The sequence below is a fragment of the Phascolarctos cinereus genome, unplaced genomic scaffold (assembly GCF_003287225.1).
Source record: "Phascolarctos cinereus isolate Bilbo 61053 unplaced genomic scaffold, phaCin_HiC Scaffold_4;HRSCAF=312, whole genome shotgun sequence".
NCBI classification, from domain to species: Eukaryota; Metazoa; Chordata; class Mammalia; order Diprotodontia; family Phascolarctidae; genus Phascolarctos; species Phascolarctos cinereus.
In genome coordinates, this window is record NW_027555847.1 from 292,640,496 (window position 1) to 292,778,792 (window position 138,297).

Below are 138,297 nucleotides of genomic sequence, written 5' to 3' on the forward strand. Positions count from 1 at the left end.
TTGTTTGGGGATGAATAACAAATCAATCAAATTTTAAGGGAAAGAAGTATTCAGGGGAGACAGAGATCCAATCATGTTCCAGTTAAGGGAATACTTGCTGCTCCCCCTGACTTCGAACTTTATCTCTATCTCTTGCCACATACCTTTGCACAGGTTGCCTCCTTCACCTGGAAAGCACTACCTCCTTACCTCTGCCTCAGCTTCTTTCAAAGCTTACCTCATGTACCATCTCCTGTGGTATTGCTGTGGTCTAGGGGTGCTGGGAACCCTGAAGTTCAAGGGCAAAAGGCGAGCATCCTGCCTGGAAAGAATTTGGCCACTCAAGCCTTCTTTTAGTCAGAGACAAGGTTTATTGTTTCACCAATAGAAGTGGGCGAGATTTTAAGAACCTGTTCCATTTGTTTCTCTTGTATTGACAAGCAGGCCAGACTTTAAGAATCTGAAAACTTGTAGATAAGACTTTTTTATAGGGAAAAAGATTTCTGGGAAGATTTGAATGGGATCTAGGAGTGGCCAATAGGCTGAGGGGACCTGGAGGTGACAAAGAAGGGGTCTAGATGGGATTAAGGGTAGGAAATAGCCTGGGAATGATGGGGTGCTTGGGTGCTTGTGCTTGGACCCCAAGTTCTCCCTTGTCTCAAAAACACTGTCTCTGACAATTTCTCCCCAGCCCAAGGACACTGTGCCTAGCAATTACTCATGAGTGGGCCCCAGCAACATCCTTATCTCTCTCTCCCTGGTGCAGCTACACAAAGCCGGGTGAGAGAGTGCTAGGATGCTCAGGCCCCAGACCTAAGATCATGCCTCTGGAAGCCTCCCAATTCCTTAGTAAGCTCCTGTCTTGTGAGAAAACTTTCCCTTGTTGCAGAGCATTCTCTAATCAGGACAGAGAGAGAGGGGTGTCTTGTCTGGCCCAAGGAGTTCTGTTGCTGGCTGGCCCAAGGACTCTTCCTCCTGCCAGATTCCCAAGATCCATGCCTCTGACATCTCCCTCCCTGTCTGGTATACTCCCTACACTTTCCCATTCATAGCTCCCAAAGACACCTGGACCTTTAGTTTACCTAATTGGTATTCCTGGCACTCCTTTCCCATGCCCTTTTCCATATAAACCCTAGCTCCATCCTCAGTCTCTCGCAGGTTCCTTAAGAATCCTTGCTCACTGAAAACTTTTTGCCAACTTGACTTAAAGAATGCTTGAGTCTGTGAATTCATTCCAGACCACCCGATCCTGTAGTTAGGTCTTTTGTAGGGTCACAACCTCTCAGACCACAACAGGGTGGGCCCAAGGTAACAAATGATGAAGAGCTGGGCTAGGTTAGAGGTAATAGAGAATTGAAGGTCAGAGCCAGAAGGAAAGGACAGTTGAAAGGATTATTCTGGGATAAACCGATGCCTCAGGGAACACCAGGGATTGGGCCATGTGGGAAAGTTCAAAGGCTTTTCCTTTTTGGGGTCCAGATCCAAGACATAATCTCTCCCTCTTAGGGGTTCAGATCCCATACCCATCAGTATCTCCTTAGTATTTGTTTTCTCCTCCTCTTCAGATTGATATCTCTCTCTGTCTCTCTCTGTCTGTCTGTCTGTCTCTCTCTCTCTCTCTCTCTCTCTCTCACACACACACACACACACACACACACACACACACACACACACACACACACACACACGCACGCACGCACTTACCTCTTTTATTCTTCTCACCTTCCCCCACAGCAGAAAGTAAGCACCTTCTGGTCAGGAAATGTTTTCAGTTTTGTCTGTGTACCCCAGGCACCAAGTATGGTGCCTTGAACAATATAGGTACTTAAAAGCTGCTTATTAGATTGGATTTCATTGAACTGGGTAAATAAACGCTGAACCAAGAAATGTAACTATAAGAACCAATAGTGACTATGTTACTCAATGCATTTTCCTTGTTTGGAGAAGAAGCAATGAAATCTCTTAATTTTCAGGTGAACTGCAACTGACCAGCAATAAAGGCAAACTGTTGCTGCCAAAGCAGAAACATAATAACAGATTTGATAATATTAAAAATGTTATTGGTGTGATACCGGCAGATGGGGGATTGGCCAATGAGCTCAGTTCTTTTTGTTTGTTTGTTTTCTTCAGGTAATGGGGGTTAAGTGACTTGCCCAGAGTCACACAATTAGTAAGTGTCAAGTATCTTGATGGGGTGTGGGCCCAAGCTGAGATCTTTGCCCCATCTGTCTACAGGCTCTACCTCCTTATCTCCCTGGGAAAGCCTTAGCCCTACCTTTTGATCTTATTTAGACACACTTTCGACCCTTGCCCTAAAAAGAATCTGGCTCCCGTTTGTCTACAGGCCCCAGAAAATCCTTAAACTTTCAGGTTCTTTATGGACTGCCCTTATCTCCCTTTTAGAGCCCTAGCCCCACCCTTTAATTTTGTGCAGATGCCTTTCAAACTTCTTCGTTCTAGTTCCCTCCATTAGCTGTCCCCATTGTCTATTCAATCTCTCAGACCTTCCAATCAGAATTCTCACCAAACCCTTTTCCTAGCCCCCTCCTGTGGCCACCAAAGTTACTTTAGTGTATATAAGATCCATTCTGGCCCCCATTCAAACGCTGAGACTCTCATGCCCACAAGGCTGTGACTTTCTCTTGCCTGCTGGTCCCTACAGGTGTTACTAATGTTCAGACTCCTTAAGAGTCTGGCCTATATGATTTATCTCTAATAAACCTTTCCTCTGGCTGAAAGAAGATTTGGGTTGAATTCATTCAAGCAGGGCCCAGTCGCGATCTTAGGGTCCCAGCACCCCTAAACCTCTAGATCTCATCATGTCTATCAGGTCCTCCTGACTCCAGGGCTGGTACTCTATCCACTGAGCCACCTCGCTGCCCCTAGCCTAGTTCTTTTTTTTTTCTTTTTAGGCAATTGGGGTTAAGTGACTTGCCCAGGGTCACACAGCTAGTAAGTATTAAGTGTTTGGTCTGAGGCCGGATTTGAACTCAGGTCCTCCAGACTTCAGGGCTGGTGTTCTATCCACTGCGCCACCTCGCTGCCCCCCTAGCCTAGTTCTTATAAGCTTGTGCAGCAAGCTCAATTGATGTCATCCTCATATGAAAGAGGTAAGGATGCTTCCTTCTAGAAACGCTCGATGACATGTAGTCGACATGTTCTATCCCTCAATTTAGAGCATGCATATTCTGATTCCCTTCTGGCTACTATGTGATGAAGAGACAGATTAGCTGTGTGACCAGAACTGGGTTTATTCAAAAGATACTTACCAGCCAAAGTAAGGGTGGTCCTCTGAATGTGTTCCCATGAAAAGGCAAAAAAAGGCTGAAAGACCTCAGTGGGGAGAGAAGTCTTAGTCCTTTAGCTTCCCAACAGAACCACTGCAATGTGAAGGAGATTGAAGATGGCTATGACCTTGTAATTTTTGAAAGGTCAGGAGAGATGGAGCCACTAAAATTCTAGAAGTTGGAGCTCCTGCTAGGACCTGCTGGAAGCCAGAAGGTGATAAACAAAGTCCTGAGCATGCTGTTTGACCCAGCCCAACAGCAGAAGAGAGTCACTCATTCTTCCACTGGCCATGCTGTTTTTGGAAATGAAGCTGGTGAGGTCAGTAATAACTAGAAACTGCATTAAGTCTGAGTCTGCTCTCCTCTGGTATAGTAGAGTATGCTTCCAAGTGCTGGGAGGTGGGAGAAACATTTATATTTCTTGCTGTATCTTCTCAGTTAAAGCCAATTGATGTTAATTGGTTAAATGGAAGTGGGACACTAACCACTTACTAACAGTAGGAGGAATATACCAGAATGGGGATTCAAGCTAATAGCATCTGAGAAGAATTACCTCCTTCTTCCACTTCCTCCATATACACATTTCCTCAAGGTTACCTACCCTTAGAATAAATCAGAGTATCACTACATTGGCCAATTCCAAACTGTTCATGGCGTCAGTCCCTGGGAAACTCTGAGACCCCTACCCTGTTCTGACTAGCAATTTCTAATTTCACACCCTACCCCCAAGGTAAACTGAGAATCTCTTCTATGGACAGCAGTTTCTAAGCACCCTTGTTCTTGGACAAGGTTCTTGGATAGCTCTAAGGACAATTCTGCAACCCCTCCCCTTCTGCAGTTTGACTATTTTGATGACCTTCCAAGTGACCCCAGGTTGGGGTATGGTACTTCTGTTGGCTAGAAGTGGTTTAAACCAGTCCTGTGGTTTTTCAAAGAAATACTAACACCCTGCAATAAATAATTTGTGAACAGCTGTTCCATCTATCTACCTAGCCACCTCCTCTCCCCCACTTCTGACAGTATATATATATAGCCCGTGTTCGTAATTCCCCTCACTGAATTTCCTGTCTGAGTAAGATAGTGTATTGTTCCAGATTGCAATTCCTTGACCCTGAATAATGCCTTCCTTGACTTTACATTCTTTCATCCCATGCCCCAAAGCCTTCTACCCACACTCTTGCTACCACATGGGGTAACTCCCTTGATCACTCTTACACTTTGAGCTTTAAAAAGCCCATAGAACATTCACTATCTTTTCCACTCCTCCCTCTGGAATTCACTTTCTTTTTCTCTGAGGAGCAGCTATATTTGATCTTGTTATCATTTTTCTCTTGAGAGGCAGAAATGTCATACTGGAGAAAGAACTAGCTTTGGGGCCAGTAAGAACTAGGCTTACTTAAATCCTGCTTCTGAAATAGACTAGCTGTGTGACTCTGGGCAAGTCATTTAACCTCAAGTATAAAATGGGAATAATAACAGCACTTACCTCCCAAGGCTGTTGTGAGGATCAAGTGAGATAATATTTGTAAAAAGCATTTAGCACAGGCCTAGTACATAGTAGGCACTTCATAAATGTTTATTCTTTACCTCTATCACTTTGTCAAGGCTCACTGCTCCTCCCATCTCCAGACCAGTCTCCTTATTTCCCATTGTCTCCCTCTCTTCTTCCTCCATTTTGACCACCAGGGTAGTGGTCTTTTGTAGCTTGCAATCACCAGTTTAAACTCTGCTGAATTTCTACATTCTTCATAGAACTTCCCTTTCTTCCAACCAGTCTGACCCCTCCATACATCTCAGCAGCATGGTGATGGTGTTATTTGTCTTTCACTGTCACCCCATTTTCATGGGGTGATGTCTTGACTCATGAGTGAATTGGTTTTAAGTGAAGCAGAGCTGCACAAAGTCATCAGCCTCACTCTCTCTCCCAGAGTCATCGAAGCCCGGTGGCAAGACAAAAGTCAAGGTGACTGGCGATGGCCTGGGATGCAGTGGAAAACTTTGGTGTCTTCCATATCTGCCCAAGTTCTAAGCACTCAAACTGAGACTTGTTTAAAAAAAACCAACAAAACCTTAGCTTGAAAGGTCCTCCTCTGTTTCCTGCACCATCTCCAATTGTCCTAATCTATATCTGGCCACTGGACCCAGATGGCTCTAGAGGAGAAAGTGAGGCTGGTGACTTTGCATAGCCTTCCTCACTTAAATCCAATTCACTTGCAAGTCAGGGCATCAACTTCCTGATGTCATGGTCCTCTTAAGAATGAAAGACAAACCACAAACACTCCACAACACCTATTTCAACTGCCTTCATCCACTCATTCCACTAGGGGAACGTCTTCACATGCTTGAGGTAGGGGTTTGAGACCCATCAGTTACCCTCAATCTGGTTTAGCCATCTGCTGAGATGGTTTACTGGGGTATGGCCACTGAGCATACTGCAGCTTCTTGGAGCCACAGGTGAGAGCTGGGAGACAGATGGACACCAAAGGTGGATGAGCAGCCCTGAAAAGGTCTCGGCATCCCTCATACCAAAGGTGCAAGTCCTCCCTAAGTACCCCTTAGACCCTAGCAGCATGGTACCTTTCTGCTCTTACCATAAGTGGATGTAGGGCTGGGCCTGGTGAGTTTTCAGTGATGATCTTAACTTACAGTTCATTTACAAGTTGCCCATAATTGTGCCAACAGAAGACAGTCTGGAGACATGGCTTCTCACCTGTCTTATGCTGTGGCAGGACTTGGCAGTAGTTTTGAAAGTATAAACAAAGAAACTGATTAGGTCACCAGAACTCGATTAGCCAACCTTGACTAAGCTCTGAATTGTGAACTTCTTGTTCATTTACCTTAACAGTGTGTTGACACTCTTCTGTTTTTCTTAGATACGAACATGGGAAAAAGCCTAGTATTTACCATCCTCAGAGGTCATCATTGATTTATTTCATAGAATGTTTTGTCCTAGAGATAAGGAGACGTTCTTAATAAACAAACATCTGGCAGACTTCCTAAAGCTTAACGTTCAGTTTAGGGTATGTGGCCTATATTTCAAGTCAAAAATTCAACTAAATTCAACAAGCATGTGCTACATGTGCTCTCATCTTGCAAGATCTAAAGAGGCAGAGGTGAGGAGAGAGAATGTTCCAGAATGCTGACAAAGGGGTATAAAATAAACAAAAGGACAGAAGAGGGAACTCTTCACTGAGGGCATGGATTTTATGGGGTGCTGTGGGAGACGAGAAGAGAGGGAAGGTTTGGAATAGAAAGTGGGGTGAATGGAATAGAGAATTAATGAGATGAGGAGGAGAAGGATTACCCTGCTGTTATGAAGTTCCAGTTGAGATTAGATAACATAAACTCATAGTAGGTGAAATCAGCATGGTTTCATGACTGGTTGGACAAGGAGCTGAGCTTGGGAAGAAAGGAAAGTATAATAGATAGGGATAATGACCTGGTAAAGGATTGAAAGGTAGAGAAACTGGTATCTGTAGGGAGAGCAAAGAATAGGATTATGGGTCAAAAAGCATAACGAAAGATGGCATAATAAGAAATTACCATCAGGTAAAGGAATTCTGACATTCATAAACAAGGGATATTTGTGGGGGGTAGCAAGATAAAGGACATGAGCATCTGTGTGTGCGCGTGGCTGAGCTAAAGTAGGTCAAGGGAACTGAGTAGACTGAAGAACTGGGAAGTTAAAACACTCGAAGGAACATCAACATGGAAGGTGAAGTTCCCTAGTGTGAGAGCAGACATTGGGGCGAACTCACTGACAGAGGGAGGGAAAGTTCCCAGAAGTGCCCAGCTCCCTCACAGCTACCCCAGCAAAGATTAAAAAGTGCACCACACTAAGAAATGATCAAGAAATTTAAGGAGAAAGTACAGGAAGTATTTAGCCAGCCCAAGGAGGGGGCTGAGGTGGGGGCATGAGGCAGAAACCGGCAAGCTCTAGGAAACGGATCCAGCCACAGCAGACACAGTACCTGCAGAGCTCAGGAAAAGGGGGCGATTCAAAGAAGCCTGGCGCCCTCAGCTGTGTCCTGGGGCAGCGTCTAGTCAGGAATTCCTGGACCTTAAAGCCATGTGTGTCACTTTGACTCCCAACTGGGGCTTGGGAGAGGGAGATTCTGGAAGAAGCAGGGAGTAAAGACTAGTTTGTAGGAGGATGAGAAAGAAAGTGTAGACAAGGTTGGGTAGGGTTGACAGGAAAGTGGTGTTATCAGGAGGGAGCCAGGTCTTAGTGAGTGCCAGATATGGAAAGAGTAAAAAAAAGATAAGGTTTAAGATGAAAGAAAGTTTGTTAACGACACGGCAAGCATTACAGAGGGGACGATAGAAGGGGTAAGCAGAGATGGGATGATGGGAGAGCCATCAAAGAAAGGAAGAAGAAAGGTATGGAATCCAAAGAACAGGAAGAGGTGTTGATTTTAGTCAGAAGGGCCACTTTTCATTAGATCCTAGAACAAAGGAGGACCTCCCAAGTTCATTGGAAGCTATCTGTCACAAATGTAGGCTTATAATGTTAAAACAAAACAAAGACATGTAAACATAAAACAGGCAGCTTCTTCCAGCAAGTACTGAAAAGTAAATCAAATTCCTAAACCTTCTCCTAGATCTTTAAGAATCCCCAACCATTCCCCCAACCCATCTCCCTCAGCAGATGATCTTGCTTCTTTTCTTACACTAAAAAAAAAAAAATTCCCATGTACTATGAGTTTTCTCCTCTCTCTCATTCCATATCTCAAGACATCATTACTTGTCAACTTTCTTCCTTTGCCCCCATCTCAGAGGATGAGGTATGTGGTACACTCTCTTCTGTTTGAGACACTACTCTCCACTGGCTCTCCTGCCTATCTGATGGTGCCTTCTCTGCCTCCTTTGCTGGGTCCTCTTCCAGATCATGCCCACTGTAACTGTCTCCCAGGGTTCTGTCCTGGGCCCTCTTCTCTTCTCCCTCCATGCCACTTGCACTTGGTGATCTCTGCTGATGATTCTCAAATCTATCTATCCTGCCCCAACCTCTCTTGTTCAGTCATTCGGTTGTGTCTGACCATACTGCCCATGAGATTTTCTTTGCAAAGACAGTGGTTTGCTATTTCCTTCTTTAGTGGATTAAGGCAAATGGAGGTTAAGTGCCTTGCCCAGGATCACACAGCTAGTGTCTGAGGTCTCATTTGAACTCAGGTCTTCCTGACTGCAAGCCCAGAACTTTATCCACTCAGCCACCTAGCTGCCTCTCTGCTGACCTCCAAGCTTGCCATCTCCAGCTGGCTTTCAGATAGCTCAAACTGGAGGTCTAGTAGACAGCTTTAAACATGCCCAAAAAGGAACTCATTATCTTGTGTGCTTAACCTTCCCCACTTTTACTATTACTATAGAGGGTAAAGCCATCCTTCCAGTCCTCCAGGCACATTACCAAGGAGGCATCCTTGATTCATTATCTCTCACTCTCCACATCCGATCTATTGCCAAGGCTTATTAATTTCACCTTTGCAACATCTCTCAAATATGCCCCCTTTTCTCCTCTGACATTGCCACCTCTCTCTACAGACTCTCATCACCTCATGCCTGGATTATTGATATAGCCTGAAAGTGGTTCTTCCCACCTCAAGTCTCTCCCCAGTCCAATTCATCCTTCAGCTAACCACACCAAAGTGGTTTTCCTAAAAGCTCAGGTCCAATCATGTCTCCTCCCTACTCAATAAACTTCAGTGGCACCCTATCATCTCAAGGATAAAATGAAAAGACAAACAAACAAATAAACCAAAAAACCCAGTTCCTGTTTAGCATTTAAAGCCCTTCATAACCTAGCCTAGGGGTGGGGAACCTGTGGCCTCAAGGCCACATGTGGCCCTCTAGGTCCTCGGGTGCAGCCCTCTGACTGAACCCAAGCTTCACAGAACAAATCCCCTTAACAAAAGGATTTGTTCTGTAAAACTTCTGCCTCAGTCAAAAGGCAGCACTCAAGGAGCTAGAGGGCCACATGTGGCCTTAAGGCCAAGACCACAGGCTCCCTATTCAACCTAGCCCCTTCCCACCTTTCCAGTGTTCTTACACCTTCCTCCCTGCCCTGTGCCCTTTGACCCAGTGACTGGCCTCCTTGCTATTGGTTCTCAGCATTTTCTCTGGGGGCCTCTAATGCCTGGAATGCTCTTCTTCAACTCAACTGACTTCCCTGGCTTCCTTTGACTCCCAGTTAAAATCTCATTTTCTACAAGAAGCCTTTCCCAACCCCTCTTAAGTAAAGTGACTTCCCTCTACTAATTATTCCCTATCTTTTATGCAGCTTATTTGTATATATTTGCTTATTGTCTCCCCTATTTGATTTTTTTTCCCCATGAAGTAACTGGGGTTGACTTGCCCAGGATCACACAGCTAGTATCATGTGACTGAGGCTGGATTTGAACTCAGATCCTCGTGACTCCAGGGCCAGTGCTCTATCCACTGTACCACCTAGCTCCCCCTCCTCCCATTTGATTGTGAGCTCCTAAAGGGCAGGGACTGTCTTTTGCTTCTTTTTGTCCCCCAGCACTTAGCACAGAGCCTGGAACACAAGAGGGGTTTAATAAATGTTTGATTCATTGATTCTCTTGCCCAGGCTAACTCTTTTACTTGTTCCCTTGATCCCATCGGTTTCTATCTCCTCTAAGAAATTGCCCTATACATTACTGTATCTTTCTCTCATCTTAAATATCTCCCTATCTATGAGCTCCCTTCTACTTAAATATCTCCCTTTCTACTAGTTACCCCCTTCCCACAAACAGGTTCATGTTTTTCCCATTCTTAAAAATCCTGAACTTGACCCTGCCATCCCCTCAAAGTACCATCCAATGTCTCTCTTTCCTTCCACAAAATAGTTTCCTCCACTGCCTTACCACTTTTTCACTCCTCCAACCTCTTCTAATCTGGTCTTTTGACCTCTCCTCTCTCATAATGTACTGAGTGTCTCAACTACTAAGTCTGAGGACTTTATTCTTAACATTTCTGCAACTTTTGTCTAGTAGGTTCCTTCTTTATACTCTCTCTTTCCTCCCTTGGTTTCCATGACGCCACAGGTTCTCTTCCTATCTGTCTGACTACCAATTCTGTCTTGTTTGGATTCAAAGCGCTGCACTTGAGGACCTAGAGGCCCACCTGTGGCTTTGAAGTTGCAGGTTCCCCACCCCTAGTATACACACATACACATATATGTGTATGTGTATATTATATGTGTGTATGTGTGTCTGAATATATGGATATACATGTGTGTATGTATACACACCTAATCTTTTTTCCGAATAACCTCCTACTACCTGCTGGACAGTGGAGAGGACTGGATTTGGAGTCAGATGATTTGGGTTCAAATTCTTCCTATGATACTCAGGACCTGTGTGGTCTTAGAGAAGTCCCTTAATTTTTCTGGTCTCAATGTCCTCATCTGTAAAATGAGGGAAATGACTTGGATGCTCTTTAAGGTATCTTCCAGCTATAAATCTAACTCATTATGTCCAAAACCCAACTCACCGTCTTGCCAGCTAGACCCACCCTTCAATCAAACTTCCTCTTTCTGTTGATATCACCATTGTTGTTTCAGTCTCCCTAATTAGTAACTCCCAAGTCATCTTTGATTCTTCCTCTTTCTCCCTTGTCCCTCTGTATCCAGTTAGTCACCAAATGCTATCAATTCCGTCCTCACATCTTTGACATCCATCCTCTTCTACTTACAGTTATTATCTTAGATTAAGCCTCATTTCCTCATGCCTGCTCTATTGTAATAGCCTCCTGTCTCTTCCCATTTTAACATAGCCTCCATGCAGCAGCCAATAATCTATCAAAACAAAGCACAGGTATAACTGTGGAGTGCTGCTGGGTTGTTTTTTGTTTTTTTGTTTTTTGGGGGGGGATAGTCTGGAAATATGATCTCACAGGTATAGGGAACTCCCTATAAGAAAGCTCCCCTCTAGCAATGGAGATCAGCAACTGTTCTGCAACTTAGCATCTTTGAGAGTAGCTTGGAGCACTGGGCTGTTACATGGATTGCCATTCACATGGCCAGTTATGTGTCAGAAATGGATCCAAATTTCAGTCTACTAGACTTCAAGGTCCACTCTCTTTCCATTATGCCACGTGGCTTCTCTAACCATGTCATTTCTCTGCTCCAAAATATTTGGTGGTTCTCTAGCCTCTAGGATAAAATACAGACTCCTCTAGCCTGACACTGAATATATACCACAATCTAATTCCAACCTTCTTTCCCGGCCTTTTTTTCCTCCATATTGCTTTCCATGTACCAGCCAAACTGCACCACTAGCTAGTCTTCCAACTTGATATCTCATCTCCCATCTCTGTGCTTTAATGCAAACTGTTCCTCATGCTTCTCAAAGAACGTACTCTTTGCTCATTTCCACCTCCTCATTTTTTTTTCAAAGCACAACATAAGTACAACCTCTTCTGAAGTTTGCCCTAGTCCCTCACCCCCAACCCAGGCATTAGTACTTTCTCCTTCCTGGAATTTCCCCAACGGTGCTTAGTCTGATCTTTCCTTTCCCACTTTCATTATCCACTTGGTATTATCCTTATTCCATTCTAACCCTCCCAGCTATAAAGACCATGCTTCTACAACCCTAAATCTGTGCTTTCCTTTCTTAAAAAAAACTCCATTAGTCCTGACCCTAGGGAGAAGTTTGTATTTGTTCTTGTCTGGTTTTGCAATAACAATAAAAATAAAAACAGAAAAACAAAACACCCAACATCTGTGTAGCCACGTTTTTAATAAAGTTATTATGAGGAATATCACAATTTCACATCCTTATTGCTCTGATACCACCACCTTCTCTCACCTTGTCTGAGCTGTTCAGCACATGCAGATGGTTCGGGGGCACCACTAAATTTTACTCTGAGGAGTTTCTGAATTATAAGAACTATCATATTTGACATATACAAGTATACTTCATGCTATTCATTTAGTTTTGCACTGATTTAAGACACTAAAGAATTCCTCCCAGGCATTCCCAGTCAGCCCTCTTTTTTTTGGCTCAATTCAATTCAGTTCCCCATAACTAAACACCTCTCTGAACAAGGCATTGAGTAGGTACTTTATTAGATACAAAGATCAAACAAGATGCTTAACAAAGAATTAAATAATCTGAAGACCTTTTCCCTAGGCCTTGACATTATTCTGAGAAGGGGTCCATAGGCATCACCAGAAGGCCAAATGGGTCCAATAAATATACAAGGAGGTAATGAGACATTGGTGTAAATGACTGTTATATGTGCTATATAAAGGATGAGAGGGGCAGCAATGTGGCCTAAACTATAAGGCAAACAAGCATCAATGAAGGGTGCTCTCATGTTTACCACTTGTATATAAAATAAATGTCAGAACAACTCTGAAAGACTCAGAACTCTGATCGAGGCAATAACCAACTGGGAGTCCAGTGGACTCAGGAGAAAACAGGCTGCTCACCTGCTGACAGAGAGATGAAAGACTCCAAATACAGACTGAGACATTTTTTTAACATGACCAATGGGGGAATTTGTTTTTCTTGATATATGTGTTTATAACAGGTATTTTTTTTCCTTTCTTTCTTTTCTAACTTGGGGAAAGAAGGATGAGATGGAGAGAAAGCAGATTTTCATTGACTGAAATATTTAAAAATAAAATAAAATAAAGGTCAGTAGTATGAACACAAAGTTCATTTCAACCTGTAAACAACCAAAGTAATAACACAGTATAGCAAATTAATTTTTTTTTAAAAAAAGTTTATTTGTTACAAAATGTTAAATACTAAAGCTAAAAACATATAAATTCAAGTCAGGCTATATTAAAAGACAAACACACCCTTCTGTTTGTGAAATTATTAAAAGTTTAAATTCAATGCATGCCTTAATGAAATAAAAATAACTCTTTTAGAAACCTCTTAACCTAATGTACTATGAGTTCAGTGTGTATGTATTTAGCTACAAATGAAATGTTAAATCTGACCTGGAAGGTAAAGATACTGCATTCTTTGAACGTCTTCTGATACTCAATACAAAGTCACTCTGCTGGTTAGAATCAAGTTATCTTATGCTGATGTATTCAGATAATGTTACTAAAAATTCTGTATTTCAAGTCTAATCTCCTTACTGTATGAACACAATGTAGTTAGGAGTGCACAAAGAATTAAATAGAATAGGCCTGGAACAGAAAGAAAAGGCCTCAGTTTTACTGTATACAGTATTATCTTCTCTAATTAAAATGGTTGTTAAATATATCCTAAGAGAATCAGAGATTAGCTCAAAGCACCTATTTAACTAGATAACTGTCATACACACAAACACATGCATACATGTACACAAACACACAAGCTAGAACTTACTTTGAATAATACTCATTTCCTCCAAGGTATTTTACAGACATTTTCAAATACATTTTCTTGTGCTTTATTCCCAACCTTTTAAGAACTTCCAAAATTTTCATCTGAAACAGTCCCAAGGGATTTGAATCTTATGTGCAGAATAATTAAAAACTGAATTGGTTACTGATATGATGGATTCTAGAGCACATCACATCTGGATTTCTGAATCATAGCCAAATAAGGTAGTACAGCATTTTCATAACAAAACCATGCTCAACACCAATAATTCACTTCCAACTCCAACTTTCTGCATCAGGATCAAACACTAACTAAACAGATGTTTCTGTTCAATTTAAATAATAAGATTTTCCAAGAACAATTTTATTTTGTCTGTTAACCTACATACATAATTTTTATTTTCTTAAGTTTGAAGCCATTGACTTAGAATTTAAAATAATGCCATTTCTTTGAGGGAGAAGGAAATGCTTATGAGAAATGAAATGCCATCCTTGCCTGAAAACATCTATAATCTACATTTCTAAATTAATCCTTGCCAAACAGAATTTATCAATGGCTGATTAACTTACAGTAGTTCAATGAAAAACTGACCCCAAAATGTGTCCCCATCATTTCCCTAGGCGTTGCCCAATTGAGATACAGTTTGCTGGCTAGATGTCTGCTAGGAGACTGCACATCCTATGCATCCAAGGGATAGATTTTCGCCATTCTGCTAAATTTTATACTCAAACTTTCCTTGACAAGGGTTCAAAGGTCTCTTCTTGATTTACAGACAAGGAAGCTAAAAGAAAGATTGTAGGAGACGGAAAAGAAATGTGCCCACCAATATAAAGCAGTCTGGATCCTTTCAAACTTGTAGGTTTTATCAATACATCTACTGATATGTTTAATATAGAATTGAAACAGCAATTCTTCCCTCCCTCCTACTGCTAGTTTCAGTGCATGTGAGTCTTAAGTCTTCCCTGTGACTTGCATCCCTTTCTTGGAACTATTTGTTATTTTCTGAATACTCTTGTGAAAAAGGGTCCTAATAACACTCTTCACCTAGTCACTTAAAATCAGCCACACAATCTTGCTTAGGTATTTTTTTTAAAGAACGATTCCAGTCACCAGAGCCCTGGTGCTGTACACATAGATAAGGGCCCTGTCACGTCTCAAGCTTAGAAGATTATGTACAATTTTTTAAAAATCCCTTGAGTGTTTATTAGTGAAAACATGAGGAAGTACCTTTGGATGTAAATGTCTTTAACCCCTTTACCTTCCTAGTATTAGTTGCTTTGATCAATATCACACATGTGGCCATATAATATATGGTCATTTGCACACACAAAAAAAGGAAGTTATCAAACTTTGACAAGTACTCCCATACTTACCTGCCAAAGGTGGGTGTGGGCTGCTCTGGCAGAGCAGAACCCTGGAAGGTGACACCTTACCAAAAGTCAAGTAATTCTCCTGCCATGCAAACTTCCTTCCAGCATGCCCCCTTCCTCTCCTTTAATATCACTGGAATGATTCTTCAGACAAAGGGAATATTTGAGCAAAAGATAGTGCTACATCCCCTGCTCCATCAGGAATCTAGTTGGAAGCACCAGAGTCCCAAAGAGATGGTGAAGGGGTTTGGAGAGAAGCTGGGTCACTGAGAAGAAAAACCTAGAAGAAGATCCCTTCAAGATGGCTCACTCGACACCAATGTAAATACAAGTGGCATTTCACTTTCAAAATCTCAGGTATATGTCTACACCCCTGGGGCAGCTCTTAAGGCAGCCCCAAATCCTGGAAGGTGGCACATGAAATTTACCATTATAGAAAGAGCCACAAACAGTTCCCTATTTTAACATGACCATTAGATATAATGGAATTTATGTTTACTAATACTATGCCATTGGTTTTACAAAAACTAAATTAATTTACACATTTCTTACCCAGAAGTTCACAATATTATGGAAGCAACAAAGCGTTTTAAAAGAAGTGGCTGCACAGCAGCTTTCTAGGCTGAAATAGAACCTTATTCTAGTCTACGATGCATTTGGATCCCTTTTAAGACCACAGAAGTAGTTATCTTAAAGAGAACTAACAAGCACACACATGGTACCGTAGGGTATCGATTTCTGTCCTCACTAGAATTTTACTGGTGCCCACAGATCTTCCAGTCTTCACCATCAAACAGAAATAAGATCTTCTAGTTACATGACTATGCAACGACATTTCCGGGAGTGAACATACTTCCTGTATTCTGCAAGTTGTTTCAAATATATGTTGGATGGCCATCTGTGCATCTCAACAAAACTTCGTTCTTCCGCTAAAAGTTTTAGGGGAGAAAAAAAATGTTAGATATAAAATATTTTAACAAAAACACATACATGCAACCAAAGCTATAAGTTCATTTCAAACATGTTTTAAATATTATTCCTTCAAGTCTGCCTTAGTTTGTACAAATTCTAAGGCTACCGAAATCTCTTTTTAATGTTGCCAACAGGCCTAGGATAAATAACAACAACTCTGCCATGCAATACTTTTCAGTTTAGAAAGCTTTTTTCTTCACAGCAAGTCTATGAGTTATGCGATATCAATATTACTGCACCATTTTACAACTGGGGAAATCATGAGGCTTCACGGCTTTGGCCAGGACTACACAGGCAGTAAGCGGTACAGCCAAGACTCAAACCCAGTTCTTCTGATTGCAGGTCAAGCCCTCTAGCACATATAAATATTATATAATGAATACTCTGGCCATAAAGAATGCCCTTCTTGGGAAATACTTTCCAGATATAGAAAAGAAGGAATGGAGAAATCCCAGAATACCATGGAGATAATAAAAACTGGGAACAAAAAACTTGTTCCCTGGATAACTTTGCACTAAGTAACTTTCACACTAGCAAGAAACTTCAAAAGTGAGAAATAAAGTAGTGCTTGGTGGGGAAGTTTAATCTTGCCTTTAGTTCTTTCTGCTCTCCTGTGGGCTTTTGGTGAAATCTGAGGTAGCCAGCCAGCCCTTAGGAGGAAGAGAAGAAAAGGGGAAGTAATGGCTGGTGAGCCTGTCACCAGAGAAAAGTTATGTGTAAGGGCCTTTTGACATTCAAAAGCACCTGGGACTAGGGAACTAGGAGGAAGGAAGAGGGGAAAGGGCAAATGGTAAAATACAAAAGCCATTTTAGGCACAGCATAAAGAGTGTAATAATGTAATATACAATCCAAGTGAATCACCAAGGAATGCTGAGGGGTTCCTGTATGTAATTATATTTCAAATGACCATATTTTACCCTCAAGAATTGAATCTGTGTAATAACAGGGTTCTATTGGCAATGTCGAGCCAGGGCGAGTTTTTAAAGACTTGATATTCTCTTATCTAACCCACTAAAACTGGAAATCTAGGTAAGAGAAAGTTGTCTTCATTTGGCCCCACTTAAGTTTCCCAAATTAATCACAAGTTGAAACCTATTTAGCAGCAGCAAGTAAGCTGAAGGAAGAGAAGAATATACAAACAAAATCTAGGCAAGACCCAACAGCAGTCACAGCCTCCATGTGGACCACTTCTGCAAAGCCCCAGTAACCAGACCAAAAAGGACCTATGTGGCTAGGTTGTATTTAAAGAGTTAGTTCAATGGCAACTTTCTGGGACATTCTCTCTACACCCTCTATACCCACTTCTTGTGCAGAACTTGGCAGAGCTAGGATTTAGAATTTAGGTCTCCTGATTTCTAGCCTAGAGCTCTTCATACTAAAGGCAAATAAATGATAAGGGACAAGGAAGTCAACCAGCATTTATTAAGTGCCTACTAGGTGCAGAGCACTGTGCTAAGGAAGAAGTAAAGACACTGGTAGAACAGAGAAGAGGGAACAAAAGGGAGGGGAGGGAGTAAATGGACTGCACTCTAGCTGTAGGTTAACTTTTGTTTGGATTTTAGAATTCTACTCAATCAGAATTTTAAAAGATGAATTTCATAGGATCAAAGATGTAGAGCCTTTGGGATCCAGAGGCCATCTAATCCAAGCCTCTCTTTGCCTCATTTATGGGCAGTTAGCTGGCTCTGCCCAGAGGCTAGAGCACTGAAGGCAGGAAGACTTGAGTTAACACCACCTCAGACACTTACTCCTTGTTGGATTCTGGGCAAGCTTACTTCACCTCTGTTTGCCCAAGTTTCCTCATCTGTAAAAAAATGGGAACAATAACAACAGCACTTCTGTCTTAGATTTGTTGTGTGGATCACACAAGACATTTTTTAAGGCGCTTTGCAAACCTTAAAGCACCATTCAAATTCTATTATTATTTGACCTGATGAAAGTGAGGCGTAGGAAAATTTGGTAACGTGCCCAAGGTCATCCAGATAGAAAGCACCCAAGGCAGAATGTGAACTCTGGCTCCAGAGCCAGCACTTTTTCCACCATGCCAGACCATCTGGGGGCAAAGACGAGGAGAATGAAATGAAAATGGGGGGAGGAGGAGGACAGGAGAAGGGGAAATTCAGGTAGACTCAAGAGCTCTTGGAGAAAGGAGGTAGAAAGGTACCTAAGTCAAACCTTTTCTGCTTTTCAATTTTGCCCCTGAGAATTAAAAGCAAAACAAAACAAAAAATAAACCCTGACATTTCTAAAAACAAAGCTATGCAGAGGCAATCACGAGGACCTATGATGAAGGACTTCACCACAGTCTAAATTCCATAAGATTAGCAGGTAAGAATTAATACTGACTTAAGTTTAATGGGTAGTGGGGGAGTCAATCCCTAGGTACACACCTGGCTAGGAGGTACAAAGCAAGATTAAAAATAGAACCAAACTCAAGGTCACTGCACATGTGCACCAAGGCTGGAGCTCAACCTTTGTGTGTTCCAAATCCTGGAGCAACAGGACAGACTCATAGCACCTTCAGGGTTATATGAGATCTCAGCCAGCACCTTAGGCCAACTTCCCATAGCAGTCCCTGAGGGGTCATTCAACTGCTGCTGTAAGAGACAAAACTCCGCAATTTCTGCTGGAAAACATTCTTTATGCCACCATCACACAAAGCATATATTCTAAGCCCAAACTTCTCTGTTACAGCAACTCGCACTTCCTTCAGCTCAAGAAGGTTCCTCTTAGAAAAGTCAAAGTTTAATTTGCAACTTGTGAGCTTAAGTAGGCAAAATTTATTTAAGTATACACTGCTAATTTCTAAAATGGGCTAATTTTTATACCAACATTTCATTCAAATTAATGATGAGCATATATAAATGGCTGGTTTAGAAGATGCTTTACTTATTATTTCATTTGAGCTTCATAATTCTGTGAGGCAAGTGCTATTATTATCCCCATTTTACACATAGGGAAACTGAGGATGAGAGCGATTAAGTGACTTGCCCAGGGTCACAGATCTATCAAGTACCTGCTGTGGGATTCCATTCAAAGCAAGGACTTCCTGACTCCAAGTCCAGAGCCCAGCCACTACTTGCACTTTCAAGAGACAAACTTGGTAATCTGCAGATAAGTATAAATTGTACATACATACTAACTACTTGCACCTTTTTCCTTATCTAGATCACAACAGAAATCAGAGAGTGATATAAGCTATAAACCATGCTATTTACCTAGAAGCCAAATCTAACACAATTTTCTTCTACTTGGGCACCAATAACAATGTAGTGACTGTGACAATAGTAAGGACCTTTGATTTATGATAGACGATTAGACCTCTATTTTATCCCAATCGGTATTAATCAGTTTGATATGATTTCATAGGGGTAATGATTCTAAGTTCTATATATTAGGCCCCAGAGATATGCACTACTAGTTATAAAGTTCACCTCCCTAACCACAGGAATGCTGATGTTACCAAACCCAGTGTGGGTGGGATGACCTAATGTGATATGGAAGTCCCCTAACTCATTTTTGTACCTCTGGACTACCCTCTCTTGCCCAGCATGAACAGGGGACCATCTCAGAACTGCTAAGTAAGAGGAGATGACCACTGCCTTGCCCATCCTGTGACCATCCATGCTGATGCATCATTTCTGGCCTTCCTGGAGGGTCAAAAGCATAGTCTATCAACCAATGAGATTTTGCATTTTACCATGCCTCTTTTGCACGTTTAGGTATTAAACTCCATAAAAGAAAGGCCCTGGGGGAAGGAGGCATCTCACATCACGGCATGAGAGGAGGCCACAGACGGACGCTTGGAGCTCTGCCTCAGTGGTTTTTCTTGCAGAATGGACAATTTTGGACCCCACAGATTTATTTCACTGGGGTAGGAATGTTCATCAATAATCCATAATCTTAGACAGAACAGAAGGTCACACATTTAGAGGCAAAAGAGATTCTAAAGGCCATGTAGACCAAACCCCTTCATTTTACAGACTGGAAAACAAAGGATCAGAGATTGTGTCCAAGGCAAGTAACAGAAGTGACCAAGCTGGGATCTGAATCTGGATCCCTGCTCCAAAGCCGAAGCTTTTCCTACTGTACCATGCCCCATCTCTGAAGGGTTATAGGACTTCCCCACGATCACAGAACTAGTACAGTGCCAGTAGTCAGGTTTGAATCCAGGTCTTCTTGATTTTATTTATGGACTTTATTTAGGAGATGCACTGATGGCTGAAAATGTTAAAAAATATATTTTTAAAAAGCTGTGTTTTTAACATGCCCCAAGAAAATGACACTATTTTGTATCTATTTTTTCTTACTCCTGTTTTTCTGAGAAGCTTTTTTTTAATACTTTTTGGTGGGGCAATCAAGGTTAAGTGACTTGCCCAGGGTCACTCAGCTAGTTAAGTGTCAAAGGTGGCATTTGAATTCAGGTCCTCCTGACTTCTCTTACTCCTGTTTTTCACACTGATTCAGTGACTCCCTACTCTCTAGCCATCTCTTCCTTGCTGACCTCCCTGCAGCCTTGGGGAAACTTCTGCCCTGGTTCCCCCCAAACCCCCATCTCCTGACCTGAGGAGGCCAATTTATATTCTTAGCATTCAGAACAGTGCTTGTCACACACAGTAAGTAATACATGGGCTTTTTTCCCTCATTCATTCAATTCACTAATTCATAATAACATGTCTTGTTTCCTTGAGAAACATGGTTTAAGTCAAAGTTGTCAAATCCCTAGCCTGTTGGCCAAACCAGATTAAAAATGAGAAATGTTAAACAAAAAATAAATAAAAACACAACAAACATAGATAATGTTAATCTGTGGTTTACTAATATGCTGCCCACAGGGATGTTTCTATTTGAGTTTGACACTACTGATCTAAGTAAATAACAACAGATCTAACAGAACTGTTTTTTCAATTAAGCCAGAAAGAGGTATGTTTTGTGTCCCCTCCAAGATGACTGAAATCATAAGAGTAAGTTACCTTGGGCTGGCCCTAAGGTGATCTCATTTGGAAAGCATGTGGAGTACAGTGGAAGGAGCATGTGATAGGGAAACAGGAAACCTGGGTTCAAATCATAGCTCACATAATTAGAGGAGACTAGGCAGGTCACATCACTGCTCTGTAATGACTCAGTTTCCTCATCTGTCAAAGGAGAGGGTTGGAGTAAAGGTATTAACTCCTATGATCTGGGTTTAAATCCCAGCCTGGTCATGGACATGTATATGAATATATATGTGGATGGACCCCATGGCCACCATTAAATAAGGTCTTGGTGTAGAACTTCAGGGACAGGTGAAATATAATTAAACAGTAGTATATTAGGGAAGAGAGGCATGCAGATCATCAGCTCCCATATCGCTCAGCATCTCCTCTTCTGCTATATTTGGGTCATGCTTCTTACTAGGGATATATTCATATTCAAATATTTAAATACATTCAAATATGTTCACATAATTAATCAGCCATTATTGTCTTAGAGCTTTGCTAGTGAGTGATTTTACAATCACCAAGGCAATTCTTGGCTGGGGGCTCAGGGTGAACAAAAGACAATGACTGATTCAATATAAAAATTCATGGAGCAGAATGAGAGATTCTGTCCTGGATCTTTCTTGGCAATAGTTTTTCAGAGTAGAGGAAATGATGGAGGAAGAAGAAATTCAATCTACACAAGGATAAATCGGAGATGATCCGCCCACCGCCATGACCATTGTTATACTAGGAACAAACTGAAGCTTAAGCCCTTCAATAAATAATTTAAGTACTATATGAAGGGATCTAGCTTTTCTTCCGAACAGTTTGAACCACTGTATAGGGCAGCTAGGTGGCACAGCGGATAGAGAGCTGGGCCTCAAGTCAGGAAGACCTGAGTTCAAATCCAGCCTCGGACACTTGCTAGCTGTCTGATCCTGAGCAAGTCACTTTGTCCTGTTTGCCTCAGTTTTCTCATTTATAAAATGAGCTGGAGAAGGAAATGAAAAAAAAAACTTGTTAAAATCTTTTCCGAGAAAACACCCAAATGGGGTCATGAATGTCAGACACGACTAACTGACTAAACAACAACAACAAATTGGGGGACGGAAGTGGAAAGTGGCCTTTTTTTTTTGGCAGAGTTATTAGTATTGAACATTATCTACATGTCAAGCTCTATTACTCTCATAACAGGCACTGACAATGTGTATTGGCAAGAAGAACACGCCACAGCTTTCAGAATGAATATTCTGTGATTTGGCAACTATGTAGAATAAATAAAAACAGAAGACACTCAGTGTGTGAGCGTAGCAGACAGACTAAATAATGAGTATCATGGAGAGATCAGAGAGGGAAGAAAACAAGAACTAACTACATGATGAAGTCTATTGATTGGTTATGTAGCTGCAAATAGGCTACCCTAGTTATCAAGAGCCTGGTTTGCCTTTTCCTGCAGGGCTCCAGCGTGATTGCAAGGAGCAAGCCCTTCTACTCCAAAGCCAACATGTAGTCCATGAAGATGGGTCCCTGTTCTTTGCCTCTTTGTATTTATTCTTTCCTGTTTTAGGTGAAGAAAATTGGTGATGACCTCGTATGCTTTCCAAGTTCAGGAGTGACCACCGGAGTCCGGAGCAGTGGTCTGTGTTGGGATTTGTTGAGAGCCAGGTGGTGAGGGGTGAGAGCCAGAGCCAACAAGAGGAGGAGGAGGAGGGAGGCAGGATTATCTACCCATTGGCCATGCCACATCTGGAAGTAAACTTGGAGGAGGAAGAGCATGCGTGTGCGTGTGCGTGTGCGTGTGCGGGGAAATGAAGAGGCTGAGAATGCTATATAGAAATGGTGTTAAGACTGAGCTGACTCATCTCTTCCCAGGATAGAGGTAGTATAAAGGAGAAGATACCTCCAGTTGTTATTTTGGGGGGAAGAGAAATATTTTGTACTTCTGTTCTTGCTTTATCTTTAAAATAAATATTTCTTTGTTAAAGCTAATTGATGTGAGGGTTTGAGCTGATAACATTAGAGAAAGACACCCCTCATTTCTCAGTTTCCCTTAGAGCTCTTAAGGGAGGATGGCACAGCCAGTTTCATTCTGGGAGAGCTAGGCTGGAGCCACCACAACATGAACATTTTCATAGTCTTGACATCAGAGTCACTCACTGAACACGAAGGACCGTCAGTTTGTGTACTTACATGTGAACTCTATTCTAGCCTTTTGTAGCAAGGTGACTCAGGGGATAGAGTGCAATGTCTGGAGTCAGCAAGACTCCTCTTTGTGAGTTCAAATCTGGCCTCAGATAGTTACTAGCTGTGTGACATTGGGCAAGTCACTTAACCCTCTCTGCCTCTGTTTCCTTATCTATAAAATGAGCTGAAGAAGGAAATGGCAAATCACTCCAGTACCTTTGACAAAAAAATCCCAAATGAAGAGTTGGACACGACTGAACTGATTCAACCACAAAAAGTCTAGCCCTGTTAAAGGAAGGAAAAACGCAATACTGACAGCTCTGTTAAAAGCGTGGGTGGGGATGTGTGTGTGAGCATTTGACAAATGTAAATTCCACTTTAAACATCCATTTGCAATGGTTTAAAATGTTTGAAAGAAAAAAGAAAATATCTTCTTATAGGATTTAAAATTGTTCCTTAGCAGTGTTGTTTTCCCAATGCAGGAAGAGATCTAATACAACAGTCTGGCTGATTAAATATATGAAGATAACATCCCCAAATAAGAAGTGCGACCAAATACAGCAGAAGAGGCGGAACTGAGCAGCACAGGATCCGATGACCTGTGCCCTACACAGGTGCACCTCCATCACTGCCCTCTTTACATAATTAGCAGGGACACTCCCTGATATGTTACTGTTTGACTACATTTTTCACCTGATTCTCTTGATTCTGTATCACATGCGCTTTCCACTGCACTCCACCTGCCTTACAATGAGATCACCTTAGGGACAGCTCAAGGTACTTTTATGATTTCAGTCATCTTGGAAGGGACACAAAACAGAACTATTTGTGCCCCATATCCCACTCTCTCATATATATATATATATAAAACAATAATGTTGTAGGAACACATCTGTTATGCACTTAGACCACGTAGCTTACAGAAACAAAACATGTTATTACAAATTAGTGAACTGAATGAATGAAAAAGCATTTATGGCACGCTTACTTTGTGCCAAGTATTATGCTGATCACTGAGGATATAAATTGGCAGCCTCAGATCAGGAGTGGGAGGGGAACCAGGGCAGAAGTTTCTCCAAGGCAGCAGAGGGACTGGGCAAGGAAGAGGTGGCTGGAGAGTAGGGAGTCACTGAATCAATGTGAAAAATGAGTAAGAAAGCACACATACAACACACACATAACACACATACTACGTGTAATTTTCTTGGAGTAAGTTCTAAAAACACAGATTTCATTTTACAATAAATATTCACTGTTTTCAGTGATCAATGTTGTTTTTCAAAATAAATATTTTTTAATAAAGAAAACACAGGATTGTGGAAAATGAAAACCAAAAGTAGAGGGGCTTATGGTAGCATAATTGGAGTGATCTTTTCATGCCTTTAAATAGACATCAAAATCTCAACTAGCAAAACCTCATTAGGGGAAACAGAATTTGAGTTTTCTCCCTTCTCCCAAGACAGACAAAATCGTTCCTATGATCAGGGTGCAAATCCTCTTACAGAGTTAGGAAAAATGCAAATATTCTTTGTTTGTATTTGGTCAAAGTATAATATAGTATACCAGTGAAATTATAAAAACGCACTGGATAGCTTCCAGGACTCAGAGAATCCGAGTTCAAATCCACCCTCTGATGCTTACTAGCTATTTGTCCTGTGGGAAGTCACTTAGCCTAAGTTTGTCTCAGTTTCCTCAACTATAAAGCGGGATAATAACAGTACCTACCTTACAGGTTTGTTGTGAGGATCAAATGAGATAATATTTGTAATGCACTTCGAGTAGTGCCTGGCCCACAGTAAGCACTATATAAAATGCTTTTTTCATTATTATTATATTATTATTATTATTATTATTATTATTATTATTATTATTATTACATCTTCCAGGGATTGAAAAACCGTATGTAATTTTTACTTCTAATTTACAAATGGATGATCAAAGGTGGCCCAGTCGGGGCACAAGCTAAAATAAGGGTGTTCTCTATCCTAATTAAGTGCTTTATCTATTTGCCTTCTGAAGGCAACCCACTTCCTTTTCACTCAGTCAGCTAATGGAAGCATTATTTACCTTTGGAGGGGATGGGGGCAGGCTATATTTAAGTAGTCTTTTTTTCCTGTACAGAAAAGGTTTTCAATAAATATTTGTTGATTTTATCAAAAATGTTTTCCTTTTCTCAAGAAAAAAATCTACATTGTGTTCAGAATTAACAATTACTTAATCAACACACATTAAACAACCACTACGTTGCAGTTGCAACCACTATACTAAGTGCTCAGGATACAAAAACCTCCCAAAAATGAAATAAGCACTACTCTCCAGTAACATACATTCTACTGGCAGAGACCACATGTATTTATATAAGTATATACCAAAAAAATGACAAAATAAGTACAAGGTAGTTAAATGAAGACAAGAAAGGGAGGTGCTAGAAGGCTTCATGTAGAAGGTGGGGCTTGAGCTCCGACTTGAAAGAAGACCAAGAGTATGTGAGGCCAAGGTAAGAAGGGAATGCATTCCAAACACGGGCCAGGGCAAAAGTACGGACACACAGGAAATGTAGGGGCAGTTGGTGAGGAACAGAGAGAAGGCCAGTTTGGCTAGACTCCAGAGTTCAGGAAGGGAGAGTACTAATGAGGCTGTAAAGGTAGGCTGAAGCTAGATTGTAAAGACTTCAGAAGCCAAACAGAGTCTATATTTTATCCTAGGGAGCTACTGGAATTTATTGAGTAGGTAGTGAGCCACTCAGATCTGAGCTTTGGTAGCTGTGTGGGAAATGGATTAGAATGGGGAAGAATTGAGGCAGGCAGACCACTTAGAAGGCCACTGCAACTGTCTTAAAGTCAGAGGGGTGAGGGCCTCCACTAAGGTGACAGCTACATGAGTGGACATTAGGAGCTGGTTTCCAGAGATGTTATGGGGGTAGGAAGGGCAAGATGTGGCAACTGATTAGGTATATGGGGTGATGGAAGGAAAGGAGTCAAAGTTATGAATCTGAAGGACTAGTAAACTGGCGGTACCTTCTACAGCAACAGAGAAGTTTGGTAGAGGTGTGGGTGTGGGCAGAAAGATAGTGAGTTCTGTTTCAGACATGCTGAGTCATATGTCCCATACATGCAAGAACAGGAACTACTATCTACAAATGGTCCATTCTGATAGTTATTCTATTAGCTTTCTGTGTTGTTTAGTCATTTCACTCATGTCCAACTCTTCATGATCCCATTTGGGGTTTTCTTGGCAGAGATACTAGAGTGATTTGCCATCTCCTACTCCAGCTCATTTTACAGATGAGGAAACTTAGGGAAACAGGGTTAAATGATTTGCCCAGGGTCACACAGCTATTAAGTGTCTCAGGATGCATTTGAACTCAGGTCTTCTGACTCCAGGCCCTCTAGGCACTCTATCCAATGAGCCACCTAGCTTCCCTATATTGTTACCTATTTTTATTTTTTATACTCAAACTCACTCTTTGTTTTGCTTTGATAGACCTCATGTACATAATTTTTGCTCTGACATCTTGTAACAGCTTTTGGTTCAAAGCAGTAAAAGTCTAATACATACACATTTTTTAAGCTACTTGCTTCCTATATTATCACTTAAGTCTCTCTCTACTTTTATACACACACACACACACACACACACACGTACACGTATATGTGTTTCATAAGAATTTTTCAGCATAGCGCCAAATCCAGATTTTGTTTCTCCTGAGAATATGTCAAAACCAGTGAGGTGATAAAAACAGACACACACAAAACAGGATCTCCTTATCCTAAGGGGTAATATTTCTCTTTCCTCTTCACACAAAAAAGGTAAGATACTTCAATGAATCACAATGGAAAATGCTGTCTCAAATGCTTTGAGCAGGTTTGAAGCCTGCTTACCCAGCACACGTTGAACTGTTTACCTTAATGCAACACGTTGAATCCACATTTTTAAAAGGAATTTTCACTGTTATTCTCACAAGAACAATCGTACATTTTTTTGTCAATTACACCTCAAATCTACAACATTTTCTTTTTAAAATAGGAATTGGCAAACTACCTGAAAGATCTTGAAAATCTGGCTTTTGACTGAAGATGAGGTAGTTAGTGGCAATAAAATGAAGGAGCCAGGTTGAAAGGCAATCAGAGTTGTGAAACTGCAAGAAAAAAGGGAATTAAAACAACACTGTATGTGATGATCATCAATGTTATTAGGATGAGGGAAAGACACAAGAGAAAATAATGCCGCGTCCTATAAACAAATTTAATATGACTCAGGACATGGTGTTCTTGATGCACAGTGAAGGCATATTAGGGAACAGATTCAACTCAGTCTTGACACAGATGATGCTTTCATGAGTCCATGTGTCAACCAACAGAAAACAGACCCGCCATAACAGCAAGTGTTGTTGTTGTTTTTATTGTTTTTTTTTTGGGGGGGTTGGAGGCAAAAGTGGAGGCTCCCTACATTGATAACAAAATGATAATATCTCATGGATACAGTCTTCAGCATCTTTAGCAGGAAGCAACAGATCCTGAAGTCAAAACTATTTCTGAAGATGCTGGGGGATCCCACGTACTGCAAAATAATTCTTCACAAATTGAAATATATGCACCACTATTCTGAATGTTGTCTTCAATGACATTCAGTCAGACTTAAATTAAAAGTTGTAAATGTCAAAACCAAAAGGGAAAATAGAAAAACTAAGAAATGTAAAAAAAGTTTCCTTGAATTAAAAAAAAACTCTGCTTACAACTTATCTATTCTGTAGCCTACATTTATAAAATCCAATGCCTTACGAAACAAAAAAAATAGATATTCTGCCTCGTTTCCTGCTGTAAGAATTTTTTTTTAACTGACAATGATAGATGGTTTAGGCTAGCATAGTATCAGCAAAATGGAGGCAAAAGCAGGGTACCAAGAGATAAAAATAACAAAATACCATTTTTTTTTTCATGTCAAGCAAACAAAAGCAAGGAAGAAATGCACAACTAGAATGCAATAGTTGTGGCAAGAGCTTAAAAAGGTGACTGCAGGCAGAGCTCTGGGATGAGGCTCGCAAACATTCCCTGTGACAGCAGCCAGAGGCTAAGAGAGCTAGCCTAGGCCTCTAATTTAAACCTCTGAACCTAAGTCCAGGGAAATCACCAAATACCAATACCTGTTTAGCAGAGGCAAAATTCAGGAGGAAAGTGAAAAAAAAAAACCAAACCTGAGGGAACCTGGAGATAAGTACAGGATTCCTATGAAAAATTAAAGAAGCATATGAAGATAGAGAAATGGGGAGGGAAGAAGCAATATGGTCATGTCTCTGGAACAGCCACAAAATATTATAGGGTAGGAATTAGCTACTACATAAAGTGTAGGCTTTGATTTTGAGAAGGTCACACCAACACACCTGCTTCTAAGTTAGAAGTGTGTTCTGTGATTTGAAAGCAGATCTCCAGAACAAATTCTCATTATTTTAGGAACAATTCATATGGGTTTTGACTAGAGAGGGAAGGAGATGGCACTTGGGGTAACATAACAGAAATCATCATGGTGCTGCCAACATAGTGACCTCAACAGTCTTTTCTTCCCTGGTTCATCCTACTCAACCAATTTAGAGCATAACAGTCAACTAGAGGACAGAAACTATTCTGTACATCTTCCAAGATCACAGGCACTCGATAAATAATAAATTGTCAATGCCAAAGCATGAGACTAAATTGGGTCTTAAGATCTGAAATCTTGAAGGAAAAATTCAAAAGAGCTTTTGAAAAAAATAAAGATATAATTTGAAAGTACCTTAATATCAAATAATGGTCCTATTTCCTTTTTTTTCTTTTTTGTCCTATGTAGAATCATAAAACGTTACAGTTGGAAGCAACTTCAGAGATCATTTAGTCTAACTTCCTCATTCTGCATTTTCTCCCAAGTCACTAAAATGTGACAATGTATGGACAAGGGGAAACTAGCAAAGTAGAAAGAGTTCAGCACTACTCCTGGGCCCTATCTAATGAATCCAAAGAACATGGCAATCAACACCCACATCCCTAGCCTAAGAACTGCCTAGTAAGTATGTAAATTGAAGTACAGTGCTGAGTGGTCATACATACAGAATTAAGCACAGCTCCAAACTTTCTATTCTGTGTAAATATTATTAAGACCTATGTGCCAAAGAAGAGATCAGCATTGCAATCTACCAGAAATGATTCTTTTCTCTAAGGAATACCTAACGTCTAGAAAGAGGCTATACAAATGGAGATTTTTAGAGCATGGGTGTATACGCTAGACATAATGAAGCAAAAATACGATGATCACAAAAGAATATTGCAATAAAAGTTACTTCCAGAATACCAAATTTTAACCTCACCTTTACTGAGGCTGATTATAATTTCTCTTCTAGAGAAAAGAAGTATCAACAAAATAAAAGCAATGTGATTATCTGTATACCCAACTCACAAGTTAGGAAACACAAGTGATCATTAAATTACCTTAGCTTTTTTAAGGAGGCCCACAACACTGAGGCTTGTCGTTGCCAGTTCCCGACTGGGCATACTCTGTAGTTGCGTAATGATGTAAAGCTCACAGATGTGCTGAAGTCGAGATACTTGGTACATCTCAGCACAAATCAAGAGAGACATAGCTTGCAGAATGCTGGCTGGAAAAAAAAAGGGAAGAATCAGAAAAAGAAATCAATAACATATCTTATATGTGCTTTTTTAAAACTTTAAAAATATTTTATTTTTCCAATTATATGTAAAGACAATTTTCAATATTATTTTTTTTTTTGGCGAGGCAATTGGGGTTAAGTGACTTGCCCAAGGTCACAAGTGTTGAGTGTCTGGCCTGAGACCACATTTGAACTCAGGTCCTTCTGACTCCAGGGGTGGTGCTCTATCCACCACACCACTTAGCTGCACCAACATTCATTTTTTGAAAGATTAAGAGTTCCAAATTTTTCTCCCTCCCTCCCTCCCACCTCTCCAAGATGGCAAGCAGATCTAGGTTACACATGTGCAATCACTTACACGTGCTTTTCAGAATCATTCCTCTACCTTTAGGCAAGAGCAAGCTTAAAATAAAGGAGAGAATCTGTTTTTAAAGCTATCCTGAGAAGATCCTTTCCTTGCTCGTACTAACCTACTCCAAGGTTATTTTAATACACCTTGCTGTCAAGTAAATTTTCCTGCTAACTGGTCTCAGTCCTTCACTGTATGGAAACCTATTTTCTCCCCAGCTGAACTGGAAAAGATATGGTCACCATTCCATGGGTACAAGGTCTTATGTTGAAAATTATCAACAATTCATACATCATCATTTTCTTTTCCTGACTTTCCTCTCCAGTTTTTTTTAAATAAATTGTTTGTTTGTTTCAAACTTTCCTCACAGATAGGATTTTCCAATCTTCTAGTCATCTTGGTAGTTTTCAGCTTAATCCTCTTTTAAGTTCTTCACATTTCTCTAGCTATAAGGGCTATGATAGAAGTGGCCAGAGTACTCTGAAAAGCGTCTAATGTTAAGTGTAATGGGAAAATCATTTCAGGTACAGTACGCAATATTTCTAATGTTTGCATCCCAGCATTGAGCATGACTTGGTTATTTTCTCTGACTCATAACTCTTCCCCACCCTACTGGTAATAATTGCTGGTATTTGTACAGGGCTTTGAAATTTGTAAAGCATTTTGCAAACATTAACCTCATTTGAGTCTCACAGCTCTCGAAATAGGTATTATTGTGCTAGGTCACATAACTATCAAGTGTCACAGGTGGGATCTGAACCCAGATCTTCCCGTATCCAGGTCCAGTACTCTGCTATGCCACATTAGGTACCAATCTTTAGTGACCTTCATTTTGTTCTGGTTTTTTCCCTGACATTTTTTGTTACTTGCCAGCTGCAGCTTAGTTACTGAGAAATCAAACTTCTCTATCACTTCAAATATCTGCACAAGTCTCAAGTCTAAAGATTTGAATGGCCCTGCCTAGAATAACAAGATAGACTGTAACATGTAGAATAGTGAATGCAGGTACACCACAAAACATCCAATGTAAATGCCACCTTTGCTTTTTATCCCTTAAGATCATGTGATGGCAGGGAGTGGGGGCGGGGGGGGGCAGCTAATGGATAGAGCACTGCCCCTGGAGTCAGAAGGACCTGAATTCAAATCCAGCCTCAACACTTGACATTTACTAGCTGTGTGACCCTGGGCAAGTCACTTAACCCAACTGCCTTAACCCCCCCCCAAAAGATCATATGATCAAAGATCTAGGGTGGGAGGGGTCATTGAATGCTACCCTTCATTTTGTAGAGAGGATAATAAGGCCCACAAAGGTAAAGTGATTTGTACAAGACCACAAGAATTAAGTAGCAGAGCCTGGTTTCAAACTCAGCTTCTCAATTTTGGCCTACTTTCTCCTCTTTGTTAGTAGAAACACATAGACAAAAGAAACTTGATTAAGTGACCTTACTTAACTACCTCCTCAATTAACTGATCCAATAATAATAACAGTCATTGGCCTAAGAAAAACAACCTGTAAGACGAGAAATTTTGATTTTTACAACTTCCAAAACTTTCCACTGAATGGACTCATTACATGAATTTCAAATGGGAAGTGCGTTTATTTTTCTACTTTAGTGAATTATAATTCCAAAGAAAGGGAAGGATAGTTCAAAAAAGAAAAAAGAAGTAAACCTCAAGAAGGAACTCTGACTGATAAATGGCGTGCTGCTGCTCTCATTAATGGGCACCTAACATACATGTCACAATAGGCTGGTCAGTTGGGCATTGGCTCCATGCCCATACTGTCATGTCCCTCAGGGATTGGAGGAAGGGGCCTCACAACATCCCCAGGGCACAAGTTTGGGCCAGAAGGACCAGAACGAGAGAGGCTCCAATCTGTTGCTGACACATGGTTTTGGCTCCTAGCCCAGGAATGTCCTGGAGAGATCAGGACAAGGAAATTCTAGCACTCCCCTGGGCATCCTGAATGACTCTTCTGGAAATGTCTTATAAAGATTTAGTTTAAACTTGGCCTTTTAGAACCAGTTTCTCCTTAGAACAATACAGAAGCCCAAGGGAGCAAAATGTATTGGGTGGGATGGAATAATTTCAGATATCTTAGTGATCTTCTGATCAAAAATCAGCCCTAAATCAGAGGTTCTCCTTCCCCTCACTCCTTCACTCCCCACTCTGGATAGCTGAAGCTTCCCCAAGTTGAGTACCTACAAATCTAGAGGAGTCATAAACTCCCATAAGCCAGTCCCAGATTCTGGGGCCTTGGCACTCCATCTCCACAGCGATTTTAAAGCTTCATAGGGGATTTAAATCCGCCCCAAAGGGAATGCCCAGTTATTGGTCTTCAACTCAGACCATGCAAAGTGATTACACAAATCTGATACAGCCTAAAACTTCTCACAGTTGTATAGAAACTCCTGTAAATTCAATTTCTGACACACCTTGAAAGAAAATGAACTTTTACTGAAAATGAATTGATCAAAATAGATGAAAAGGAGTAAACTAAGTAAACCCATGATCCAGCATCCCATGGACTGTAGATCCCACAATGGCAGGGATTGTTACTCTTTTATCTTGAGATTCCGAGAACCTAACACTACCTGGGGTACATAGAAGATGCTTAGTAAAACTTGCTAGACTGAATTGAATTGAACATTAGCAATGCTTACCTGGGCAACAGGAGTCTGTATACAGGTACTCTAAAAACGAAAGGAAAGTCTCTTTGGAAACACCATAAACTGGAACTAGCACACTATTGGCTTCAAGGTAATTGCCATTAAACATAGCAGCCATCACCTTACAACGAGCCACCAGGACAGCTCTGTGGGCTGGCACAGTAGAGCCTGGGAAATTCAGAGAACAAGGTTTATAGTCAGACAAGTTAAGTAAACTATAAATTACACCTTAAGATGGCCCTGTCATTGGACCAATATGTATTCTGGATCAAGTATCTCATTCAGCAGAGTTTGGGCTTATTCTTAGAAGATGATTTTATGGGTCATGTCCAATATAATTCAAAAGGACTTCCTCATATGTCCTTCAATTGGCAGATAATAAAACTTTAGACTGCATTTTGAATACAGCAATTTGTAAATCAGCTAACTAGTTAATGCTTAATTTATAAATACCAGGAAACAGAAACACCAAACTTACGTATGACAATTGACTATTTCAACATCTAGAAAATGGTCCTTCCTAATTAACCTGAACCAACAATAACAACTAACCAACCACTAACACCATGTACCTCCCCAGGAAATGATACCACTCCTTCCTGGTTACTCCACTCACATATTCCTGGCTAAATTTGGCTAATCTGAAGAAGTAGTGGTGCGTGGAAATGAAGAAAGGGTGAAAGAGATATCTAGTTTCTAAGACAGGCCAGCAACGGGCCAGCAGCTTTTCTAGTAGGGGCCATGATTAATAGTTCTAACCCTACTGATAAAGTTCAGGGTTGTCACCGAGGCCAGTTGGTAGCACAGGGATAGAGTCCTGGGCCTGGAGTCAGGAAAACTTGAGTTCAAATTCAACCTCAAATGTTGACTAGCTATTTGACTCAATGTTTAATGTCCGTTTGCCTCAGTTTCTTCAACTGTAAAATGGGAATAATAACAGCACTCCTCCCCTTCCCAGGGGTGTTGTGAGGATCAAATGAGACATCTGTAAAGTGCTTAGCACAGTGTCTGGCACACAGCAGGTGCTATATAAAAGCTTACTCCCTCCCCTTCCTCTTTTTGGGGACCAGCATTCCAGAAGGGCCACCATTTCCTTAAAAGTCTGTTTCTTTTCTGATGCACTACAGCTACTCTTGGGGGAAAAGTGGTTGCTTTAAAAACTCAGCCCCTTTATACTTGAAAAGAGCACAGCCTAGTCCCACCCTGAGCCCATTTAAAATACAGGGTATTCCAACAGGTATCATATTGCTTGCCTTCTCAATAGGTGAGGGAGTGGCTCATGGGAGCGAGAGAATTTGGAACTCAAAATGAAAAAAATGAATGTTAAAAAAATAAACAATTTTTAAATAAAGTAAAATAAAATAAGCTTTAGCAACTTAAAACTACACTAAGACTTTTGGAATATCCTGTACAAAGATCTGAAAAACTAATAAAGTCTTGTCAGCTCTCTGTAGGAGCCACCTGCAAGATGGGCAGCAAGAGCGAAGGACGCTGGCCTCCATGTTACATCCCACAAGACGAGAGAACTCAACAGACGGATGGTAGGAAATGGTCACTGCTCCTCCCACCACAGGAAATGAAGAACCAAGCTATCAATCTCGAGGACGATGCAAAAGCCACGGCTGGGGGGCGGAAATGAGTTACCAACAATCTCTCCAGCATCAAAGAGATGAAAGAACTTCATTAACTGCTCTCTACATCTCCATTTTCATGAGTGTAGAATATTTACATACATTGGACTCTTTCCTGTGCAAGTTTCTGAGGCAGCATGGCATGATGCATAGAGCACTACAGTTATGTCAGGAAGACTGGGTTCAAATCCTGCCTCTGACACTTACTACCTGGGCAAGTCACTAAAACTCTCTGTACCTTAGATTCCTTATTTGTAAAATGGTGTTAATAACAGCAAGGATCAAATGAAATAATTTATGTACGCTACTCTGCAAACTTAAAGCACTTTCTAAATATGACACATTCTCCTACGGAACTTTAAATAACAATTTTGTGCCCAGGTCAAGCAGTACAAATAGGCTAGGGGAAATACGTATGAAACACATGTTCAGATGCTGTTTGGGAGGCTGCCATACCATGGGTAGGGTAGGTTGGAACACAGAACACCTGGGGCATGGCTATGAGTAGAGCCATCTGGTAGCTTCCCATTTCAATAAATTATTCTAGTTTCTAGACAGATTCAAATGCTCTCAGTCTCTTCTAAATTTTGGTGTCCTGGTACAAATCACCCAGCCTCTTTATGGTTCTACACCATTAGGCCTAAAAGGCAGCTCTAGCTCAACCTCTATGATTATCTCTTTAGCAAGTATAATTGTCCAAAAACTACCACCCATCAGTTGACTGTGCAGTTTCTATACCACCTCATAAAACTTGACATGTGGACTCTTTTTCAGGAAAGAATAAGTCTTAACCCCTGTTGTGACTTAATCATCATACTTGTGCCCAACTAGCACCATTCTCCCCTTTCTTTTCCTTACCCTTTTTAGGACTGTGCAGCTGAGTTCAAATAAGTTCTACAGTAATATAAGGAAACAGTTTTGTTAGAAAAGCATGCTGGTTGTCTCAGCTTGTATGTCTGTATTATCTGTACACAGAGATCAACAGAGTGGTCAAACACACAATGGCATTAGATATACAACCTTAGGACTTAAGGATTTAACTGGAATACAACCAAAAAATTTAAATATACCCTTTCAAACAAATCAAAAGACCTACTGTTGTGGTATAAATAGTAAGAGTCCTATTGCACAAAGAAAGATATGGAGTGGGGCTGTGGGTGAGCAGGAAATTCACTAAGCCACCAGAACAGGTTTAAACAGAGCTTTCAAGATTAACTGTTTTTATAAGGCTGTTAAAAGTGCCAACAACACGTCAATAACCCAAACTATTAATTTTATTGAGAAATGAATTTTGAAACAATTATCCCTCTACCTTTGAAAAGTGAAACCCTGGGTGAAGGAAGGGCCTTGTAGTATTGTTTGAAAATACAATGGGATCAAAAATTTGGAGTTTTTTCTTTTTAATTCCATAAAAGCAATTCTTTCCTCTGCCAAGATTAGGCATCAAGCCTCTACTCCCAGTGCAGTGAATGCTTTTCCCACTACACCACATGGTCTCCTTTCTACCAGGTGAACCCTGACACGGTGGGTGGCTGAGACTGCCACCTTCTATAAGTGAGAGAGAAATCAAGCTGCTGGTTCCTGTTCTCACCTCATTTACTCACTTCAAGATGCTACAATGGAAAGAGGACTGAATTGAGAATGAGGAGATTTTGGTTCTGGGGTGGGGTGGAGGGAGAAGAGTTGGGAGGTGGTGCCACTAATTAGCTGTCTAACCTCCTGCAACCCCAGTGTCTTCATTAATAAAATCAGCAGAGTAGACTCGATAATTCTAAGACCCTACAGACATGAATAAAACCAGGACTTGGTTTTTACCTAATGCAAGACCACCTCAGTACACTTCGAATAGTAGGATCATAGATTTAGAGGCAGAAGCAACCTCAGAGGTGTGACATACGAAAAGTTCAAGAGACAAAATTTCTGAGTAATTAAGCATTGTATTAATTATGGCTAGCAAATAATTAATAAAAGAATGGTCATTTGGCTGCCTTTTGTAAACCAAAAGATGATCATGGTGTCCCCTTTCAACAGGAGACCTCTACTCTTATTTACTGAGAAAAAAGAAGCCATCCATCAAGAGTTCCTTCTTCTTTCTAATTCTACATCTCCAACCCTTAATCATCCTTCATTCCCCTTTGCTCCAGAACAGGGAATGAAGAGATTCTTCTCCTTGCTAAGCCCCTCTTTCTTGTGATTTTGAGGTCAACCCTTTCTACCTATCTCCTCTGGGGGCTTGCCTTGGAATTATTTAATCTGTCTTTTTACCTTTAATCTATCTCTACCTTTTGGCTCCTCCTCCGATGCCTACAATCATTCCCAGATCTCCTCTATCTTTAAAAACAAACAAAAAAACCCTTCAGCTGACTTGGCTATTGTCTCTGTCAAACAACTCTGAAAGATTTAAGAACTCTGATCAAAACAATGACTAACCATGATTCCACAGAACGATGGAACACGTTACCCACCTTTTGACAGAGTAGTGATGGCCTCAGGATACAGGTTGAGACATGTGTAATATTTCTGGACAGGCCAATGCAAGAATCAGTTTTGATTGACTATGCATATCTGTTACAAGGGTTTTGTTTTCATTTTTTTTTCCCCAAAGAAGGGAAGACGGTGGGAGAAAAAAGTTCTGTTAACTGGGAGAAAAAGATATATAATCCTCTGTCTCATCTCCATTCTGAAGCCAATCTCCTAGAAAAAGTTAAACTAATTGCTTCCTTCTCCTCAATTTTCATTTATTTTCAAGCCTCTTACAATTTGGCTACCTACCCCAGCACTTGACTAAAATTTATTTCTTTGAGGTACCCATGTCAAATTACTTGCAAAATCAAAATGGCCTTTTCTCCTTCACTCTCTGTAGTGTTTAGCATTGTTAATCATCCCCCCTGCAGAATACTACCTTCCCCCCTGGCTTTAATGATAATGCTCTCTCAGGCAGAAAAAATAACAAAATTCATCTGAAAAAAGAAAAGCTCAAGAATCAAAGGAGAGTTGATGAAAAACAAGTGGGAAGGAGGAGGACCTGGTAGTATCATATCTCCAACTATACTACACAGATAAATGATAAGATGATCTAAAGAGGCAGTTTTCAGAGAAAGAAAGCCAAGCTATCAATAACTATATGAAAAACGCTCTAAATCACTAGGAATCAGAGAAATGCAAACAAAAACAACTATGAGGTTCCACTTCATACATCTCAGATTGGCAAAACTGATAAAAAAAAAAAAGGAAAATGACAAATGCTGGAAGCAAAGTGGGGGAAAAGGTACATTATTACATTGCTGGTGGGGCGTGAACCGGTTCATTAATTGGGAACTATGTACAAAAATCCATTACACTATTCCTATCCTTTGACCCAGCAATACCACTGCTATGTCTGTACTCTAAGGAAAAGGACCTACATGTACAAAAATATTTATATCAGCTCTTTTTATGGTCACAAATAATTGGAAAAGGTGAGGCAACCATTAGTTAGGGAATGGCTAAAGCAATTATAATATATGAATATGATGGAATTTATTGTTTCTTTTAGTGATTTCTGAGTCTTTGTGATCCCATTTGGGGTTTTCTTAGTAAAGATATTGGAGTGGTTTACCATTTCCTTCTCCAGCTCATTTTACAGACGAGGAAACTGAGGCAAACAGGAGTAAGTAACTTGCTAGGGGTCACACAGCTAATAAGTGTTACCTAGTATAATAAGTAACATATAATTACCTTGGAAAGGTAGATTAGAGCCAGATTGTGAACGGCTTTAAATGACAAAGAGAAGAGTTTGGCAACAGGGAGCTACTGGAGCTTTATAGGTCATATTTAAACTCAGCAAGAGGAGTCTTCTTGACTCCAGGCCAGGCACTCTATCTGTTCCATCACCTAACTGCCTAACCTCGCACATAGTCAGGGCTTACTAACTTACGGAATTAAACTGAATTGAATTACCTGAACTGAATATTATGTTTTAGCTTCATGTATAGTGTTTCACTTTAAGGCTTCTTAAGCAAGACTTGTAAATAAAGATACAAAAGATACTTGCCTGCCAGGACTTTTCCTAACTTAATCTCTTCCCTCTTCAAAATGTCACAATAGTAACTTACATAATTTGTGGATAGGAGAAAAGAGAAGACTATATTCAAATTAATTAATTTCAGGAAATAGCATAAATGTACATATCTGGACAACAAGAAAAAAACTTTTAGGAAAAAAAAGGACCCTTATTCTTCACTAACTGCAAAATAAACAGATCACTACCAGAGACAAGTTTTTCTATAGCACAAGCTGGATTATTACATTATTTTCTACTGGAATATAAACTTTTTGAAAATAACATGTAAAAGTTTTGTTCTCATTATATTGCTATGTATGGAATATAACTGATAATTTAAGGAAAAACCTGAAACAAACACAAGATACAGATTTAATCCCCAGAACATCATCTGCATTGATTATTTCTAGCTATGAGTAAGACTATGCCTCTCCCACACCATGCACGTGCACGCACACATACACATATGCACACATACACAGTTAAAGCTCTGATTGCTTAAATATCAAGCCCTTGGGTTATTAGGGTGAGGGAAGCTAGAGATTTAGCCTTCAAATTTACAGTGAGCTGTGAGTTATTCATTGTACAGAAGAGGTCTTGGTGTAGATTATTTAGACACTGATAATCAGAGTAATTCCATTAAAAACCAATCAATGCCTTACATTTAGAGAGAGCCAATTAAGTTTCTCTGAGTAAGGAAGGGGCTGCTAGAGGTTAGTGGTCCATTTCTTGCTTTTCTGCAGGAGTTATTACTTCAGTGATATTCTTACCAAATTATTTTTGGTATCATTGGCCTACATTATATAGCGTAGTGACAGCAGGTTGGCAAGCTGCATTCTGGAAAGTTACCAAATCTCTCTTTATCTTGGCAAATCACAAAGCTTAAAGGTAAAATGAAAGTCTCTAGAGAGTGGTTCCCAGAATTAAAGGCTTATATTAATTACAATATATTCACTTTTATAGAAAATTTACATTGTGGTCTTTCTATCTCATAAAAACACAAGATTTGATCAGAATTTTAAAATTGAACATAGGCATATGGTAATGAATACTTTTAACTTTCTTAAGTGAATTTATCCGTTTTCTCAATCTTTCAATTTAATTTTAATGATTATATTTCAATTTATGGAAAGTTTCAAAGCTATATATGAGGCTAAAGAGATACAGTTATAAAAATTTATTAGATAAAGAAAGTATTACTCTCCCATAGGAATAAGAAAAAAACTTTATTGTGTGGTGGTTGTACAAATAATCTAGCCATGGATATTAACTTTGAGTGAAAAAGAAAGAGAGTTGATTAAAATAAGCATCAGAGTGAAATAACGGAAGTTTCAATGGAAAAAAAATTTAATGAACAAATGAACAAGCAAAGCCACATAATAAAACCTAAACCCAGTATCTGTTCCCTCAAACTCCCTTCTCTTCCAAACTTCTCTACTGATGCTGAGGGTATATCTCCTCCTAGCCATCCAGGTTAACAATCATGGAGTCTTCTTCTACTACTCCCTCTCTCTCACCCCCTACAGCCAATCAGTTGCTAAGTGTCATTGATTCTACCTCTACATCTCCTACATCTGTCTCCTTCTCTCCATTCACCTGGTCACCATCTTAGTTCAAATAGCTTCTTAATTGGTCTCTTCCCTCCCCAATTCATCCTCTACACAGGTTTCAAGTGTAATTTTGTTTTAAAGCACAGACCTGTTCAGATTACTCATTCAGTTAGCTGACCAATTAATGAATACTTCAGAACTTGATATGTTAGGCACTTGGGAATATAAAGACAAAATGAGAGCATTCCTACCTCAAGGAGCTTGAATTCTATCAGGGGAAAAAATATGTGCACATATAAGTGCACAGAATGATTACATACCTACTCAAAGATGGAGTGCATTTTCTGCTTAATCAACTTGAATGACTCAACATTACCTAGAGAATCAAATACAAACTCTTTTGTTCAGCATTTGAAGTCCCTCATAATCTGGCTCCAGACATATTATACATTACTCTGCTTCAAATATTCTAAAGCAGCTTTTTACTGCTTTTCACATGTGACACTCCACCTCCAATCTCTATGCCTTTGCCTGGAAAGGTGCCCCATGATTGAAATGCACTCCTCTCACCCTTATCTCTAAGAATCCTTTGTTATTGTTGTTGTCCAGTTGTTTCAGCTGCGTCCAACTCTTCATGACCCCACTGGGGGTTTTTATGGCAAAGAGTGGTCTTCCATTTCCTTCTCCAGCTCATTTTACAGATGAAGAAACTGAGGCAAACAGGATTAAGTGACTTACCCAGGGTCATATAGCTCATAAGTGTCTTGGGGTCACATCTGAACTCATGTCTTCCTAACTCCAGACCTGGTACTCTACCCACTGTGCTACCTAGCCACCCTAAGAATCCTTAGTTTTCTTCAAAGCTCAGATCAAAAGCCATTTCCCACATGAGGCTTTTTCTGATCCCCAGACCCTCTAGCTGCTAATGACTTTCCCACTGCTCCCAAATAACTTATTCATTTCATATACATGTGTAAATGTTATCTCCACCAGCAGGTTTAGGTAAAGCTCTTTGAGGGCAAGGATTTAAAATTTTTTTTGTTTTTGTATACCCAGCATCTCTCTCAGTATCTGTAACATGGTGAATGCTTAACAAATGCTTACTGACTGGTGAAACATAGCAAAAGCGACTACTGTTTGATTCCTAAGTTTTAAGAAAGGTGGTAGTAAGAAAACTATTATTTGCTTTTGTTATTTTAGTAAAATGCATTTTCCCCTGCAAGACTTTGTCATAATCCTTGATCATAATCGTTCTTCTCCCCTAAAAATGTCTAAAGCTAGATGCAGAGGTACAAGGAGTAAGAAATAAAAACACTCATTTGGACAACTGGAAAGTGTACTGTACCTTGGATTTTGAAGATAACATCAGCAAGCATGGGTGTATTAAAGAAAAACCTGAGAGAAGTATTATAAAGCCATAGGGGTCTTTTGGCTTGATAGGATCTGCAATTCTTTAGGCAATTCATCTGTTAGGCATTAAAAAAAAAGACATTAAAAAAATGTTGAACAATAGGCTTGATTATTCTGAACCAGATGCATAATCATCATAAATTGTTTGTCCATTTCTTTTAAGATCAGAGCCTTTTAGAAATGTACAGGAATCAGAATTATCTAATCCAGTATTTTATAAACTGAGCGCAAGGAATCCTGAAACAACCCATGTATTTTTAAAAAAAAAATAAATCATACATTTGTTAAAAGGCATAAAAATAGTAATTTTCAAGGACATTACTATCAGTTCTACCATGTGGAAAAGTTTGTGAACTGCTAATCTAATCCATCCTTCCCATCTAAGAACCCATGTCATGATTCAGTACAGTTTATATGGTAATTACAACATCAACAAAGATAATATTATAAGCCTACACATGTCAATGAGCTAATACTGCAAAACTCAATAAGCTTAGCAGTGGCCTGTCCCAGAGGAACCAAGCTGCTTAATCCTGAAATCTGAAATTGATTTATTGTAGTAATATGCCTGTGTCTCATTTTTCAAGGCAAGCTAACACCAGCTTATTTCACAAGAAAAACTAATAAAATAGGGCTCAAAAAGCACTCTAAAAAAGTGAATTCTTATTTAAAGAGCACTCACTGAATCTACAACTTGCTTAAAAAAAGATTAAAAACAAGATGATCTTAAGATCTTCCTTTCCCCATCTACTGTTGCTTTTCAGTGGCATAAACATTAGAGTTTTTGAATATCACAAGGTCGTAAACTAAAAAAAAGCATTATTATCCATGTTTTATGTGTGTGTACATGTATACACACACACACATATATTTCCTTAGCAAATATGAGAATTAATAATCAAGTAATAATAGCTCACATTCATATAATATCCTTTAAGGTGTACCAAGTGCTTTCATCAGAGCAATCCCATAAGGTGGGGAGGGCAAATATTGTTTTCCCCATTTTACAGATGGAGAGCTAATATAAATAGGCTATTTCCCCAAAGAGGTAACGTAAGTACCAAATAAACACTCGGAGAGTTCAATCAGACAAAGAATTAAAATAATGCCAATTAAAAGAACTATAAAGTATCAACTTACTCCAATAAAATTAGCAAACCTAAATAAAACAATAAAGTCCAAACAGGCCAAGCTAGGTGAAAACAAGGATAGGCATATTGCTGCCAGCAGCCATGCAAACTAATGTAATCTTCATCGAAAGCAGCAATATAGTGAGATGCAACCAGAGATGTAACTACAGCAATGCAATTGATCATCCCTTTTGAACCACTAATTTCACTACTGGGAATACAGCCCAAGGAAATAAATAGAAAAAGGGAAAAAAGAACCATTTTGAACAAAGATGCTTGTGATAACTGTACCATTTATAATAGTGAAAAACTGGAAACATGCCAAACGCTTAATGGAATAGCTAACCAGGCTGGAGGACATTAATGCAACTAAGCATTATGTTTGTTTGACAAGCTATGAGAATTATGAACACATCTATGAAAAACATGAAAAAGTGAAATTAGAAACACAGCTACATAATTTACAAGTATGCTAAAATACATTAATTATAAAAAGTACAATAAGGAGAAGTCAGTTATAAAATATTAGATAAACAGATATATATGTAACTAATGCTATCTATTTATAAGTTGCTGCTAATGTTCATGTTTGTGTTTATTCATATTTTTATAGTATGGTTGACTAAACAAAAAAAAAGAAAAAAAGATTAAAAATGAAATCCACTGTTCACCAAGGTGAAGGGTGAAGCAGTATGAATAAAATCAAATTGAATGGCCCAATGTGAATTACAGAACAGAATCAAAATAATAACTGCTTTTGAGGGCAGAGTGGTACTGATTTGGCCTTACCCTGTCATGTGCAGAACATGGCAGATGCATCCAGAGACGGAGCCCAAGTTAAGATTGGCCAACAGGCAATGCCCAGATTCTGTAAGGTATACCCCCAGCTTCCTACACCCAGGATCATCATACATACTAATGCAATTGCAGCTGGGATCAGGGGGATGAGGGAGACAGAGGTGGAGAATGGAAAGAGGACTTCAGTGGGTTGTCTCACAGAGGACAGGGAGTCTGGCTCCTGGTGACAGCTTGCTAATTTGCCCCTTAACCCAGGACAATTCAGAAAGAGGGGTGGAAAGTGTTTTTCTTCCCTCCACATGGAAAGAAAGTAAATCTCCTACTCCAGGGAAGAAAAGAACTTAATACTTTGTAATTATTTACTTTTCACTCAGAGGCCTCAAAGGATTGTAAGTGTGAATTCATTTGCCACAGTACTATGCTGCTGAAGCTAACAAGTCATTAGCCTCCCTGAACAGTCACTTCAGTAACAGTATTCACTCAATGTCACACTGAAGATCAGTTGAGTGCTCAAGATAAAAAGCACCACCTTCCTTCCTCATCACACATACAGGATTATATTTCAATGTAATCAGTCTGCCTCCTGACACATACTTCAAGTCAAACAAGAAGGGCAGGAAGGGAGAGAATGCAGATAAATATCTCTGTAGATATCCATAAACAACTAGTTTTCAAGCAGGGATTCATCAGCAGGGGTCTGTTAATTAAAAAAAAATATGTAATTATTTCAATATGATTGGTTTCCTTTGCAAGCCTATGTATTTTATTTGATGCACTGAAAAACCTTCTGAGAAGGGTTCCTCAGCCTGCTGCAGGAGTTCATGACACAGAAAAAGTATGAACCTCACCTCTAAAGAGTAGCAGGACCCAGAGAAATAGAAGATGACCTATGCGAACCTTGTTGCAGACTGCTTTAGCTAAACTGGATTGTGGCTAAAAGCTGTAGCTATACCACACAGACCTATACCCTGGACTGTTAGCCATGATCTGTAGCCAACAAAACAGGAGGGGAAAGGACTTTTATTCTATCCCATGCTTCTTTGTTGGAGAAACAGATAAATGTCCTTTTCTTCATTTGAAAAACAGATATGTAAAATCTTAATCAAGTCTTCCTGCTGCTTCTAAATCTGCAAACTAACAACTCTGAAGCCTAAATAACAGGCTACAATTGTAATAGAAACAATTTACAAAATGCAATTAAAAGGCAAAAGCATATATATCTTTCCTTTCAGGCAACTATGGGATAGAGGAAAAAGCTCTAGCTTAGGAGCCAGAGAACCTGGGACTGAATTCTGCCTTCATTTGCTACACAGGTATGATCTCTTCTGTAAAAATATGGGGTGATGGACTATGACCTCTGAGGTCCTTTTCAGTTCTGGATCTGTGAGTTAACAACCTTTGCATACCATAGAACAGGATCTATCTTCTTGACCATTCTACCTATTTTTGTTTGCTGCAGAAACTAAAGACTACACTTAGTACATCATGTATTGTACATATCAAAAAATTTAATAAATTTGCCACTTAAAGCTGTTTATAGAATGTTTCTCTAACAAAGTTATTAAAGTTTAAAATACACAGAAATTTTATGATATGTACAAACATGATACATTCTTAACCTCTGAAACCACATTTATAACTATACTAACTCCTTGAAACTTAGAACAAAGACAAAAGACTGATAAAAAGTGAAAGAAATTGTAAACTACCCACTATCTGTGGCATTTAAAAAGTTCGAGAGACATAGTTTCTGGGTAATATAATCATTTTATTAATAATGCAAGCATTTTAATAAAAGGATGGTCAGCTGGCCATCTCTTTTTTTAAAATTTATTTATTTTCTTTTTAGGCAGGTGGGCTTAAGTGACTTGCCCAGGGTCACACAGCTAGTAATTGTCAAGTGTTTGTCTGAGGCTGGATTTGAACTCAGGTCCTCCTGATTCCAGGGCTGGTGCTCTATCCACCTAGCTGCCCCTGGCCATCTCTTTCTTAGACCAAAAAACCTAATGGCAATGGACTCACACTTCATATGCCCTTGGAAGAGGAGGTGTTCCTGAGGGTAGCAATCAACTCTGATTGGTTAACAATTAATGAGAAAATGAATATTACAATGAGTCTGAGCTACATGACAATAAGGGTCTTGGGATACAGGGATTGGGTCACCCAAACCTTGGTCAAAGAGACTTATCAATTTCCATATCACCTGTCTGACAAATGAGATCATCAACATTTTCCCAGAACTTTCTGAGTAAATACAATGAACAGGAATGCATCCATTAGCCCAAACTTGGAATTTCTTTTACTATCTTTGACTAGATCGCAGCCATCCTGGCTAGGTAAGTGTTTTAGAAAGATTTCCCACAATGCCTGATTTCTGGATGAGGAAGGAGAAAAAGGGAAAAACCCTGATTCTGATTCAATAATTAGTTATTAACACAAGAGAGAAATAATCATTTCTCATATATCAAAAACAAAGAAACTGGGAAAAAGATCAAGGGGAAATAATTTAAGAATAATCAGATTCCTTGAAAGCCCTGACTAAACCCTTGATGCCACAGTTCATAAAATCATAAACTGGAGCATAAAGTGAAAACAGAAGGAATTCACCTACTAAAAGAAACCTCAAAATGAAAACTTCAAGAAGTGTGAAAGCCAAAATCCAGCCCTTACAATTAAAAAAAATAGTCTAAAGATAAAGAAAGAGTTCAAGTTCTAAGGAAACAAAGTTTCAATCACATAAGATGCTGAAGCTACAATTATCTACAGGAAAGAAAACCCTGGGATGTGACATTTCTGGTTGGTTTTTTTGTTTGTTTTGGCGAGGCAGTAGTAGTTAAGTGACTTGCCCATGGTCACACAGCTAGTAAATGTCAAGTGTCTGAGGCTGGATTTGAACTTAGGTCCTCCTGACTCCATGGCCAGCGCTCTATTCACTGTGCCACCTAGCTGCCCCAGATGTGACATTCCAAAAGGTAAAATGATGAAGACTTACAACAAAAAAAACCTTACTATTTGAGAACTAACATAATCCTTCAGAAAGGGAAAAAAAGGATCTTTAATGGAAAGAAAGATTTTTAAACACTCTTGATGAGAAGGTCCAGAACTATATAAAAACTCTGACATGCAGATAACAGGAGTAAAGAGAAACCTCAAAAAGTAAATACACTTGAGCAACTGGAAGGGGTTAAGTGATGATGAAGTTTTACATTCTAATAAGAGGAGAGTTAAGGGTTCCTTTAGAATTCTTAAAAATTCAAGGATCACAGAGGGAATTAAATAAGAATAACTGGGGTCTGGGAGTGGTTTTGTTCCATATTGATGGTCTTAAGAGAGGAAAGAAAAAAAGAAAGGAAAAGTAATATACTAGGGAAGAAATAAGGGGAAAAGGCATGCAACTATTTCTCCTTATTGGGGTATACAATATAAAAATGAAGGAATGAGTGGAGGAAACAGGCAGAGTCACTCATCTGCACCGAACAGAAGAGGGCTGAGGGTCAGCTAGAGGGCACAGTGGATAGAGCACCAGCCCTGGATTCAGGAAGACCTGAGTTCCAATCTAGCCTCAGATATTTGACATTTACTAGCTGTGTGACCCTGGGCAAGACACTTCACCCCATCACCTCACCAAAAAAAAAAAACCAAAAACACCAACCTGAAAGGCAAAGGAGGGTTGAATTGCAGACATACACACAAAAAGTCTGATATAGTAACACATTAAACTCAACAGCAACAATAGGAAAAGATAGGGAAAGGGAGTTGGGGAGGAAACAAACTTCAACTTCATAGGGTGAAACATAAAGGAAGAATTAAATGCAAAGAAACTGTAAGAACTAGTGACCAGGGTAAGGGTGAAGAGATGAAGGAAGGGATAGTATGAAGCGGAAGCAGATCTATTCCATTAGACATCACTAATGCTGACCACATTCCTTCTCTTTCACCACCTGCTTCTATGGGAAAAGGGCTGGGCAAAGAGATGATAAAGCATAAGAGGATATGAAAGAAAGAAATATACAACACTCAAAAGTCAATCAACAAACATTTATTAAGGAAGGACTTAGTATGTATCAGTCACTGTGTAGAGTGTAAGCATTTACATATGGTGTCCCAAAAGTCTTAGTGCAGTTTTAAGCTGCAAATTCTTCAAGCTGCTTACACAAATCGATGGGAGTAAGAGCTGCAGAAGAGCTTATGTTTGGAACTGACTATATTACTACTGACTAGTGTGACTTTGATAATTCTACTTAAATAGCAAAGTGAATAGAGATTTGATTTGGAAAGGAGTAGAAAGCTTAGAGTTATGACATATATTGATACAGGGAAACTGAGTCCAGAAACTCAAACTCCTATTGAACAAGAAATCAGAATATTTCTAAGAGACTCATAAATGAGCAAAAAATATCTTGAAGACACATGCAAAATAACTTAAGAATCTAAATGAAGCCTTACTGACTTTAACACTTTGGATGCCAAAGAAATTCAAATTGTTCTTGAAGGGTTTAGATTGGAAATGAGGCGATAATTCTCTGAAGTAGTTTTAACTGGTTTTATTTGCAAGAATGTAAAGCAAGCAGTATAGTAGTTTCCTTATGCAACAGCTTACCAGAAATGCACTATAAATATTGTGGTTCACCCAGAGTTAACATGAAAAGGGCTGGAGCAGAATTTATTATACTTCGGGTGAACTCAAAAACGCAGGACATGAATAGCACTTCAGAAAAAATAGATATGATAGCACTCTGCTGACTGAGCAGGAAAAGAAAGAAAAATATCATTTTTCAGTTGTGCTTACCACCTTTACAAAAACCGACCATACTGTAGGGCAGAAAAACTTCACAAGCTTCAAAAAAGCAGAAATATTAAGCACATGCTTTACTGACCACAATGCAATAAAAATTACAATCAACAAAGTGCCTTTGAAGAAAAGATTCAACTTTAAGTGAAGACTAAATAATTTAATCCTGTATAGCAGGTAGGTCAAAAAAGAAACCATAGAAACATTACAGAATTTCATCAATGAAAATGACAATTAAAAAAAACACAAAATTTTTGGAATGCCTTCAAAGCTGTCTTGAAGGGGAAATGTATATATCTGAATATTTTCATCAACAAAAGAGAGAAAAAGCAGATGAATTACTTGACATGCAACTAAAAAATTAGAAAAGCAATAAATCATAAAACTCCAACAAAACACAAAGACAGAAATTTTGAAAATCAAAGATCAAGTAAAATAAATAAAACTGAAACCCAAAAGAACAATGAATTGATAAAACTAGAAAACTGTTTTCTGAAAAAAAAATTAAACAGATAAATTGTTAATTTGATTAAAAAGATAAAAATAAACCACATAAAAACAAAAAAAGAGAATTCACAACAAATAAAGAGGAAAGAGAGAAGTCACTGGGAACTATTTTGTCTAACTACATAACAAAATTGATAAATAAAATAGATAAATATTTATAGAAATACAAAACACCCAGATTAAACGTAAAAGAAAGATGATTTTAAAAATATAATCTCAAGGAAAAAGAAATCGAACAAATCATAGAATCCCACCAAACATTCAAAGAATAATTAATTCCAATATTAGGTAAAACTATCTGATAAAACAGAAAAAGAAGGGATCCTACCAAACTCCTTTTATGACACAAATGTGATCTTCACACCTAAATCAGGGAGGGACAAAGTAAAGAGCAAAAACTATAGACCAATATCCCAAATGAATGATGAAAAACTGAATAAAATATTAGAAAAGAGATTATAACAACCTATTTAAAAGATTTTACACTATAATCTGGTTGGATTTATACCAAAAATATAGATTTAGCTCAATATTTTAAAAATGACTAACATAATAGGCTATATTAAAAATAAAAATAACAAAAGACACATGCTATCAATAGATGTAGAAAAAGAGCATTTTGTAAAATGCAACATATATTTGGTTTTAAAAACACAATAACAAACTTTTAATTAATATGAGAAACAGTGTGTATTTAAAATCAACACTTACTAGCTGTGTGACCGTGGGCAAGTCACTTAATCCCAACTGCCTCACCAAAAAGCAAAAAGAAATGCTTGCTACAGCAATAATACAAGAAAAATAAATTGAGAGAATGAGTATAGGTAAAGAATAAACAAAAATATCAATTTTTACAGATGATGATAATCTCCTTAGGGAACTCTAAATGTAACTGCAAATAAATTTTAAAAAATTACTTCAGCAAAATAGTATGATATAAAATAAATCCATGCAAATCAACACCTTTCCTGTATATCACCAATAAGCCCAGCCGTAAGAGACAGAAAGAGAAATTCAATTCAAAATAACTACCGAATGTATAAAATATTTGGCAGTCTACCTACCAATATATACTCAAAAATTGTTTGATTATAAATACAAAACATTCTTTACAGAAGTAAATCCAAGCTTAAATAACTAAAGAAATATTAATTGCTCATGGCTGTGCTGTGCTTAACATAGTAAAAATGATAATACTATATAATTTAGTTTATTTCTTCAAAAGGGTTTATTTCTACAAAAGGGTTACTTTACGGAGCTAGGAAAAAAATAACAAAATTCATGTGAAAGAATAAATGATCAAGAATCTTAAGGGAAATGATGAAAAGAAAAGGAAAGGAAGGGGGCCTAGCATCTCAGAACAGACCTCAAACTGTATTACAAACCAGCAATCATCAAAACAATCTGGTCCTGGTTAAAAAATAGAAAAGTTGCTCAGTGGAAGGTATCAGCTCAAAGAGATTCAGAAACAATTAAATACAGTAGCACAGTGTTGAACAAACCCCAGACCTCCACACACTGGAGTAATGATTCACTATTTGACAAAAACTGTTAAGGAAACTGGAAAATAGTCCAGCAGAATTTAGATTTAAATCAACATCTCACATCATATGCCACAATAAGCTTCAAATAGATATATGATCTTTATTTTTAAAAAAAGTCACATAAACAAGTTAGAGGAGATGGGAAAGAGATAGATACCTTTGCAACTATGGGTAAGAGAAGAATTCTTGACTAAACAAAGGACAGAAATGACAGGAGATAAAACAGTTTTAATTATCTAAAATTCAAGTTTTTCACAAACAAAATCAATAAAGTTAAAGTTAGAGGAAACAGCTGAAAAAAATTTTGCAGGAAAATTTCTCTGATAAACATTTTATAAGCAAGACACAGTGAAATGATTCAAATATACAAAGATGAGAGCCATTCCCCAATAAATAAGTGGCTAAAAGACAGAAATAGGCAATTTTCAAAAGAAGAAAGTCAGGCTATGAATAATCATACACATAAATGTTTCAAATCACTAATAGAAAAATGCAAATTAAAACAATTCTGAAATTCTACTCATACTCATAATTGAAATCATAAGATTTGATCTGATAACAATAAATAAAAATAACAATGTCAGTTGTTGGAGGGACTGTGGGAGAACAGGTATACTAATGCAATGTTAGTAGAACTATGGATTCGTACAGCCACTCCAATGCAATTTGGAACAATACCACAAGTCGCTAATCTGTGCATTCTCTATGCAATACTACAACTAGGACTCACACGTACAAAAACATTCATATCGGCACTTTTCATGGTAGCCAAGAAGTAGAGATGAAGAGTGTGTCCATCAACTGAACAAATGATGACACATTAATGTAATGGAATATTACTGTACCAAAAGAAACGAAGTGAGAAGAGGGCTGATATGAAACTAATTCAGATTTAAGTGAGTAGAAGCAGGACGAGTTATCAAAAGACTATAATACCATCAAGAAAAACAATTCTGAAAGCCTTAAGACCACCAGTCAGCACAATGACCAGCTATGACTGAGGAAGACAGCTGATCAGTACAACGACTCAGTATGATTCATGATGAAACACGCATCCCACCTCCTGACACAGAGGCTATGGTTTAAAGGTGCAGAATGAAACATACATTTCAGACATGGCCAACGTGTAATTTTCATAGTGCTGTTGCTGCTGCTGCTGTTATTTTGCTTAATATGGCTTATTTGTTATAGAGAGCTTTGTTTTCTTTTTCAGTGAGGGAGCACTGGGGGAACAGTAGAGTACTATACAGAAAAAAAAAAAGAGTGTCAACAAAGCAATTCTTTAAATGCACCGAAGAGAAGAGGAGGTTCAGAGGGAAGCAGAGACAAGGAGGGCAGTTATGGAATTAACATACTAAGTTTATCATGTACATAAAAAATAAACTGTACATAACAGAAATCAAATTTTGTAAACAATTCTATTTAATGTTTTCCGTATGTGAAAATGCTTACATTTGTTACTTTTTGTCAAGTTTATAATAACAAAGAAATTTTTAAAATTATTTTTAAAAATAGTGCTGTGTATTCATAGGCATACATGTACTCATGTGGGTGCGTACATGCACACACTCTGATCCAATGAAGTGTTGTTGACCTGGCTCTCTAGTGAGAAATCATCTCTCAAAATAAAGCTTAACCAAAGACTGAAGCAACCCCTAACTAAAAGTTTAGACTGAAGAAATCTGTTCTCTGAGCCTATGGAAATGTTCAAAAGGATAGAACACATAAGTAACCAGTTTAAAAGGAAAGAGTCATTTAGATCTTTATATACAAATGAACTAAAATAATAAAGAGTGATGATTTTGACTTATTTTTACTAAAACATGGAAAAGATAAAACATGACTTAAGAAAAAGACTGCTGTATCATTAGACTGTACCCTTAACTTAGTATTATATACCCCTTTCTGAAGACTTTCTACTATTCATGAAGGAGAGATCAGAAAAGAAACTACAGTAACTAATTTACCTTCCCTGGGGTTTTCAATATACATTTAACCTTCTCAATTACACCTAAAACATCACTGGGATCTTTCAATTTCTTCTTTACATCTTCTTCCAACTCTTCCCATTGAAAAGCACCTATGAATGAATAAGAAAATAAGCAAAAAATAAAAAATGAGTTCAGATTTAGCAACTGGCCACAGGGGATGGGGAGATTTAAGAAACCTTGCTATCAAATATCAAATTGTCACACTTTACTCAATTATATCCTGCTTGTAAAGTCAAAAAGTTAGCAGCCCACACATTTTTAAAAAATTACTTTTCACTCTCCTGGTAAGGGAACAATGATAGGAAAACAAATTCAAGTAATCATGCCCCTGTACGTGGCCTGAAGGCATAGGAAAATGACCCAAAGGCCCAGTTAGATCTTATTAGCTGACTTTTACTTTCATTCATGGAAATGCAGTAAGTTGGAGCATTTCATGTGATCATCTAGAGCAGAACCAAAAATCCAATGGCCAAGTCTACAAAGCCAAAATGAGTCAGGACCCAGGCAGTTATGGAGTGAGTTTGGGATGTATATACACTTAATTCAGATTAAGGCCCCCAGTGAAGTCTTGAGGGTCAGACTGTTGATGAATAGGGTCTAAATTCTATCTTTACTCTGCTTCGACTATGAAACATGGATACTAGGTATACGTTATTTAGATTCATGATGAAAGTTTGCCTTGTATGTCATTCACCAAATATATAAGCTCAAAACACCCTACTGACTGTAAGACAAGGATTTTTCATATACTATAACACATGTAACGCAAGAAACGTTCATAAAACATCTATTGTACTGTACACAGAGCACACTATAGGTTCTGAAACAGGTACCGGATTTAAATAAAATAAAATCTCTGCCATAAAAGAGCTTACAATCTAGTAGGGAGATGTATCAGATACCAGTAAAGATAGCGCTCTCGCTCTCATTCTCTCTCTCTCCATGTATGTATGTGTGTATGTGTGTGTGCATGTGTGTATATATGTATACATGTATGCACACACACACATATATACACACACAATGCACACGCACACATATATGAGTGAATTACAGGGTCACAAAACAAAATATAAGGCCAGAGCAGAAAGGGTCATTTACCATTTATGGGATCAAGGAAGGCTTCCTGGGAGAGAAAGCAGCATTTGAGGTGAGGCTGAAAAGCCAGACAGAATGTATTTTATGCCTAGGCAAAAGGCACAGATCAAGAACAGCAGCTTACAAGAAATAACATTTGAAACATGGTTCACCCAGATTTAAAATTAAAAACTGGACCAGAATTTATAATGTATGAAAGTTGGATGTATGATAGGGAGTACTCCATTTTGACTTGGAACAAAGAGTACCCAGAAAGGAGATAACATGAGATAACATGAGGTAGGAAAGTACTATACTATTCACGGCACTGTCTCCTAGATAAAGGTTTTGAAACTTTACTACGCAGGTGACAAAATTAAAGACTCTCAGAATTTTGAGGGATCTCAAAGCCATCTAATCCAACCTACATCTGAACAAAAAAAACCCTCTATGACATGCCCAACAAGTGATAACCCAGGGTGTGCTTGGCCACCTAAGAAGAAGAGAAGCCAATCTCTGCTCCTTTTGTCAAGAAGCCTTCGCTTTCATGGAGCTAAAATCTGCTTTGTGGCAATTTCTACCTCATTCTGTCTTCTGGAGCCATGCACAGTAAATCTAATCCCTCCTCCATCAAGTAACTGAGAGCCCATCATTCCTCTAAGTTTTTTCTTCCCCAGTTCCTTTAAGTAACTCATAAAATATTAGCATAATCGAGACATTTACTAGCTTATCAACGTCTTTCCTAAAATGTGGTCCCTAGGACTGAACACAATATTCCAGGTGTGGTCTGACCAAAGTTATTACCTCACCCTTCCAGACACTGTTACTCTTTTTTTCCCATGCTACTTTAGACTAAATTAGCTTTTTCAACAGCCATAAATTTTGACTCATATTAAACCTGGAGTTCAGTAAAGCTATAAACCTTTTTCAGATGAGTGGTTGTTTCACCATACCAAACCCAACTTAGACTTGTCAAATTACAGTTATGAAAATGATCTGTAATTCACTAAGGTTGAGAAGTCCCAGTGTGGGCCCTTCCTTCCTCTATCAACTCCAATATCAACTGGTCTATAATTTAGAAAATAATTCCTAGAGAGTTACCTAAGGAACTAAGAAGCTAAGTGACTTACCAAGGGTTACAAAGCTAGTAAATATCAGAGGTACAACTCAAACCCAGTTCTTTCTGATTCCATACACCATCTATCTCTATCTATCTCTATCATACACCATGCTTTCTTACTTTCTATTTATCTCCATTAAATTTCATCACATTCTGTTTGGCTCAAAGTTCTAGCCTGTTGAGATATTTTTGGATCCTGACTGTCATTTCACTTGTTAGCTATCCTGCTGGCTTTGTGTTATCTGTCAGTTTGATACGTATGTCATCTCTGTTTTCATTCACAGCACTGATATAAAATATTAAACAACAGATGGCTAAGAAATAATCCCTGGGGCCCTCCATTTGACATCAACCTACAAATTAATATCAACCTTTTAAAGACTACTTTCATGTCCAGTCATTCATCTCTCCATCTCGTGTAATCAAAGTGTTATGAGACACTTTGCCAAATGCTTTGTGCTAAAATCTAAGTAAACCACAGACTTATAGCATAGTTTGGTTCTGGTCAAAAAAGGAAATGAAGTTAATTCTGGCATAACCTATTCTTCTTCTTTTTGTTTGTTTGTTTTTTTGTTTTTTAGGCAATTGGGGTTAAGTGACTTGCCTAGGGTCACACAGCTAGTAAGTGTCAAGTGTTTTGGTCTGAGGCCACATTTGAACTCAGGTACTCCTGACTTCAGGGCCGGTGCTCTATCCATTGCGCCACCTAGCTGCCCCTGGCATAACCTATTCTTGATAGAGCCACATGGCCTTCTGTGATCAATACTTTCCTTTCTAAATATTCATTCTCTCTTTAAGAATAAAATTTTAAAATTTTACTAGGAATTTTAGTTGTTTGTCTAATTATTAGTCTATTGTTTGTGGAATAAACTCCATTCTGTTTTTTGAAAATCGTGGCATTTGCCCTTCTCTTTGGCTATCCCATAGCTTTCAAGATCACCAATAGTGGCTCATCAATCATATCTCTTGGTTCTTTTGACTATCTGGGATATAGTTTATATGGGCCTGGTGATTTGACCTCACCAAAAATAGCAAATTGCTCTTTTATTTTCTTCTGGTTTTCAATTTTTTATTATCATTTTTTTCCCTTTTCCTTTCATCTGAAGATTATTCTTCTTGTCAGGACCACAAAACATAACAATAACGATATGAAGGATGGGTTGTAGCAGCATGAAAGTGAAAGCAGGAATAATTCAAATAAAGCTAATAGTACTGGCAAGTGGAAATCATGCCTATCCTAGGGTGGTATCAGAGAGAACAAATAAGAAGGGATACATAAGAGAAGTGTTTCAGGGTTGGAACTGAAAAAAAAGCTGTAACCAACTGTATACGAGAGGTGAGGAAAAGAACCAAAGGTAACACCAACTGTGAAGGACATGGGAGACCAGGAAGAATGATCATGCCACAGAAAGAAATAGTGAGGTCAAAAGGATGTTAGTAATATATTACTATATTCTACTATGACACAGTTCAAACTCGTTCATAAGTAAACCAGAGTTGGCTTACTCAATAATTTTTAGAGATGCTGAAATCTCTGTTTACACCAATTCTTATGAATCACCTGTTTAACTGATTATGCAGTGAAATCACACTTTTTACTTTATATTTATGACAGCATATTTAGTTCCCATCCAAACAAATAATATTCAGAAGTTTTTCCACAGAAAGTAGGAAAACTAGATTAAGGTTTTTGGGTTGCTTTTTTTTTTTTTTGGAGAAAAGATTCTGTAAACATAAAGTTGGTAAACAGAAGAGAAGTTTTCAAGGGCACAATGGTGATTAAGAAAGATTTGTGAAAGAAAGATTTGTGATCAGAAATGTTTACAAAGCCACTTTTAGGATAAATAACAAAATCCTTACATTGGAATCTTTTTTTCCGCCAAATATTTTGTCTGTTCATGTCATTTCTCTGCTGACAAACAGGTACTGGTTTGGCTACAAAGTTCAAATTTCTTTGGTTTCCAGTCAAATCTTTTCTAATTCTCGTGCTACCCTATGTTTCCAGTCTTATTTCATCCTACTCCCAGACACATGTTCCAGCCAAACGAGACTATTCTCTCTTCCCAGATTACATCCTGCTCTTTCTGCCTTTGCTATTATTTCCTATATCTGGAATATCTTCCCTTCCCCCTACAAGTTCTACAATAGCAGCGACAGGGTCTAAACTCTGCTGTCCAGCAAAACACTGCGGGCTTGGTTTGGTTTGGTTTTTTGCCTTTCTTTGTATCCCCATCATTTAGCACAGTGTGTGGCACATAGAAGGTGTTTAACAAGTGCTAGCTGACAGACAGATTACTCTGGACACAACAGACACATAAATGTGTGTAAAATTTCACATGTGATTTATGGCACGTATGTCTAATAATGACCCAGCTATGCTATGTGAAATGCAAGTAAGAGTGAGCAATAGGAAATTTCACTTCCCAAAATTTGGCAAGTGGAAAAAATAAAAAAGGGTAACATCCATCGATTCATTTGTTTTGAGGGATCTTTGAAATCAGTGCTATGAAACTGTATCTTTTCCTATTTGTGGGCATCTATTGGAGGAAGAACTCTTATTGAACAAATGATCCTTACATAGATAAAATTCCCCTCTGGGAAATTTATTGGATCAGGAAGCAGAAGACGTAATTGCTGGATCAGGTGATGTTACAGTTTTATGATATATAAGAATTACTTTTATGGCAATAAGAAAAGAAATTATTACACATATTTTTGTAAAAACATGTTTTAAAAGAAAACCCTTAAAATCATTGGAACAAACATTGCTTGTTTACTCAGATTTCCTTTAGTGTTAGTCAGTACACAATACTAAAACAATGCTTTATAAAGCATATTCACTGTGTATATTTATTCAGTAATCTAAAGCACATCCAAAAATAAACCTTAAAAGACAGGTGGAAATTCACTTGCCAAACTAGCTAATGATATTAGCAATCTTAGAACTTCAGTGATCAGAAACAGTATATTTATCTAAAAGCATATAAAAAACCATAACTTGACTAATTTTGGAAATAAAATAAGTAAGAAATTTAAATATACAGTGCTAATAGATTCTTAGACCATGGTTACACAAGGCAAATATGTAAGCATTAGTCTAAGTATGCTGTTTAGTCATTTTTCAGTTGTGTCCAACTCTTCATGACCCTATTTGGGGTTTTCTTGGCAAAGATACTGGAGAGGTTTGCCATTTCCTTCCCCAGCTCATTTTACAGATAGGAAACTAAGGCAAACAGGGTTAAATGACTTGGCCAAGGTCACACAGCTAATAACGGAACTCAGGTCTTCCAGATTCCAGGGCCAAAACTCTACCCACTATATCACCTAGCTGCTGCTTGTCTAAGCAAACCAAAATAAAATTTTGTGTTCTATATTGTTACTGTAAGAGTACTCAAGTACTATCTTCTCCATGAAACCTTTCCTGATTCTGTAAAGTAATAATAGCACCTACATCCCAGATTTGTTAGAAGGATCAAATAAGATAATATATATAAAGTGCTTTGTAAAATCTTCAGGCATTATTACTATTAACCCCTTAGCCACTAGTGTCTCCCTTCCTAAACTACCTAAATCAAAGTTAATGACTTTGTATTTGTATTCTGCGTGTGTTTATATATGCACTTATTTTTTCCCATCTAAATGTGTAAGCTCTTTGCCAATGGGGATTGTGTCATTCTTGTACCTGTATCCACAGAACCTAGCACAGTGCATGGTAGGCCTTTAATAAACATTTGCTTGCTTGCTTGCATCAGAAATGCTGGCCAAAAGTCAACAGCTCTACCTCTTCCCTTCCAGTGTTATTAAATGACTTCTTGAAGATAGTACTGACCCTTCAAATTACTTCAAAGTACTTAGCATGACCTGGGTACTGACTGCCAGGGGCATGAGAACTGAAAGGACTTCACTTACCCTAACCCTGCTGGGGTGGATAGGGTTCTGGGAGGATGGGCCATTGGGAAGGGGCCACTGGGAAATGAAATGTTTTAAATGAAAGCTGAAAATGTGTTGATTAGCCCCTGAGAAATACTGGCATTCTCACAAACAGTGATGACTCTACCCCTTCATTTCCTTAGCCCCAAGTTGAAAGAAGCCACAGAAACAAACCGTTCCAGCAGATGGCGTTAGCAACCCAGCAGTGAAGCAGCAAAAGGCGGCTTCAGAGGTGGAGTGGGGCAGACACAGCCTCCCTCACCTGGAGGCAGGGCTTCTCTGGGAAATATCCACTTTCCCAATGGCATAGGAGTTTGTGAGCCTGTTTTCGTCACCAAGAGGTTAAAAAGTAATTCTACTGCTTGATTTTCTGGTAGCTGAACTTCAGTTCTTTCCACTTAAACACGTTGCTATTTATTTATGGTTCCTGCCTGGTCTGATTGGGGGCTGAAGCTCTAGTTCTATAATTATTAATCACCAAAAAGGTCCTGCGTTGGTCTTGAGATAGCCAGGAGTTCCCGAGCTGTGCAGGACCTGTAGCGCACAGAAACCCAAGCGAATGAAAGCATAACGACACTGGCTGGGCAGCCCTGGGAAAGTCACCTGATCTGTCTAGTATTCCTTTTCCTCATATGTAAAATGCAGATAGTATTACTAGCACTACTACCCATGATAAGTGAAGAATTTTCTTTGTAAATCTCCAAATGCTGTATCAGTGTGGGTTGTTATTCACAGGGATGTAGTTATCTTCTCTACCCAGTTCTTTGGCTCAAACCCACTCCTTAAGACCACAGATCTAAAGCTTGAAGGGATTCTAAAGATTAGTCCAATCCCCTCTTTCTTTTACAGCTAAGGTAATTAAAACTCAAATAAATTAAGGGGCTAGGATAAACTGAGCCAGATTAAGACCCAAGAAGTCTGACTCTAAACCTGGCACTCTTTCCACTGTTGATCACAGGACTCAGAGTTAGAAGAAATTTCAAAATAATCTTGTCTAATCTTGTCCCTTTTTTTTTTAAACAAATGAAGAAACTGAGGCCCAGAAACTTCTCAAGGTCACTCAGATAGGAAGCAGCAGAGCCAGTTTTTGACCTCAGGTCTTCTGACTCCAGATCCGATAGTTCTTATACTATGATATGCTGCTGACTCTCTAGTCCTATTGTGAGGAAATCACTATGTAACATAATTTTTTTAAAAACATGCTTAAAACAATGTATTTAGTGCTTTAATATAAGTATAAAGTGTACTGAATTTGAAGTCAAAAGACCCGAGTTTGAATCCTGGCTCTGCCACTTATGTGCCTTTGTGCAAGTCATTTAACTTCTCAAGTAGGTCTCAGTTCCTCATCTATAAAATGGAGGGGGAGGGGGCAAGGTAAGGCTACATGACCTCTGAGGTCCCTTTCCACTTTAGGCTTATGAACCTATAACCCCTTGGCTTCCTGTTCTCTATTTATGGTCCAATGGTCTAACTATTCTAAGTCTATGTATGGCAAGAACCCAGATTTATTAAGACAAAAAACTTTTGAAAGTAGGCACAGACTACTTACTTTCTTCTCAATCCTCCTCTACCATCCTTTCCCTTATCTTTCTGCAGGGGACCTCATTTCATACGTCACTGAAAAAACGAAGGCCTTCATTTGTAAGCTCTCTCTGTTTCACATTCTGTCTCAACATCACACCACACTTTCTCTTCCTCCGCCCTTTTCCCCAATTTCAGAAGATGAAACGACCTTCCTTGCCAATCCCTCTATTTGGGCTCTTGATTCAATCCCCTCCCATCTCCTCTAGAAGCTCATCCCTAATCTCTCCCCAATTTTCAACCTCTGTACACTGGCTCTTCCTTTTTTGTTCTCAAACATGCCCAGATCTTTCCCATCCTAAAAAAAAACCCAAAAAACAAAAAACCCTTCATTCGACCCTACCATGTCCTCAAGCTACATAGTTTTATATATGTTCTTCCTTTCAAACTCCTAGAAAGAGTTGTTTACATTTGTTGCTTCTACTTCCTCATCTCCCATTCACTTCTCAACCTCTTGCAATCTGGTTTCTGCCCTTAATACTAGACTGAAACTATTCTTTCCAAGGTCACCAATTAGCAATATTAGCTAAATCCAATGGCTGTTTTTCATCCTGTGTGGTATGTGACACTATTGACCACTCCCCTCTTGAATATTATCTCCCCTTTGGATTTTTGCCACTCCTCTCTCATGACTCTCTTCTTACATGACTGACCCATTCTTCTCACTGCCCTTTGCATCATCCACCCTATGCTTAGGCATGCTGAAGAACTTTGTCACAGGCCCTCTCCTCTTTTCTTTCTATACTGGGGTGGGGCAGGGCATTTGTGTGTGTGTGTGTGTGTGTGTGTGTGTGTGTGTGTGTGTGTGTGTGTGTCTGTGTCTGTGTGACCCTTTCAACAATCAAGTGAAGCTTATAGACCCTTTCTCAGAATAATGCTTTAAAAGCAAAAAATAAAATACATAAAATCATACAAGAAACCAATTATATTGAAATAATTATCGAAATATTTTTTTTCTTTTTTCTTTTTAGGCAATTGGGGTTAAGTGACTTGCCCAGGGTCACACAGCTAGTAAGTGTCAAGTGTTTGGTCTGAGGCTGGATTTGAACTCAGGTCCTCCTGACTCCAGGGACAGTGCTCTACCCACTGCAACACCTAGCTGCCCCTCGAAATTTTTTTTTTAAATCTATGGACTCTGAGTTAAGAACCTTTGCATAATCTCTTTATCTTAATGATCTCATCAGTTTCCATAAATCTGACTGCACCATGCAGATGACTCTCAAATTTACATATATCAGTTCCTCATCTCTCCTAAGTTCCAGTCCTATAAGGCCCCCTGCCTTCTGAACTCTTCAGCCTGATATCTCAAAGGCAAATCTAAACCACTTCTCCTCTTAACTTCTTATTTTGTCAAGGGAACCATAATTCTTCCAGTCATCTGGGTTTCACAACCTAGGAGTTGCACTGAACTCTTCACTCTCACTCACCTCCCATTTCTAAGACTGCCAAGTCTTGTCAACTCCAATTCCTCAAGGTCCCTAACATCTATCCCCTTCTCTCACTCACACCACAATCATCCTAATTCAAGCCCTTTATAAAAACCTCTCACCTGGGCTACTGCATTAGCCTCCTAAGTTCTCTTCCTATATCCAGTCGCTCACATCCTGTTGACTTGTTTTTCATGATTTTCTTGCATAACTCTCATTTATCTTCCCAGTTTTCCCTCTACTTGTCTTACTTGCTTCTCAAAATCCTTTTTGGGCTCTTCCATAGCCTGGGATTGATTCATATTTTTCTTGGAGGCTTTGGATGTAGGAGCTTTGACTTTGTTGTCTTCTGGTTGTATGTTTTGATCTTCTTTGTCACTAAAGAAAGATTCTATGGTCTGACTTTTTTTGTGCAGTTTGCTCACGTTCCCAGCCAATTACTTGAGTTCTAAACTCTTTGTTAAGGTAAGGGTCTGCTTCCAATGTGGAGAATGTACTGTCCCAAGCTTTGGGGGCTTTGTGCAGCTGTTTTCAGAGATACTTCTAGGGACCTGTAAATTTTCAGTTCTTCTAAGGTGGTAATGATCAAAGATAAGGTGTTTACTCCCCTCCTGGCCTGGGTTCTAGTCTATGACTGACCACAAGCACTCTTTTCTGCCTTGGAACTGTGAGGGAGATTCCCTTTCCACCCCTACGACAATGCTCCTCCTGCTCTAGGACCACCACCCAGAACTGCAACCTAGATCCATACACAGGCAAAGCAAGAGAACCCTGCCTCAGCACCAGCAAAGAGATCCCTGCAATTCCTCTCTGATCAGCCACTTGATCTCCCCACAGTCTGTGGGCCGAGAGCCCTGGAAGCAGCCGCTGCCCTGAGGCTGTACCAGGACTGGGGCTGGACTGAGCTCCTCCCTCATCAAGGTCCACAGACCTTTCTTACTGACCTTCTAAGTTTTCTTTGGCATTTGTGGGTTGAGAAGTCTGGAAACTGCCACAGCTCCCCTTGATTCAGTCCCCTAAGGACTGCTCCAGGTTTGCTGAGGCCCTGTCTTTGCCTGTATGGCCCACGATGAACTGTGCTCCTCTCCCACTATGGTGCAAGAGACCTTTCCTGCTGATCATCCAGGTTGTCTTGGGCTGGACATTTGTTTCACTCTATCTTTTTGCGGGTTCTGCTGCTCTAGAATTTGTTTAGAGCCATTTTTTAGAGGTATTTGAAAGGTTTGGGGGAAAGCTCAAGCAAGTCACTGCTTTTACTCTGCCATCTTGGCTCCGCCCCCAACTGCTCATATCCGATCCATTCTCCACACAACAGTGAAAGTGATATTCATAAAGCATGGGTCTAATTCTGTCACTCTTCTGCTCAAAAGGTTTCAGAAGGTGCCCACCGCCTTTAGGATAAAGTGCAAAACCCTTTATTTGGTGCCTAAAGTCCTTCAGAATCTAGCTGTAGCCTATCTTTCCAGGCAACATTATATATTTCCATATATTTCTATATTATATATTTCCAGACAACATTCTCCCATCAAACACTCTATACTTTATCCAAACTGGCATACTTGGCTTTTCCCTATGTACAGGGCATTCCATCTTGCACCTCCATGCCTTGATACAGGTTGTACCACATCTCTGCAATGCTATTACTTCTCTCGGCTTCTTGGAATCCCCAACTCCCTCCTAGGCTGAGCTCAAATGCCACCTCCTTGAAAAGCCCTTTCCTGATTCTCCCAATTGTTAGTACCCATCCATCACTTTAATCTACTTTGTGTAAATCTTCAATTTGTTCATCTCTAAGTATGTTGTATTTCCCCAGCACTACCACCCCCACCCCCAATGTGGAATGTAAATGCTTTCAGGATAGGGGCTGTCTCATTTTTGTAGTTGTATTGCTGGAATTAACAGAGTACCCATCACATAGTTGGAGCTTAATAAATCCATATTGATTAATTATAGAATATTTGATGAGTAACTTACAGCTTTGAATAAAATGAAGTGTCAGAACATATGTAAACCCATAGCTTTCTCTCACCCTTTTGTCAGCTGGTACCAGAGCTTACCTGCAATGATAATTCTCTTCACCCCTGTGTTCTGATTGCTAGTGCTATAATTAACTTTTCTACCTGCTGCCTGAGATAAGCTATGGGCAATGCTCCCTTCAGAAGTTGTACCTATTTCCCAGATAGCACCATCAGAGAGCCGAACTGGTGTGGCCCTGATACACTGTGGGAGTATGCTGGTATTTGAACAACTATGGCTGTGTTGGGGAATGATAAGGGGCAGCTTGGCAGAGTAGAAAGTAGGCCTCAAAGTCAAGGAGATGTGGTCAATGTCCACAGTGGCTATGTGACCCTCGGCAAAAAACTTAACCTCTTAGGGTCTCCCTAAGACATTAAGTTCTAACACAGCTGCTGATCTACCTTGATACAGGGAGGTTTCCTGACCTACTGTTCTCTAAAACAACTTCACAGGCCCAGTCCAATTAAAAGAAAAAAATCTCCATAATTGGTTCTTTATTAGGAAACAATGCATTTCCTCTACACTATATGTATTAAGACGTGGAAGAATGCTAAGAGGAGAATTGTGTTTAATATATTAAAACTACTTAATCAGTCACATTTCTCCAATATATAAATTACCAAATAGGAGAAAGTGAGGCCCCTCTGGGCCTAATGACGGTTCTACTTAATAAGGGGCTGTTGCAACATACTGGGTCACAGTGGTGACTTCAAAGCATGAAGCCACTTTGAGAAGTATATACCTAGCTTCCTGTGCAATGAGAGTATATGGCTGAATAATTCATATACTCTAATGAACCTGTGATTTCATCATCATGGGTACTCTCCAACAGAGCCACAGCCCACCCATGCCTTCTCATCCTAGATAACACCCTCTCCTCCATAGATGTGCTGGGGGGTTTTCTAGATATTTTATGTACCAAAGAAGCATGCAAGCTAACCCTAACCTACCTGCTATCCTGTGCTCTTACTACGTGACCAGCCCATCTCCTCTTCTCATTGTATATCTATCTCTTAAATCATCTTTTACACAACTTGTTCCTTATAATTCATCATTGGTAATAAGTTTTGGTCTATTTATACCTAACACACACCTTTTCCTGTGACCTTTAGGTCACAAGCAATTTCACTTCTTCAGAGATCATGGTATTCCATGATTGGCAGTCATATAGCATCACCAGAAGAATTCAATTTTATATGATTTATGTTATCCTTATATTAAGGCAGCTTGGTGAAACAGTGAATAGAGTGCTAGTAATGGACTCAGGAAGATGAGTTCAAATCTAGCCTTGAGTGACCCTGGGCAAGTCACTTGATCGCAATTTGCCTCAATTTGCTCAACTGTAAAGTGGGGATAATAACAGCATCTACCTCCCAGGGCTGTTGCGAGGATCAAAGGGACTCTGTGGTCACCGGAGAAGGATCTCGTAATTGGAGAACAAACAGTTATGTTTATATGCTGACTCCTTTTCTACCACTCTGATACTGTATTTGGTGAAGGGGAAGAAGGCTGCACAGGACTGGGGGCTATTCCATACTATTCTTCATTTCACGCGTTACACCATGACCAAAGAATTCATTGCCTAGTGGGCAATCACCTCCTAGCTATGAGCTTCTCTGCACTCTGTCAGAGTAACCAGCAGCCAGCAGGCACGGCCAATCACTGGAACGTGCCTTTCCGGCCTGACAGAACCTGCCAGAGCTTGTACTGTGTTAGCAACATCTTCAAAAAACCTGGATGACCTACATGCCATAATGAGGCACGGAGACAGGACCTTAGCGGTACATGAATAATTCATACTGTTGCCATTAGTAAATAAAATTCAGCTCCATAGCACCATCGTAAAGGAAGAAAGCTAAGCTCTTCCTCAAAACTTTCTGTAAAAAACAGTCACACTAACTAAATTCCTACTCCAAGTCTCATTGCAGTGACAGAGACGACCCTGGGCCTGTAAAGGCTATTCCAGAGAATCTGACAGATCCTACCCTGTCGAACTGGGAAAGTTTTGAGCATGGGCCCAATAATGGATTGTATTGTCTGTTATATGAGGGCCAGATTCGCTAAGTTTAGAGAAGTTCAACATCAGTTTGGCAGCAAAATGATGAATTTTTTGGCCACCGAAACTCCCAAAGACCACCTCCTAATTTACAGAAGGGTTCCAATCTGCATCAGGGAAGGAAATCCTTGCAAATCATTGAAATAATAAAGAAATAAAGCATTATACATTATTTTTGATTTCTATTCCCAATTTATAATTCCTTTTTTCCCCAATTAAAATTTTCTTGAATAAAATCTTGAACCAAAGTATCCAAAATCTGAAACGTAATAATCCAGAATACTAAGCAAAGTCCTTAGGCAAGATGCATTAATTCACATTATATATCATATTTTCTACAGCTGTTCATTCAACAAACCTATATTCTTTTGTTTTTGGTTTTGGTTTTGGTTTTAGGCAATTGTGGTTAAGTGACTTGCCCAGGGTCACACAGCTAGTAAGTGTTAAGTGTTTGGTATGAGGCTGGATTTGAACTCAGGTCCTCCTGACTTCAAGGCTGGCACTCTATCCACTACGCCACCTAGCTGCCCCTCAACAAACCTATATTCTTAAGCAGCTACTGTAAGCAAGTTATTCACTCTACCAATGGCATTTTTGCTTCTGTCTAACCAGAACTGGTTGAGAGCACTTCATTAATCACCCTCCATAATCCATCATAACCTGGCCCCTTCCTACCTTTCTAGTCTTCTTATACCTTACTCCCTTCCATTTACTCTGTAATTCAGTGGCTGTGGCTTCCTTGTTGTTCCTTGTACAACACACTCCACCTCTCCACTCTGTGCATTTTCACTGGCTATCTGCCATGCTTGGGATTCTCTCCTCCCTCATCTCTGCCTCCTGGCTTCTCTCAAGCCTCAGCTAAAATCCTACCTTCTGCCAAAATCTTTCCCTGGCTCACCTTCTTAATTCTAGTGCTTTCCTTCTGAGATATTCTCCAACTTGTATATACCTTCTTTGTACCTAGTTTGTATGTTGTCTCCCTCCACTAAATTGTGAACTCCTTGGAGGCAGAACCTGCTTTTGCCTTTCTTTGTATGTTCTTTTTTTTCTTTCTTTCTTTGTCTATTCTTAGGCACAGTGCCTAAGACACTTAGTAGGTGCTTAAAAAGTGCTAGTTGACTTCACTTCATTCATTTCCGTCCCAATGATTCTATAACTTCCTTGTTGCTTATAGATATATATGCTGCTATTATTCTTTTTTTTAAAGAACCAATTTCAATATTAGTGTTGTGAATATGCACACATGTGGGTAGGTTACACACAAACAACAGAAGGAGGAAAAGGTGACCTAATTTCTAGCATCAACAGTTTTAGAACTGTTGCATACACATAAACAATGATACTCTTTCCCCTAATGTATCCAAAATAAATCTACCATATGTTCCCAGTTAAAAATTCTGAAGAACAGAACCAGATCAAAAAAGCTTCCCACCCATTACTCTTAGGAACATGACTAGCTTCAGTCTGAAAGGAAAAAAACATATTCTAGTTCCATGGATGAGAAGAAAGTTCAAGGTGTCAATAATTTTCCTTGCTTTAGAAAGTTAGTTTTAACATTATTTCAAATCTCAAACTTTCTATTTAAATTAATTTAGACGGGTGATCTTGCCATGTTATACCCTTGTTCGTAAAACAAATTAAGCAAAATTTCTACTTCTTTGGATTTTAGTAGCATCTAAGAGCTGCAAAGAAAGGGAGCCAAGGAAAACATTAGTGCTAGGTTTGGTACATGAATTGAACTTGAAAATGGCAGTATGGAGGAGAGTACTGAAAATTAAGAAAATTATTACCAAAATGTACCTAAGTGCATTCCTTCCCAAATGTAGGCTAATTTTTTGAGGGGAGGCAATTTTTAAAGCACGCTTGAAAATTGCTCAGTTACTTAGTAGAGTGACTAGTTGAGTGCTGAGATGGCAAACTAGCAAGATCCCTTACATACGGTTGGTAAATTTGTATCTCTAAAATGAAAAATGGAGAAGAGTTCTTTATATTCTCTCATATTTCATAAACAGCCCGATACATCAAGAATCTTTGGTTTTACTGGTACAGGAACTCCCTCCGACAGAGATCAGAACTCACAATTTAGTAAATAAGGCTTAGGCAACTGGACTAGGCTCCGAGAAATTAACTGACAAAAGCTTGTGTCAGAGGTGGGATTGGAACCCAGACACTTCTAACTCCTAGCAGAGTATTCCATCCACCCAAGCACACTTCTATTCTTTCTTTTCCTTTTACATCTCCTACTTAAAACCTTGGAGGTCAGCGTTGTGAGGCCCTGCTCTCACGGTCTGAATGCATACTGAAACAAAAAACAAATGAACTTTTGCCCTTCTGCTCGATAAGGGGTTCTGTGCGCCTGAGCTCGCCTTAATCTTTGTTAAATACTGCTGATCATATAATAACTTTTGCCGATTCAGTAGAAAACAGGATATTTTATTTACTACTATTGTTTCCCCACCAGTGCGATTTTACAGTAAGCCCAGGCAAATAAGTCTGTTTGGAATCAAGAAGTTTGCTTGCATTGAATGGATTTTTTTTCCTTTGTGGCACAATGACCTGCTTTCTCCTTATAGAATCTACTGCCAATAATAACAGAGACACAGAAGAAAGGGAAGCAGGTGAACTATCAGAGTGAACAAGACTTAGTGGGAAGGGCAACATGCAAGCTTCACATTCAAACATTTTAAAAACACTGAGTAGCTGGAGCCATTCTGAGAAGATACCTGAGTAAATGAAGTGCAGAATGTCTGATAAGCAAGAACAGAAGAGAGAGTCTTTAACAATGACTCTTACTGGTGGGTTGCATGGTGGGCCTTGGCTAGTGACTGGAAACGTCATCTCACTGTTTACAGCAAAGAGATCTTGGGCAGTGCGTATCACCGTGGAGTCCTGAATGTCCGCAGGACTCTTCACATTGAACAGCAGCATGAAGACGCTGCTCACAGAACAAAGGACGATCTTGTGGGCTTCTACAACCTCCTTTAAATCTTCAGTATAAAACACCACATCCACACACTGGCAGCAGAACAACAGGTTGTGCAGATCAGAGTTATAGTGCGATGCTTCACCCTTTAAGACAGGCATTTTTTCTATTTAAAAAAAAATAGAAAAATTACAATCCTTAATTAAATTAATTAAAACTTAAGGTTCTTTTAGTGGTTTTTTTGTTTGTTTCTTTTTGAGATAAAGCATAGATTCCCAAAGCGGGTAATACTGCCCCTACTGGAGAGCTGGAACGATGGGGAGGGGGGCACCCGGTAGTAGCCTTGGGTGCAATTGTGGGGCTTTGAATAAAAATAAGGATTAACCTAACCTAACCCCAGGTAGGCTCTGAGTAATTTTTTTTTAAAGGGGGCAGTAGGCTAAATGAGTTTGGAAAACTCTGTTAGAGTAGTAAGGAATCTTGGAAATAATCTCATCCAACCTCCTTAGTTTATAATAGGGAAAACTGAGGCTCAGACAAGTCATTTGAGTTGCTCAACATCACACAGGTAAGTAAGAAACCAGAGCTGAGTTTCCAACCAAAGATGTCTCCAAATCTAGTGCTCCTTCCTTTAGAGATATGCAACAATTTCATTGGATTTTAAAGAATTATAGAATTTTATAACATATACATGAGTGATTTTTCCTTTTTATATATTTAAAAGTTTTATTTTCACTTGCAGAACAAATGGAAAATGCATACATGTAGATTAAAACCACATTATGGGTTTATGAAATATAATTTCTTAAGCTCTTTATTTCAGGGGTCCCCATTCTTTACTTTGGGGAACATAGTCAGCAAATTCTCCCACTCCTCTCTGAAGCAGTTCTCTTGGGAAGAACTAAAGTTGTGCATCCCTAAATAAACTTGCAACAGCCATCCTATCCTTCAAACCATCAGCCAAAGAATTAATTAGGCTCAATCTTTTGAAAAGAAAAATAATATTTTACTTTATTTCTGAAAGGTTCTGAAACTTTTCCTAACAAAATTATATAATTAGTAAATGATTAATCTAGGGACTATCAGCAGTATAGAAACATTTATACCTGAATTTCAAATCAAAGTAAATGTATCTGAAGTTAAAGAACTGTTTAGGGGACTTCCACCTATCTTAAACACGAAAATAATTCTGAGCAAATGCTTATGATAGTTGATCTTTAGAACCAAATTATTTACATACTTATTTATTAACAACTTCCAAAGCTATCCCACCCATACGTGACAACCATTTTTCCAGCATTACACCTATATGAGCTATAAAGATCACCTGGTTGTTCAAGCTGAGGTGGCCTAATTCCATGACATTTGCCGTTTTTTTTTCTTTTCTTCATTTTTTCAGATGACTTTTGATTCAAGGTTTGAATCATAAAATACTCCAACTATATATAACATGAAAACAAAAAGTAAAACACAAAATCACTAAAATACCATATCAGACATTAACATGGACACAATGGCCTATATTTCTATGGGTACAGGTCTACAGCCACAATAATTTTAACAGTTCAAAACAGTTGGTGAAATATAATACAGGTGGGTCTATCAGGGGAATTCTCCAAGTCTGATCAACTTGATGAGGTTGCAGAGTTTCAGTCTTTGTCTGGGGTCAGGAAAACACCTCCCCAGAGAAGCACAGTATCACTTTGTTTACAGAGAAGACAGCCCCTAAATGCTTTTCAGTGACTAGGGCTGTCTCTAGGATAACTGACTGGCAGAGACTCAGAAGCAGAGATTCTGTTTAGAAGAATCACCACTCCCTGTGGTCTGTAAAAATGAAGTCGCAAAACCAGCTCAACCTTTTTGTGATTTCCCTTTCATCTGTCCCCATTTAGAAGACAGACCAGCCCACAGAAGAAAAGATCAGGATCCTAGGGAAAGGATAGTTTGTGTACGTTCACGGTCTCCTAACTAACAGCAGATCCCTGTTACACTGCTTTAGGAAAGGAGTTACGTATAGTTTTCTGAGCACAGGTTAGTGACCTGAGACCTGAGAATGGACCTTTCCAGTCCAAGAGATGGCACCTGGCAGAAGCAGGCATGTGCTCACCCATTTGACCCAAAAGGAACTCCTGAACGGCATCTTTCTTAAGAGAAAAGAGAAGAACAGACCACGTAAGGAGACTGGTCACTTGGGGAAGCGAAAGACCTCAACCTTAATCCTTCCCTGCTATTACAGCAAGTTATTCAGACAATGCCACCCTAGTAGTATGAAGATTATGTATCTAGCAAGCTCAAGGTATGTTCCCCTTCTGGGGGTATCCAAGCTGTCAGTGGGTAACAGTGGGATTAAAGAGAGACTAACTGGAATGTTGCAACTATTTTTGAGTACTGTATGTTTTTTCAGTACCTGCTCCTTATAGGTTTTAGAGTGCCTTGTGTGTTTCATGTATCTGTGAATCCTTTACATCATTTGAATTTTCTGTGGGTTGAAAAACATGTTGCCCTACCCAATACACATTTATTACCTTGAGTGCTTATTTGAGCAAGGAGGACCCTGTTACTAACAATTTGGGAAATAAACACAAACTATAACTAAACTTATACAGGGGGATTTAGTGATATAAACTGAAGGCTTGAGGTAAGGGGTGGTGACACATCATTATTGGGCAAGCCTTTCTTTAGAAGTGCTAGGGCAAAGGGGGAAATAGTGGAGGCTGATGGCTACGTGTAACAGAAGCACATATGCTTGTCTCTATCTTATCTATACTGTTCCTCTATCAACCACCTTTATAACAGTAGCAATTATCTCTGGTCTTCAAGAATTATGAAATTTAATTATTTTTGTAAGTGAGCTTTCTCCCCATTTATTTTATGAGAAAAAAGAAACAATACTTGAAGCTATAGTGGAGGGAAACTGATCAAGATAATCCTGAAAGAATGATTTTTGTACAGTTCAGTTGATATATAATCACAGAAAATAAGGGGAGGGAGAGGTAAGAGAGACTACAAGGTGTTAACAAACTTAAAGTACAAATAAAGATTTTTTTTTGAAATTTTGTTACCCCTTTACAAGGTGTTAAGAAATACTCATTTATGGAATTAGAAAGAAAACTAGCCATTGGCTAGATGAAGAGCCATTATACTCTTAACGGTCTCTAAACAACAAGTTTCCTAGCTCTGGAACACTTAAGAAAAGAGTATAATTCCTGCAAGTAGAGGAGAGTTACTTCTAGTAGTCAGGAGTCAAGTTAAGAGAGGGGGAGGTCCAGAAGGCCTAGATGAGCACACTGTCAAAAAGAAATGCATCCACAGTGGAGAAGCATGAGAAAAACACGAGAAGGGAAGACACTGGGGCCTTGTAATACCAGAGAAGTGAGTTGTCTTAGTTATATGTATTCCTTTTATGTGTTATCACTACCAATGAACTCTATATATATACCTGCTCTTCCAAGAGACACTACATCTATACCTATACACACACACACACACACACACACACACACACACACACACACACACATATATATATTTTTTTTTTGGAGAGTGCCCTCCATGTTTAAGTTGAGAATGTTTTGTAGCTACTGAACCTTCTTTACCATCTCAGTAAAATGCCTTTGTTTTGAACTAATTATCCCAAAAGGCTGACTATTAAAGGGTAGTGCACTGGTGGGGGCTCATGGTCCATAATTTTAACTGTACAGATCCACAGAATACCTTGAACCCAAGACAGTTACTCCATAGAGACCCAACCTGCAACCTGTGAGTGCTAACTTGGAGGGATACCCAAATACCTTTATAAAAAGAAAAAATGTAAGATGGTAATGGAACATAGATATAAGAATTAAGAGTAGCAAGAACTTTTCTTTAAAATGTATTTCAAGTATAAATCAGCCAAAATAGACTATGATTTGTCAAAACATAATTAAACAAATTACTCATACAAGAAAGAATTGTTTATTCTTTTCAATATCCCATAAAGCTAAAAGCTATAATTGTGTGACTAGTAATAATTTTCTCAGTACTCTAGTCACAGGAGGAAGCACTGTGGTAAGTCAGAAACTGATATAATTACCAGATGTCTGCAGATGGTCAAGAAAATGACCTATTCCATAATAACTAACCCTTTGCTAAGAATATGGCTTGTCACAATTCTAGAAGAAATTTCCAAAGCCAGTCATATGGCCTCTTCCTCACTCCTTCCCTTGAGAAATACCCTTAAATTTCTCAAAGACCTTCAAGAGTTGATCATGCTGCTGAACTCTGTGTGTGTGTGTGTGTGTGTGTGTGTGTGTGTGTGTGTGTTTTAACTTCCGAATTCTGGATTAGTGCTAAAATGCTTTGGTTTTTTAAAAATTTACAAAGAGCTCTAAATTCTATTCCTTTCCAATCATCAGAATTCTTGTTCATGCTTCTATTACTTCCTATTAACCCACCATCATGGATCTCATGATTTCTCACTCTTTTTTGGAGAGAAAGCTAAAAACTATTCCTCTAATTTCACTGGTATAGGGAATTGCTGGATGATCAATCTATCAATGAAGGCTGGCAACTTTTCTGCAATTTATACTTTTAAAGAGCTGTCTAGAACTCATAGAGGTTAAGAAACTTGTACAGTATCAAACAACCAGTATGTGTTGAAGGCAGAATTTGAACTTGGGTCTTTGTCATTCCAAGGCTGACACTTTATGCACTATACCATGCTGCCTCTTGTTCATTTTTATATGTTTTTGGAGGCAATCATGGTTAAGTGACTTTCCCAGAGTCACACAGCTAGTAAGTGTTTGAGACTGGATTTGTACTTGAGAGTTCTCCTGACCTCAGGGTCAGTGCTCTATCTGCTGTGTCACCTAGCTGTTCCTCTTTTTAAATTAAATTTTATTTTCAAAAAAAGATTAGCTTTCTCTTCCTCCTATCTCCCACCTCCATGAGCTCTGCAAGTTCTTGACCTGGGTTGACATCTGATCACGAGTAGACTGCTACTGAACCCTGTCACTGTAAGCCAAGTGGGAAAATTTCTGCGGGCTCAGAAAGGCAGAATTGTAGATTCTTTTTTGGTCTGGGATCCCTGCCCTGGTTATTCCTCTGCAATCTGGGCTAGATGAGGGAAGTGAGACCCTGCTTTAAACCTCAGGTCCAAGCCATACCACTGCTGCTACTGGCTTCTGAACTCCCTCCTTTCTCCATACATGGCCCAGGGCCTCCTTAATGAAGAGTGGTCCCTTTCTTATTCTGCCCAGGACTGTGTCATGAGTGACAAAGTTGCCAGTTGGCAGCTGTCCTATCCACAGTGTCCTAGTAGTGGGTCTCAGACCTCCTCTTGTCATGGTGCACAGCCTATTTCTGGGCACTAAATGGTCCACATAGTGTGCTCCTGGCCTGACCCCATCTCCAGTGTCCACAGACAGCCTTTTCTGTCTTCCTATGCCAAGCTGGGCTGGGCAAAGGAGGACTCATTCTGACTTTTTCTAGATATGCCCATCAGGATCCATCTGTATGGTGCATTTTCTAGATCTGTTAAGAGTTTGTGGAGAAAGGAAAAGGACTGACACGTACGAAAATACTTATGGCAGCTCTTTCTGTGGTGGCAAAGAACTGGAAATTGAGGGGATTCCCATCAACTGGGGAACGGCTGAACAAGTTGTGGTGTATGAATATAATGAAATACTATTGTGCTATAAGAAATGATGAGCAAGCAGACTTCAGAAAAACCTGGAAAAACTTATATGAACCAATGCTGAGTGAAATAAGCAGAACCAAGAGAACATTGTATACAGTAACAGGCACACTGTATGATGACTGACTTTGATAGACTTGGCTCTTCTCAGCAATGCAAGGATCTAAGACCTCCAAAAGTCTCATGATGAAGAATGCTATCCACATCTGGAGAAAGAACTATGGAGTTTGAATGCAGATTGAAGCACACTATTTGCTCTTTTTTTTCCTTCTGTTTTTTTTTTTCTTGTGGTTCCTCCTATTGGTTCTAATTCTTCTTTACAACATGACTAATGTGAAAATATGTTTAATAGGAATGTATATGTAGAGCCTAAATCAGATTGTATGCCATCTTTGGGTGGGAAGAGGGTAGAGATGGGGAGAAAATCCGTAACACAAAATCTTATGGAAGTGAATGTTGAAAACTAAAAATAAATAAATTTATTTTTAAAAAAAGAAAAATAGTTTATGGAGAAGAATGCAGGGCAATCCTTCCTATCACTCTGCCATCTTCCTGATTCTTTTAAAAAATCAGTTTTATTCTAAATAATGTTCTATTGCTTTAATAAAATTCAATTCAACATATATGTATCAAGTGCTATATATTCTATGCAAATCAGTGAATGGAACAAATGAGATGTAGTTCCAAACTTCAAGAAATTTATACTTTAGTAGTGTAGACAAATAAGATATATACATAAATAAATTTATTAGAGTACAAAAACCTATGAACAGTCCAAAGGTCTATGAGAATTCACAGGGGAGAGGAATCTATCCTTAGATGTGTGAGGTGCCTGCACAATCACATTTGTTCATTTTTATGAATACTCTTGTCCTGACACTTGACAGGACCCTTGGTCACAGGTTGGTTTGCATGGTTCTACCATGAGCTAATTCTGATCCTACCTACGTACCTTCATATCTTCAGACCTTTGAAGTGAGTAGAAAAAGAAACTTGGTTTCTAAGTTTCTGATCAAACATAATCATGCCCCGCCTCAACTTCATTAACCCCTATAGAAGCATATTAAGAAAACCTTTTTAGTCTCTCTAAAAATATAGAGATATCTTCAATTATTTAAATAAATAATTAAATATTTTTCCAGCTTAAAACCCTTCCTAGATTTTCCCTTTAGGAAAGTGAGAATCAAACTTAATTCTTATCTAGATAAAATCACTGTATCCCTACCAACCTGAAGTGATTGGTGCCATGACCCACCTAAGGAGAGTGTCCTCTCTTGCATTCAAAGTTAAGATACTGATCACAGGAGTGAACTCTTTTCAGTCCTTATAGGGAGAGGTCTAGGAAGGACCTGAATGACAGCTATTCTGGAATGTTACTGTATTTTAACATATTATATAGTCTTCTCCTTGTTCAAATTGTCTTGGGGTAGACAGTCACATTGGAGAGCATGGGGGATGATGCCAATTTTGACATTTCTCTTCCCAAGCTAGAAATGTCTCGAATATAGATTAATGTTAAATGAAATAAAATTGTTTCAGGCAAACTTGAGCCGAAATCACAAAGTACAGTATTAGTATTATCTTCTTCTTTGACATTCCTAACCTCTTCAAAAGAGAAAAAGCAAAGAAGTCACATGATGAGAAGTTTCTAAATCTGATTAGTGAGAGAAGATAAAGGAGGTAGAGGAACAGTAGTAACTGTGCTTGGATTTTTCTTGAGACTCCCTCAGAGACAACAACAGCTATGAACAGCTTCAGTCTTCACTGAGGCGTTGACAAAAGCTGCTAATTATCAATCAAAGGCATCTGAACAAAGACAAGGCAAGAAGATCACCATGAAGAAGCTCCCAAAGACTGGGACACCAGAGTGAAGAAGAGGTGTTGCAAACACAGAAGTCAACTGCAAGACTATCCAACAAGAAAGGCAGAATGAATAAGCACTTCATTTCTAGAAAGTCAAGAGGACCAGAGACAAAGGGGCATAATAAACAACAGGCAGGCCTTGGAGCCAGGAAGACCTGGATTCAAGTCTGCTCTCTGACACACAGCAGCTGGCAGACTCTGCGACTCCTTTCACCTCCCAGCACCCCCAGGTAACTCTCTAAGACTGTAAGTTACAGAAGAGATGCTCGAAGAATTTGTCACCCTGATAAAATCAGTCTCCTCCAAATAAAGAAGGACAAAAGGAATTTTACAATGACTTTTATCAAGTACACTATGTTTGTGTTCCTGCTAGTGCCAGATAACAACAGTCTACGCACAAAGTGCAGGTTGTTCTTCCTCCCAGGGAAGACTGTAAAAGGGTAAGTAGAATCCTTCACTCTGCAGCTTGTCAGAGAGAATGAAAGAAGTATTTCATTGAAAACCCAGAAGCAGAACTCTGAGGAGAAAACAAAGATGAAAAAGAATCTGAAGAGACAGAAGGGGATACTAATTTGTGGCAAGAGGCTGGAGGGCAGAAGAATATGACACAGATAAGGAAGGGAAGAAGGACAACCGAATATTTGGAATTAAGTTAAATGAGGGTATGAAGCTGTTCCCCTAGAAGATGAAGCTGGACTATTTCAGGAAGACATAGCTTCCTGTGTTCCAAGGATACAGAAGTGGCAGCAGGAGAGAGGTCATGCACTAATAGAAAAGGAAGAAGTAACACCTGATGTTCACCTGATGTATACAAAAGAGACTCACCTTCTTCCGAAGACCTGTCAAACCTGACAACCACGAGGCACTCTGGATGATTCACGTGGGTGTATAGGTTACTGGCAAAAGGAAGCTAAAATACATTGCTGGGGATGATGAAATCTTGGACAAGAAACTGAAGATCCTTGGGGCACAGGTGATGTTTTTTATTGACACAGCCTTTTGAAGGCAAGGGTTTCTAGGGGGTAAGGCAGAAATGGGAAGTCAACATCAGGTTAAGAAGGTATCTGAAAAGTGGATTTGGATTTCTGGGTCACAATTTAAAATAAAAGAATGAGGACCTCTTGGCCAGGAATGAGTTATAAATAACTAGTATCTTTTTTCAGGACTGGTAAAAATACATTTGCCTTGAGCCATGACTCAAATAAGGGAGGCTTTTTTTTTCCTAAAAGGAAGAAAGGAGGAGAAAACTGACCATATGTACCACGGTATCTGAAAGAACAACAACTTAGGGGGGCAGGTAGGTGGCGCAGTGGATAGAGCACCAGCCCTGGAGTCAAGAGGACCTGAGTTCAAATCCGGCCTCAGACACATAACACTCAAATATCTGTGTGACTCTCGGCAAATCACTTAACCCCAATTGCAAAAAAAAAAAAAAGAGAGAGAGAGAGGGAGAGAATAACAACCTGAAGAATAGCAGTGGAGAGGACCAGTAATTTATAGGATACAACATCCAAGAAAGAACCATTGATAAATCTTATGGCTTCAAATGTCTATAAAAATGACATCTATACAAAAATATAGTTTCTCTGCTAGGCAGGTTGTTCAACTGGGCTCCTGGGTCTGCTACTCTCTACTGTTAAGGTTAGCATTCTCTTGAATACACAACCCTCCCTTTTTGTTAATGCCAGAAGCCACACTGCTTTAAAGCTATTTCTGGCCCCAAATGACTGGCTCTGCAGCCAGGTTGTTCCAAACTGTTTCCTCATCTGTCTCAAACTGACTCTACAATTAAGTAGACAGGGTTCTTCCTTCTAGGTGAGTAGCTTTACAGCTAGACATCATGGCTAATGTGAGGACAGAGTAGAGAGAAATCCCCCCTTCATTCCTCATCCAGGGCTATTCCTTCTCAAGGGCTGGATCCTACCTGAAATCTGTGGAATTCTCAAAACAGACACTCTGACTTCTGGATGTCTCCAGAGCTAAACTACTTAAAGCCTCTAGAGGTACGGCCAATTTTCATTCCAGTCAATGGCTTTGACCTTTCAATTCAATAAAAATATTCATACTTTGTCAAGGGATAGCAAGATGTTAACACTGTTGTTAACATATTAATATCTCATCGTCCGTGACTTCATCTTGTGATTACATGTCTGAGATGGGAGAGGACCCAAATCTCTGACATCCATCCCTCAACCCTTTATACTTTAAGTGGATGGTAAAGTGATAATGCGTGAGACAGAAGGAAAAACTATCCAGCTACTACTTTTTTATTTGCTAAGGAAAAACATAATATTTATATTGAAAGGGATAGAACAAGATTGGTTAATAAGGAATTAAAATGTAAGCTCAGTGAGGATATGGTAGGAGGGCAGCATTCTAAATTGTCAACACTGAATTCAGGTCATCAGGTCAGAATGACTACATGCTACAATACTCAAAGAACTGTTATAATATTTTAAAATAACAATAGAATGTAAGCTCCTTGAGGGCAAGAATGTTAGGGTTAGGGTTTGGGGGTTTTTTTGTCTCCATATGCCCAGCACCTAGAACAGTGCCGTATAATAATGACAGCTTTAAGGTTAGACATGACCTCATATGATCTTCAAAATGAAAACCGAGTTCTGGGAGAGGTTTCATGATTTGCCCAGGGTCACACAGCTAATGTCCAAGAAAGGATTTAAATTCAAGTTTTCCTGACTCCAAGTCCAGTGCTCTTACCCCCTGTACCACCTAAGTGCCTTTACATATTTACAACGCTTGCATATAATAGGAATTTAATAAGAGCTTTCTGTACTGAAATTAAGATGATTACTGATCCACAGTCAATGTCCTCTGAAAGATCTTGGAGAGTTGGACAATTGCCGTCAGTGAAGAGAAGGGCAAACACTGTACTGATTTTCAAAAATGGGAAAAGGCTAGAGGTTACAAATTACAAATCTGTGAGTCTGACTTTGACTTGTGGCAAAAATCTGAAACATGTTATTAAAGAGATGGTTTGTAGGCATTTATATAGAGAAGTGATGGTTACTATGAGTCTTCATCTAAAACAGGTCATGCCAGACTAAGAGTATTTCCTTTTATTTCCTTTATATCTACAATCCTAGAATACTATAACAAGGATACTAGACAAGGTAAATGGAATGTGGTAGGTATATAGCATATCTGCATTTTAGCAAAGCCTTTGTCAAAGTTTCTCACATCAAGCTTGTGGACAAGATGGATAGATGTGGATGACAATTCACATTATGATTTGTAGGGGGATTCAGAAACAGCTTACCATGTTTATAGCAGCTCTTTTTGTGGTGGTTCAGAATTGTAAATCAAGACGATGCCCATCAAATGAGGAATGGCTAAACAAGCCGTGTGGTATGTAAGTGTGACAGAATATTATTGTGCTATAAGAAATGACAAGTAGGATAATTTCAGAAAAACCTGGAAAGACTTACATGAACTGATGCAAAGTGAAGTGAGCAGAACAAGAAGGATGTTATACACAGTAACAGCAATACTGTTCAATGAAGAATTGTGAATGACTTAGCTATTCTCAGCAATACAATGAGCCGAGACAATTCCAAAAGACTCATGATGAAGCATGCTATCCACTTCAAGAGAAAGAACTGCTACTGCCTGAATACAGACTGAAGCATGCTATTTTTCACTTTCTTTCATTCTTTTTTTATTCAAATCTTCTTGTACAAAATGACTAATATAGAAATGTTTTACATAACTGCACATGTATAATCTATATATCAGATTGCTTATCAGCTGAGGGAGGGGGGGAGGAAAAGGACGGACTGAGGGATAGAATTTGGAACTCAAAACCTAAAAAAAATGTTAAAAATTATTTTAGCATGTAATTCAGGGAAAAATAGAACATTATTTTAAAAAACTCAGTTTACCAGAAGAGATATTATTTATTTAATTCAAAAGTGCCTACCGCGTATAAAGCATTGAGATAAGTACTGTATATTCAAAGACAAAAGTTAGTTAATAACTCTAAGAAGCTAAGGATGGGGGGACATGTGGGATACAACATGAATGCAAATAAGAAAACAAAAAATACATATAAGAGAAATACAAAAAACTTTGGGGGTAGGGAAAAGCACTAACAACTCAGAGCATTAGGAAAGGACCAGTGCAGGAGGTACCTGAGCTAAACTTTGAAGTATGCTAAATTCTGAGAGACAAGGGTGAGACAGGTGTGAGGGATAGCTTATGCCAAGACAGTGGAGCCAAAGATGAATGTTTTGTATGGAAAAGAGCAAATGGACCGGTTTGGCTAGAATGTAGAGTGAATTTGGGAATAAAGTGAAATAAGTCCAGAATAATAGGCTCAAGTTCCAACTGTGAAGTTTTACCTGCCGAAGAATTATTTATATTTTATCCTAGAGGCAACAAAGAGTCATTGAAGCTGCTAAAACATGGAACTGACATGCTTGGACTTGTTTAGAAATATCAATTTGGCAGGTCTGCAGGTGATGGATGGGAGAGGAGAGATGAGAAGCAGGGAGATCACTTACAAGGGTTGTCATAGAGAATTCTGCCTTACATTTTTGTCTCTGTGGGAATCGTTACAGATCAAGGAAAATGATTCACCGTGAAAAAGAGAGAGGGGACAAAAACTGAAATTCTGGCACTGGAAAAAGAATAGTCCTGCCTGTTCTCTGGAATTCTGAAAAGCCTCTCAGCAACAAGGTGCCATGGGAAGGGATGGAAGAGACACCTGCTGCATTTTACTCTCTCTCCATATAAACTTCTTGTCACAAAGCATGAACAGGCAAACTAAGACACTGGAGTTGCTGAGACCTGATCTGAGTCAATAGTGAAGCCATGACCAGTACCACTCAGAACCAGCTGAGGTCAGGCAACTATTATGTCTCCTATTCATTACCAACCCAGTGAGAACAAGGTATTTTTGCCCTCTCTTCCTTTAATCAATGAGCCTGAGATGGCTATCACTCCCCCATTCTTTTAAGCACTACAGGTATGCATGCTGGGAATGCACGCATAGAGTGAATGCAGGTGTCTCATCTGCTCCAAAGACTTGGGAAGAAACAGGTACACCAGGGAGAATTTATATTGTCTCTCTGCATCATATTTCTGATTATGGTTTGTGATAACAACATACTAAGTGTCTGAATTGATGGTACCAAGGGAAGAGACCTGAGCCAGTGAAATATCTCTAAAATATGGGGACAGTAAGCCAAAATGTAGACAGTAGATTCTGAATATAATATTTGATAAATCCTTCATTTTCTGGGCTAAATAAGAACCTGAAAGTCAGGAGGGAAATGCCATGTATGGTAAGATTCCATGCTGGGGAATCAGAAAATTGCCCAAGATTATTCAGGATGTCATTATTGCTAAAATGTGACTAAAAATACATGCATGATATAGCTAAAACAATTCAAGTAGACCACTATCTGGCAGCTAACTCAGTTTTTGCACTCAGAGACAATTCAATTCTCTTAGCTGGATTTTCATCTACATGACCACATATGCGAGATGATACCATTCCACAGATACCGCGTGTTACCTCTATTTAATCCATTAAAGAGAATGGAGAGTTAGAATAGTTGTTGCTGGACTGGAAAAGGGCAAATGTACTGATTTTCAAAACAAGGAAAAAGGTGGCGGTCCCCACGTTTGTATGTCATGTTGTCCAAAGAGAAAGGTGATAAGGATATGAACTAGGGAAGTGGCCATGTAAGTGGAATAATGGAGATGAATGCAAGAATATGTGGAAAGTAAAAGCAGTAAGATTTGGCAATTGATTGGAGATGGGGGATGAAGTACAGTGAAGAATCTAGTATGATTATCGGGTTGTGAACCTGGGTGACTGGAATGTTAGTGGTGCCCTGAACAGACAGAGGGGAGCTGGGAAGAAGATAAGTAGAATGGAGCAGCTAGGTAGTGTAGGGGCTAGAACACTGGGCTTAGAATCAGGAGGACCCGAGTTCAAATACAGACTGAGACCACTTACTACCTGTGTGACCCTGGGCAAGTCCCTTAACCCTTATTTGCCTCAGTTTCTCATCTGAAAAATGAGCTGGAGAAGAAAATGGCAAAACACTCTAGTACCTCTGCCACAACTGAAATGACTGAACAATAAGGAGAATATAAGTTCCTCAAGAGCACGGACAATTTCAAATTTGTTTTTGTAGCCTCAGTGCCCTAGAAGGGGCAGGGGGCACCCTCTAGGTCCTCAAGTGCAGCCCTTTGACTGAATCCAAACTTCAAAGAACAAATCCCAAATGGGGTCATGAAGAGTCAGACATGACTGAACAACAACATAAATGCAGAAAACATGACTAGCCCACTGGAGAAATGGACATCCCATGCAATTGGGGTTAAGTGATTTGCCCAGGGTCACACAGCTAGTTAAGTGTCAAGTGTTTGGTCTGAGGCCACATTTGAACTCAGGTCCTCCTGACTTCAGGGCCTGTACTCTATCCACTGCGCCACCTAGCTGCCCCAGAATTTTATTTTATTTCCAGTAAGAAAGCATTTTCCCTCAAATTACAATTCACCAACAGCACATTAGACTCAAATACAAGCTTTTCATGAAGTGTTTCATAATAACTGTATGTCTGAGTATTTTCAATAAGCACTGCCCATTCAACAAAACTTTGTCCAGCATATAGTATGCAAGACACTGGGCTATTTCCTTTAATTAATGTAAATGATACCTTTTCATTACTGAGTTAGATTAATATCCATTTTCAATAGATTTTTATTTGGCAGGACACTGGTACCTTGTTGGGATACTAAGTGGGTTAGTTACTTTTGCAGGGGTGGGGAACCTGTGGCCTTGAGGTCTTGAGGCCCTATATGTGGCCTTCTAGGTCCTCAAGTACGATGCTTTGAATGAATCCAAACTTCACAGAACAAATCCCCTTAACAAAAGGATTTGTTCCGCAAAACTTGGACTCAGTGAAAAGACCACGAACAAGGACCTAGAAAGCACACATGGCCTTGAGGTCACACCTTCCCCACCCGTTGGTCAATGGTGTCAAACTGTAATAAAAACATGGCCATTAAACATACATAAAGATCCCTGAAGGCTGCATACTGACTTAGAAAACCACGTATTAACATTTATTAACCTTATGTTCTACTGTATTTTCATTTATTTTGTTAAATATTTTCCAATTACATTTTAATACGGTTTGGGCATGAGCTAAGAGTACTTGGCACTTCTGCTCTGGAGTAAATGAGACAGCTATAAATATTTTTAGAAAAAATTGGAAATATTTATATGCAAAGTAAGCAAATAAGAACTGGAAGGACAGCATACACAATGTCAATGACTATGAGAGAGGAAAAAATACATATTCACAAATTCAGAAATGCAAAAGCAAGCAGAGAATAGAAATGGGATCCAGAAGAGACCCCTCAAAGAATTCAAGTAACCAGACGCCTCATCTGAAGTTTAAGTCATAAACTACAATAGATACATAACCGTTTGAAATTCATTTTCAATGTAAAGTATCACAAATGTATCTTTATTTAGTGGTGATGTTGTTTAAAGTTACATATTAAATTTTTTAAATTGTGGAAACTTCATTATCTAACTATATACAGCCAAAATTAATTAAAAAATTCTTTGTCTAAATAGCACAAAGGATTTTATACATTTGACCATAACTTTTCTTTGTGTTCAGTCAGTTTAGCAGGCTCTTTTTAGTTTCCCACTGTTGTGAAGAATTGAGGCAGTCAGAATAATAGCTAATTGGATTAGGAGTCGTAGAATCCTATCTCCCTAATCATCTGATAAGTAGTCATACAAACTGTTGGGTCTGAATAGTGACAGGGCCACCAAGATAGTGAGGTGGGTATTATGAAATCTTTCTAAAGTACTTAGCTCATTAGGGAAAACTGTTCTTTGAAAGCCAGATTACAATAAAACTTAGCTCTGGGCCCATCAACACTATCAACAGTCAGATATCAGACTGACAATAGCTCTATTTGTATAAAAAAATTTTTTTTTACTTAATAGCTAATAATACACCATCTAAATAGTCTCCAAAGTTCTGAGTATCTTCTTTCAATAATGGAAAACAAGTCATGGTAAGAAAAATTAAATTTCTTTCTCATGTTAGCCTAATAAAATGTCTACTCAGATCTTATTGGTCAAAATTTTTATTACACACATATTCATCTCAAAGTAAATATTAAGACAGTAGTTGACATTTAGGAAAATAGCTCATCTACCAAAACTGGCTTACAGCCCTTAAAAAAAAAATCATCGTATCAGAGGGACTTCTACTTACCACGCCTCCAAAATACTTCCCGACATAGAAGTCATTGAGGCTGTGTAGTTCAAGATAGGTGGCTCCTAGTTCTTTGGCAAGCTGGATCCCTTCGGAAGAAGTGACACAGTTCCCTCTATCTGAGGTACACAGTGGGCAAGTACAGGGTAATTCTTCTGAGGGAATAAATTTGAATCAGAGGACATTGGAATGTGTCTAAATGTCTAAAACCAACAAGCAGGCTTCAGCATTAGCAATTAAACAACTTTTTAAAAAGGTGATGAGATCAGAAAAGATCCCAGGATAAATCAATATAAATAGAAAGAAAAACAATTTGAAATTAAGAACACTAAAGAATTTTTTTATTAGGTGAATAGTTATTTCCACTAATAACTGGGCCAACAGCCACAGTTATGAATGGTGGAAATCTACTTTTAGGGATGATAGTCCCTGATATAATCCTGAGCAAAAGAATAACAATTTGCACTGGGGAATTAGTAAAGAAAATTAGTTTCATTTATTTTATTATCAGCATTTTGACTAGTCAGTCCGTCACCAAGCACTTATTAATCAGCTAATCAGCTACTGTGTGCCAGGTAGGACGCAATGGGTAGAGCACCAACCCTGAAGACAGGAAGACCCGAGTTCAAATCCAGCCTCAGCCTTTACTTACTAGCTGTGTGACCTTGGCCAAGTAACCTCACCCTGTTTGCTTCAGTTCCTCCACTGTAAAATGAGCAGGAGAAGGAAATGCCAAACCACTCCAGTATCTTTGGGGTCCCAGAGAGTCTGACATGACTGAAATGGCCCAACAAGAATAAGAAGATATGTGTGAGGCACTGTGCTAGTTCTGGGGATACAAAGAAAGGTAAAAGTCCTTGTTTTCAAGGAGCCCACAGTCCATGTGAGAGAGCAGAGCCATTTAACTGAAAAAAAAGTTTTAGCTTCAATAAATTATTTAGACTGCTTCACAAAGCTTTCATTGGGTTTTGTACCCTTGTATTAACAGAATTCTTGATGTTCAAAATTAACTGAAAAAACCAAAATCACTAATCTTAAAATGTTTCATTCTCATTAATTTTACATAACCTATACACCCACTAATCTAATTATTTTATTCACTATGCTCTACTCAGATTCTTTTTTTTTTTTTTGCTTTTAGGCAATTGGGGTTAAGTGACTTGCCCAGGGTCACACAGCTAGTAAGTGTCGAGTGTTTGGTCTGAGGCCAGAACTGAACTCAGGTCCTCCTGACTTCGGGGCCGGTGCTCTATCCACTGTGCCACCTAGCTCCCCACTCTACCCAGATTCTAAAGCACAAAGACAACAGGTAATTATTTACTTCTTTACTTCAATTTTTAAAACTATAGGAATATAAGTAAATTTTATTCAAAAAAGGAAATTCCTAGATTTATAAATGTACCACATATCTCCTTGGCTACTGTTAATTAAGAGTACATTTGCTAATGAGATAAGCATAATGGATATGATCTCATTTCAGAGAGTTAATTTTATTCTGTTTCACAGATACAAACTGTCTCCCTTAAACTGACCAAACTGTCTCAGTGAGAACAAGGAAGACACATAATAAAAAGCCAGAACTCTTATTACTGGAAAAAAGTCAAAAATTGTCCTACTGTCAACACTACCACTAACAGCTGACAAGGCTTCTCAGTTGGCAATATCCCTCACATCCATAAGCTTCTTTCCTTTCACACATCCATCAACCTTAGTTCAGATCTTCATCACCTCTCTCCTGGCAATAGTATCATGACTGATCTCCCTGCCTGCAGTCTTTCCCTTCTCCAAATCACCATTCACAGCACCCCCCCCCGGAAAAAAAAATGCTCAATTAGAACTGTGATCTGATTGATCTGGATGTTTCCCCAGTCCACGTAGATAGAGACCCATCCACGCCTGCTCATCTTGTGTGACTCTTGTGCATATCCTCCCATTAATTTGCCATGGGAATCTACTCAATGTGTTGGGGACCTTCTTTGTTTTTTCCTGACATAGCAAATGCAGCACTCGAGGAGTGCTACCCACATCTTTCTCAATTGCTATGTGACTAGCACATCCTCTCTTTTTATCATCATTGTAATCATCCTTTGTCCCAGATGAAATCTTTGACTTTAGTTCATCTCTGTGATGTTTGAGCAGGCTCCTGGATGATTTACAGTCTCTGCCTCCCACCTCTTGCTTCCATACATAGACTGACCTCCAAAACAGGAAGGAATTTCCTCTTTACTTTTGCTTTTTACAATATTTAGCTTTCTTCAGAGTTTAATTTAGGTGTCATGTCCTTTGGGAAGGCTTTCTTGTTACTGTTCTCTGCCTCCTCAAATTATCTTGCTTTTACTTAGCTATATAAATGGCATAACCATTTCTCTCCCATAAGGATATAAGTTTCTCAAGGACGTGGGCTAGTTTTCATTTTGTCTTTGTATCCCTGGCACCCAGCACAGTTCCTGGGACACGGAAGTCACTTACTAAATGCTTGTTAAAGGAACGACTTCATATATAAAGCAGAATAAACATGCAAAAGTTCAAAAGTCCACCAATCAATCAACAAGCATTTATTAAACACTTTCTATGTCCCAGGCTATGCCAGCCATTGATGATATAAGTACAAACAATGAAATAATTCCTACTCACAAAGGGCTTACACTCTAATGGGGGAGACAAGTATATATATGCATACATATACACATCACAAATAAAATAAAGTACAACAAAGGGCACTTAGCAGTTGAGGGGGGAATCAGGAAATGTTTTATACAGAAGACGGCAACTGGTGGAGGTAAGGAAGGAGTATATTTTAAGCAAGTAGGATGGCCAATGTGGCTGGATCACAAAATCTGTGAGGGGCAGTATGGAAGTAATGTCCAATGAGGCTGGAAAGATAGGTTATAACCAGGTTGTGAAGGGCTTCAAAGGCTAAAGAGAGTTTATACTTTAGCCCAGAGGCAATAGGAAGCCACTGGAAAGGACTGAGTAGGGGAATCACATGGTTAGATACGCAATTAAGGAAAATTACTTTGGGAGCAGCAATGTGAAGGATGGACTAAAGTGGTTAGACCTGAGGCATGAAGACCAATGAAGTAGACAACATCTAGGCAAGAGGTGATGAGGGCCTGAATTACAGTTTATTGTGAGTCCAGGAAAGGGGCTGATTGTTGGAGATGTTAGGAAGGCGGTAAAAGTAAAAATTCTACATGTGTCATGAGGCAGAGTGAGAAATCCAGGATAGTTCTGAGGTTGTGAACCTGGGAGACCAGAAAGATGGTGTCTTTAGCAAAAACAGAGATGTTCTGAAGGGAGAGTTTGAGAGTAAAGATTTTCAATTTTCAATTTTCAATGCTGAGTCTGAGATTTCTCTGAAGACATTCAGTCTGAAATGTTCCAACAGGCAACTGGTTGGTGATGCAGAAGTGAACTCTGGAGAGAGCTGAATTGGATCTATGAGTCATCTCCTTAGAGATGGGAAGGGTGAAAGGAAAATAGAGATGGGCAAGGGAGAAGTGTGGCAGTAGAGATCAGAAGGGGAAAATAAGAATTTATATAATGCCTATCATGTAGGGCACTGGGGAGTGCACTAAATGCTTTGCATATGTTACCTCATCTGATCCTCACAATAAAAACAGCACCAACCTGCAAGGGAGATTCTGTTATTACCCCCATTTTACAGTTGAGGAAACTGAGGCCAATAAAAGTTAAGTGACTCGTACAGTGTCACACAGCTAGCAAATGTCTGATGCCACATTTGAACGCACATCTTCCTGACTCCAGGCCCAGTGCTCTATCCACTGTGTCTCCCAGCTGCCTCAAAGACAGCTTAAACCCACAGCACCTGAGGAGGTTACCAATCCAAATGCATCATCAAAACATAAAATCATACCATTTTAGATGTAAATCCTCTTACAGTTGGGGAAACTGAGGCTGGAGGGATTAAATACCTGGCCAAGGTCATCCAGTATGTGGAGAGACAATAATGAACACACACAAAAAAAGTGGTTTGAGCTGCCCAGTAATCAAATAGCCCTTCAATGAGAAGGATCAACATTTGGCATTCAAAGAAGATTTAAAGATATCAAGGCTAAAGACAACAAATAATGCTTGATTTCTCCAAGTCGTATCATACATAAAGCTTGATCTGAGTTTGCTTTTCTATGGTCAGATTAGGTTTTAGAGTTAAAGGAATAAATTTTCATGAAGGACTTTGCCTATTATAATAAAGCACTCTTGGTATTTTACATTCTTTACAAAGCCTCCATAAACAGGGCCTTTGATTTACTAAAGACAGAGGCCCCTTGTGTCTACAAAACTCTCCTTATGTTGATGGAATGGGGGTGGGCAGATTGCCTTAATATGCCTTGATTCAAGGCAAAATGAATGAAGGTCAGCAATGCTTCCAATGCAAAAGTAAAGAAACATAACGAAAAAGAATAGTAAGTGTTTTTGACCAAAACATACATGTTTGAAAAAATTAAATTAGTTCACTTCAGTTTGATGATAATATACACAGTGTATGAAAGGAAGCCTAGTTCAGTAGAGGAAAAAAGACCTAGATTTGAATTCAGACTCTTGCCATTTACATTTAATAGCTGCGTCACTGTGGGCAAATCACTCATGCATTTAATAAACGCCTACCAGATACTATGCTGCAAATACAAAGTCAAAAAAGTAAGCCTCTTCCCAGAAGGAGTTGAGATAATATGTACACAGATATAGGAAGCAGACATAGAAGAAATATGAAATAAACATAAGGTTAGTTTTGAGAGAAAGAGCGTCCAGGAAGGTCGTGAAAGTTTTCATATAAAGGTGGTGCTTGAGTCAAGTACTGAAGTAAGATAGTCTAAGAGTCAGATGTAGTGCATTCCAGACACAAAGACTGGCCAGTGAAAAGGCCTAGAGAGAGGAGTAAGTCTGTCCCATTTGAGGAATGGCAAGATGACCAGTTTGGCCAGATTCTCACATTGTAGAATGGGGGGAAGGGAGTAATACACAATTGAATTTGGAAAGGTAAATTGGGACCAGCTTATGAAGGGTTTTAAAAGCCAAACAAAGGTGTTTTACCCTAGAGGTAATAGGAAACCAGTGAAATTTATTGAGTAGAATAACATGGTCAGATCTTCACTTGTGAAAAACTCTTTTGGCAACTATGTAGAGGTTGGATTGGAGTGAGTAGAGATTTGAGACAGGGAGACCAATATGAAGTCTATTATAAAAGTCCAGGCAAAAGGTGATGAGGTCCTGACCAAAGATGAAGACTATTCAACCACCATTATATGATTGACTCTAACAGGTCTTTCACAGTAGCTCCTTTAACTATCTTTATGTTAGGTTTTCTGATAAGTCAGTGGATCTATGATCCACCTCTTCTCATCTTACATCACTCTTCTTCATGTCTTCCCATAAATCTTCCACAGCATATACACCCAACATACTAGGGGGTCCTAGATTTTCTGATAATGCATGGATACCAGTGAAGCACATAGGTTGTCTACCACTTACTCCTTGCTCCAAATACATTCTTAGCCCACCTCCTATGTTGGTTATCTGCCCTCCTGCTTTATACTGTTCCTCCTGTGCAATTCTGCATTGGCAATATGTTGTACATCTACTTTTTCCACTGCCCTTCGGGTGACTTGCAAATGGAACTACATATCCAAAAATCTAATTTCTCAAAAACTTTCTTCATGGATTCCTATTTCTAAATAATTAATCTTGGTGATTTTGAATTCTCCGCATCCCTAATTTGATCCTACCATCAACTCTATGAGGTAGGTAGTATAAGGATTCTTATTCCCATTTTATAAATGAGAAAAAATTAGGCTCATAAAAGCAAAGTGACTTGCAAATGATCATATAATTAGTAAATATCTGAACCTGGACTTGAAATCAAGCATTTTAACTCCAAATCTATTCTTTTTTTTTTCATCTTGTTTTGTTTTTGTTTGTTTGTTTTTGGCTAGGCAATGGGGTTAAGTGACTTACCCAGGGTCACACAGCTAATAAGTGTTATGTGTCTGAGGCCACATTTGAACTCAGGTCCTCCTGAATACAGGGCTGGTGCTCTAACCACTGGGCCACCTAGCTGCCCCTTTAAAGATTTTTTTTTCAATTTTTTTTTTTAGGCAATTGGGGGTTAAGTGACTTGCCTAGGGTCACACAGGTAGTAAGTGTCAAGTGTTTGGTCTGAGGCCGCATTTGAACTCAGGTCCTCCTGACTTCAGGGCCGGTGCTCTAGCCACTGCGCCACCTAGCTGCCCCCACAAATCTATTCTTATATCACAGTGATAGTGTCACTTAATAGTAGCAAATTCATAACAGCTAATATTTAAACCACAGTTATTTCATATATTTTAAAACTGCATTTTTTATATTACAATAAGAATCTATGTCAGAATAACATAGTACTTTAAATCTAATTACAATAAAAAAAATAAAACACTTACCATTTTGTCTGACACCAACAGCAGAAATTATTACTGGGACTGAACAATGGTTTAATGTTCTTTTTATCACTGGAATATAACTATCTTTTACTTCTTGAAATGAAGACTTGTCATTTACAGAGTATTTGATTACAATGATGTCAGCCCCCAACAATAAGATTTCGAGAGGTATACCAATCACTGTCGAAGATGCCCTAAACCAAAATGCAAAGAGCAATCGTTTTATTCATAACAATCATAAAATAGATTATAAATTATGTGATAGGCTAATTTTGACTCTTGTTTTATTTATTGTGCTGCATGGAAAAAGATAATAAAATCCTTTAAATAATCATTCTGTTATCACTATATAAAAAACTATTTCCTTGCCTAGAAAACTGTATGGTAATAGGAATAGTAACTGCATGAATATATAAAACTAAAGACTTAGCATTTGCATTTTAAATTAAGCACATAAATGTTTTGTCTTTGTAATTATTGGACGATTGCAAAAACCCATGGGAGAAGACACAGCAGCACCACAGTAAACACGGGAGAGATGAGGGCTTTTTATGGGATTCTTCTAGTAAACTACTTGGGATTTTTGTTTTTATGTGTTTATGTATAGCCATTTTACTACGTACTTTGTGGAATCCCCATTTCCAATCCCCACATTGGAGAATTGGCATACTTTTCAGAACCATGTAGTACACAGAGGAAAATGTTCATAAATGATACTTTATACATATATATGTATATATGTGTATATGTATGTGTGTATATGTATATATATATATATATATATATATATATATAGAGAGAGAGAGAGAGAGAGAGAGAGAGAGAGAGAGAGAGAGAGAGAGAGAGAGAGTCAGAAAGACCTGGATTCAAGTTCTAGCTCTGAGATGTATGTAGTTTATAAGTTCATAAGTCATTTTTATTTCTAAGCGCCCCCAGAAACCTGGTAAAAACAACTGTTGCAGGACAGTTACAAATCTACATTAATAGAGACAATTTTCTTATCAGGTGCTCCCAGTACAGATGAAAATGCAAGTCTGGAAGAAAAATACAATTTTAAAAAATAATCAATAAGGATTTATTTGTAATTCATGTTTTTTCTAATTCATGAATGGACCACATAAATAAGTGCCAAATAATCCCTTTCCCTAGTTCTCAAATCTTTATTTAGGTAGCATATATATATTTATGATAGATATGAACATGCAAAATTGATAAATATGCATGTATGACTATATATAAACACAAAAATATGCACATACATGAATATGTGAAAATACATGTACATTTGTGAGTACACATGTACATATTAAGGATCAGACTCAGAAATTATGGATACTGAAATTCACTGCCACTTTGTGATTCCAATTAATTAAAAATTCCTTTCCTTCTTGTATTTGTCAAAGATAATATAAAGTATATAAATACTTAAAATTTAATGTGTGAATACCATTATGTAGAAAGTACAGTCTTAAGCATGAAAGTGTGGTCCACTGTACCCATGCCGAGAGTTTTATTCCAATAATTTTACTTTCTTTTTAACTGTGCTATAAAAGGTTTACTTGTTTTCATTTATGGGGCCTTTTGTATATTTTTCTGAGTGGCAGAGTGACTCAAGAAGGGTATGAATTTAAAAGATCAGTCTAAAACTGTTGCATTATGGAAATCTGTGCTTTTAAACGTGAGTAGAGAACAGAGGTTTTAGTATCTTGCATCCATCAATCCAGAGCAATGCTGCAGGCCCCTTTTTCCTGTATGGTAGAAAGCTGGTGAGGTTTCTTACTTAGCAATATTTACAGAAATGCTTTCAAAACTGCCAGCTCTATTTGGGTATTGCATGCTCCTGCAATTCAGGGACTGTCAAAGTACAGGATATGATGGAGTGTTCCCTCTCCCTAAGTACCAAGAGAACCCTCAGAAGCATGAGGAATCCAGAATGCTTTTCAGAAATAAGAACAAATTTGCAAAGCAAGATGCAGCTATTTGATGAAGTTAAAGGGAACCAAGGAGAACTAAGGAATGAAAACATGAAAACTGAAGAAGTCTGATGAGGAAAGGAAGAGGAAGAGTGGCAAAGAGAGTCGGGCAAAGGGCAGGACAGAGTTGGGAAAGTTTCCCAGCACAATCTGCCAATACTTCCTAATCCCTACTCAAAACCCCTTCTAATTGCTTCCGTTCTAATTTTGTGCATATACAGACATGAACATAATACTGGATAAGCAAAGTCAAAGGAACAGAATGGAAAAGTTATACAAATGTTAAATAAATATATAAAATGCAGAGAAGTTTACATCTAGGTCTCAATTATCGCAAATGATTAAGTGATGTATGTGATGTCAAATTTGCACTATTCAAAGTTATTATGATGTAGAATATAGTCACTGGTTCCAGTCCAAAGTTAATATGTAGTGGGAATTTGAATAATGTGGAATTCATTATTTGTACTAATTGTGACCCTGCTGTACCTAACAAAAATGAAATGATTTGTGCATCGTTTTTCATTTTCTATATTTTTTGTTAATAAAGAAACTGATCTCAAATTTTAAAATACAAGTACAATGTGAGAAAGTGGTGGCAAGGGAGAAAGTATTCTGTATGAAAAAATAAATTTATGGAACAATGAATCACATCTAACATGAGGTTTCAGAAAAGCTAGTGATCTGCAGGAAATGCTCTATCAAAGTGTAACACTGTGTCAATTAGCAGCCCAATTGGCCCATGCCAGTTCTGTGGGTACCACACCATTCAAAAAGGGGTAAGGTTTTGCTTGAAGGGAAGAATCTAATATTCTTACTCTTTTGTACACTAACACTTCCAAGGAATTCTCTATAGCATTATGTGACCACAGCCTCAGAGACAGGAGCTGGAGATCTGGATTTAATCATTTTTTATCAGACTTTATAAAGTGAAATAATTATTCCATTTCCTAATGGTGTTATGAATAAGACACATTTCAAGTGGCCATAATTTAGCTAATTTTTAAAAAATTACTGTTTTTGAAAACAGTGAATAAAATGTGAGAGTAGATACAAATTCCCAAATTATTTCAATTAATATATTGATTACATCATTATTAATATGCCAGGTATAAAACTAGTGCCCTCTGGGGTATTAATTTTATCCCTCCTAATTTTATTTCATGAGAAATTTAAAATGCTATTACTTGGCCTTCACAATAGGGATGTCAGACTACTGACTATTGCACAACTGGAGCTAGAGAAATCATGGGGTGAAGAAAATAAAGTAGGGCTAGATCTTGGAGATCACACGGTCCAATCTACAGGTAGGTAACCCATCCTCAACCTATAGGTAGGTAAACCAAGGACCAGAAAAATTAAGTGATTTGTTCAAGGTGACATGGATAGTAAATGGCATAATAATAATTTAAAACACAGTACTTAGAACTATAAGGGATCTTAAAGATTATCAAGTGCAGCAATCTCATTTCACAGATGAGGAAACTGAGACCTACAGAGTTTAACTGACTTTCCCAGGGAGGAACATGTATGTAATAGGTTTTCAGCCTCCTAGTATAAGATTCTTTCTTTTATATTACACAGCTTCTCTACAAAGAGTCTCCTGCTTCCATGGAAGCATTAGATTGGCAGTAGACACTACAGAAATCATAACACTGTTCTCTTGTACCTTTCCAGGCATTTCATAAGTAATTTCCAGCTAGGGCCTACAGGGATCAGGAACCTGCAGCCTCAAGGGCACAGGTGGCCCTATAGGTCCTCAAGTGGGGCTCTTTGACTGGCTCTCTAGGTCCTCAAGTGTGGTCCTTAGGACCTAGAGGCTCAGTCAACAGGACCCTGGCCTAACCAGTCCCAAACAGGTTAATACATCCTGACACCTTAGTACAACTATGATTTTGTTTATAAGTTTTATACCCTAGAAGGAATACTTTTCATAGGACGTGTGTGTGTGTGTGTGTGTGTGTGTGTGTGTGTGTGTGTGTGTGTGTGTGTATCTTAAGACGTTTAAAATTTCTCTGCTTAAGAAATATGTTATTATGCATGTGGTATGCTCTGTTTATAGCTGCATAATACAAACTTGGCTTTGATTTTTTTAAAAAGGAACTTGAAAAATAATTAGCATATAATATTCCCAGTTACATTTATTTAGATATATTTATTTAAAAATATAAATTGAAAACTGCTAGATCATCAAGATCTTAAAATATACCTACCTCATAGCATAGACTCAGATAACATAATGAATATAAAGTGCTTGGCAAGTACTTTCCAAATGCCAGCCATTCTCATAAATAATAAAAAATAACAATAAAGACTAGCCATTGTATGAAATGGGAAATTTTAAAGTATACTTTCTTGGTATTATCTACAAGTGGGTTCAGTATTTATCAAATAACAACTGAGGAACATAATTGATGTTAATGTCTATGAAGAGCATTAAAATGTACATAATGTACTTGGAAGAAAAACATTCTAAACAATTCTGTTTTTCAGCTAGAACGGGTCATGCTGACCTAAAAAATTATAAATGGTTTCAAATCCAGGTCCAGGCAATATCTATAAAATGAACCATAAAAATTTCCAGGTATGATTTTTACACACGGCCAAACTTCATTTAAAATTTTTGGGAAGGTATTTCTTTTCCTCTTATAGACAAAATGAAAACTTTTAACCTACTTGGAAGATTCCAATTACTAGAACTAATGAATAAGCATTGTTTTTACATAATATAAAATAACACAAATGGGAAAACATTGAAAGGTTGAAGAAAAAACAGGGACACAATTCCTACTTCAAATTGGGCTTTATTTTCCTTAAAAATATTTTATTTGCTCAAAGTTTGTTCAGTTATTTCAATGTCTTTACTAACATTGTTCAATCAATTATCTGTGATTTTAAGATTCAATAAGCCGAAAGGCAACTGGGTGGCCCAGTGAATAGAGCTAACGACGGAATCTGGAGGACTCCAGTTTAAACGCAGCCTTAGATACCTGACAAGTACTAGCTGTGTGACCCTGGACAAGTCACTTAACTTCAATTGCTTTGTGGGTGGAGGACATTCAATTAGGCAAGACTGCTAAAAGGAAAGAAATCATTTATTTAAGTAGTTGGTATAATTACCCCTGGCAGAAAAACTGATACAGATAAGCATTTCACAAATTTTCATCATCATCAAGGATGGATTATCACTCCTGAACTGAGATATTTTATATTTTATTTATTTTTGACACCTAATGACTTTCCTTTAATTTGAAATTATTATCTAGCTACAATGCAAACTCTTCTTTAAATGACTAATTTCTTTTTATTACACTGGTTTTTTTTTTCAAAAAGCCCAAGTGTTTGATAAAATTTCAAAGAAGTATAATCTATACTTTTACAATCCTGACACTGAACTTTTAAGGCCCTAAATGCATTATTAATGTCTATGTTATTAAAGGATCAGATTAAGTGGTCTGCCAAACAAAGACAAATTAACAATTTCAAAAGTTAGAGTTCTGGGACACTCAGAAAAAAATGTAGGTGTGTCAGTGAAATTCACTATACATTTTCAGTAATCTCATAGGAACAACGTTGGAAACTGAGTAACATTATTGAAATTTATTTCTATTACAGGAAAATGTGTTGTATTCATTTTTTAAAATCATTATCCTATATACTCTTATTACTCTGCCTTAAACCACTACAAAATGATAAAAGGAAACCAATAGGAATTACCTTCCTTAAAAAAATGAGAACACTTTTATCATCATGTAAATCTGGTTTTTTAAGCTTAACCTTATGCCAGAAATAGACATTTTAAAATCATTTTTCTGCCACAATTAAAAAAAATTTAACCTAGTCCTCTTTCTAAACAGGCTCATTTAAAAAAGAGTTTTGACTATCAGCTTTCAGAGGGTTTTATTTTTAGAATGCGATTACTACATTATCACACGTTAGGTAACTGGGGAAAAAACATTGCTCTCTCTGGGTGCAACAATGTGACCCTGTCATTTACTGTGTTCCACACTCAGCTGTCTTTGTAGCAAAGGACACAATCTTTCTGTGAAGCATTTGTAGGAGTAAGTGCTTAACACACAGAGTTTTAGCTGACTAGGGTTTTTTTTCCTCCCATGAAGCAAATGACCAAAGGGAGATAAAAATTAATGATGCCTAAATTTCCTAGGGTAACTTGAATTAAAAAAAGGGAAAAACACTGCTTCCAGACGCCTTTAGAAGTGAATAGAGCGGCTGCTTTCTCTTACCCAGACGGGACAATCATGTACCACCAGTCTGACATTTCCAAACACACAGGCTTGATATTCAGTAAACACAGGATATGCAATCGAGCTGGCATCAGAGTTCAGCAACAAGCTGCTTTCTGTCTCTGAAACGAGAGCACTTCTCCCTAGATAAGTCCAGATCAGACCTGACTGACGACTGTCCTGGGGAAATCCATCTCCTTCATTTCCTAATGCAACAATGTGAATGGACCTATGGAAGGGAGAGAAAGAAAGAAGGGGGGGGAGAGAAGAAGAAACATTTTTGAGACCGATTTTCCACTTTTATCAGAACAGGAAGTGAAGGAAAGCAAGGAAGGAGGCAAGGACGAAAATAAGCTGATTTCAAGTAAGAATGCAAAAAAAAAAACTACTGCATGCTGTTCTTTGAAATTACTCAAAAGGTGGGGGGGCAAAAACTGGATACATACATGATCTTAAATCCAAAGGCAGGGCAGCGAATGAGAAAAGAGCAGCTCCCCGAGCACTCTCATGATAGATATCCGGCTTGTTTACCCCGTGGATTTTCTCATTTCCATCTGTTTCCACCCAAACGCTCCTTCCTCTACTATCGTTGCGGCAAACGCAGGGCTTTCCCGTGGGCTTCCAGACCAATCAGGAAAAGCTCTGGACCATGCTATTGAGGACTGCTGCTGCCTCTGCTGCTGCTGCTGCGGCTGGTCCCTGAATGTAAATGGGCGGCCGCATGTGACAGCCCGGGCACTCGCGTTCTGAGTTAATCTTCAGCTAGGTGAATGTCAGCATATTAAATCACCTCCTCCTCTCCTGCTGCGGCCAGTTAGCCGCCAGGCGATCGCCTCCTCCCCCGGCCCTGGGAAGGAGGGAAGAAAAAACCCTCGCCTACCCAAGCGCACCACACGTGCATCCGCGGAAGGGCGATCTGGCAGAGCTCACGTAATGAGGGGCAGGGCAGCCCCCTCCCCCCTTCCTAGACAAGACCCCCTCCCCCTTTCCGAGGCCTAAGCCACGCTGGAGGCCAGAGTAGGGGGCTGGGCCGTTCTGGAAGCTCAGGAAAATCAATTAAGAAAGAAAATGTACTAGTCGAGAAGAGCTCACCTCCCGCCTCTCTGCCCTGCAGCAAGTTTGGTGAATTGTGAAGATCGGATCCAAACCAGCAGGAAGAAAGGGGGAGGTGTAGTAGCTCCTTCTGGATACAGACTGCTATTGGAAAGAGAGGAAGCGTGAGACCTAGATCTAGGGATTCGAACGATGTTGCCCCTATCATTTTCTCCCCTGTCCCCTTTTCCTTTTTTTTTTTGGTGGGGGTTGGACTGAAAATGTGTTGGGGGGTTTTTTCGTCATCTTTGTAGCTGTGTTACTGTCAACATCTTGTTTAATAAATACACGTACTGGAGCTTTCTTTAAAATTATGCTTAGAAGAAACTAGAAGCAGCATTCATGCTGATACGGTTTGTTCAAAAAGAAATCAACTGGCTAATGTGGATTGGAAAATGATTGTGCTTTCTTATAACTGACATCTTTTAATACACAAAATACAAATACAAAATATAATAAAGTCTAAAGCAATAGATTGTAAATGTATTACTTTGAAAAAAAGCTCATATTTTACATATGACAAATGATTAATGCCTAACCTTTAATTTTTAAGGATTTTCACTAGGCAATCTAATTACTTTTGTAGAGACCAAGATAATAACTGATATAGCCCTTCGTATATATGATCTCATTTGAACCTCACAACAACTCCATGAAGTGCTGCTATTATTCGAACTGTTCAGAGGAAGAAACTAAGTTCAGAAAGATTACATGACTTGCCTGTTTTGTTGTTGTTCAGCCATGTTCTCTGACCCTATTTGGAGTTTTCTTAGCAATGATATCAGAGTGGTTTGCCATTACCTTCTCCAGCTCATTTTACAGATGAAGAAACTGAGGCAAATAGGGCTGTCACTTGCCCAGAATCACACAGCTAGTTTGTGTCTGAAGCCACATTTGAACTCTGGTCTTCCTGACTCCAGGCCCTCACTCTACCCACTATGCCAGTTCGTTGCCCCACTTGCCCATGGTTACACACGATAAATGTCCAAAGTGGGCCTATCTCCAAGTCCAGCAACCCAGAAAGTAGCCATATTGTTACAGTCTAGGGGTGCTAAGAACCCCAAAATGCAAGAGCAAAGGGGGCGCTTCTGCCTCAAAAGAATTAAACTCAAGCTTTCTTTCAGTCACAGCCAAAGTTTATTGTGTTGCCAATGAAAGGCCAGATTTTAAGAATCTATGCCATTTAATGGGGGCAAGTTGGACACTTTTATACAGAAAGACTGGGAAGATCTGAATGGGATCTAGGGGTGGCAAGTAGCCTGGGGTGGTCCAGATGCTGACAATGAGGGCCACAATGAAAGGGCAGTTAAAAGGCAAGCCTCAGAAGAACCCAAGGATCTGGATTCAGGGGCTGGGTTCCTAAAATTTGTAGGAAAGTTCAGGGCCTTTTAGGAGTCCATTATTAGTGCCCCATCAGTACCACAACTTGTATACTGTGAAAGTGCTTAGTATCAAATGAACAGAACAATATACTTCGTAGGTTTTCATGGTTCTTATAGAATACTACATTGAGACAGTGGTTGAGGTACCCAAAAAACCTACATAAGTCTTTGTACAAATATTCAAAGCAATTGATAGCAAGCAATTTGTGTTGCTATGAAGAGCTAAGTATTATAGACAATCACCATCATAAGTGTCTAGTGGTTATCTAGTCAAACCTCCTCATTTTACAGGTGAGGAGACTGAAACTCAAAAGAGGGGCAATGACTTTCCCAAAGTCACACAGTTAACTCTGAAAGAAGTAGCAGTTTACTTTGGTTTTCAATTTTCCACAAATCATTCACGTATTTACAACATTATCTAAGTGAAAATCAATAAAGCAAATTATGATATCATCTGTTTATTAATAAGACTTTAGTCAGCTTTCTTTGAAGCACTATACTGAGTACTGGAGATAAATAAAACAAACAAACAACAAAAACCAGTCCCAGCCTGGAAGGAGTTCATGCTCTAATAGAAGCTTACATTCTAATAATGGTGATTCTTTCTTTGGCATGGACATGTTGAGGATGTGATTAGTGAAAGGATATTAAAGATCTGCCCAAAGATTTGCTGCAATTCTTATTGCTTAATTTAAAGCAATTTAATATTTTCCAGAGAATAAGATTCAGGTAGGGATGGTGCTATTTTTATTATTTGATTTTTTAATATTATTTTAATATTAAATATTTTAATTAAATTAAAATAAATTTAAATTAAATGTTTAATAATAAATATTTTAATATTAAGTTAATCCAGCATACTTCTCCACAAAATGCTATTCACATACCTCATTATAATGTGGAGTTGAACTTGGGTTCTCAAAGGTTATGCCAAAAGAATACATGTACTAAGAGGCAGCTAGCTGATGGCTCAGTGGATAAAGCACTGGGCCTGGAGTCAGGATGACTTAAGTTCAAATCTAGCCTCAGACATTTCCTAGCTGTGTGACCCTGGGCAAGTCATTTAATCTCTGACTGCCTGACAAAATGGACCCACTGGAGAAGGAAAGGGCAAACCACTCTAGTATCTTTAAACCCCAAATGAGGTCACAAAGGGTCAGACACAACTAAAGTGACTGAATAACAACAACAAAGTATATTCCACCATGCTGGAAGAGGTTTAAGTGCTGTTCAAGCAACAGAATATATCTGCTTTCAGAGGACCAGCCTAGCTGGCTATTTAGTGATGAATTCTTTGGCTGTGGTAATTCATGAAATTAAAAAAAAAATACAAACTGGCCTTCAGTCTCATGCAGGACTTCAGAACCAATGCTAGCTAGTATAGTACCAGAAAGGAGGGCAGAAGATCCTAAGAATAACATGGTTTTTATACAATATATATAAACTTTAGCTTTGTGGCTGATATTCTAAATGTGAGATCTTCATACAGTGGCCAACAAGTGGATATACTATTCCAGGAGCTACAGTGCATCTAACTTGTCCTCATTATAAAGGAAGCCTGAAGATAAATGGAATGCGTAGCTAAAGTAGAAGGATGATTCACAGGTTGGAAATAAAAATAAGAGTAAATGGAGTAGTTTTCATTGTATGTCCATAAGCAACATGAAACATCATCTCATGGCACATTTAGTCATCATATATTGCAGTGCTCATGAGATGCATTTGCAAAAATGTGACTATGAAAATGATTATAGCATATATGCTTGCATCTATTCTGGATGATGGGAGAAAGGGAAATTTCATAAACATTTTGATAAGACACTCAAAATGAAACAAAAATATACTTTAGTGCATAAGTGGGCACAGGAGAGGATGACAAAAAAACAATTTAAGAAAACATGGTGCAGGAGGAAGAAACAAGATTATTCAAAGATTTGTAAACTACACAGAAAAATCATTCCTATAATGAATAGTTTCTTCAAGAAGATATTCAGAAGATAACATACTAAATAAGTAGCAAATCACAACAGAAAAAGGCAAAATTGATTATATTTTGACAAGAAATAACTGGTTAATGATGTTGGATCATTTCTCAACAAGTCAGATCATCATCTTCATAGAGAAAAGGGCAAAATGAACACCAAATTAGAAGAAAGATTCCAACACGACCTTTTAAAAACAATGCCAAAAAAATAGGAAAAAGACCAGAGACACTATTACCAATGTAAATCAATTGGCAAAATGGGAAAATAATATCAAACACAAAGGATCCAGCACAAAAGTGATCTCTTCAAGGCAGCCTGCTATTGAGCCCAAGGTCAACACTAGTTAATCTTATGGAATAGGTGGTGAAAGATTATGAAGATTATTTGTGTGTCACAAAACATTAAGAAACAATGGAGGGGAAAAAAACAAATTTAAGGAAAGCTTTTAGTGAGAAACCCAAGTGAGCAAAATTGTCTGAGGATGTTTAAGGATGAAACTCCAAGGAGGTCAACAAAATGATGAAAAAATGGAAAATATTTATAAAGGATTTTATTTTATTTTTAAAATTTCTCCATCAAAGTCAGTGTAGCTACCACATTTGTACTGGAACATCATAGTTCCTGGTGTAAGCCAATATAAATGGCATTGAAAAAAAAAGTTGGGAAGAACAGCTAGATTAGAAAAACTACACAAAGAGAAGTCCTATGCTGGAGGCAACATAATTTTGAGGGTGTTAATATATTGACCATATCTCTATAGTCCCCAATTGACTTAAAGGAATAGAAGATACAAGATCTGGCTGTCCTTATTTTTTGCTGGCTTTGATTCAATAGAACAAAATGCTGCCTTAAAGGCTCTCCTCCAATAAGGTGTCTTCCATGTTCATTTCAAAATCATACAAGATGCTTTTAAAGATGTAAAAACAGAGGTAACTCTTCAAAGACTCCCTGATTATTAACATCAAGCAAAACAGGAAACAAAGAGACACATTTTTGCAACCTTAATGAAGTATGCTCATCTCTGGGTCCAATTGGAAGAAGGATTCACTATACCTAGAAAGGTCCTTCAGACGCTTCTCTTTATAGATAACATTCTAATTGTGTCAATCCCCTGAACAATTTAGAACTTCCTAAATGAGATACATAATCACTTCAAAGAGTTCAGGCTGCTCAAGAAAATCCAATTAAATGAAGAATGCCTCCTGTCCTGACTATGATATGCAGTTGGGACCATCAGAATATATATCATGGAAAGATACTTCAGATGAGCTATGTACAGAATTAAACAGCAAGAGGATAGCAGTCTTGGGAAATTTAAACAGTGTTTTTAAAGACCCTAAGCTCTTCCAGAAACAAAAGCCCACTTTTTAAAAAAATAATGATATTCTTCTGATTATTACTATCAATTCAAAGAATTAAAATTTAGTGTCACTCAAAGGACAATGGAAAGGTGCACAGTGACTGTGAACAGGCTACAGCACATTGTTGTTGTTAGTTGTTTTCAGTCATGTCTGACTCTCCATGACTCCATTTGGGGTTTCCTTGGTAGAGACACTGGAGTGGTTTGCCATTTCCTTTTCCAGATCATTTGACAGATGAGGAAACTGAGGCAAACAAGATTAAGTGACTTGTACAGGGTCACATAGCTAGTAAGTTTGAAGCCAGATTTGAAGACAAGTCTTCCTGACTCCAGGCCCACCCCCTAAACACTGCACCACCTAGCTGCCCACAACTCATTAACTCATTACCCATGTAGAAATCAGCAAGATAAATAGAACAGAGCCACAAAAATCCTATAAAGATATTATGAGCGAGATGTTTGACCCCAAGAGAAGATGGCTTCTTATGTGGTTAGAGCAAGGTACAACCAACGGACTGCCTGAATACTCTATTGGTAACCATACAGTTACTAGCTGTGTGACCCTAGACAAGTCACTTAACCCTGTTTGCCTCAGTTTCCTCATCTGTAAAATGACCTGGAGAAGGAAATGGCAAAGCATTCCAGTATCTTTGCCAAGAAAACCCCAAATGAGATCACAAAGAGTTGGACATGACTGAAATGGCTGAACAACAGAAAATATATAGTGTTAAAAGATCTCAAGGCTGGCCCTAACACAACATGGAGGGTTTCATGGAAGACCTGAACAAGAGTTACATATGAATAGATTGTATTCTGTATCACTACAGGGAGGACCCAACTCAATGAGATCACAAATCGACTTTCTTTGGACTTTGTCCGTACAACCACTTAAACTTTCATGTTAGGAGGTGCTGGCTCCTTCTCGCTTCAATTAAAAAACATATTTCTTACTTAGTTTCTTCTTGGCTTTCATATATCCCAGAATTTTAAAAGGGGGGAAAAAACCCTGAAGTAAAAAATCTGAGATTCTATAATGGTTGTGCCCTAGTAATATGAGAAATTTCTTTTTCTGTCCTTGCCATATAAACTTTTTTTTTCAAAAGAGAAACATTTAGAAATACAAATGTTTCAAGCCAAGTTAACATTTTCATAAAATTCTAGAGTTGTCAGGTACTTTATGATCCTAGCTTCTTTCTCTAAACAAGTCTCTGCTTGAACAAGAAACTCATTACCTTACAAGGCAGCTGAGTCCCATTTTTGGATAGATCTAATTCTTAGAAAGTTCTAACTTATGTCCAGCTAAAAATCTGTTGCCCTGAAACTCTGGTTATTTGTCATCTTCTTCATTAAAGCCCTTCAAGTATGTGAATCTAATTATAATGTTCCTCTGTGTGCCATTTTCCAAGCTAAATACCCCCAATTTCTTAATTTATTCTTCATATCCAGGGCCAAAGACCCTCAGGAGTCTCCCTCATCCTAAGAGACATAATGAACTCAACACTGGAGTAGGTCTGAGGACATATCTGACAGCTTAGAAAGTGAATACCTCAAACAAACCTTGCCCTTCTATAACAGGCCAGGCCCCAGAGCTCAGCTGACTATCAGGCAGGCCCAGGGACTCTCAACTATGAACTGTTGTCCCTCCCCTCCTCCTTTTCTTCAGTCTCTTGTTCAGAGATTGTACCACTGCTAATGGAAAAGGTGTGACAATCCTATGGCACCTTTCAGAACCCTCGTGATCCTGAACTGTGCACTGGATGGGTTCCCTTCTCCATTCTCATCTTCTTAAAAGTGCTCCTTTGTTAGAGCCATCCTTCCCATATCTCTGGTTTCTACTCTTTGACCCTACCTCCTGGAGACCTTTGGGCTTCCCCCAGAAATGACTCTGAGTACATCTGGGGGGCAGGATCTTTCATTTTTGTCTTTGCACCCTCAGCACCTAACACAGGTCCTGGCATACAGTAGGAAATAACTAACTGAGCTTACTAAATTGAATATGATTTAGCTCCAAAATTCCTCACTAGTAATAACAGGCAGCTAGATGGGATGGAATACCTGGGCTTGGAGTCAGGAAGATAGGAGTTCGAATGCGATCCCAGATACTTATTAGCTGTGCGACCTTGGGTAAGTCACTTAATCTGTTTGCCTCAATTTCCTCATGTGTAAAAAGGGGATTATAATAGCATCTGTCTCACAAGGTTGTTGTAAGGATCAAATTAGGCAACTGTAAATCAATTACCATAGTGCCTGACACATATTAAGTGCTATATAAATATTAGCTATTATTATTAATTCTGGTTACTGTGATGTCGATGTATTATTCCTCTTAAAATGTGGTACTCACAGTTGAGCATCATGTTCCAGGTGCAATCTAAGGAGGGAAGCAGAATACAATGGACTAATCAGCTCCCTGGTTCTAGCTGTCATGCTGTTAATGCAGCACAAGAACATATCAGCTTTATCCCACTACTGACGTGCATTGAGCTTAAAATCACCTAAAACTTATCAGTCTTTTCCCTACAAATTTCTTTTAAACCACGTCACTCACAGCCTGTTTGTGCAGTTGATTTTTTTTTTTAAAGCTAGGTGGCACAGTGGATAGAGTGTCAGGCCTGTTAAGAAGACCTGAGTTCAAATGCAGTTTTGGACACTTGCTAGCTGTGTGACTCTGGGCAAGTCACTTAATGCTATTTGCCCCAGTTCCTCATCTGTAAAGTGAATGGAGAAGAAAATGGCAAACCACTCCAGTAGTTTTGCCAGGAAAACCCCAACAGGCCTGAACAACAACACCACTTTATATGGGCTTCTTGTTTGGGTTGGTTTGTTTTTATTTCTGGACCACACCTATATCTCTTTGGTATAAGAAGATAATAGTGAGAAAACTTCTTCCCTGCAGGATAGCAAATGCTCTGCAATTTATAGTCCTAGAATCAGTTAACAAGAATGTATTAAGTATTTACTAAATGACAGGCACTGTGCTAAGCACTGGGGATACAAAGAAAGGAAAAATGTAGTCACAGCTCTCAATGAGTTCACATTCTATTGGATCAGACAACATTCAAGCAAGATATATACAGAATAGACAGAAAGTAATCTCAAAAAGGAGAACCTAGCAAGAAGGGCCAGCAAGGAGTGAGAGGGAACCAGAAGAGCCTTCTTGCAGAAGGTAGGACCTGATTTGAATCTTGAAAGAAGCCAGGGGAGGCAAGGAGACAGAGGTAAAGAGACATAGTATTACAGGCTGAGGGAGAGTCAGTGAAAAGGCATGGAGTGGGACATGTGGGCAAAGATAACAAGAAGGTCAGTGGAGCTTGATTGTAGACTACATGGAAGAGAGTAAAGTATAATAAGTCTGGAAAGGTAGGAAGGACCACCCAGGTAATGAAGGGCTTTAAATACTAAACACAGAATTTAATTTGATCCTGCAGCCAATGAAGTTTATTGAGTAGGAGGTGACAGAGTCAGACCTGTATTTGAGGAAAATCACTTTGGCAACTGAAAGAGAGAGAGAGAGAGAGAGAGAGAGAGAGAGAGAGAGAGAGAGAGAGAGAGAGAGAGAGAGAGAGAGAGAAACTGAAGAAGCAGGGGACTGACCAAAATGCTATTGCAATCATCCAGGAGTGAAGAGATAAGGGCTACTTCTCCAAAGACTGAAGTGATAGAGGGAGACAGTGTGACTCATACTGAAAGCAATTACATACTAAAAAGCATCTGCCCCACTGAGTTCACTAAAAAATGGGGCATAATCAATGGATGAGTCCACGTCTCCTGCTGCTCTGGGGCTGGGTCAAGCAGGTTATCCTGTATTTTGGTAAAAGTCCCCAGCAACCACTTCAACCCTCTTGGAGAAGATGACTCCTGGCGAGAAGATGAACCCAATCTTTGGCCTGGCTTGTCAGAAAACATCTACTTGAAAGATGAGAGAGTGGGTGGATTGTGATAGTGCAGAGCCAAGGTGAAATGTAAAATGCCTATTCAACGGTCCCAAGAAATGCTTTATGTTCCCATGGTTTTAACCTTCCAATAGAGTAAAGCAATAGAGTCTTTTATGTATTGGAAATAAATGTGTGTCTAATAAATTATTTAGGTTGTATTACATACCTTTGGTGAGACCTTTACAGATGAGCCAAAACCTAAGCTTTCAGTATCATTTCCTTGGGGTACCAGTGTAGGGGTATAATGAACCAAAAAGTATGAGAAAAGGAATCTCAGAAAAGGAATCTGACCTTTCTTCTAGATAGTCATTCTCCCCCAGGTCTGAACCTAGTCCATTCACTATCTGCATGGGTATAGAGCAATGGGGCCCTTAGACTAGAGGGAGAGAGTGAAGCGTCCCAGCCTCTTTGAGCCCAGCAGTAGTTCTAATTGTTAGACACGCATACACTATTTTCCTAAAGACTTTATTTATAGAGCTGAAAAACATAAGAATATGGTTTGTTAGTTGCTTATGGTTTCTCAGTCAATTTTTTAAAACTAAAATACTATCCATGATCTTTGCCATTCTTTTGGAATCTTCCCCTTTTTGAAATATATTGAAGAATTAATTCATGAGTGTCTCTAAAACTATGTTGACTCCAAGATAGATTTCTTCTGTACATCCTTGGTTATGTAGAGTCAACTGTCCTGACTTCCTCTTCTTCATTTCCATGATCATTTATTGTATATGAAGATAAAGTCCAAATGCTGTAGTTCTACTATTGTCATCACTGAAGATAGATTAAATAAAAATGGCAGCAAAACTACTCTATTTTTCCTTCTACTTTCATCAAATAATCTGGTTTAGCTGGATCTCAAGCCAAACCCTCAGTAGGATCTTTTTCTTTTCAGTTGCTTTTCTCTATTTCGAGGCAATACTATTTATAGTACTCAGCCATACTACTTAGTAATTTTTTTTTTCCAAATGACTTTATATACTCCATTAGGGTTTCTTCTGGTTGCCATGTCTTTCCACTTGGCTAAGAGATTTAATGTTTGTTGGCTAAGATGTTTTCCCTCTTTTTTAACTTCTTCATTGTGATGACCAGTTAAAAACTTCCACAGGACATGGTGGCAGTCAGAATTAATCTCTCTGCTTTTGTCATTTCGTATTTGATTTAAGCAGGATAGTCTGAAACTGTTCTAATCCCTTACAGTGTCTTTTTCTCATCTTTATCCTTCTAATTTAGCAATTACTTCAACTTCCACTTAGCTGACTGTACACAGACAGCTGATCCTGAAATAGCTGCAATGAATACAACCAGCCCTTTCCTGTCTTGTAGGATGCAGTAAATTTTATTTTATTATTATGCTGTTCGATGCTTGCCTGTTTCAGCACTTTCCAATTCTCCTCTTGAAGAAAGGATTCATAATGTACAGGCATGAGGATTCTGAGTATTCTCACTTTCACACTGTTGTCACTAAATAACAAAACATGGGTTGAATGTACCTCAGAATGAATAAGTGATAAAGCCCGTACTAAGCATTTACTATGTGCTGAGCATCTAGGATACAAACACAAGAAAGCAAAACAGTTCTTGTTCTCAAGGAATATACATTCTTTTTTTTTTTTAAGGCAATTGGGGTTAAGTGACTTGCCCAGGGTCACACAGCTAGTAAGTATAAAGTGTTTGGTCTGAGGCCAGATATGAACTCTGGTCTTCCTGACTCCTGGCCCCATGCTCTATCCACTGCACCACCTAGCTGCCCCAGGAACGTACATTCTAATGGTGAAAGATAACATTTAGAGGGAGCTGGAAGTAGTGGGGGCGGAGGGTAAAGACTGAGGGGTGCCGTTGGCTATAAAATGTCATGGAGAACTGATTTCAGGCACAATAAGTCAAAAGCTCACCTGTCCAAGTCTGGGTAGTTCCAGGGGTAGAGTCTAAGGTTCCAGTGGGAAGGGGATGAGGACAATGGCCAGAGCACTGGCAGCACAACTTGGAAGTTGCTGCCAAGTTTGGAGGATCGCATCTGATTCTTTGTAGAAGGGCCTCCGTAAATGGATGTCAGCGCCTAAGCTGCAGTTATCTTCATGATGTTTACCTGTTTATGTGGTGTAGAGGAAACAACACCAGATTTGTGGTAAAACAAAACAAAAAACTGAGCTTGAGTACTGGCTCTGCCACTTACTAGCCGCATGACTTATGGACAAATTGCTAGATGTCTCTGAGCCTTACTTTTCTCATCTAGAAAATGTGGACAATATTTGCCCTCTTCACAGCAGAGCAGCTGTGAGGAAAATACTATGTAAATAATGTAAAATGTTATAAAAATTTGGACTATTATTACTACTATACCCCATTATGAGCACTGCAAAGTAAGATGACCCAGTGCCCCCTTAAAAGGATGTTTCTCATTGCCTTTGGACCAAGATGAAATCAAAATCTGCCAGTTCCTTGATTTACCTCTTCAAGGAGAACGCCTTCCATTTAGCTGCAATTCCTTTGTATCTTCTGGTTTAATTTATAGCAAAGAATATCCCTGTGAATGTCGTTTGTTCGCTCCAATTGTATATCATCTAGTTTTTGTTTGTTCAGGGGAAAAAAAGATTGCATATTAAGAATAAATAATAAAGCAACAAGCACTTATTAAATAATTGCTATGTGCCAGATGCTGTGTTAAGTACTGGGGAAATGAAGACAAAAATCAAACCACCCCTGCTTCATGGAGGTTACATATTATTGGGGAGAGATGACATATACGTGTGTAAGTATATTCAAAATATATGTTGTTGTTGTTTAGTAGTGTCCATCTCTTTGTGACCCCATTTTGGGTTTTCTTGGCAAAGTGGTTTGCCATTTCTTTCTCCAGCTCATTTTACAGATGAAGAAACTAAAGTAAACAGGATCAAAAGTGACTTGCTCAGGGTCACTGGTGTACTAAGTGTCTGAGACCAGAATGGAACTCATGAAGGTGAGTCTTCCTGACTCCACGCCTGGCCCTTTATCACTGTGTCACCTAGCTGCTCCCAATATATAAAAATATATACAAGATATATAATATTCAGGGAGAGGCACTATTTGGTGGGGCAGAATGACAGGAATCAGGAAAGGCCGTATAACATGCTTGAGCTGAGCTTTTAAAGAAAACAGGAGTTTTAAGAGGCAAAAGTGAAAAAGGGGTATATTTCAAGTACAGGGGACAGTGTAAGAAAGAGCCAGGTCCTCGGTTTGGCAGGACTATAAAATGCATGAATTCAGAATGATGTCATTTTTAGTACCTGCTGTCACTTTTCTATGACTGCTAAAGTGGAAGAGGGTCACCACAAGACAAAGGGCCATCTTGTGTTTTTTGCCCATTCCATGAATTTCCATGACCCCTCTAAAACTTTGTTACTGAGCAGCAAATTGTTTGGCACTTCTCCATACTCAGCAAGATGAGTTTATTCTCAGGCAACAAATGCAGAGTCTATTAACAGGACCATATCTGAATTCTTTCCAGCTCAGGAGGACCCATGAGGGTTTGCACTGTAAGAACTCAGGGTCGCCTCCATGAGGCATTAGGATATAATTTCAAACAAAGTTATAAAATGTTAATCTTGTAAATGTACACAAAAAGCATAAAATGCATTTGATTGCATGATGAATCCATACACATTTCATAGAGAGCAAGCTAAACAAAGTCATGTAATTGTACAATAAGAATCAATGAGCATTCATGATAGACAGAGGCAGCTGGGTGGTACAGTGAACAGAATGCCAGGCCTGGAGTTAGGAGGACTTGAGTTCAAATCTGGCATTAGACACTTACTAGCTGTGTGACCTTAGGCAAGTCACTTAACTCATTTGCCTCAGTTTCCTCATCTGTAACACAGGGTATAATAACAGCACCTGCCTCCCAGGATTGTTGTGAGGATCAAATGAGATAATAATTATAAAACGCTTAGCAGAGTGCCCACACTACATAAATGTTACCTATTATTATTATTAGACAGAATAATGACTATTTTACTTCTCTTATCTATCTATACTTGTAACCCAGAGAAAAAGTAAAATGATTTAAAAAAATTGGGGAGGAGGCTAATGGATTTGTGCTATGCTATTTGCAAAGTGTTTAGAAAAGCCAAATTGAAAATCTTGAATGCCAATTTACCTGTAATTTACAAGTATCACAAACTTTTTTTTTTTAGCAACAGTCAATATAGGGAGTTGATTAAGGGAACTTCTTGATTGAATTGATAGGGGTGGTAAGCCTTTATTTAGAATAACTTTTGAAAGTATCTTCCAATGAAGGTATGGACATGCCCAATGCAACTCTGTTGAGAAAATTTCTTGAAGATGAACTGTTTGGCTCCCACTCCTAGAAGTCTTTGTCTCATGACCTTGGCCTCTCTTTGTCCATTTCACTTTGCCTTTGAGATTGTGAGATTAGTAAAGCTAGAAGCTGACCAGAGTCACCTGGGTTAGTGGGTTGGTGAGCCATTAAGTGCTACCTTGGAGCAAGGCACGTGAGGGCTATGAGCCCTTGTCCATGTGACTCTGGAGAATTCCTGGCTGCAGCTCCAGAATGATAGTTGCACAATCTATCAAAAACAAAGTTACCATGTATAGGAAAACCACTTCATCCAAATGGTGGGAATGCCTGGCCTCCAGCTTTCTTGAAGAGCCTTGAGAGTTCCTGAACCTCAGGATAAAGAAAGAGGGAGTTTCTGGACGATGTCAACTACCTGAACTCCAGCCTCCTGAACTGGGGGGTAGGGGTGGAGAAGAAGAGATTCCCTGGGCAGTGTGATCTTAGAATTCAGTATTCAAAAAAAGAAGGGGACTTCCTGGGCAGTGCAACTCTTCAGTTGCCTTTCTAGCAACCTTAGCTGGGCCATCTCTAGTTGTCCTGATCTATATCTGGTCCTTGGACCTAGATGGCTCCGGAGGAGAAAGTGAGGCTGGTGACTTTGCACAGCCTCTCTCACTTAAATCCAATTTACTTGCATGTCATGGTATCTTCTTCCTGATGTCATGGTCCTCTTGAGAACGAAGGACAAAACCACAGCAACCATAAGTATGAGAGTTCTAAAATCCAGATTCTATCAGAGAACAAGGAGTTCCTGAGAATTCCTGAACCACTGATAGCCTCTTGAGAAGATCATGCACATGATCCCTAAAGCAAAGTAGTGGCAAGGGACTACAGCCACACTACGAAGGGTGAATTACCTAAAGTTATTTGGACAGCGTGGGTCTGAAGAGGAGGAAATTGTCTCTTTAGTAAACACAACTAAATTTCCCATTCAAGGGGAGGTCTATAAACAAGTCAGTGTTACAAGCCCAGGAGACTACATAGGGCCCTTAAAAACGAGTTATGGGGATGTCAGGAGGTTATGCCCTGGCAACCCCAAATGTGTTTCCATTACACAGAGTAGTGCTATGAATGCGAAGGATTTTAATAATTCGAGGAAAGTGGGACTCATTGAAAAGAAAAGAATTGTTTTGATTGTTTATGGGCTACTTCGGGTCCTTTATGTGGTGTTTTTTTTTTTTAATATGAGGCAATTGGGGTTAAGTGAGTTGCCCAGAGTCACACAGCTAGTGAGTGTTACGTGTCTGAGGTCATATTTGAACTCAGGTCCTCCTGACTCCAGGGCCAGCACTCTGTCCACTGAGCCACCTAGCTGCCCCCCTTTATATGTTTTTAGAATTTTCTTTGGGGTAGAATAAAGGCTGTTCTGTACCTGATATTAGCTTAAGTGCTAATGTAAGATTAAGGAACCCTTTAACATCCACATTTGTGGATACCTAGCCACAAGCTATATTTGTAGAGTTCCCAATGGGAACTCTGGATGGGGGCTTCATGAGAGTAAAAGTTATTGATTGAGGGGGCAGCCCCCAAGATTGAACCAGATTTGTGTAAGTCTGGCCATGGGTTATCCCTAAAATTTCATTTTCAACAAATTATCCTTTCTTGATCCATCTGTACTACCTTCTTTACTACATGTAATAGTGCTTTTCAAGCAGTTATACAGCTTCAGCTGTTCAGCTGTTACTTGAGAAGTTAAAGGAGCAGATAGATATATCCCTTTGAACTGTGCCTGTCTGTCATTAGCAACATTTTTCAAGGAGTTAAACTTCAAATAAACATGGCTTGCAAGGCTTTGGAACGCCTACTAGGTATAGTAGTTCCTGAATTGCAAGAAGAATTGTTTAAATTTACAAAGCACCTCAGGGAACATGCAAAAATAAATTTAAGTGATCATTATTAAGCACCATTGGCTATGGAATTTATTATGCATAATGGCATATTTTCATGAAGTATTCAATTTCAACATACATTTGGAAATACAGAAAATTAGATTTAAACATAGTACTTAGCAGATAAAAATCCATTCTTGAATTACGTCCAATTCAATAAAGGAAATCATTTTATGGAGTTTTAAAAGTATTATTAATTTCTTTTACACAAAGCTCAGAATTCTCTTTTATTCCCTTAACTTGGTTTTTTTTTTAAAATTCACAAGATATTTTAACATATAGTGGTGTCATGTATATCTTAGTAATTACAAATTTATATCTTAGTAATAAATGAAATTAGTGATATTTAGATAATTCTGTGAGAAATGATTATTAATAACCAATATCTTAGGGAGATTTGGAGCTCCCCTACTTCTTCCAAAGTCCTGACTTTAAATCCAGTTTTCCTTGAAGGACATTACTGATACTGAGATTGCATAGACTCTCATTGATCTTGGTCAGACCCCGCCCAATCTTATAAGGAATTTAATCTAAGGTGGAGAACCCCGTAGAATTCTGCTCAGGCTTTGGTGGGGTCAAAATTCTTTGAATTGATAACCAAAAGCAATTGGCAGTCTGGTATAGAGATACTTTCCCTATCCAATAGATACTGACCCTTCCTTGTAATATAGCCCAACATCAATCACATTAACCAATTAAATTTGATTACTGTTTGATGGTTGGTTGGTTGCTCCTCTTTCTGGAAGAGGACCAAGATGACATCGCTATGCTAGAGTCAAGTTGCAGCGTGTCTGACTGTGGTTGATCAGATCAATACAAGCTCAGATGCTTTACCACAGGTTAGGCACAAATACTCCATGTGGACATTTGGGCTGGATTCTCTAAATTTCCACATCTTGCTTTTCTTTTGAGCTACTTCAATTCTGCTTTGCTCACAGAGTACAGCTCCTTCTCTGATGAGGGCACACCATGCTCGGCAGTCCTGTGCCAGTGTCTCCCATGTCATACAATCAATTCCAAAGTTCTTTTTTTTTTTTTTTGGCAATTGGGGTTAAGTAGCTTGCCTAGGGTCACATATCTAGGAAGCGTCAAGTGTTTGGTCTGAGGCCATATTTGAACTCAGGTCCTCCTGACTTCAGGGCCAGTGCTCTATCCACTGTGCCATCTAGCTGCCCCAATTCCAAAGTTCTTAATAGAGACCTTGAGAGTGTCCTTGTAGGGCTTCTGACCACTGTGTGAACACTTGCCCCATGTGAGTTCTCCATAAAACAGTCTTTTTGGAAAGCATACATTTGGCATTTGAACAACATAGCCTGCCCATAGGAGTTGTGCTCTCCGAAGTAGAGTTTGAATGCTTGGTAGTTTAGTTCGAGTTTGAGTTTAGTTTGATGGACTTCCTACTGTTTTGAAGGGTACATACACTGAGTCCACCCTTGTATGATTGTCTTTGGTCTAAGAGAGACAGCCAAATGACCACCCTTTTATTAATAACCTGCTGGCCTTGTTAATAAAATGATTAAATTACCCAGAAACTATGTCTCTCAAACATATTTATATGTTACAATTCACATAATATTTATAAAATGAATTTTTAACCAAAATATACTTCTCATCAGAATGACTATTTTTTTTTAAATCCAGGCAAATCTACCAACTCAAATTTAAAATGTTTGATAGATTTAGGTGTAGTACATAGTCTGCCTTCCCCTTCCCCCTACCAACCCAGCCTCTCCTCTCCGCTGCCAGGCTAAGATTTTTTTAAACTTTTATTAAGATATTATTAGGTCGATATCTTTCTCATTGCACACCATCTTTGGCCAAGTTCTATACCCTTACAATAATCTAGATAACTGTTGGTAGTTCAGTAAGAAGCATATATGGCACAGCAGTGGCAAAAATTTACTATAAAATCTGCAGCAAATGCTGTAGCTGCCTACAAACAGCAAATAGGCTTTGGCAAGTGATGAAAACCTTTTTCATATTTATTTTGAACTAGTAATTCCTCACCACACTGTATCTCTTTAAAAAAGAACTTTACCATCAACATCTTTAAGGTCAAGTAACTTGGAATGTTGAGCTCTCTTTCTAGAAAATTTTGTTTCTTTCTTCACACTCAGAGCCTTTTCTTGAAGCTGGAATAATTTTGTCTCTTAAAGTCAAAGTAAATGCAATAGCTGATGAAAAAACTGCCCCTAGAGTCCTACTCCAGCTTACCCTGGCTTTTGTTCTGCTCCTGATGTAGTATCAGCACCTTCTCCTGTGATCTCCACTCCCAGGGAATAGGCTGACTCCTCTACACTGGCAGGAAGTCAGTGAAACAAATATAATTTAGATGTTATTCCACTAATTATACTAACTATTCCTGGGGTATTTCAATGTAAAAAACAATAAAACAAATCCTATAGTCAGTTTTTTCTCTGCTGGGTTTCTGTTGTTGGCATTTATATTCTATTCTGGTGTTTATAGAACCTTAAGATTTAGAGCCTGGGGTGTGCTGGAACTAGTTCCAACCTTGTTCATTGTTAAATTTTCTGTGTGAGCATTTATACCTCAGAAATTGGCAAAAGCTACAAATCAGAGCTTGATTTATTATTTTGTTGTCTGGTCTTAAGAAACAGATGGAGAAAATTTTAATAACAAAGATTAAACTTCAAAAAGTGTGTTCTGCATATATTCCCCCCCACCCCATACATTTATTGGCCGGCAACTTGACCTATGGAGACCACTTGTGGGAGAAAAGAGGATGGGAGGTTGCTGTCACTGCTACTACTGCTCCAATGAGGGATGAGATGAAAAGAAAACACTGTAACCAGGAGCTAATGCAGAATGGTTGGGTAGCTGTCCCTGTTTTCTGAGAACAAGGATGGTGATACTCCTTATCTTCCCTCTTTTCTCTCCCTCCCAGGAGGGCATGTATCCATTTCAAGATTTCTCTCTGTTCTTTATAGTCTATTTTACTCTTCTGTCTATTTGGTCTCTAAAAGCCTGAATTAAGATAAAACTGTGGTTAACCTAATGTATAACTAATGTTTGTTTCCTTTATTCAAAAGGCAGTTGAAAGAGATGCTATAGGCAGGAGATCCTCTTGCCAAACTCTGGGGGTTCCTAACAGCTAGGGGCTCAAGACAAGTCAAAGTGTGTGTGTGTGTGTGTGTGTGTGTGTGTGACTAATAGGATACTATCAAACTCTGCAAAAGCAGGGATCACAATGAATCCAGACTGCCCTGCATTCCCCTGGGTACAAGTGAGCCCACAGTATAACGAGAGGAAGAGGTCTATTAAGTAGCAATAAGGAAGGAGTGCTATTTTTAGAAGGTTAAAGAACCCCAACCTTCTGCTTCCCCTTCAAGTGATGGAATGGAAAGTGGTGACAAAGAAAAGGAAAAGTTAGAGGTGGGAAAGAACGGTCATGACCACAGGAAGTTGGAGGCTCTTCAGTCAGACAACTCCATACACATAGCCACTGTTAGAATGGAAAGTACATGGGAACCACAGGGCTATGAAACTGTGCATACCCTTTGATCCAACAGTATTGCAACTAGGTCTGTGCTCCAAGGAGATCCATCCAAGAAAAAGGAAAGGACCCATATGTACAAAAAAATTCATAGTAGCTCTTTTCATGGTGGCAAATTGGAAACTGAGGGGATGCCCATCAACTGTAGAATGGCCAAACGAGTTATGGTATACAATTGTGATTGAATATACTATTCTGCTATAAGAAATGGTGAACAAAAGGTTTCAGAAAAGCCAAGGAAGCCTTGTATAAACTGATACAAAGTGAACAGAACCAGGAAAACAATGCACATAGTACGAACAATATTGTAAAGCTAGTATTGTAAACTGTGAAAGTCTTAATAACTTTGATCAAAACAATGATTCATGGCAACTCGAAAGAACTAATGATGTAAAATGCTATCCATCTCCACATTAAGAACTGATGGACTCAGAGTACAAAATGATTATATTTATATTTCTTTGCTCACCCCCCCAACATGGTTAATACGGAAATATGTGCTTCATGACCTCATAAAGGGTATAGCATTTGTTGCCTTCTCAATAGATGGAGGAGCGGCTTAGAGAGAGGAATTCAGAGCTGAAAATAAAAATAAAATTTAAAAATAAAAAAAAGAGAGTAAATGAGAACTAGAGATCATGATGAAATAATGTCCTCAGTTTTGACAGTGAGGTGGTCATTGGTGACCTGAAGAATAGAGTGAGTAAAGGCTTTCATTTCATATTGACTTCATGTCATTTTTAGTGGAGATAGAAACATTGTTGGGATTTTAGTACCCTAGTATATGTGTAAGGCTCAGTCTGCCTCACTACAGTGGGTCTCCTCAGTATCAGAGCAGACCCTGGTATGCGTGTCTAGTTTCCCTCCTCAAACAGAATAAAAAATGCTTTTTGCTTATAATCATTCTTATCTGTTTGGTTTTATTTTATTTTTCAGATTTAACAGTTGGGATGTTACCTCTGTGAACTCTTTGGTATTTTTCAGAGTTGGCGGTTGTACAACTCTGTGACTCTTTGGTCATTTATTTTCGGGGTGTGACAAGGGGAAGCACTTCAGCTTTGACTTGGTATCCCCTCACCCACTGGCTGGAGGAGAAGCATGAAGGGTCCAAAGGATTTGGGGTTTCCCATCTTCCTACTGATGTCCTGACAGAGTCTCCCTCCCCCACCCAAAACAGCAGCAGGTGGCAACAGGAACCAAGGACAGACTGGACATCTGGACACAGCTCTAAGACCAAGGGCCCAGCAAAAAAAGTTGCGCCGTGTCTATGGGGAACTTCTGGAGCGCCCCACAAAGCGACTAGGACGTTTGTTACCTGTTGGCCACTCACTGTCTTTGTACATTCTAAGCTTCAGACCACTTTCCCCTGGACTCTGCATGTGTTTGTGGGAGAGTGTCACAGACTAGCAAACATGTTTTGGACATCTGTTCTTATGGTTTTTGTTGTTCAGTCATTTTTCAGTCATGTCCAACTCTTCATGACCCCATTTGGGGTTTTCTTGGCAGAGATACTGCAGTGATTTGCCATTTCCTTCTCCAGCTCATTTTACAGATGAGGAAACTTGGGCAAATAGGGTTCAGTAACTTGACTAGGGACACATAGCTAGTAAGTGTTTGATGCCAGATTTGAATCCACAAAGATGAGTCTTCCTGACTCTAGGCCTGGAACTCTATCCACTGCGCCACCTAACTAAATATTACTTTCTAAAAACTCATGGGAGCTGGATGACTAAATGATATTCATTCATCAACATGATGGGAAACACATCACCAGGGGCTCAATGATGTGTAGAACTAGAAAAGATATCCCTCACACCCCTCAGAGCTGCCCCTAGAACCCTGAAGGGATGCCATGGTCACAAATACTCTGGGAGCTATCCTCACTGATCAGAGGAAGATTTGAGATAGCAGCCTCAGAACATGAGCTACATTAGTCTGAGTCTGAAAAAGTTGCTCCTTGTTTAGATCTCATATTTCACAATTAAATATTTTACATAATAATAACTAACATTTATAAAGGGCCTACTTTGTGCCAGTCACTGTGCTAAGCCCTTTACAAATATCATCTATTTGATACAACATCTCTGAGAAGTAAGTGCTATTATTATCCCTATTTTACAATTGAGGAAACTGAGGCAATTAGCAGCTAAGTGACTTGCCCAATGTTACACAGCTAATAAGTGTCTGAGGCCGGCTCTAAACTCAGGTCTTCTTGACTCCAGGCCCACTGCTCTACCTGTCGCATTGCCTAGCTGCCAATTATAATAAAGGCAGAATATTATAATAGTATAACAGCATTATGACATAGGTAGAATAGCATACAGAAACTTTGGGATGCTTAAAGATATCCACACATAACCCTGTGTTGGTTGCATGTGCTGCTGGGAAGTACACTTGATCCTCATTATTTGTACATTCCATATTTGCAAATTTACTTACTCAGTAAAATTTATTTGTAACACCCAAATCAAAGGTCATGGTGCTTTTGTAGTCACTTGCTGGTCACGTGCAGAGTAGTGGAAAAATTTGAGTTGTGCATGTTCCCAGCTGAAGTTGAATAAAGGGATTCTGCCTTCTTGTGTAGCTTTTATCTTGTAAAAAAAAGTATCCTTTTTGCAGTCTATTTAGTAACACATTTTTCGCATTTTTGTGCTTTTTGTTAATGATTTCACTGTTTAAAACGGCCCCCAAACACAGAGCGCAAGCATTGTCTGATGTGCCTAAGCACAAGAAAGCTGTGATGTGCCTTATAGAGAAAATATGTGGTGTTGGATAAACTTTGTTCAGGCATGAGTTATAGTGCAGTTAGCTGTGAGTTCAGTGTGAATGAATGAACAATAGGGTACAGCTAGAGAAAGGAAGAGGAAATTCTCTGACCTTTGCATGAGGCCACTCCAGAAAATGCTGAAGTGAATGCTGTAATGAGAGGCCTGAGTTTCCCCTAGGAGCAATGATTCAATATTTGCCAATTCAGCGTTTTCGGTGACTTTATAGAACTTAACTATCACGAATACTGAGAATCAATCGTAAAGTTTTCCTAGACTAAAACAAAAAGGCTGAATGATTAGCATAGGCCAGAGGGAGCCAGGTGATCTTGAAAGTGAGTTGTAAAAAGGTGGTGTGCAGTACAGAGGAGCTCACTTACGTAGTGGTCAGTCACCTCAAGAGGAGGATGTTTTTTACCCCAGACTCACCATAAGTATTTGCAGCTGGAGCCTTTCTTCTGTCAGTGATCTACTTACAGAATGATCTCATGCAGAACTTGCCTGTGTCTACCAAATGGTACTTCTGGGACCTGGTGGATTTACCCACGGTCTGTTCTCTCTCCTCAGCCTTATCACTGCCTGGCAAATAGCATTACTAACTTCAGGGAGTTTTTCTGTTTTTGTTTTTTTTTTTAAAATCCTATTTACTTGCTGTTTGAACTCTGACGATAGGTTTTATCTGGAGATTAAGATAAGCTAATTTTTTTTTTTATTGAATCATGTTTGTTAAAGAGGGTGTGGATGGGGATGGGATGGTGAAATTTTGTGACAGATTTACTGAGTATACTATACAGCACAGAGGTTCATCTCTGCCCAGTGCTTAGGGAAAGAAAATAAATAATCTTCCCTAATCTGGGGGCTCTGAGCTTTATGACTTTCATTAATAATAGGCTCCCTGAACTAGCTCCCTGAACTAGCTGGGGAAAAAAAGACAATGTGAACCTGTAGTAGCTATAAGAAAAAAACTTAGTTTATATTGAGGTCACTAAAGATACCTAGGGATTTCACATTTTAAAAACGTTTAAAAGTTTTTCACCTATAATTCTCTCTTGCATGTTTTACACTAAGAGCTATGAGTGGCAAAGAGGACAGAATGCTGGCCTTTGAATCGGGAAAACCTGGGTTTAATTTCTGCCTCTGACATATACTGACTGGCTGGCTGTGTGACCATTGGCAAGGCACTTAACCTCTCAGTGACCTGGCAACTCCCTAAATCAATAAGTTGTAGAACCATAGCCAATTTTTATTGGTAGAGAAGGTTATCTCATCAGGAGTTCCCTATATAAATAAAATCACAGGTTCAGAAAAAAAAAGTTTATGCTGCTCAGTTTGTCCAGATTGTTTACATTCTTATCAACACTGAATGTAGGATCATATAGTTAGTGCTAGAAGGGCTTTTAGAGGCCATCAAGTCCAACCATTATACAGATGAGGAAACTGAGGCACAGATCTTCATGTTCCTCAGTCAGGCCCTTTAATTTTTTTTTTAATAGGGTGCTCAGTTTCTTCTATGCAATATACTTCTTTTCTTCCTTAAAAACTGGACATGGATCTCTGTAGTTGTTATTTCCATTTCTGCTAAATCTATAAACATCCATAGTGAGACTACCCACCCTACTCCAAAGTATCTATCTAGTATTACTGCTTCTGTAGGGTCAGGGCTATTTCTGCTAATTACTTCAATTGAAACAAATATCTCTTAAGCACCAACTATATGCTAATTCCAGGACAGATCTAAAGATTTCAATAAAACAGAATCCCTGTATTGGGGGAACTCACAAACTAGTACGGAATAAATATATACACAAATAACTAATGCTGTGTTTTCTCTTCCAACTCCCTTCTCCCCCATGATACCTAGCGGCATTTCAAGTTTTTTCTGTTCAGGAAATTAGTACTGAGGGGTTGGTCAAATTACCTTCAAGGATATTTAGATATTTGTTCAATGACCTGTGAGACAGCACAGACTTTTTCAAAGAGATAAGGATAGGTAGCAAAGCAGTGGTTCTTTTGGCTGACCTCAACTCTACTACACTGGGAATGTCATATGTGACATCACCAGTCTCTGGAAGTTCTATCTCTGAACTTATGAAAATATATCCAAGGTGGAGAGAGGTGACCCAACCATGAGGAAGAGAGCTCTTTTCTTTTGTTTGCTGTTTGTCCATTGTTCTTAGGAAGTGATGCCATGACATGTAAGTAAAGTGGATTTAAGTGAGGCAGAGTTGGGCAAAGTCATCAGCTTCACCCTCTCCTCAGGAGCTATCTGGGTCCAGTGACCAGACAGAGATCAAGACAACTGGATGTGGCCCAGGATACAGTGGGAAACCTTGGCCTTTTCAAGCTAAGGTCTTTAACAGGTCTCAGTTTGACTGAGGCAATGCCCATTCAGTGATTAAGGCTTAATAAGAACTGGGGGAGAGAATGGCCTCTTTACCTAGTCTTTTGCGCTACCTGATAGAGTTATACTTCACATAACTGGCTGGGAAGAAATTTAGCTCACTACCAACTTCATAAGTTAACAAGAATGGTAGATGTACAAATGGATATGTAATGATGGTTATTAGCATGCTTGACACGTTGAGGAAAACCACATTTCTAAGTTAATACTACACCTCATTAGCTTCAAGGTTATAGGTGAAAATCAACAATCCTATCAACAGACAAAATTAATGAGATACCCAGGAATGCAAATAAAAGTACCCCTAGGGTAATATATAAAAAGCACCAAAGTGTAACATAACATAACTCAAATAAAGAACAGAGCAAAGTTTATTTTGTGTTTTTTTTTACAAGCATGTTTTACTCACTAAGTGCAACTTTGAAATGGAACAGTTTGTTTCTAGAGAGCAGTCCAAAAACAACAGCCATCCACCCAGTGTCTCTCTAAGCAAAACTCTAAACTTAGGAGGAATTTTCAGTCTGTCCATGCTATCATTTTGGTATGATTTCTAATAAACCAAATAATTTTGTTGAGATAATACTTAAACAATTTTTTGGGGAAAGTTTTAGAATATTTTCAAAACTGTTACATGTGTCAAAATAAACTGAATATTAAGGAGGTTTGATGACCTACAAAGTATCCTCAAGCTATTCTGATTTAGCCTTGATGATGCATTGTATACAAAAATCATCATTATCCAAGATATTTATTAAGCAATTGTCAGAGAATGCTATAATAAGCCCTTTTTTTTTTCTTTTAGGCAATTGGGGTTAAGTGACTTGCCCAGGGTCACACAACTAGTTAAGTGTCAAGTGTTTGGTCTGAAGTCGAATTTTTGAACTCAGGTCCTCCTGACTTCAGGGCTGGCGCTCTATCCACTTTGCCACCTAGCTGCCCCTCTATAATAAATCCTAAAAGGGAACTTATGTTGCCTTATTTTTGCTCTCAAGGAACATACAGACATAAGACAAGATGAATTCAACTTGGTGAACAAACAAATGAATAAGCATTAAAGAAATACTTTAAAGTATTCACAATATGTGTAAATGAGAATATTTATGATTTCTTGTAGACAAAGTTGGTTCTGAAAGAAATTGTGATTCTCTCTTATATAGTCAAGGAGACATTCAAAGAATGTTTAGGATTCCAAGATCTATTTAAATAATGGAAGAGAGAGAACTGAGGGATCTGTCAGGATCTGGGGATGATTTTAGAAGGCGTTCTGGAAGATAGATCAGATTTTTGAGTGAGAGAGACAGTCAAATGTTCTGAAGAAAAGATGAATAAGCCTCTGGAGGAGGATTTTACAGTAGGGTATGAAGACTAATTTTTATCCTAGCATTTTTAGGGAATAGGAAATTTCTAAAGATTGGCTCTGATAGGATTGAAGAACACTTTGATAAGGAGAGTAAAGACTTCCTAAAGTTAACAGCCCAGAGAAGCAGAGAGAATAGTGCAAGAGAGGAATGACCAGGGCCTGGAAAAACTATACAGATTGACTAATTCTATTCAACAAGAGTTTATCAAGCACCTGATATACACGAGGCAATGTGCTAGAAAGCAGAGAGAGATGATGTAATAAGACTTAAAAAGTCAATACCCAGCTTATGACAAAAAGGTCTGTGCTTCAAGTTGACTCTGACCATAAGGCCAAAAGGCTGAAACAACAAAGGAGACATGACATACCTCTCAACCACCTGAGACGGGAACTAAAGGTCTCTAGGTCAGCAACAAAGGGGAGAAAGAAGAGACAACATATCAACTTTGACAGAAAGTGTTTCTGACTCCACTGAAGAGGAATACAAGCATTGCTACCTTCCAGAGGTTCAGAGAATTCAAATAAGTCTATCCTGACTCTAAGGTAACCTCTATTCGTACACCTAGGGAAGACTAAACCCCAAAACAGCCTTTTTCCAGACTAATATTCTATCTGTGAAGACGAGGAATAGAAGAAATCTACAGAGAGCCTGGAGATGGAAGTGACAGTGTAGCAAGGACACAGATCAGACAATCAATTCCTGATTGATTTGGTTCCCCAGTAACAGAAATAATAAGATGTTAAGGTTTCATGAACCCTTTCAGACTTTGAGTGTCTGCATGAGCAGATTGTAAAGTGCACAAAACCTTGAGGGGCTCACCCTTTGAGTGATCTCACAAACTTTATATATATATCTCTCACAAAACTGGGGGTGGCTCGTTTCCTGCTTATAAAGCACTTACTGAGAAGCCTTTACATTTTTTTGCTCTTTTAGGAGATCTGAAGCTTTATGGAGTTATAAGGGCAGTTCTCATTGGCTGGATGAATTATCAGTCACATCCCCTGATGCCCTTTAAATTGCAAGGAAGCCAGTTCAGAGTCATCTCTGGAAATTAATGGTGAGTCAGTGATGGAGGAAGAATCCAGCTCTTGGGAAGGAAAAAGATCATAAACATATAAAAGAGAGGCATACTTGAATTTGGAAGTTCCTGGTTCTCAGATGTACCTTTCTATGATAAAGGTCTGTCCTCCTGTATATCATACATCACCCTTTCTATGGTTATCCCCATATCTTCAAATTCATGTGGCCCATGGGATAGGGCAACTGCATCTACATTGTATTCCCTGACCCCTGGTGAATGCTGACCTTGGAGATGGTTAGTGCCTTGGCCCACACCTGACAGAAAGTGTCCAAGTTAGCACTGAACAAAATGTAATATAGCAAATTATTGAAATCATGTTCCATACATACAGTCTCAGAACTGATTCTCAGTGCTAGCTTACTTCAAACCAGTCATGGATTAGATAGACATCTAATAGATATAGATAATGAGTCTCACTGTCATCAAGCATCTTTCCGGAAAATTCAATTTCTAGTGTTCATCAGTCTCTTGGTGTGTGAGTGCTCCCAAGCCTTGTAGGCTTGAGTCAGGGTGCAGCCCAAATGATCTGCTTTGGTGTACCTGTGCATAGAAGAGCAGCTGAGCAGATCCTTAAAAGCATGTTCACACTTCTCATCCCAACAATTTCTGGCTCTCAAGGAGTTGAGATTTTTCTTTCTTGCTCTTTTGCTTTTGCTTTTTTTCCTAACCCCATATTCACAAGTGAGGTCTTTGTGAAGTTTAGTAATGATAGACAAATCCTAGAATCGTGTTTAATTCACGTAGATTACTTGGATGTAGACATATGGTGAGAACTTCTGTCGTCTTTGGATCAATGGTTCTGATCTCATTTAGTCCATGCAGTAGGCTATAAAGGTTTTTTTGGTCAAAGTCACTTAATAAAATGACTGGAATACAATAATCACATGAGATCCTCTTCTAGCACAGCAGGGCATTCTAGACCTTCAGTCCTCATAATCACTTCTAGGTGAAGCAGTAAGAGTCCAAATGGAGGGATTCCCATGAATAGTTGCTGATGGAGTCAAGTTTAGGGTCTTCAGTCTTCAGTGACCTCTGTTTCTTCCATTACTTCCTGACATATGATCTGGTAGTCAGGAACTTCTGAACATTGAACCCAGTCTGTATTCATTCATGAAGTGCATCCAACATGACATCTACACCACAGCTATATCAGAAGATAGTTCCACCTCTTTAGCTGTGTTTCGTGTCAGTGCTTCTGAATTAAGATGCTTCCACCTCTGGTCTCCCAATTCCCTGTCCTTAATGTCATAGCAGTCCTGCTCATTGTGCAATTTCTCAGTAAACTTTGCCTGAGCTCCAAACTGCAGGTCTGGGCATCCAGAGGTTGTCTTTCACCTTGCTTTGTATTCCATATGTGTAAAGGTGTTTAGGGTAGCATTGTGTGAGGTTCTTCCACTGAGAAGTCAGCTTTTGTCTTAAATAATCGTATTGTATACAGTAGCTTATTGTATTCCATATGATGTTTTGCCTTTTCAGGTTCAAACAAATGTTCTCATAGCGCCATATGCCTATTACCTGCCCGTTCATTGCTTACTCAGACAACCTATACTATCTATGTTTTTTGGTTAGCCTACGTCCTTGACCACTAACCTCTGAAGCAGTGTCTCCAAGAACTTGAAGGGATCCTCCATTTCATACTGATATATACATACTGAAGAACTTAGTAAAAGCTTGCTGTGGCCAAAAGATCAGTTTCTTTTATAATAGCAGAAATCTGGGAACAAAATAGATGCCCATGGATTGGGGAATGGCTAATAAATTGTGGTATATTAATGTAATGAATAATGAATTATTACAATGCCATAAAAAACAACAGATATAAAGAACTGAAAGAATCATGAGAATGGATGCAGAGAGATGCAAGCAGAACCAGAAGACATTATACACAATGACTACAACATAAATGGAAAGAATATCAAGAAAAAGTCAATAACCTAGATACGGTGTCATTATAATGACCAAGTGCCAGAGAAGAGCTGAGAAATATAATTCTCTCCTCTCCAAAGTCTGGGCAATGGGTGTGAAATATTGGTGTATACTGTCAGATACAGTCAATGTATTAGTTTTTCTGAACTGCTTTTTTTCTTTTTCTTTTTTTTTCAATCTTTTTACAAAGGATGGATCTATGAGTGGGGGAAGAGAGATATATTTAGAAATATATGATTTGTTATCTTTTGTGAAGCAAAAGACATCAATAATAATAAGATAACTTTTTTTAAGCTTGCTGCGGAGTCTCTACTATGTCAAATCACTTCTCTACTCTGCACATGTGTTCTCATCCTGTCACACCAGGGTCTTCAGATTTCTGATCACATACTAGATCCAAAGTTGGTCCCTTGAGACCACATTCATTAACCTCGTCTGCATCTCTGCTTCAGTCATCTGGCACTGCTGCAATGTCTCTGTACAGCGTGTGCTATTTAGGAATCAAATGGTTTTTCACCAGGTAAATATAGCAACTCTCACCAAAACAAATGTAGTTTGTCATATTGAAAGCCTTGCTCTGCACCTACACATGTCCACTTTTTTTCACATACACATTAGACACTAACTTCAAACAGTCTTTTTCTCTGTAAAATGGTTTAGAATTTTCTCTCTCTCCTTCAGTGATGTGTTTAGTCATTAGTTACCAGGTAATCTCTCTGATTCTTAACTCTTTAGGGCTTCCAGAAAGTACTCCTGATTCAGGTAGCTTAAAGATGATAAAGAGAGCTCCACATGTTTACTAAGGGCTTCATTTCTTTCCAGATCATTCATCAGCCCATTCAAGGATGTAGCTTTGTCTTCAGGACCATTGGGCATTCCTAGTGTCAAAAAGCTTTGGTGAGCATTTAGTTCAATGGACTTATACCAATGCTGTCAAATTTCAACATTTCTGTAGCTTAAACTGCAAATCAACAAATAACAATACTTAAGTAAACAATAAGAAAGATATGTAGCTGTATTGTAAAATAAGAACATTAAATCTTACTCATTAGCATAAATTCAAGGTGCCATGCCACTTTGTAAATTAAATGGCAGCCTTCTATAATAGCAGACTGGGGCTGTTAGAATAAATTCCAGGTACATAGTTGTAAAAGTAAACAGTAAAACGTGAAGTTGTTCTTATTGATTTAAAATTTATTTTGAAATAATTATAATTATAGTGTTCCTAAACTATTGGTGCTGATTAATGAAAGAGTAAATGATTTATAATTGTAGTGGTAGTATCCATAACTTATTTTAACCATTTTAAGAGTAAATTTTTACTTTAGCATAAACATGAATAACAATATGATAGAAGGTTAATACCAAATCCAAATTTATAAGGAACTGATTGTACAAGCTGGCTTCACCTACCCAATAACTTATTTAAGAAAGCAGTAATCTGGGCTATAACATAAGTCCTATATTGCAGACACTTAGAATATAACAATGAATGAAAAAACTGTAATCTCTCTCCCCTAAATCAAAGTATATCATCCATGAGTTGTTTGATATTAGTTAATATTTTGATCCCATGATACTGTTTAATATCTCTTTAGATCAGCATCTGATGCAACCATCTGTCTGTCACATGTCTCTATTCAGTCTAAAAATAGAAACAAAACAATACAGTGGATGATTTAGCTAGTAAAACAAAAACTAAGAAAGGGGTCACTCAGAGTGCTTGCTATCTCGCATCTACAGGAATTGCATATCCAGTCCAGCAACAATAAACCACCAGATTCACTATGGATACTGCTTTAAAGACTTAAAATAAATCAACATTTTTAAACATCTGGCCTGTCTTTGTTGGAAATCAGAATAATGAGAGAGCTTCCTCATAGTTAAAACCAGCAGACTTCTGCCAAACAATATCAAATGTCCCAAGTGATTTCTTTTTTTTTCCAAGTGATTTCTAATAAAGTATTTGTTAATAGCCTTAAGGGGAGATAGAGAAATCAGGGAGACATCTGTCATAGAGTAATAAGAGAAAAAAAATCATTTGTGCAAGATAACATCTTGGTGGAAACTGAAGAAATGAAGAAAGCATCAGGTCAAAATAAATGACTACAATTTTAAAACCTCATTTTAATTCTCCTTTACTACAAAGGTGGGAGCAAGAGACTACGTGGAATGCTTGAAAGTACAGGAAAATGGAAACAAAATAAATGATACACTCATTTGAATTACTTAAAAGTCCAAATTGTAGGATAAATTATGAATGAAATGAATAAAAGGAATACAGTATGTATTACGACAAACTGACAAATGATTATTAAGTGAAGTTTCTATATCTGCTTCAATAAACACATTAGATTCATTTGTAGTAAGATTTAAGAATGAACAAAATTAATGAATAGACCAGTCCCCAACCCCAAGTCAGTGGATCTCATGGACAGGTCTTTCTGTAAGCAAATATTCTCATTTTAGCACAGCAGAATTACCCACAGATGTGTTGCTCTGCTACTGTGATAACACTTGTTGCTCTTCAAATAATCCACTTAGAACTCTGGACTGGTTAATTATACAAATTAGTACTGTCAACATGCTATGCCAGTCTATCCCTCATCATTTTGATTCTCCAATCCTCGCCATCTAGTATCACCAAGTTGGATGTAACCTACTTGCTTCTACTGGGCAGCTAGGTGGCGCAGTAGATAGAGCACTGGGCTTGAAATCAGGAAGACTCATCTTCATGAGTTCAAATGTGGCCTCAGACACTCACTAGCTGTGTGACCCTAGGCAAGTCACTTAACCCTGTTTACCTCAGTCCCTCATCTATAAAATGAGTTGGAGAAGGAAATGGCAAACTACTCCAGTGTCTTTGCCAAGAAAACTCCAAAATACGCTCACAAAAAGTCGCACGTGACTGAAATGACTCAACCTCAGTTGGTTTCTACTATCTTCTGAACCCTCATCCTTATTTGGATCAGCCCTCCTCCTCTTCAGACCCACTCCAACCTGGTTCATTCACCTGTTGGCCCATTGCCCATTCTCCTGGGCCATTTTGAATACAATTCAACTTTCTATTCAACAAACTCCCCTTAACTACTTCAGATTTTTTTCCTCTAACATTCCTTTCACCTCCCTGAATTAGCTGAAACATAGCTTTCTCCAGAGAATACTACAACCTTTACACACACTCCTTTCATTCCCCCAACAGGATATATTTGAGAGTCTTCCTCCCATAATCTATTTTATTCTTACTCATCCTATAAAGCCCAACTCAAATTCCACCTTCTCCAGACAGCCTTCCCTGATTCCTCTATTTTGTAATGACCTTCCCTGCTCCTCCCAGATCTCCCATTGAGCTTATATACTCGTGTGTTATTCTGTATAATAGTTAGCGGTGTGTCATGTTTCTTTACCATACTGAAGGCAAGGGCAGTGTCTTATCAAGATTTTGTATTATTTTATATTTACCCAGGAGAAACTGGACTTAATAATCAGGCTTTTGTTGTTCAGTTGTTTTAGCCCTGTCTAACTCTTCATGACTCCATTGGGGATTTTTCCTGGCAAAGATACTGAGGCAAACAGACTTAAGTGACTTGCCCAGGGTCACACAGCTAGTAAGTGTCTGAGACCAGATTTGAACCCAGGAAGATGAGTCTTCCTGACTCCAGGCTCCACACTGTAGCCACTGTGCCACCTCACTGCCTAATAATCAAGGCTACATTATGTTGTATTCCATGAGGAAGACATTTTTGCTATTTGAATGGTCTCATTACTGAAAGGCAGATATTAAATGTCCTTAATATTATTTAAAAAGACTTTCTTTGACACAGTTTGCTCTTTTCTCTCAGAACTCTAACATATTCAAATGACTTGTGGAACATGAGCAGCACAGTAAAATTTCTTTTATATAATGAGGACCAGGTGTGGTAGTAGGTACCTGCAATCTCTGCTACTGCAGAAGGTTGAGGCCAGTGGATCACTTGAGTTCAGGGGTTCTAAGCTACAGTGTATTAAACCAATCAAGCGTCCACTCTAAGTCTAGCATTAATATAGTGAGCCCTCAGAGGAGGGCCACCAGGCTACCTAAGGATGGGTAAGCTGAACCATATCAGAAATACAGCAGGTTGAACTTCCAAGCCAATCAGCACTGGGAATAGGCTGTGAGTAGCCACTGCATTTCCAGCCCAGGTGAGATAGTGAGACTCAGGCAAAAAAAAAAAACAAAACATGAGGCACCACTGCATTTCTAAAGCACTGGCATCATAGGAAGCCTGCCATGCTCTTTCAGTGTGTTATCTAGCACAGGCAACACGTATGAAGTAGGTGAAGCTTCCTAATACAACAGCAGTACAAAGTCCACATCTCACAGCCACGTAGCAAAGTGGTGAGCACCAAAGTAAGATGCACATTCATTTTGTTACTGATCTGACCATATAAAGACCTTCCACCAACATTTTTTTTCAGGGTCCAAACACAGCATTGGCTTTTTGCCATTTCATACAATGTAGTAAAATTTGTTCTCTTAAGTAAGCAAAACATACTCTCTTCAATCCAGCTTATTATTTGTATAGAAAGCTCTTTCATCATAAAGAGTGCAAAGGTAAATTTCAGCACAGCACAGCAACAAGGCAAATTTTCATAAATAATAACAGGTCGCATTTAGACAGCATTTTAAGGTTTGTAAGGAGCTTTAACAAATATTATCTCATTTGATCCTCACAACCACCCTGGGAGGTAGGTGCTATTATTATCTTCATTTTACACAAGGAACCAAACTGAGGCAAGCAGAAGTTAAATGATTGCTCTGCGTCACACACCTAGTAAGTGTCTGCGGTCATAGCTGAACTCAGGTCTTCCTGATTCTAGTTCAAGCACTCTATCCACTGCACCACCTAGTTGCCAAATTCCAAGTTAGTAGGCTATGAATGAATAAAATTCAACCATAATATTCTCAATGTTGCAACTTTAGGAGTGGTCCATGCATATTATTTTAACATTTAAGTAAAACAATGTTATAATTTAAATGTTTTGACCTAAAATTATATTTTTGTTAGGGTAGTTAGCTAATTTTTTCAATTCAATGATCAAATGAGATTATGATTACATATATATAATATATATATATATACACATACATACATATAAATGTGTGTGTATGCGTATGTGTATGTGGAAAGTGTTTTATAAACCTTATAGAATTATATAAATATTAGATGTTATTATTGTTGTGGCTGTTGTTATTATTTTCCATGCCTCAAGTTTAAACCGTTGATTACAAAGTGAGTATTTTACAAGCTGAATTATTTCAAGTTAGCATTATTATATAATAAAGTATGCTCAAATAATGTTAATGGGTTCCATAATAAGATGTTGAAAATTGACTAAAAAATTAATGCATTTTCTATAGGTGCTTGCTTTGCAAGGGCATGAGTGTAGTGAATAGCCATAGAATCATAAAATCATAGAGGGAGGCTAGAAAAGACCTCGGTGAACATCTAGTCCAATCCCCTCATTTTTGCAAATGAAGAACCTGGGGTCTCAAGGAGTTGAATGGTTTGCTCCAAATCACACAAGCTGGTGACTGAAAGTATTCTATACAATAGAAATATATAAAATTCTTGTTCATTAAAACCATCTTAAAACTTATATAATCTTTGTTTTATTGAGTTTCTTTACCCCTAGGGAGAATCAGTAAGTTATTAGGAGGACTTCTCACTTCATGTAACTGGTGTGAGGAAAAACAAAATTTTGAAAAAAAAGTGAAGAAGTATACTTGAATAATATTTAACAACTAACTAGCCTTAATCCTGAATGGACGTTGCCTCAGTCAAATTGAGATCTGGGAAAGACCTTAGCTTAAAAAGCCAAGGTTTCCCACTACAGCTGGAGCCATCTCCAATTGTCCTGATCTATATCTTGCCATTGGACCCAGAGGGCCTGGGAGGAGAGAGTGAGGCTGGTGACTTTGTCCAACCCTCCCTCACTTAAATCCAATTTACTTACATGTCATGGCATCACTTCCTGATGTCATGGTCTTCGTCAAGAAAATGTATCTCCTGTACCACCAAAAACTGACAACCATCCGGCCCCTCCAGCCAATTTCCTTACTTCTATCAACAGTACATTCTCCCAATTATTGAGGCCAGAAATCCCTGGATCATCCTTGATTCTTTCCTCTCCTTCATTCTCTATATCAAATTTCTTGTGCATTTAAAAAGTGTACATCAGGTTCTTGTACATTTTTAAAAATTCAGAATAACTCTCTTATCTATACCTTTCTATCTCTAGCCCATTCCTGATCTGATGTTCATATCTTGACTACATATTTATCCATTCAACAACCATGTATAGTTAAGTGCCTATTATTATTGTGTGCACATAAAATCCTCTGGGTTTTTTTTTCCTAAAGCTTTCCAAAGGTACTGTTCTTACCTCTGGTCTGTCTTTACCTTCAATTCATCTAGCACACTGCTTCATGATTAATCTTGTTATGAATCGCCTTTAAGGAACTATAATGGCTGCCCATTATAATTGATCCAAATCAAAACTCCCCAGCCTGTCAAAGTCCTACTTTGCATCATTAGTTCTCACTATTCTCCGACATAAATCATCCTGCCAATTGAGTTGATGTCCACATGGCCTCTGAAACAACTACATGCTCATTCTAGCTTTCCTGAATTTGTTTATGCTGTCCTCCTCTTGTTCTGCCAACACACATCCTACACTTGCATGGAATTGTAGAATCTCAAGAGATGGAAGAGGCCTCAGAGGCATCCACTTCAGTCTATCCCCCACCCCCCAAAGAGCTCCCTCTGCAACGCAGCCAAAGTGATTATCTAGTCCTGCTAGAAGACAAGAGAGAAACCACTAATTCACGAGGTAATCCATGCCACTTGTGGATAACTTCAGTTGTTAGGAAAAATGTCCCGTCATTAGGTCTTAATTCACATCTGCACTTTCCACCCATTAATTACAGTTGCATTGGCTCCCACTGGGGCCATACAGAACAAGTCTGTTTCCTCTTCTACATAACAGCCTTTCAGGTATCAAATACTTGATACTATCAATATTTGAAGATAGCTATCAAATCTTTATTTCTAATGAGACTAAAAACCAACTTTTCCCTCCAAAAAACTACCTTGCCAAGGCAAATTTCTCTACCTCCATCTAGTTCCATTCCACCTTCTCTACCAGCTACCCAAAAAAGCCTCAAAGAAAAATGCTAATTGTACACAAGTCCAACAAGAATTCCCAAAAGAAAAAGAGAAAGAGTAGAGGAAAAATTAGAAAAAGAAATGAGAGTGATGTAAGAAAAATACGAAAAGAGAAATAACAGCTTGGCAAAAGAGGCACAAAAAATAGTGAAGAAAATAATACCTTAAAAAAATGTAATTGGCTTAATGGTAAAAACAGCACAAAAAGAAGAAAAGAACTCCTTAAAAAAAAAAAAGCAGGACTGGCCAAATACAGGAAAAAAAAAGGTACAAAAGCTCACTGAGGAAAATAATTCCTTAAAAATTAGAATTGGGAAGGGGCAGCTAGGTGGCGCAGTGAATAGAGCTCTGGCCTTGGAGTCAGGAGGACCTGAGTTCAAATCCAGCCTCAGACACTTAACACTTACTAGCTGTGTGACCCTGGGCAAGTCACTTAACCCCTATTGCCTCACCAAAAAAAAAAAAAGAAAAAAATTAGAATTGGGCAACTGGAAGCTAAGGACTGCACAAGACATCAAGAAACAATAAAGCTAAGTCAAAAGAATGAAAAAAAAATAGAAGAAAATGTGGAATATCTCACAGGAAAAACAACTATCCTGGAAAATAGATTGAGGAGAGATAATTCAAGAAATATTGGCTACCTGAAAGCCACAATCAAAAAAAAAGGGCCAACACAACAAATTTCAAGAAATTATAATAAGGAAAACTGTCCCAATATCTTAGATCCAGAGGGTAGAAAGAAATCGTTGAATCCACCAATCACCTCCTGAAAGAGATCCCAAAATGAAAACTCTCAGGAATATTACAGCCAAATTCCAGAGCTCCCAGGTGAAGGAGAAGATATTACAAATAGCCAGAAAAAAAAAACAGTTCAAATATCATGGAGCCACAATGATCATACACGAAGTCATGAGCACACAAGATTTAGTCACTCCCACATTAAAGAAATTGAAGACTTAGAATGTGATATTCTGGAAAGCTAGAATTACAACCAAGAATCATCTACCCACAAAACTGAGTATAACCCTTCAAAAGAAAAAATGAATGTTTAATGAAATGGAGAACTTTCAAGCATTCCTGATGAAAAGACCAGAGTTGAATAGAAAATCTGACATTCAAACACAAGACTTAAGAGAAGAAAAAAAAAAAAGGTAAATTTGAAAGAAAAATTATAAGAGACCTAAAATGTTTAAACTGTTTACATTCCTATATGGGAAGGTGATACTTGTAACTCCTAAGAACTTTATCATTTATTAGGGTTTTACACCACAGAGAGTATAAATCAATTATGTTGGGAGGATCTCCAAATCAAAAAAAGGAAAAAAAGAGAGTGAGAAAGAAGGATGCAGTGAGAGAAGGGGGAAGGGAGAGGCAGAATGGGGGAAATTATCTCACATAAAAGATGCATAAGGTAAAGCTCTTACAGAAGAAAGGAAAAAGGTGGGGCAATGCTTGAACCTCACTCTCATCAGAACTGGTTCAAAGAAGGAAGAACATCACACTCAATTGGGTATATAAATCTACTGACTCAATAGGGAAACAAGAGGAGGAGGGGAAATATGAGATGGGAGATGAAAAGGGAAAGCGAATTAAGGGAGGCAGTGGTCAGAAGCAAAACAGACTTTTGAGGAGAGATAGGATAAAAAGAGAGAGAGAAGAGTAAACACAAGAAAATAGGATGGAGGGAAATTCACATTCAGTTATCATAACTGTAAATGTGAATAGGATGAGCTTGTCCATAAAATGGAAGCAGATAGTAAAATGCAGCAGACGCCAAAATCCAACAATCTATTGTCTATAAGAGGCATACTTGCAATGGAAAGACATAAACATAAAATAAAGGGCTGGAGCAGAATTTATTAGGCTTCAGCTGAAGTAAAAAAGGCAGAGATAGTAATCATGATCTCAGATAAAGCAAAAGCAAAAGTAGACCTAATTAAAAGAGATAATCAGGGAAACGACATTTTGCTAAAAAGTACCATAGACAATGAAGTAATAACAAAAAATTTTACAGCAAGTTTCTCTAACAAAGGCCTCATTTCTCAAATGTTTAGGGAAGTGGTTTAAATTTATAAAAATAAGAGCCATTCCCCAACTGATAAATGGTCAAAGGATATAAACAGGTAATTTTTCAGAAGAAGAAATCAAAGCTATCTATAGTCATGTGAAAAAGTGTTCTATATCACTACTGATTAGAAAAAAGCAGATTAAAACAACTCTGAAGTCCCACTTCATACCCATCAGAAAGGACAAATGTTGGAGGGGATGAGGGAAAAACAGGTACACTAATTAACTGCTGGTAGAGTAGCAAACATTCTGGAGAATAATCTGGAACTATGCCCAAAGGGCTATAAAATTGTGCATACCTTTGGACCCAGCAATACCACTACTATGTCTGTATCCCAAAGAGATCAAAGGAAAATGACCAATATGTACAAAAATATTTATGCAGCTCTTTTGTTGCGATAAAGAATTGGAAATTGAGGGGATGCTCATCAATTGGGGAATGGCTGAACAAGCTGTGGCATATGATTGTGATGGAATCCTACTGTGCTACATGAAATGACAAGGGGAATAGGTTCAGAAAAAATGTGGGAAGACCTATGTGAAATGATGCAAAGTGAAGCAAGAAGAGGTCATTGTGCATAGTCATAGCAATGTTGTAATGATGATCAACTGTGAAAGACTTGGCTACTCTGATCAACACAGTGATCCAAGACAATTTCAAAGGACTTACCAATGAATAAATTCCATCCACCTCCAGAGAGAGAACTGAAGAACTCTGAATGCAAACTGAAGTATAACTTTCTAGCTTTCTTTGTTTTGTTGTTTTTTGGGGGAGGACTAATATGGAAATGTTTTGCATGATTTCACACGTACAATTAATATTATTTTTCTTGCCTTCTCAGTGGCTGAGGGAGGAGCAAGAGGGAGGGAGAGAATTTGGTACACAAATTAAAAAAAAAAGAATGTTAAAAATAAATAAAGCAAAAAAGTGATCTTGAGCTACTCCTAAGGTATAGTGAAGTCACCCTAGGCCCTGTGCTTTAGAGTTTAGAGAGTGCTCTAAATTGGAGGCCACATAGCCAAGGGGGTATGTCTAGCTGATGTTAAAAATACCTTAGTCTGCCCGTAATTGCCACCCCTCTTCTCAACATAAGATTTAGTACTTAAAAGACTCTTGGGCATAATCTAGTCCAGGGGTTCTTTAACATTTTATGTGTCATGGACATCTGGCAAGTCTGGCAAGGCCTATGGACCTTTTTCTTAGAATAATGACTTTTAAAAAAAATTTATAATTGAAGAAAATGCTAAATTTTAAAGTAAAAGTAAAGATATACTTTTTCCATCCAAGCTCAATGACCTCCTGAAAAAAAAAATATATATATATATATGTATATATGTATATATGGAGTCTACATTCAGAACACCTGCTCTAATTAAACTTTATAATTTTACAAAAGAGAAAAGTGGGCCCTAAAGAAGTTAAATGATTTTCCCACTATCATAGTAGATAGAAGTAGAGTCAATATTGGTGCCCTAATCATCTGACTCTAGATGCAGTGTTTTACTTTTATTTTATTTTTTTATAAATCATCCTCTCTCATCAAGGCAGAGGGTTTGAACTGCCCTTTCCCCCCCTGCACATATCCCTCTGGCTTCCTTTTTGCGACTTTTCCTCTCTAAGGCTGCCACTGACTTCTTGGTATGATTTTCCGTTTACAGATCTGTAATAAAAATTGGGGGATGTAAGGCGGTGATTACAAAATATGATTAGTCCTTAGGGATGATCCTGAACCCTTCACTTTGGTAAAGGGGGCACTGAGGTATGTTTTGTTCCTTAGATGTTTAAGAAGATTTTAGTAGAGGTCAAAGGAATCCAATTTCTTAAAATTTGTCCTAAGAGAAACAGACAATATAAATACAAAGGTAGTGACAATAATAACATATTTGTGTAACATTTAAGGTTCATAAAGGAACAAAGGCAAGCCAGTTTTCTGTTTAACAAAGAAGATCCAGGAAGCTGAGAAGTCCTACTCCAAAACTGTAAAGACGAAGCCTTATTCAGAGTCTTCAATGAACTTATGAAAATGATTTTCACATCAGAGAAGAGCAGATGTGATTGAGCAAATAGCCCTGAGTAGTTTAGTTGGGTTTTTTTTCTCTTTTTGGCCTATATATTTTTCTCGTCTCTCAAAGTATTAAATTTCATTCTACGCATAGACATGTCTCTGGTTAACCCAGAAGTTTCTCAAATCTAGGGATTAGGTTTATTCCTATCCCTTTTTAGCTTAATACATAATGAAGGAATCAACCAGATTCCATATATCTGTTCTTGTATATGGCTTGTATAGTAGGTAGTGGAATTCACTTTAGAAGGCACCGAAAGATTGATAGTTGGAGAGAATCAGTAGGTAAGATGCAGGCAAATAATAGTAAGTATGATTTTTATAGATGAAGAGATCAGAGAAACAATGGTTTCATTAGAAGATTGGGAGAAATTTCTCTTTAGAGTTAACTTTGTATTTAGTCAAGAGATGAATGGTGAGTTGATGATTAGGAGTAAGACAGTAATATGTTAATAAACTAAGTTTGCATAGTAAAAAAAAACATAGTATCCATGATTACTTTTCTTTTCTAACAACTTTATTATATTGAGTGAAATACAAAAAATTCAAATTATATAAACAGTATGCATATGGTACATACTTTATACACATGTCAGGATACAGTATATATGTGAACTTACAGAAAATAGCTTATATTTTTAAAATCTTAAAGCATATACATTCCTTATAACAAATTGCCTACCTTATAGGAAAGGTAATTTATGCACTTTGTGGGAGAGGTAACTGAAGCAGTATTATTCCCAATTTTTAGATGAGGAAATTGAGATTCTAAGACAGTAGGTTACTTTCCTAGGGTCAAATATCTAGTAAGTGTTAGAGTCAGGACTTAAAAAGACAGCTGGTCCTTCTAGTATTTTTGTGATTGTCCAGTCATTTCTCAGTTATATTCCACTCTTCTTGAACCCATTTGGGGTTTTCTTGTCAAAGATAGTCAGTGCCACAAATAAATTTGCTTTTCATTTTATTTATATGGGGAAAAGCTAACAGTTTTTTGGGGGTTTTGGTGAGGCAACTGGGGTTAAGTGACTTGCCCAGGGTCACACAGCTAGTAAGTGACAAGTGTCTGGTCTGAGGTCACATTTGAACTCAGGTCCTCCTGACTCCAGGCCCGGTGCTCTATCCAATGCTCCACCTACCTGCCCTAAAAGATTTTTGATTAACACTTTACGGTCATGCAGTTAAGCTGAAGAAAGATAAAAAAGAAAAAAT

The 138,297-nt window shown here is 38.6% G+C and overlaps 1 protein-coding gene across 1 annotated transcript; it reads right to left on the reverse strand.

The window, feature by feature from the left end:
- Positions 1-13,646: 13,646 nt before the first annotated feature.
- On the reverse strand, positions 13,647-97,796 carry RHOBTB3 (Rho related BTB domain containing 3). Its single transcript, XM_078153120.1, is given in 13 exon segments — positions 13,647-15,890; positions 27,121-27,217; positions 29,538-29,704; positions 32,729-32,902; positions 41,303-41,423; positions 52,106-52,218; positions 68,060-68,425; positions 69,587-69,698; positions 84,070-84,224; positions 90,507-90,654; positions 90,656-90,700; positions 96,724-96,952; positions 97,170-97,796. Coding segments are annotated over 13 exon segments (1,845 nt in total). The 5' UTR covers positions 97,172-97,796; the 3' UTR covers positions 13,647-15,774.
- Between the last annotated feature and the right edge of the window lie 40,501 nt (positions 97,797-138,297).